At 40.7% G+C, this 111,972-nt stretch overlaps 1 protein-coding gene across 1 annotated transcript; it reads left to right on the top strand.

The window, feature by feature from the left end:
* Window positions 1–20,282: 20,282 nt before the first annotated feature.
* On the top strand, window positions 20,283–88,636 carry MCM2 (minichromosome maintenance complex component 2). The gene is made up of 16 exons (XM_053720833.1): window positions 20,283–20,372; window positions 26,757–26,947; window positions 27,113–27,285; window positions 27,495–27,758; window positions 27,981–28,200; window positions 29,640–29,847; window positions 29,986–30,120; window positions 31,938–32,129; window positions 32,236–32,329; window positions 57,381–57,631; window positions 68,228–68,354; window positions 70,676–70,788; window positions 71,185–71,427; window positions 87,274–87,456; window positions 87,774–87,929; window positions 88,056–88,636. The coding sequence occupies exons 1-16, from the start codon at window positions 20,367–20,369 to the stop codon at window positions 88,164–88,166; spliced, it is 2,667 nt and encodes an 888-aa protein (XP_053576808.1). The 5' UTR covers window positions 20,283–20,366; the 3' UTR covers window positions 88,167–88,636.
* Window positions 88,637–111,972: the final 23,336 nt, after the last annotated feature.

The raw sequence follows: 111,972 nt of genomic DNA, 5'->3' as shown, positions 1-111,972 counted from the left end.
TGAAAACAATCTTGGGTGAGAAAATACAGACAGGATACAGAAGAACCCGTAATCTTAAGGACATTATTAGTCCTAGTCACCTTGCTAGTGAAAAAACTAAAAGTGCTTTTTCTAACGGTTCCTTTAAATGTGGAACCTGTACCACATGCAGCTTTATGCTGAAATTACACACAATACATGATCGGTTCAACAAACCACACAAAGTAAATGCACACATCAACTGCCAAACTGAAGGGGTAATATACGCATTACGCTGCAATTGTAATCTGTTCTATGTTGGCATGACAACCAGAAAAATAAGAGTAAGGTTGCAAGAACACTTGAGGAACATCAAAAATGCCAAAAAGGACTTACAAGCAGGTAAACAACTCACCTCGGTGGCCAGACACTTTTTGTATAAACACAATTCAAAACAAAGTAATTTAAAATGTTTTGGAATACAGAGAGTTAAGCTGGGGATCAGAGGTGGGGATCTTGAAAAAACCCTTCAAAAAGCTGAAAGTAAATGGATTTTTCTCCTTAACACAGTTTACCCATCAGGGTTAAATGAGTGTAACAATCTCTCTCCTTTTCTGTAAAAAATGTGAAAAAATGTGCAATGAATAGCACAAATTCATGATAACACAGCCTAACCCTCAAAAAAATTCTATCAAACGCCAGTATCTCAAGATCTAATTTTAACCAAGTTATCTGTGTGTTGAAGGTAGAAGTAATCCTTACCTCTTGCCTTATAAATTAAATTCAAATTCAATCCTATCATCACCATATACTAAAAAACGTTCATAATTAAAATAAGGACATACAGAATCTCATTCTAGTGTACAACTATATGCACCAGCTATCTAAGGACTAGCTTATGTTAGTCATCTAGAATCATAATCAAGTGCACAACAGTATGAACAAGTTATTTAAGTATTAGTTTACAATAGTCCTTATTAATACTACATAGGTCTTAAGCACATAATTCATTGCAACTTTTATACACTAGTGGTGTTTATTATTTATAAAAATTCATCGTTCTTACATGCTTCACAGTCTGCACACAATACACACCAATTCACTATTACTTTTAAATAATTTCAGTAATATCTATTTATTCTTAGCACTGTTTTACAATTAAAATCACAAGTAGTTATTTCAAAACACAGCACAATAGCATTTTTCACTAAACACTCATTATTTTTATTTAATATTACACAATATTGCGGTATATACCAGCATAAGTAATCAAGTCATAATATAAATAAAGCAGTCACAATGTAATATATAGCACTAGTTCACGGTGGCACCTACAGGGTTAATTCACTACGTAGTATCACATAGTTTAGGGAATTCAGTGCTTTAACTTAAGGATAAAATAAAATGAATTTGTAAATTTATGGCTGAGCATTAAGCCCTGTTATAAGGCTATGAGAACTCATTTGTCCTGATTACTCCAACATAATTCATTTGATCTTATAACTCAATTGATTTTATAACCTCAACATTATAATAAAGTTACTTTTATTATTAGCAACAAATTAAACTACTTTAAAACTCCAACCGTAATGATAGGCGGTCTCTACACTGTAGAGGATGAGGATTGGCTGTCAGAAACAATCGTCACCCAGGAGGTGTGACCATTAGGCTTTAAAAGACCAGTATGTGAGCGGCGCGCTCACCCTTTGAAAAAGCCGCGAGGCGAAACATGTTAGGGACGCTAGGGTACTGGTGATGAGCCCTTGGAGCTCATGTATTTTTAGCTAGCCTTAGGAACCTCGATAGATTAAGATAAATTTAACCGCTATATACCTTAACAGTTGTGAGTGGTTAATGGGGGCAGAACGCTGACGTTCACATAAGCTGCTGGAGAATTTAACCGTTAGCAGTACTCATACCACTTGTAGTAAATTGTGACTACACAGGGCTCAATACCGCACTAATAATGTCTCATTTTGTTATGCTAAATTGAAATCTTATATATATTTTTTACCAAATATGTCTGTAGTGTTATAACATTACGCAGGTACCGTGCAGCTTATAAAATAGCGGTCATTTTTTGTTACCACTCAGAGCAGTTGATAATTTGCCATTTACTTAAAGGCATATCTCGAACTAAGTTACTAGATCTGTCTGCTCTATATAAGAACAGGAACGCTATTTACCCAGTGTCTATCACCCTGCAATAAACATTAATATCGAAATACCTTACTACTAACGGTGATAACACCACAATAAGGGGTGATCTCCAATATCACAGATACTCTATATAACAAAGTATATACCCGCCGGACTTTGTATATCACAATAAGGGGTGATCTCCAATATCACAGATACTCTATATAACAAAGTATATACCCGCCGGACTTTGTATATCTAATATAAAAGACATTATTAAATATAAAGCATTGAGCCTTTATCTTTGTAGTGCAGGCTTGAACATAGCCTCATATACAAGATACGTATAGAAAATTAAGTGAAAGCTAAAGGGATCATATATAAAGTCCCTGACTGTACGCACAATGAATATAAGAGTATAATTACTTAAGCCTCTTAATTATATATGTACAAGTGTACTGTAACGTATTGAGCTAATCCCACAGCAAATTCACAAAATTTAACTGCAGTGAACCTAAGTATAAAACTATTCAATAAATTACCAGCAACAACATACTGATCAATCATATTTTGAGTTGCCACCTCCGGTATATATTGAATATATAGAATTGTTAGTAGCCCCCATACCTTACAAGTTATCTATTCATAGATAATTTCTTACCCACCACACCAACCAATATACGATTAACAAGTAATATTATCTTGGCTCCTAAGAGTGTTTTTAAGTGTGTGTTTTCCAATTTTAACCAAGCCTTAATAAAAGTTAATTTTTAATGGTATTTAGTTTACTCAGACAGTTTTGTCTTTGTTCTCTGCACATCTTTGCACGTCTATCTCTGTTACCACAAGTTATTTAATTAAACAATCCCCTGAGTGCTACAAATGTAGTCTATCTCAGATAGGGTGACATATCCTATCTGTCAGTTTTTTGCTTAAATTCTGCTCTACTACATAGCACCGTTTTCCTTTACTATACTAATGTGCTGTATGCACATAAGTTAATTAAGAATAAAGGGGATAATTTTATTACATTGAAAGTAGTGCCATTGGACCCTATCCTCCTTTTTTTCTACTATCAGGGTATCACAGGTACTCTGGGCATTAGTAATGTCACCATTCAGATACACTGGTGTTCAGTTTTTTCCTGCTTCAATACGCAACCAGACTTGTAACAGCACAACTCTAATTGAGCACAGTTATATATTACTCATTGTCCCTGCAAATACTGACCATGTCAGAGATAGAAATGGTAGCTTGAGACCATTGTTCTGCACTGTTTGACTATCTGGCTCCAAAGTAATTTCATATTCAACACTTTAGCTGTGGCATGATCCAAGCTGGGGTGCTGGATTGTTTGCAAATAATAAAACACATCTATGCAATATATCACTGCATGACATGACAGTTCTGCTGCATTTACACTTTGTGCTTTTTATCTTATATCACTTTACACTTCTGATTCATTTTTATTAATTTAAACTTTGCACTTTCTATTTTGTATTTTATTTTGTATACAGCAGTGTATTTAGTATTGTGATTTTACAAATTCTGATTATGCCTTCACAGTTTCTGTGTTTGTATATGTATGTGTATTTCATATTAAATTGCACTTTGCATTTCTTCTATTTAAAATAAAACTGAAAAACTGTCAGTTTCAGTTTCTCAAACAGCTTTATCATTTTCTATGGGCCAGATAATCAAACATTCTCTAGTTTGGAGAGAAATTATCATGCAGACTTCACAGGGGCTGAACTTTCTAAGAACATTTGCATGAGTTACAAAAATGCAACTGAAATGTTTTCACTACAATTTTTCTTGTTTTTGTTTATATTTCAGTATATATTACTTTTCTGTTAGTTAAAATAAGTGTATTGTGAATTTTGAGCAAACCACCTGCATACAGCATACAAGATTAATCAGTGAGACCAGCTTGTTTAAAATGCTTACATAATTTTACAAGAATTGGGAGAGAGCTTCAGACATACCCTGGGAACTCCACTGTTTAGCCCAGGGAACGGCCCTGTCCCTCCCACTTTCTGAAACTGTCGGTTTTCGTTTTTAATGAAGCAAATACTAAAAGCAATGTAATTTGTAAAATATACACAGACATTTACAAAATTTGATGCTAATTTAAAGTAACACAGAAACTTTCAAAACATAATCAGAATATAAAAATATAAAGAATCCCAGCCACAGTCTTAGAAATTGATTCAACACAAAATGTTTATTTTTGTAAATACAGGTTATAGCATCAAAAAATGGAATAGCCCCAAAGATGAAAGCTCACTCATCACCACACAAACCCCAACCACCAACCACATCCATACTCCCACCAAGCAATCCTAAACAGAAGATTAAACCAAATAATGCTCTAGACCAAAAAGAGCAAAAGGTATACCCACTGGGCGTCCCCAGTGAGTGCAGACACACTCCACCTGTCACTCAACCCAAATGTATCTATATAGCTTCAAGAACAAAAATAATTAAGTAATGTTTCACAATATCAACATAACCATATAACTGCAAAAAAGAAAAAATGTTCATGTTATAGGACACTTGTATCAAAATGACAGAAGGGAAAACAATCCATATTGAAATTTTGTTTCCAAACTGAGAGAGTGATTATCTTGTAGAAACAGAAACAAAAAATCCAAATATCCGTTTAAATATCTTTTCCACAGATATAGATTCAAATGTCCTTTCTTATTGACAGAAAACAAACTGGATGTCTTAACTAAGATGTGAGACGTTATCTAGTCAGACTATGTTGAAAAAGTGTCCTTTTGAGGATTTTGTGAACCCATAATAAAGAATTACTTGAAGCGTACTGAGTGCCGCCCTTATATTCTGCGGCTAACGGAGCAGATGATAAAAGTATTCAAAGTATAGTCCTTGTAATAAGTAGCTTGCATCACAATTGTATAACCCACGGAATGAATTCTTGGTCATATACCCACTAGCGAGATATATCCGTGTAATAAGTACAACCTCACACTCTATGTAATCTTCACTCACGGTAAAGCTATGTTCTAGTGTGTTGATAACCGTATGCCCCTAATCTGTACCAGGACAGACTAGTATAAAGCAGCATCGGTAACTTTGTATACAAGATCACAACATTGCAGGGCCAGTCATTAGCCGCAATATTGCCTGACACTTCGGTTTAGCCAGCGTCTTAAGACTTTACCGTGAGACTCGTCCCTTCAGTGTGGAAATGTGCTTACTAGTGCCAATGTCCCATCTCGTTCCTGTGGGTAATGCCGGTGCTCAAAGTTGATGTGGGTTGTGATAGCCGTTAGCAGGGTCAGTACAGGTGTTGGCATCTGAGCTGGTTCCGACGCGCGTTTTGGGGACTCCTCCCCTTTGTCAAGGAATATCCAGCCTCAACGTGCAGGTGCAATTTAAACGTCATGTAAGGTAAACCATTGGTTAATTATTATGCATCCCTACAAAGAGTGTGAAACTTACAAATTGAATATGGATATGGATAAAACTCACAGACAGCCACACATGCCACTCAAATTATATCTCCAATGCAAAGAATAAATGAGATAACAAAAAAAGAAAAGAGAAAATGACATAACGATACTAGATAGAAGAGCAAGGTTGCAACCAGTATATGCAAACCGCTATACCATCGCGGTTTGCATATACTGGTTGCAATCTTGCTCTTCTATCTAGTATCGTTATGTCATTTTCTCTTTTCTTTTTTCTTTTTCTTCAAGCTGGAGAATCTTGATCATCAGTATGAAAATTAACATTTTATTACTTTTCTCTTCTAACTCCCATTGGGAGTGTAATTTCCTCTGCTGGCTATGTTTACACAGCTTCTCAATAGAATATAAACTTCTAGTACAGGTAGGGTTTACCACAGGCAAAATCAGCTTTTTCAAATGCTGAATTAAAGGTAAATTTGATATCTGTAAATAATTTAATATACACCAGCAGGTAAAATGGATAATTGTGAACACATTAAAAGGGAGAAAAAAACTAGGGTATACTGTTCCTTTAATCCCTTAGGTGATCCTTTTTTTTTTTTTGGATTGTGTTAATTGGGTATTATTTTTAATAAATTGGTTTTATAATATAACTATGTGTTTTCCTTTTACTGACGACTGGGAGGAGCTTGACAAACAAAAAAATGCAAAGTTAAAGGGACAGTGAACACCAGAATTTTTGTTGTTTTAAGAGATAGTTAATCCTGTATTTACCCATTCCCCAGTTTTGCATAACTAACACAGTTATAATACATGTTTTACCTCTGTAATTACCTTGTATCTATGCCTCTGCAAACTGCCCTCTTATTTCAGTTCTTTTGATAGACTTGCATTTTAGCCAATTAGTGCTCACTCCTCGGTAAATTCACGTGCATGAGCTCAATGTTATATATATGAAACACATGAACTAACGCCCTCTAGTGGTAAAAAACGGTCAAAATGCATTTAGATTAGAGGCGGCCTTCAAGGTCTAAAAAATTAGCATTTGAACCTCCTAGGTTTAGCTTTCAACTAAGAATACAAAAGAGAACAAAGCAAATTTGGTGATAAAAGTAAATTGGAAACTTGTTTAAAATTACATGCCCTATTTGAATCATGAAAGTTTTTTTAGACTTGACTGTCCCTTTAATACAAGCAGTTCTTTTAATAAATATGATAGAACAATTATGATCAAAAAATCATGATAGAATCAAAAGACCCAAAAATTCAAACACAGTCCAGTATAGGACACACAACGTTGTCCCACGATCATAGATGCCTGTTCTCCTCTTCACACCATGCTGGGGCAGTTTTCTGGAAAGTTTAATAAACAAAAATAGAGGGGTGCCTCATGTGCATTTCAATTGGTTATAAATGATGTGAGATATATTCAAATGTCAGGATACTTACATTTATCAATAGCACCCTTATGTGCTGGTAGATTCAAGCGGAACGATTAAGCTCACCTACTCCCGGCAAGCAGGAACAAACAGGAAAATCTTCCAAAAGTATTGATTGGCCATAGGCTGCTAGTAGAAAATATCACAAAGCTCATAGTATGATAAAAACACTTTTTTTAAAATTCATAAATTCTCTTTATTGTCGCTAATGTCCTAATAATCCATTTCAATTACACATCTGTATGACATAAGATGAAATGATGGGGTTCGTGAGTGGGAAACTTAGTTAGAAACTGTAAGTGTGGTTAAGGAATGAGGACTCAAATGTGTGTTGCACTCATATAGTGGTAAGCACAACCATAACCGTAGTGGTCTTTATTACTTTACTTCATCTAAGTTTATTGTGACATAAGTTTTTTTTTTTTTGTTTTTTTTAAAATAATTTGTATTGAGGTTTAATACAAGGCATACAGAGTAATGTAAAGCTGACATCGTTTTCAATACAAACTATGAGAAAATTAACATTGTGAAGAAGAGATAAAAAACATAATAATACAATAAGTACAATAATTCTCAATGTTCAATGAGATATAAGTAAATCAAATGGAAAAACAGCACTAGACCAGTATGCCATCAGTACTATAGACCTTCTATAGTGATCATATGGTCACTTTTGTTCCTCTTGTATATTAGTTTATATAGCAGAAGGTGCTCTAGAATAAAGGATACCACTTTTGGATCTCAAATGATCAACCTCAATTTTTATACATAAGAGAAACTGTATAATTAGATTAATAAACTTGTAAAACTATTATTTAAATTTTGAACCTTATGATATAGTCTAATAACTATGCGCATGTATTCTTGACCATTAGTCTATGAACAATGCACATGTATTCTTGAGTATAATAAGATATAAACTAGTGAGAATATGATAGCTATAAAAAGTGATATTGGAGTAGTTAGTCTCTCTAGCCTCAAATATACTATATATTCCAATATTTTAATACATATTCTTGTGTGTGAGTGCTCTCGACTCAAGTTACAAAGGAACATTAACACAGACAGAGTTCTGTTCAACTGTGATATAAATTATGGTAAAGTATGTAATCCATGTTTCAGGGGGTAGGGATTATATTACAAGAATAGGAAGCATACTATGGTACAATTGTAATGCTCCAGGCGGTGCGCTAATTTATATGGAAACAAATGATATCTGAATATATAATTGTATTTTTGGTATCTATAGTGGAGTAGTATTTGTTTTTACAAATATAGGTACATCCTATAAGGTATTCTATCACCTGAAATTACAAAATCGAAATGGTCGCTTCATTGGTAAGTCATATAACAAATGAAAGGGGTAGGTCTATGGATATATTTTCCTGTGTTTACTAAGTAAACTTTGCTGGGGGGGGGGTAGGTCTGCTATGAGACAGTGTAAAATATTAACACAGAGAATGTTAGTGTAAGTGTAGCCGGGAACTTATTTGTTTAAACTATCCTTCCACGTGCCCGTTTTATTTTGTAAACCAAGCTGTATGATCTGCAATATAAATCAAACAACAAACAGAAAAAAAGGGGAGCTCCTAAAAAGGTCAGCTATGGAATACGGATATTAATATCCGTATTCCATAGCTGACCTTTTTAGGCGCTCCCCTTTTTTTCTGTTTGTATCTAAACTTCTTAAAGATTGGGATAAACATTTTGAAGGGGTAACTTAGCTATATCTATAGGGTATTTTAGTATTATAAAAATCAAATTAACAAAGCCAAACTCTAGACTATATGGGTAGTGCCATGAGTATAAACAAACTAGTTTTCAGTATATAGTATCCCCTAAAGACAGCTTATGTCAAGGTTTACCTCAGATGTAAAGGAAATGTTTCCTCTAGTATGAAAATATCAACTGTATGTTTAGTATATACTCTCCAGATTATAGGTAATGGTTCCTTAAGGACTATCATGAATATATATTCAGCTGCCATGGGAATTTATTTTTGTTTGTTTCCAAAGAGACATTTAGGTTTCAATTTTTGACTTGTTAACATTGTAGCATATTTACTTCTGAATAAGATCTGGCGCAATATCAACCACTTAATGATATCTGGTGCCAAACCAACAACATTACCAATGTAGTTAAAGAAATAGATAGTGGCCTCTTTTAACCCTTTGTAATAAATATAACAATATAGGCAAGCATTAATGTTGCCGTTCTATATATAGATGTTCATGTAAGATGAACTGATAATATAAACACAGTACAAATAAGAACTATCCAGAAATATAATACCAAACAACGAAAACCAATATCTAGTTTTCTATTTTTAAATAATATCTCAACTCAATAACTTCATAATAATAAATGATGTGAAACTCACAATATTGCCTACACAAGTAAATACTGGCCACTTTGGGGCTATTATATATATATACCGTTGTGCTCATAAGTTTACATACCCTGGCAGAATTTATGATTTCTTGTCCATTTTTCAGAGAGTATGAATGATAACACAAAACCGTTTCTTTCTCTCATGGTTAGTGTTTGGCTGAAGCCATTTATTATCAATCAACTGTGTTTACTCTTTTTAAATCATAATGATAACAGAAACTACCCAAATTACCCTGATCAAAAGTTTACATACCCTGGTAATTTTGGCCTGATAACATGCACACAAGTTGACACAAAGGGGTTTGAATGGCTATTAAAGGTAACCATCCTCACCTGTGATCTGTTTTCTTGCAATTAGTGTGTGTGTGTGTGTATAAAAGGTCAATGAGTTTCTGGACTCCTGACAGACCCTTGCATCTTTCATCCAGTGCTGCACTGACGATTCTGGATTCTGAGTCATGGGGAAAGCAAAAGAATTGTCAAAGGATCTGCGAGAAAAGGTAATTGAACTGTATAAAACAGGAAAGGGATATAAAACGATATCCAAGGAATTGAGAATGCAAATCAGCAGTGTTCAATCTCTAATAAAGAAGTGGAAAATGAGGGGTTCTGTTGAAATCAAACCACGGTCAGGTAGACCAGTTAAAATTTCAGCCACACAGGACATGTGGTGTGGCTGTTTCAAGATGCACAATAAGGAGGCACTTGAAGAAAGATGGGCTGCATGGTCGATTCGCCAGAAGAAAGCCATTACTATGCAAATGCCACTAAGTATCCCGCTTAGAATACGCCAAACAGCACAGAGACAAGCCTCAAACCTTCTGGCACAAAGTCATTTGGAGTGATGAGACCAAAATTGAGCTTTTTGGCCACAACGATAAACACTACATTTGGAGAGGAGTCAACAAGGCCTACAATGAAAGGTACACCATTCCTACTGTGGAAAACAGAGGTGGATTGCTGATGTTTTGGGGATGTGTGAGCTACAAAGACACAGGAAATTTGGTCAGAATTGATGGCAAGATGAATGCAGTATGTTATCAAACAAAATGCCTCATTTTCCACTTCTTGATTAGAGTTTGAACACTGCTGATTTGCATTCTCAATTCCTTGAATATCTTTTTATATCCCTTTCCTGTTTTTTACAGTTCAACTACCTTTTTCCCACAGATCCTTTGACAATTCTTTTTCTTTCCCAATGACTCAGAATCCAGAAACATCAGTGCAGCTGGATGAAAGATGCAAGGTTCTGTCAGGAGTCAAGAAACTCATTGACCTTTTATACACACACACTAATTACAAGCAAACAGATCACAGGTGAGGATGGTTACCTTTAATAGCCATTTAAACCCCTTTGTTTCAACTTGTGTGCATGTTATTAGGCCAAAATCACAGGGGTATGTAAACTTTTGATCAGGGTCATTTGGGTAGTTTCTGTTGTCATTATGATTTAAAAGGAGTAAACACAGTTGATTTGATAATAAATGGCTTCAGCCAAACACTAAGCATGAGTGAAAGAAAAGTTTTTGTGTTATCATTCATATTCTCTGAAAAATGGCCAAGAAATCATAAATTCTGCCAGGGTATGTAAACTTATGAGCACAACTGTATATAGTTTTAAGGTAATAGGGAGAGAGAAAAGAAAGAAGAAAAAAAAGGGTTTGGGAACATGACTTAAAATCCTCTCCTACAACTCATAGGAGGATATCTGAAATATTAAAGTGTAGGAATATATATATATATACCCAGGATCTCAGAAAGAGAGTATAAATTAAATATAAGGGAACTATGGGAATATAATTCTATCATGTTTCTGAGTGAAATTATTTTCCTAAATAATAATAGCCACCTACCTTTAAAGAATAACAGATTGTAAATATGAATCATTGCCTCTCAAGCTTACTGTACTAAACCACAGTGTTTGGCATGGGTCTTATAATTAAATTATTATTAAGGTAAGAACCCATAGTTGTACCCATAACCGAGGTGCAAAATGGTGCTAATGAACAATACCTAATGTAAAATGTACTAATTAGAGTATATTTAGTTAAAGTATATCAGATTGTAGGGACCTCTAGGACTGGAACATTGAAAACAGAACTGATTATCGGCATATTACCAAAACTCAGCCAATGTGGAGTGTATAGGAGTGATCAGTCACTCATAATGTAAATATCCATGTAGTTTAGTTCCATCATCAATGAGTTAACAGAGTAGGACTGTAAACAACTTCACTTCCAGCCAACTCCCGATCACCAACTTATCAGGTTGATGTATATAAGTAACTTTCCAAAGGAACTCCTCGGGGGTTCTCCAGCGTGTATAAAGTAAGTCTCAATGTAGCAACGATTCTGCTGTCTTGGCTCATTTCGATGGCAGAAAACTGGATGCAGTATAGGTTGATCACCTTGGTACCAGCACAGATTCCAAAACTGATCCAGATATCACCCTGCTGGAACTCTCTAGGTGAGTTGGCGTGGGTATACTCAATTGTCTCTAGCTCTGTAAGCATTTTAGACGTCGTCCTAATATCAGTTCCATTTAGGCCATCCCTCTGCTTACGCAAAGAGTACAAGTTTCGCTCCTGGGGTTTGGCCGCATCCCCCTAGTGCAAGCACTGAAAGAAAGAGGGATATCCTCCGGACTATAGTTTGCTAATGTAAAAGCCATGGTGTCATCTGTGTCGGGAATTTGACCCAGAGGATTCAACAGAGAGCCGTGAGGCCACATGGGCATGTCCTCAGTAACTCACCGGCTTGGCAATATCAAAGTACCCATCCGCAGGATCAGTATTGTTTAGTGCCCAATCGATTCTTTGCAACATTGAGTCCTCAAACTCTTAGATATTCTCCATGATGGACGTTTGCAAAATAGAACTTAAAGTTTGCTAGCTTTCTTGGCTTTTCCCGGCAACTTGGGGTAAGATTATGCAGCAGCCTAGGCTTTAAAGGTAGTAAGCTTCTTCAAATGGCATCTACAGCTTGTCCACAATATATACTGCAAACAGTCTTGTGGCCTTACCGGAGGACATAGGTCAGGTAAGCAAGCTATCGCTCCAAAGTTCTTCAAAGATAACAGTAGATAAAGCTTCTTATGTGGATTCTAAGTTCAATCTTATAAAGTATAAAAAAATGTAGAAAATCCACTGAAATCTGAGTTTGTATCAGGAAATCCTGCGATGCATGTCCTGCCGCACCAGTAGTCGCCCTCCCTGATAAAAACACTTTTAATACAAATGTTTAAAAACAAAGCAGTTTGTGCCGAGGGGTTTACAACATATACCCCAATGCTGCAACGCATTTCTCGGCTTACAAACTCAGCCGTTTCATCAGGCATAATGCTGATTGGTGTCTAAATGTAGCCATCAATCAGCAAGCGCTACACAGGTGCTGAACCAAAAATGGGCCAAGAGAATGAAGAAAATTGATAATAAGAGTTGCTTAAAATTACATTCTCTATCTGAATCATTAAAGTTTAATTTTGACTAGACTATTCCTTAAATACTAAATACATTTTGTAAGAATAGAATTGAGGTTATTCCCCACCTCCCTCTAGTCATGGGTGACACCTTGTTGTAACCTAACTTTCACTCCATTCCAGTGCTGATGTGTTTACACATGTGCAGTAATTCTCCTTCAGATACCTGCTGTGTATACTAGGTTCTAAAATAGCAGCACTCATGATTAGAGGGAAGTGCATGATATGTATAAAGTGTTTAGTGTCCCTTTAACGCTGAGGAGTGCCCGTACATACAGTATATATTTCCTGTATGCTTAAAAATAATAAACAGCTTTAACTTAAAGGGACATAACAATGCAAAATAAAATGATTGTGCATTACTGCTGTGGAGCTGGCTTTAACTATGCATTTAATGTATTTGCAAGGGTTAAACACAGTTATTGTAAGCAGCAGTGCAATAATACAATACTCTAACACATTCAATCATTTTATTTTGCATTGTTATGTCCCTTTAAGTTAAAGCTGTTTATTATTTTTAAGCATACAGGAAATATATACTGTATGTACGGGCACTCCTCAGCGTTAAAGGGACACTAAACACTTTATACATATCATGCACCTCCCTCTAATCATGAGTGCTGCTATTTTAGAACCTAGTATACACAGCAGGTATCTGAAGGAGAATTACTGCACATGTGTAAACACATCAGCACTGGAATGGAGTGAAAGTTAGGTTACAACAAGGTGTCACCCATGACTAGAGGGAGGTGGGGAATAACCTAAATTCTATTCTTACAAAATGTATTTAGTATTTAAAGGAATAGTCTAGTCAAAATTAAACTTTAATGATTCAGATAGAGAATGATTCAGATAGAGCACTCTAATCATGAGTGCTGCTATTTTAGAACCTAGTATACACAGCAGGTATCTGAAGGAGAATTACTGCACATGTGTAAACACATCAGCACTGGAATGGAGTGAAAGTTAGGTTACAACAAGGTGTCACCCATGACTAGAGGGAGGTGGGGAATAACCTCAATTCTATTCTTACAAAATGTATTTAGTATTTAAAGGAATAGTCTAGTCAAAATTAAACTTTAATGATTCAGATAGAGAATGTAATCATTAAAGTTTAATTTTGACTAGACTATTCCTTTAAATACTAAATACATTTTGTAAGAATAGAACTGAGGTTATTCCCCACCTCCCTCTAGTCATGGGTGACACCTTGTTGTAACCTAACTTTCACTCCATTCCAGTGCTGATGTGTTTACACATGTGCAGTAATTCTCCTTCAGATACCTGCTGTGTATACTAGGTTCTAAAATAGCAGCACTCATGATTAGAGGGAGGTGCATGATATGTATAAAGTGTTTAGTGTCCCTTTAACGCTGAGGAGTGCCCGTACATACAGTATATATTTCCTGTATGCTTAAAAATAATAAACAGCTTTAACTTAAAGGGACATAACAATGCAAAATAAAATGATTGAATGTGTTAGAGTATTGTATTATTGCACTGCTGCTTACAATAACTGTGTTTAACCCTTGCAAATACATTAAATGCATAGTTAAAGCCAGCTCCACAGCAGTAATGCACAACTGTTGAACCAAGGACTAGATGCATATATTTGCCGCTAGCTCCCAGCATGCTGCTCCTGAGCCTACCTAGGTATGCTTTTTAACATAGTAACTATAACAATATAAACTTGATAATAGAAGTGAATTTAAAAATGTCTTCCATGCTCTAGCTGAATTGTGAAAGTTTAATTTTGACTTTCATGGCCCTTTAGAGGGACAAGCCACTTAAATCCTCTCTTCTAAAGAGAATGTTTCAATATGTATCAAAGTGTTGTTTTTTGTGTTTGAAAAATAGATTTTCCTTTGTTGTATAAACCATTTCCCATGGTTTCCAAAGGGTTTAACAAAAATATTGTATGAACCATTAAGAAACAACCCCCACCACCACCATTTCAGGGGCTCACAAGTAATTGGACAAATTAATATATTCATAAATAAAAACAAACGTTATGCTTACCTGATAAATTTCTTTATTTGCGGACATGGAGAGTCCACAACGTCATTGCAATTACTAGTAGGCTATTCACTCCTGGCCAGCAGGAGTAGGCAAAGAGCACCACAGCAAAGCTGTTAAGTGTCACTTCCCTTACCCATAACCCCCAGTCATTCAACTGAAGTTAAATTAAAAAAGAAGATAACACAAAGGTGTAAAGGTGCCTGAGGTTTAGTAAAAAATGACTGTCTAATCTAAAGGGTGGGGTCGTGGACTCTCCATGTCCAGAAAGAAATAAATGTATCAGGTAAGCATAAATTGTGTTTTCTTTCCTAAGACATGGAGAGTCCACTACGTCATTCCAATTACTAGTGGGAACCAATAACCAAGCTAGAGGACACAGAATAAACAGGGAGGGAGAATAAGACAGGCGGACCTAAACAGAAGGCACCACCGCTTGAAGAACCTTTCTCCCAAAGGAAGCCTCAGCCGAGACAAAAGTATCAAATTTGTAGAATTTGGAAAAAGTATGCAGAGAGGACCAAGTTGCAGTCTTGCAAATCTGTTCCACAGAAGCTTCATTTTTGAAAGCCCAAGAAGAGGAGACAGCACTAGTGGAATGAGCTGTAAGCCTCTCAGGAGGCTGCTGTCCAGCAGTCTCATAAACAAAACAAATCATACATCTCAACCAGAGGGAAAGAGAAGTAGAAGTAACCTTCTGACCCTTACATTTTCCAAAGAAACAAACAAACAGGGCAGAAGACTGGCGAAAATCCTTAGTAGCCTGTAGTTAGAATTTTAGAGCGCGCACCACATACAAGTTGTGCAACAGACGTTCCTTATGAGAGGAGGGATTAGGACAAAGAGAAAGAACAACAATCTCCTGATTAATATTTCAACCCGAAACCACGTTAGGGAGAAACCCCAATTTAGTACAAAGGACCGCCTTATCCGCATGAAAAATAAGGTAAGGCGAATCTCACTGCAAAGCGAAAGTATGGAAACTCTCTGAGCAGAAGAAATAGCAATAAGAAACAAAACTTTCCAAGATAACAGCTTAACATCTATGGAATGCATTGGCTCAATCGGAGCCTGCTGCAAAACTCTAAGAACTAGGTTAAGGCTCCAAGGAGGAGCAATAGATTTAAACACAGGCCTGATTCTAACCAGAGCCTGACAAAGAAAATTGAACATCTTGCTTATGTAAAAGAATAGATAATGCAGAAACTGACTGACAACCCTTTCTCCAGACCATCCTGGAGAAAAGACAAAATTCTAGGAATCCTGACCCTACTACAAGAGTAGCCCTTTGATTCACACCAATAAAGGTATTTACACCATACCTTATGGTAAATCTTACGAGTAACAGGCTTGCGAGCCTGAATCATAGTATCAATGACAGACTCAGAAAACCCATGCTTAGCCAGAACTAAGCGTTCAATCTTCAAGCAGTCAGCTTCAGAGAAACAAGATTTGGATGAAGGGAAGGACCCTGAGTTAGAAAGTCCTTCCTCAGGGACAACCTCCAAGGTGGAAGAGATGACACCTTCACTAGGTCCGCAAACCAGATCCTACGAGACCATGCAGGAGCTATTAGAATTACAGATGCTCTCTCCTGTTTGATTCGAGCAATGACTCGTGGAAGGAGAGCAAACGGAGGAAACAGGTATGCTAGACCGAAGTCCCAAGGAACCGCCAGAGCGACTGTGAGGATGGCCTGAGGATTTCTTGACCTTGAACCGTACCTTGGAAGCTTGGCGTTCTGATGAGACGCCATCAGATCCAACTCTGGCACCTCCCACTTGAGGGTTAACCTGGAGAACACCTCCGGATGGAGAGCCCACTCCCCGGGGTGAAAGGTCTGTCTACTCAGGAAATCTGCCTCCCAGTTGTCTACTCCTGGAATGTGGATGGCAGATAGAAGACAATTGTGAGCTTCCGCCCACTGCAGAATGCGAGTCACCTCTTTCATGGCCATGGAACTCCGAGTTCCTCCCTGGTGGTTGATGTAAGCCACTGAGGTGATGTTGTCTGACTGGAACCTGATGAACCGGGCTAAGGACAACTGAGGCTAGGCCATCAGAGCATTGAAGATCGCTCTCAACTCCAAGATGTTTATTGGAAGATAAGACTCCTCCCAAGTCCATAGTCCCTGAGCCTTTAACGAGTCCCAGACTGCTCCCCAGCCTAGCAGGCTGGCATCCGTGGTCAGAATCACCCAGGAGGGTCTCCGGAAGCATGTCCCCTAAAACAGATGATCCTGAGAAATCCAGCATGAGAGAGAGTCTCTTGTCAACTGTCAACTGGTCTTGTTCTATCCACTGACATAGATCCGAATGGTCTCTGTTCCATTGTCTGACCATGCATAATTGCAGCGCTCTCAAATGGAATCAAGCAAAGGGAATGATGTCCATGGAAGCGACCATCAGACCAATTACCTCCATACATTGAGCCACTGATGGACGAACAGTAGACTGTAGAGAGAGGCAAGTAGTGAGAAGCTTGGATCTTCTGACCTCCGTCAGAAAAATTTAGATAAGGAATCGATGATGGTCCCTAAGAAAACCACCCTTGTAGCTGGAACAAGGGAACTCTTCTCCAAATTCACTTTCCAGCCATGGGAACGTAGAAAAAACAACAAGGTATCTGTATGAGAGTTTGCTTGTTGAAAAGATGACGCTTGAACCAATATGTCGTCCAGGTAAGGTGCCACCGCAATTCCCTGAGACCCTAACAACTGCCAAGAGAACCCCCAGAACCTTTGAGACTTTAGGTCTAAAATGGGTTGAAAAATTACCTCTTTTTTGGGAACCACAAACAGATTTGAATAAAATCCTAGACCCTGTTCTCTTACTGGAACAGGAACAATCACTCCCAGGGAGGAAAGGTCCTGAACGCACTTTAAGAATGCCTCTCTTTTTACCTGATCCGCAGATAACCTTGAGAGGAGAAATCTGCCCTTGGGAAGACAAGATTTGAGTTCTATTTTGTACCCCTGAGATACTATGTCCATAGCCCAAGGATCTGGGACATCTTGTATCCATGCTTGACGAAAAAAGGAAAGTCTGTCCCCCACTTGATCCGATCCTGGACCGGGGGCAGACCCTTCATGCTGACTTAGTCTCAGCAGAGGGCTTCTTTGATTGCTTTCCCTTATTCCAAGATTCCCAGAGATACAGGAATGACAAGTAAAAATAAATATTTTTAAAATTGACACTGTCACTTTAAATTTACTCAGAGCAAATTTGCGCTCAAAAACATACCCCTAATTAAGGACCTCTACACCTCAGCAGACTGAGGGGCAGGTGCCCTACCTGCCCCTCCGGAGTACAACAAATCTTGCCAGAATAAACCTGCCGGTCTCACGTGGAAGACTAACAGATTCGACTAACACAGCCGACGCTGCTCCGAGCAGATCTGAGAGCGGAAGAGAGGGAGTCATGTGACCGGCTGAAAATGAAACTACGCATCAAAGTAAAAGCGTGTGTTTCAGAAGCTGTTTAAAACCAAACAGTAAACAGACACATTCAGTCCTAATACAAAAACAAAACCAATGGCACTACTAATTCGTTATTTTAGACAAGGCCTAAAGATCACCCCTAAATATCAGATTAATTATAGTCACTGATTTGTTTCGGGTATTGGTGCTGGTGTATTGAAAATCATTTTATTTACAACTGGTAGCAAGAAGGGACTTGCTCCCAACAGAATACACACTATAGCACTCAGGACTTGTGCATATTAATTGCAATATATACTTAACATGGATGCAAGATATTGACATATGCTAGTGAATCAAAAATTAAAATATAACTTTTAATAATATTTGTTAAAATAGGATTTGAAATTAAAAACACTCTTAAGCTGCAAAAGGTAGTGGACACCTATATATTAAATATTATTGAGTTTGGCTCCACCTCTTCCCAATAAGTATTGAACTTTAAATTTTGCTGAAAATGATAGCTTATCTAGTAACTTTGTACCGATCTACTTTGGGTTATTCATCAACAGTATAGTGGTCTCTTGTTAACGGACCCTCCGTACTTATGGTGTTAATGGACATCCAGTTAGTAATTTTGTGTTATTTATATAGACATCATATTGATAATTACTAGTGTAATTTTATGTCAGTAAAACTAGCTGGATCAATCTATTAGAAAAATAAACTAAATTTAATATTCAATGATTGTTTGCCAATATTAAATTGATAGGTAAATTTTGTAAAATTGTATTTCTCACTTGCAGTGGGACAGTAACAGTATATGTATACAGCGCCAGACTCAGGGGAGTTACAGTATATGTATACAGCGCCAGACTCAGGGGGAGTTACAGTATATGTATACAGCGCCAGACACATGGGGAGTTACAGTATATGTATACAGCACCAGACACATGGGGAGTTACAGTATATGTATACAGCACCAGACTCAGGGGAGTTACAGTATATGTATACAGCGCCAGACCCGAGGGTAGTTACAGTATATGTATACAGCACCAGACACATGGGGAGGTACAGTATATGTATACAGCACCAGACACATGGGGAGTTACAGTATATGTATACAGCACCAGACACATGGGGAGTTACAGTATATGTATACAGCACCAGACACATGGGGAGTTACAGTATATGTATACAGCACCAGACACATGGGGAGTTACAGTATATGTATACAGCACCAGACACATGGGGAGTTACAGTATATGTATACAGCACCAGACACATGGGGAGGTACAGTATATGTATACAGCACCAGACACATGGGGAGGTACAGTATATGTATACAGCACCAGACACATGGGGAGTTACAGTATATGTATACAGCGCCAGACTCAGCAAAGCACCCGCTTTGCCAACCACTTCTTAAGCGCATTTCCATTACTTTAGATTAAAAAGCATTAGCTCAACGTGGGGGTTACACTGGACATGACAATGATTATAGCCGTATAAAGAGATGTGTTTACAGTGCTGCGGAATCTGTTGGTGCTCTACAAATACCTGATAATAATAATAATAATAATCCTGTTGAAGTGTCCATTTTGTTTTTCCCCTCAGATCTGGCCATCCTAAAATAGAAGTATATTTGTAGCAAAGATATATATATATATATATATATATATGTGTGTGTGTGTGTAATTTTTAATATATATATATATATATAATATATATATATATATATATATATATATATATATATACTGTATATATTTCCTTTAAACCAGTCTGTATCCTAGCAACAGATGGTACCGGAAGTAGTGGAAATGTTTATTGTTGCGCCAGTACATCACAATTGAGAGTAGCCTATAGCAGCTAAGAAAAGCACATGGCCAGAGCTGCTACATATTCATGAGCCGGATGACACCAGCTCCAATGATCGCCTCGTACTGCCCCATAGTCCCATACCACTGAGGTAGGGGCGGGGTTTAGGGCTGAACATACTTGTAGCTTTTCGCGGGCTTTGTAGGGTCACGTGTTTTTTTCCGCGCCTAATCGTCCAGTTTCCAGTTAAGAGACTTTGGTAGCGGCAGCATGGCGGTGAGTGACAGCATAAACAAAACCGACTTTGTCGGTTACGTGTGCGGGTCTCGGTATAAAGTCATAACCGGTTGTGTCGTTAACGTGCAGGTCCGAATATAAAGTAATTAATCAGTTGTGTCGGTAACGTGCTGGGCCTGGCATAGTGGTAACCGGTTGTGTTGGTAACGTGCGTGGCTAGATATAAAGTCATACCCGAGGGTAGTTACAGTATATGTATACTGCACCAGACTCAGGGGAGTTGCTGTATATGTATACTGCACCAGACTCAGGGGAGTTGCTGTATATGTATACTGCACCAGACTCAGGGGAGTTACAGTATATGTATACAGCACCAGACTCAGGGGAGTTACAGTATATGTATACAGCACCAGACTCAGGGGAGTTACAGTATATGTATACAGCACCAGACTCAGGGGAGTTACAGTATATGTATACAGCACCAGACACATGGGGAGTTACAGTATATGTATACAGCACCAGACTCAGGGGAGTTACAGTATATGTATACAGCGCCAGACTCAGGGGGAGTTACAGTATATGTATACAGCACCAGACTCAGGGGAGTTACAGTATATGTATACAGCGCCAGACTCAGGGGGAGTTACAGTATATGTATACAGCACCAGACACATGGGGAGTTACAGTATATGTATACAGCGCCAGACACATGGGGAGTTACAGTATTTGTATACAGCGCCAGACACATGGGGAGTTACAGTATTTGTATACAGCACCAGACTCAGGGGGAGTTACAGTATATGTATACAGCACCAGACTCAGGGGAGTTACAGTATATGTATACAGCACCAGACACATGGGGAGTTACAGTATATGTATACAGCACCAGACTCAGGGGAGTTACAGTATATGTATACAGCACCAGACTCAGGGGAGTTACAGTATATGTATACAGCACCAGACACATGGGGAGTTACAGTATATGTATACAGCACCAGACTCAGGGGAGTTACAGTATATGTATACAGCGCCAGACTCAGGGGGAGTTACAGTATATGTATACAGCACCAGACTCAGGGGAGTTACAGTATATGTATACAGCGCCAGACTCAGGGGGAGTTACAGTATATGTATACAGCACCAGACACATGGGGAGTTACAGTATATGTATACAGCGCCAGACACATGGGGAGTTACAGTATTTGTATACAGCACCAGACTCAGGGGGAGTTACAGTATATGTATACAGCACCAGACTCAGGGGAGTTACAGTATATGTATACAGCACCAGACACATGGGGAGTTACAGTATATGTATACAGCGCCAGACTCAGGGGAGTTACAGTATATGTATACAGCGCCAGACTCAGGGGAGTTACAGTATATGTATACAGCACCAGACTCAGGGGAGTTACAGTATATGTATACAGCGCCAGACTCAGGGGAGTTACAGTATATGTATACAGCGCCAGACTCAGGGGAGTTACAGTATATGTATACAGCACCAGACACATGGGGAGTTACAGTATATGTATACAGCGCCAGACTCAGGGGGAGTTACAGTATTTGTATACAGCACCAGACTCAGGGGGAGTTACAGTATATGTATACAGCGCCAGACACATGGGGAGTTACAGTATATGTATACAGCGCCAGACTCAGGGGGAGTTACAGTATTTGTATACAGCACCAGACACATGGGGAGTTACAGTATATGTATACAGCGCCAGACTCAGGGGGAGTTACAGTATTTGTATACAGCACCAGACACATGGGGAGTTACAGTATATGTATACAGCGCCAGACTCAGGGGAGTTACAGTATATGTATACAGCGCCAGACTCAGGGGAGTTACAGTATATGTATACAGCACCAGACACATGGGGAGTTACAGTATATGTATACAGCGCCAGACTCAGGGGGAGTTACAGTATTTGTATACAGCACCAGACTCAGGGGGAGTTACAGTATATGTATACAGCGCCAGACACATGGGGAGTTACAGTATATGTATACAGCGCCAGACTCAGGGGGAGTTACAGTATTTGTATACAGCACCAGACACATGGGGAGTTACAGTATTTGTATACAGCACCAGACTCAGGGGGAGTTACAGTATATGTATACAGCGCCAGACTCGGGGGAGTTACAGTATATGTATACAGCGCCAGACTCAGGGGTGTTACAGTATATGTATACAGCACCAGACTCATGGGGAGTTACAGTATATGTATACAGCACCAGACACATGGGGAGTTACAGTATATGTATACAGCACCAGACACATGGGGAGTTACAGTATATGTATACAGCGCCCGACACATGGGGAGTTACAGTATATGTATACAGCGCCAGACTCAGGGGGAGTTACAGTATATGTATACAGCACCAGACACATGGGGAGTTACAGTATATGTATACAGCACCAGACACATGGGGAGTTACAGTATATACAGCACCAGACACATGGGGAGTTACAGTATATGTATACAGCACCAGACACATGGGGAGTTACAGTATATGTATACAGCGCCAGACCCGAGGGGAGTTACAGTATATGTATACAGCGCCAGACCCGAGGGGAGTTACAGTATATGTATACAGCGCCAGACTCTGGAGTTACAGTATTTGTATACAGCACCTAACTCATGGGGAGTTACAGTATATGTATACAGCACCAGACACATGGGGAGGTACAGTATATGTATACAGCACCCGACACATGGGGAGTTACAGTATATGTATACAGCGCCAGACTCAGGGGGAGTTACAGTATATGTATACAGCGCCAGACTCAGGGGAGTTACAGTATATGTATACAGCGCCAGACTCAGGGGAGTTACAGTATATGTATACAGCACCCGACACATGGGGAGTTACAGTATATGTATACAGCGCCAGACACATGGGGAGTTACAGTATATGTATACAGCGCCAGACTCAGGGGAGTTACAGTATATGTATACAGCGCCAGACCCCAGGGGACTTACAGTATATGTATACAGCACCAGACTCATGGGGAGTTACAGTATATGTATACAGCGCCAGACACATGGGGAGTTACAGTATATGTATACAGCGCCAGACCCCAGGGGACTTACAGTATATGTATACAGCGCCAGACCCCAGGGGACTTACAGTATATGTATACAGCGCCAGACCCCAGGGGACTTACAGTATATGTATACAGCGCCAGACCCCAGGGGACTTACAGTATATGTATACAGCACCAGACACATGGGGAGTTACAGTATATGTATACAGCACCAGACTCATGGGGAGTTACAGTATATGTATACAACACCAGACACATGGGGAGGTACAGTATATGTATACAGCACCAGACTCATGGGGAGTTACAGTATATGTATACAGCGCCAGATCCCAGGGGACTTACAGTATATGTATACAGCGCCAGACCCCAGGGGACTTACAGTATATGTATACAGCGCCAGACCCCAGGGGACTTACAGTATATGTATACAGCGCCAGACCCCAGGGGACTTACAGTATATGTATACAGCACCAGACTCATGGGGAGTTACAGTATATGTATACAGCACCAGACTCAGGGGAGTTACAGTATATGTATACAGCACCAGACACATGGGGAGGTACAGTATATGTATACAGCGCCAGACACATGGGGACTTACAGTATATGTATACAGCGCCAGACCCCAGGGGACTTACAGTATATGTATACAGCACCAGACACATGGGGAGTTACAGTATATATTTGTATACAGCACCAGACCCCAGGTGAGTTACAGTATATGTATACAGCACCAGACCCCAGGTGAGTTACAGTATATGTATACAGCGCCAGACCCCAGGTGAGTTACAGTATATGTATACAGCGCCAGACCCCAGGTGAGTTACAGTATATGTATACAGCGCCAGACCCCAGGGGAGTTACAGTATATGTATACAGCACCAGACTCATGGGGAGTTACAGTATATGTATACAGCACCAGAAACATGGGGAGTTACAGTATATGTATACAGCACCAGACACATGGGGAGTTACAGTATATGTATACAGCACCAGACCCCAGGTGAGTTACAGTATATGTATACAGCACCAGAAACATGGGGAGTTACAGTATATGTATACAGCACCAGACACATGGGGAGTTACAGTATATGTATACAGCACCAGACACATGGGGAGTTACAGTATATGTATACAGCGCCAGACCCGAGGGGAGTTACAGTATATGTATATAACGCCAGACTGAGATTAGCTACAGCAGATCTGAGTTTGGCCGCCAGTACTGTAAACCTCGTCACGTGTGTGTGTATGTATGTATGTGTGTGTGTGTATGTATATATATATATATATATATATATATATATATATATATAAAAGAGACTCAGGTGACCTGTAGGTACAATATTACACAGCTAGATATCTTGTTACTAGAAAAATGGCAGTGAACCAAATAAATGTTCTTTATCAAAGATAAAAAACAAAATATTTCTACAGATTAAGATCATTATAGTGCAACAGTTGCACGTGCTAATTTAAGCATGCAATTTAAAGGGTCAGTATACACCAATTTTCATATAACTGCATGTAATGGACACTTATAAAAAAAAAAAAGAATATGCACAGATACTGATCTAAAAATCCTGTATAAAACCTTTTAAAAACGTACTTAGAAGCTCCCAGTTTAACATTGTTCATGAGGTAGTCTGGGACAGCCACTAAAATGGTAGGGTAACAAAAAGAGCAGCAAACAATCAAATTTTCCAGCCAATTTCTTTTTAAAAGACCTTTATTTTCTTATACAGGGTCCATAAGTATTGCAAACAAACCGACGTTTCAAACCTGCAATAGGTTCTTAGTCTTTCCTTGCCCCACTCTGGAAAATTTGCTGACTTTATATCCAGTATAAAACCTTTTAAAAACTTACTTAGAAGCTCCCAGTTTAACACTGTTCTTGAGGTAGTCGGGGACACTCACTAAAAGGGTCGGGGTAAACAAAAAGAGCAGATACTCCCCACCTCACCCCTTCCCTGCATATGAAAAACAGATAACAGGAACAAGAGTCTGTAAAAGCGTGTATACATCTGGCACTGTGGGTCTTGGTTAGGAGTCGGAAAATTAGCACAATGTTCCTAAAAAAATAAGCAAAGCTAAACATTTTTATAAAAACACTCCCAGATGGGCTATATAAATTGTCTACAAAACATTTATACAAAGAAAAATCTAGTGTACAATGTCACTTTAAGTACTATTGTTCCCTGCAATGCTATTTAATTCATACTTGGTATAAGCCATTCAGCAGCCGTAGTCACATGACCCAGTTGTGCAACTGCTTCTGATTTCACCTACACTTTCTACTTCTACTATCTGACACATAAACAATCAGTAGCTGTAATCATTTTTTTTTAACCCCAGCAATATTGTTGATTACTACTCATGGGCACATGCATCTGATTTTATTCACTTTTTACATGTGTGTGTATATATATTTTTTTTTGTGTGTGTGTTGTGTTTTTGAGGTTAACTGTTGTATATGGACTGCCACTTCTTACTGGCTTGCATCTCCTGGAGAAGGCCTTTACAGCTGTGGCAGATAAGCACATTTATCTGAAGTCACAAATCCAAAACTCGCAGGCAAATCACCTTTACATTTTGCATTAGAATGTTAATTTGTGTAGTCATTGCCTGCATTTTCTTGTTAGCACCTAAATATTTAAATGTTAAAGGGACATGAAACCCAAACATTTTCTTTCATTATTCTGACAAAGAATACAATTTTAAAAAAAGTTTCTAATTTACTTCTATTAAATTTGCTTTGTTCTCATGTTATTATTTGTTGAAGAGATACCTAGGTAGGTAGCGTGCACTTGCCTGATGCACTACATAATAGGAAATAATGCTGCCATATAGTGTTGCAGACGTGCACACTCATGAGCTTACCTTCTGCTTTTCAACAAAGAATAACAAGAAAATGAAGAACATTTGGTAATAGAAGTAAATTGGAAAGTTTTTTTAAAATTTTATGCTATATCTAATTTGTGAAATTTTTTTTTTTTGTGTGTTTTACGTGCCTTTTAATCACTGCTCAAATCAACTTCCTTGTATCATTTAAATGCGTCCCATTACTCTGGTTGAGAATTAGCCATATTAGTTTGGTAATTTAATTTGCAACCATACAGGAGTTGGTTTGATTCATATGCCCAAACTGTGTCATATGAATCAAAGCACGGAAAACTATTATCTTTCTTATTATATAGATTAGCACTAGCTTGCATGCTTAAAGGTTTTATTTTACTGTTAGAGATTTTATTCTCATAATTATTTAGATTACAAACATTCTAAATTTGCTATAAAGGAGCAAAGTTTTTGGTGATTTTTAGCTGTTGTGATTTTTTTCATGTGGTCATTTACCCAACCTTTTCTGCATTTCAGGATTCATCAGAGTCATTTAGCATTGCAACAAGCCCCAGGACTGGGTCAAGGCGGGGCGATGCCTTGACTTCTAGCCCTGGCCGGGATCTCCCCCCATTTGAAGATGAATCAGAAGGCATCTTGGGGGATGAGGGACTCCCAGTGGATGAAGAAGAGGACGGAGAAGAACTGATTGGGGATGGAATGGAAAGGTTGGTAAATTTTAAAGTCTTCTTAATTTGTACAGGTGTTTCTTTATGGTGACAGTGTGTTCATGTGTAAATGTTTCAAAGACATCGGTTTTATTCTTTAAGTACTATACACTTTATATCCAAAAACAATAATAAAATGCTAAATTTATTTCCCTTGTCTGTTAGGGATTATCGGGCTATTCCAGAACTTGATATATATGAGGCCGAGGGTTTGGATGATGATGAAGATGCTGAAGACCTGACTGCAAGTCAGAGGGATGCAGCTGAGCAGGCCATGAGAATGAGAGACAGAGAGATGGGACATGAACTGGGTCGCATGCGTAGAGGGCTCCTCTATGGTGAGCTAAATTTGTTTTATTTTTATTTTACGTTTGTGACTCTATATTGACTATACTTTTCATGTAAAAAAAAAAAAAAAAAAAAATTTACATTTTTAACGTCTTCTCTTACTGATATAATCTTCTGTTAAAAAAATAAACCCAGTATTTCAGAGCTCTGAATCATGTTTGTTAAAGTTTTTTATTTACATTTTTCCATTTCCTAATAGACAGTGATGATGAAGAGGAGGATCGTCCTGCCAGAAAGCGTAGGATGGCGGAGAGAGCTGCAGAAGGGGCTCCTGAAGAAGATGAGGAGATGATAGAAAGTATTGAGAACCTAGAGGATATGAAGGGCCACACAGTGAGAGAGTGGGTTTCTATGGCGGCAACTCGTCTTGAGATTTTCCATCGTTTCAAGAATTTCTTGAGAACTCATGTGGATGAGCATGGACACAATGTTTTCAAGGAGAAAATAAGTGACATGTGTAAAGGTATCTGCGGTTCTTTTGTGTTTTCTTTACTTTGCAGACTATGAGGAGGGTTTCTCTTTTTTTTTTTTTTTTTTTTTTTTTTTTTTTCATTCGTCATGAATACATAAATTACATTACTCTACAAATATAGTAACCACAGCAGGATTTGATTAACATGTATGAAGTTTTATACACTTGTGTACAGTCCTTATCTCTCCTAAACCTCTCTTTTTCCACTTCTAGAGAATAAGGAAAGCCTGGTGGTAAATTATGAGGATTTGGCAGCCCGTGAGCACGTCTTGGCCTATTTTCTGCCAGAGGCCCCAGCAGAAATGCTTAAGATCTTTGATGAGGCTGCCAAAGAAGTTGTTCTTGTGATGTACCCAAAGTACGACCGCATTGCCCGTGAAATTCATGTACGGATATCTCACCTTCCACTGGTGGAAGAATTGAGGTCGTTGAGGTAAAAAAATATTTAAAACCAGAGCCGTAGAACTTGCAATTTTAAGTGCTTGTTGCTTAAAAATGTTAGGTCTCTAAAGGAAAATTTGTTCAAGATACAAAAATATTTAAGCTGGTACATGATGTTCTAGACTAGTATCGGTTTAAGTTTATTTTTTCATTGGCAAAAATAAAACATTGGCAAAAGTGGTACTCTTTCAACCTTGAGACAGTAAAAGTATCTGTATATACTGTCTCTGGGGATAAATTAGGCAGGAATTGATTCAAGCCAGTGCCACATTAGAACATTGTTACTGCCATGTTTCTTTAGATTAGACATACTGAAGTGCTCTCATTTGCTAATTTGAACAATTAGATTATTTAGAGAAATAGTTTTTATGTGATGGGGGCCTACACATATAAGACCCATTGTTAGGGGTCCTCTCTGGGACCGAGTACCACTTGACACTGATTCTACACGCTGCCTTTACCTGGATCTGAGTGTAGGGTGAAACAGTTGCACGTGAAGGTGGCATGTAGAATACTGATCAGTGTCATGTTACCCGGCCCCAGAGAGGACCTCTAAGACTGATCAGTATTCTACAATGTCACCTTCCCCTGTAACACCTTGAGTGTTTCACCCTTGCGAGATATCTCAGAGAACAGACTTTAGACTTGCTGTTTGTGTCTGATTCCTGTACTCCGAGATATCTGTGGGACACCTACAGCTAGAGCTATTAATGGAAAATCCTGAAAATAAAACTGAGCCGTATAACATGTGAGAAGCCCTATTTTCTGGCACTCCTCCTAGCGGTTACTATTCTGGGTCCAGGGGATCTGTTATTGCTGAAATTCTGAGGGTGATTATTATTCCATCTAGTCTGATAATTTTTAGGGTATCGGCATTCTCGTTGCCAATGATAAATAGCCCCACAATTCCAGCAAGGTCTCTGAGGACACATTGGTGCCTCCTCCCCTGTTAATTTTCCATTGAGGTCTTCCTCTACCTCAGAATTAAACATGCTCTCTTCTCCCTTCTCTGTATTTATAAGGAATACACCTGCTGTATCCTTGTTCTGCCTTCCCTTTTCAAATTCATCCACCTTCATACCATGTACCCCTGAAATTCTGTTTAATCAACTGTGCAGTTTTTGGATGCATATTATTAAACATATGTTGCACATACAATTGCACCAAATCTCCTGCAGTCTCTAAACAACACTCCTGTCTCCAACACCCAACCTAGTGCTGGTAACAATAGTGGATAGCGATGGTAAACTAATACTGAATTTCTTGACAAGGTTCGGAGATGGTAGGTGGAGTTATTTTTAGTTTTTTGACCTCCTCCCTGCAGTCCATCTGTGTTCTGTCATGATTATAGCCAATATATTGTATTTGTTTTAATACTAATCTGATAAAAAAAAAAAAAAAACTCTGACTTTCTTTCATGTTCACCATCAGACAGCTTCACTTAAACCAGTTGATCCGCACCAGTGGAGTGGTCACATGCTGCACAGGGGTTCTGCCTCAGCTCAGTATGGTAAAATATAACTGCAACAAGTGCAACTTTATCTTGGGGCCCTTCTTCCAGTCCCAGAATCAGGAAGTGAAACCAGGTTCCTGTCCTGAGTGCCAGTCGCTTGGTCCTTTTGAAATCAATATGGAAGAGGTAAGGATTCTTCATATTAGTAATGCTGACTAGTGACTTATTCGTGAAAAGGCTTTCATCATTCTCAATACAAACACTTAGTGACGTGTGCCTGCTTTGCTCACAATGGCAAGTAATTTGTATTTTTCTTCCTTCTAGACTGTATATCAGAATTATCAGCGGATCACTATCCAAGAGAGCCCAGGGAAGGTGGCCGCAGGCAGACTTCCTCGATCCAAAGATGCAATTCTCCTTGCAGATCTAGTGGACAGCTGCAAACCTGGGGACGAAATTGTAAGTGTACAGTATATTGGAATAAACAGTAGGATAGTATATTATGTATTTGCATAATAGGTTATTTAGTGCCTGTAGCGCTTAAAGATGTACTTAACCACACAGAAGCCTTCTTAAAGCGATGTAGTGATGGTGTTTCAAGTTAACTGCATCATGGCCTCTCCCTTCAATGTAATGCCATGCTATAATCCGATTTGTGTTAAATTTGGAAGGAACTATCACTCGCCCCCGTTGGGCGCTAGTTGTCACTGTTATCGATGTTTTGGTTAGTGTGTGTTCCTCAGATCTTGTTGGGGGATGCTAGAGGGGGTTGTGTGTTTTATTAAAATTAATTGTACCCATGGACAGCGCTGCAATGTTGACGCTCTATTAATCAAGTGTAAAAAGAAAATTTATGCTTACCTGATATATTTCTTTTTTGACACAAGTCCACGGATCATCTTAATTACTAATGGGAAGCTGTCCAGTCTATTCTTTTGCTCCCGGTGGCTGTACTTAAAGGGGCAGTATACACTCGTTTTCATATAACTGCATGTAAAAGACACTACTATAAAGAATAAGATGCACAGATACTGATATAAAAATCCAGTATAAAACTGTTTAAAACCGTACTTAGAAGCTGTCAATTTAGCTCTGTTGAAAAGGTAGCTGGAAAGCCCACTGCAAGTGGGAAATAAGACCCTCCCCCTTCTTTTGCATATGAAAAGACCCTTTGCACAAACAGGAGCAAGCTGGAGAAGGTAGCTGACGGTATTCACGCAAAACTTTGGGGCTTGGTTAGGAGTCTGAAAATCGGAGCAATGTTATTTAAAAATAAGCAAAACTATACATTTATTTTAAATAAAAACTTTATGGGCTATATAAATAGATAATCTACAAAACATTTATGCAGAGAAAAAATGAGTGTATAATGTCCCTTTTAAAGGACCAGTAAACACAGTAGATTTGCATAATCAACAAATGCAAGATAACAAGACAATACAATAGCACTTACTCAATTTCAAATGAGAAGTAGATTTTTTTTTTCTAACAAATTTCAAAGTTATGTCTATTTCCACTCCCAGTGTACCATGTGATAGCTATCAGCCAATCACAAATGCATATACATATAGTCTGTGAATTCTTGCACATGCTCAGTAGGAGCTGGTGACTCAAAAACTAAATATAAATATACTGTGCACATTTTGTTAATGGAAGTAAATTTGAAAGTTGTTTAAAATGACATGCTGTATCTGAATCATGAACATTTAATTTGACCTGAGTGTCCCTTTAAACTATGGCAACCGGAACTGTTTAGTCCCTTTGTTACAGCTAAATGGAAAAAAAAACCTCACACTGAGCTTGCCAAACAGCTCATCGGAGTCTAAGTAATTTCAGTATGTGATCTCCCGGTCGCCATTGTTTAAGTACAGCCACCGGGAGCAAAAGACTAGACTGGACAGCTTCCCATTAGTAATTAAGATGATCCCTGGACTCGTGTCATTAAAAAGAAATATAAATTATTTTAAAAGTTCATTATCATTGCACTATATTAAAGCAACATTGTACATTGTCCCACACTCCCTTGAGAGGTCAAAAAGCAAAATCTGTAACCCAGGTTTTATAAAGTGCAGCATATTGTTCAAGACATCTATTTGATTTGCAGGTTACAGAATTTATTTAGCCTCTAGGGAGTGTTAAATGTTCTTTAAAGGTGCCAGAAGTACATGAATGCATCCTTGTAACGGTTTTATATACTGCACATTTAATGGCTTAACATTTACAAACTTGTCGTTTTAACAATTTGTGATACATGTGTGTTTTTAATTTCTCATTAGGAGCTGACTGGCATTTATCACAACAACTATGATGGATCTCTTAACACAGCCAGTGGGTTTCCAGTGTTTGCAACAGTGATTCTAGCAAATCACATAACCAAGAAGGATGACAAGGTGGCTGTGGGAGAGCTGACGGACGAGGATGTCAAAGCCATAGTCTCATTATCTAAAGATGAGAGAATTGGAGAACGGGTAATGGCTTGTATGGGGTTTTATAAATGGGGGTCTATTCAGCGGGTGACAAGTTTATCCTTGATTTTGCTGGTAATTAACTATTTTGAAAACACTTTTTGTGCAGATTTTTGCCAGTATTTCTCCATCTATTTATGGACACGAAGATATTAAGAGGGGTTTAGCACTTGCTCTGTTTGGAGGAGAAGCTAAGAACCCAGGTGTGTATTGGCATTTAACTATATTACTATATATTTTGTTTTGCTAAATCGTTCCTTAGTGATGGTAAACTTTTTCCTTTGTATAAACAGATCTGGATTGTTTGTGATATTTTAGATTGAGTTTAATTCATCAGTTGTATTAAAGATACGCTTTAACTTGCTTTTTAATGTTGCAAAGAAATTCAAATACCCTGCGTTCCTGCCGCCCAATTTACAAGTTTTCTTTCCTAAGATATGGTGAGTCCACGGCGTCCTCAATTACTGATGGGAATATCACTCCTGGCCAGCAGGAGGAGGCAAAGAGCACCACAGCAAAGCTATTTTTAAGTTTCACTCCCCTTCCCACTAACCCCAGTCATTGTCTTTGCCTTCGGTGCAAGGAGGAGGTGAAGTTTTAGTGTCAAAGATTTTTCTTCAATCAAGATTTTATTATTTTAAAACCCAGAGTAGGTTTGCTCTGCTCTTTCCTCTCAAGATTGGGTCTGGCTGTACTCCACGTTAGTCTCTTCAGTAGGGCAGTGGTAACTTTCAAGCAGTTAGGAACTTGTGAGGTGGGCCTCGCTGCGATTTCTTAACAGGTTGCTGCCCTTGTATAGAAAGCCAGAGTAGGTTTACTCTGTCCTTTCTGGTTTTCACAGGTCTCTGTGAGGAGTGGCTTACTCTATTGCCGGGTGAGCTGTCGTCCTGCCGCACAGCCAGAGGTGCAGGTAAGTGCCATTTTTTTAAAAAAAATTTTGGGGAAAGAACACTGGCACTACAGCAGAATAAACTGCACTTTATCTGGGACTTCGTTCCTCAATTAACAAACTGGACTCATAATGGCAGGGAGCAGGCACTTTGGGCTGTAACATAGAGAAGTGATTCATTAAAGAGAGGTAGAATCATTGGTGGCTCAGTAGGGTTTATTTTATTCACTGGGAATCCGGTTGTGGAACGGATGGGTGAATTATGTGTTTCAGTTCAGGATAACTCCTAATGCAATTATCTTAACAATGTTCCGATCGTTATTTGCTTTAATGGCCGCTGGGACCACTTCTGACATACAGAAGAGAGTCGGATCCTTCTCTGAGGCGGTGTTTCCATTCTAAAGCATGTGGATTTCCTGTTGGGGCGCAGCTTAGAGCGGATCCCTTAATTCCTCTACATAGATTCTGGAGCTGCTGCGATCAGAGCTCAGTTGCAATTCTATTCTGGAGTGCAGAGGGGGCAGGTAGGCACCTCAGTAATAATATCTTAGATTTCTATCAATCAAGTTAAGTTAGATGGCGGGCAGAGGAAAAAGAGTGTAGCGGAGGGCAAATAAAAGGTAAAAAAAACGACGGTATAAGTGAGATGTATGCAAAATGATTAATGAACGTCAACATGATTTCTAATAAACAGCATGACAGCGTGAGCGAGTCACCCGGACTTGACCTTCATTTTAAAGGAACAGTATTAAAAAGATTGAGAGGATTTTAATGTATAAAGATAGACTTTTTGTTGCTGAGCCACCACTCTCTTGGGTTGATGCTCTTCAGGCAATGCCGCAGCTTTCTCCTCCAACTTCACATGCAGTGCCCTGCGGTTCCTCGCTATCTCCAGGAGTCTATTTGCATGACTCGGATATTTGTTGTCAATCCTAAGAAATCTAGTAAATTAAATAGATACTTTGATGTGCTCTCCTCTGTGGAGGTGTTTCCTGTGCCAGACCGTGCTACGGAGATTATTGCATGGGAATGGAAGAGACCTGTGATTCCTTTTTCCCCGTCTCTGTATTTTAAAAAGATGTTTCTGGTGGTTAATTCCTTTAAAGGATTACTTTCTGTTATAATTTTTAAGCTAAACAACTAACATATTAAAGTTAATAAACATTAATTGAAACCTACTGACCTATATTTTCTCCAAAACAAAGTTTTATAACGTTCTAAAAGTTATATCTTTTATTCGCCGATGTCACGTTATCCTGCCCACTATTTTCAGCACTGCGTGTTCAAAATACTTAAACCAATAACTTTGTGTTTAAAGTGCCATTTTGAAACCTAGGTAATTGTAAATGGATTGGTACAGAGCAAAGGATACCCACGGAGTGGGTTTGGAAAACAATTAAATTTGCAGACAAGATTTCTGATATACATATGAGTATGTTAATGAAATGCTATTGATAAAAAGCGTATTTGGGGTAGTTGTTAGTAACAGGCATAGAAAATATTTACTTACAGTGGCCCTTTAAGGAGTCGTGGCAGACGGTGCCCAAGGTGGAAGGGGCAATTTCTACTCTGGCTCAGAGAACTACTATTCCTATTGAGTATAGCTGCTCTTTCAAGGACCCAATGAGCAAGAAGCTAGAGGCTTACTTGAAAAAGATGTATATTCATCAATGTTTCCAATGGCAACCTGCAGTGTGTATTGCTACCGTGACAAGTGTGGCAGCTTATTGGTTTGATGCATTGTCTGAATCACTTTAGGCAGAGACTCCTTTAGAGGAGATCAAGGATAGGTTTAGGCCCTTAAGTTAGCCTATTCCTTTATTGCTGACGCCTCGTTGCAGGCCATTATATTGGGAGCCAAAATATCTGGTTTCGCAGGATTTGCGCATAGAGCATTATGGTGGAAATCTGTCAGCAGATGTTTAATCGTAAGTCTAAGCTTTTGGATATTTATTTACAAGGGTAAGACCTTGTTTGGCAGAAACTATTTCCGATATAACGGGTGGTAAAGGGTCTTTTCTGCCACAAGATAAGAATAGACTGAAAGGACGTCGGTTATTTTCGTTCCTTTCGTAACTTCAGAGGTAAGCCTTCCACTTTTCCAAGCAGCAACAGTCCAAACCTTGGAAACCCAATCAGTCTTGGAACAAGGGGAAGCAATGGAAGAAACCTGCAGCTGATTCCAAATCAGCATGAAGGGTTTGCCCCCTATCCGGGATCAGATCAAGTGTGGGGCAGACTTTCTCAGTTCTCAAGCTTGGATACGAGATGTCCCAAACCCTTGGGCTGTGGACATTGTATCCCTGAGTTACAAATTTGAGTTGAAGACCTTTCCTACCGGGGGCAGGTTCCACCTCTCAAGATTATTTGCAGACCAAATAAAAAGAGGCGTTCTTGAAATGTGTACAGGATCTTTCCTACCTGGGAGTGATGGATCCAGTTCAGGAGCAGTGTCTGGAGTTCTATTCCAATCTGTGGTTCCCTAAAAAGAGGGAACTTTCCGACCGATTCTAGACCTAAAGTTTCTCGGAGTACCGTCCTTCATGATCCGTTCCATCCATCCTTTAGTACAAGAGGGTCAGTTTATGAGGACCATAGACCTGAAGGATGCGTACCTTCATGTTCCCATTCACAGGGATTATCACAAATTTCCGAGGTTTGCCTTTCTGGACACCCACTTTCAGTTTGTGGCCCTTCAATTCAGCCTTGCCGAAGCTCCCAGAATTTTCTCAAAGGTTCTGGGGGCTCTTTTGGCAGTAATTCGATCTCAGGGAATGCCTTATCTGGATGACATTCTGGTTCAGGCGCCATCTTTAACTAGCAAAATCTCACACAGATCTTTTTTCTTTGTTCCCACGGATGGAAGGTAAATTTGGAAGAGTGCCCTTGTTCCTGTTACAAGGGTTGTTTTTCTTAGGGACCATCATAGATTCCCTATCAATGACAATATTTCTGACAGAAGTCAGAACAAGATTCTTGCCTCTCTTTGGTCTGCTTTTCGGCCATCAGTGGCCCAATGTATGGAGGTAATTGGTCTGATGGTTGCTTCCATGGACATCGTCCCCTTTGCTCTATTCCATTTGAGAGCTCTGCAGTTATGCATGCTCAGTCAATGGAACGGGGATTATGCAGATCTGTCTCAGAAGATAGTACTAGATCAGTCGACAAGAGATTCTCTCCCGTGATGGCTTTCTCAGAAACATCTGTCTCAGGGGACATGCTTTCGGAGACCTACCTGGGTGACTTTCTAATTTACTTATATTCAATTTGCTTCATTCTCTAGATATTCTTTTCTGAAAAGCATATCTAGATAGGATCAGTAGCTGCTAATTGGTGGCTGCGCATAGCTGCCTCATGTGATTGGCTCACCCATGTGCATTGATATTTCTTTAACAAAGGATATCGAAAGAATGAAGCAAATTAGGTAATAGAAGTAAATTGGAATGTTTTTAAAATTGTATTCTCTGTCTGAATCATGATATTTTTTTGGGGGTTTAATGTCCCTTTAAAGGCGCAGGGACTTTGGTCTCGGGAGGAATCTGCTCTCCCCATAAACATATTGGAGTTGATAGCGATCTTCAATGCCTTGATGGCTTGGCCTCAGCTGACCTTAGCCCGGTTTATCAGGTTCCAGTCATACAACATAACCTCAGTGGTTTACATCAGCCACCAGGGAGGATCTTAAGTTCCTTAGCCATGAAGGAGGTGGCTCGGATCATTCAGTGGGTGGAAGCTCATAATTGCTATCTGCCATCCACATTCCAGGAGTGGACAACTGGGAAGCGGATTTGCTGAGCAGACAGACTTTTCATCCCGAGTGAGTAGGAACTCAATCCGGAGGTGTTCTCCTGGTTAACCATCAAATGGGGGTACAGGAGTTGGATTTGATGGCTTCGGTTCAAGGTCAAGGGATCCTCAGGCCTTCCTGATAGATGCTTTGGCAGTTCATTGGAACTTCAGGTTGTCATACCTGTTTCCTCAGTTTGCTCTCCTTCCACGAGTCATTGCTCGTATCAAGCAGGAGAGAGCATCAGTGATCTTAATAGCTCCTGCGTGGCCTCGCAGGATCTAGTATGCAGACTTGGAGAGGTCGTCTCTCCCTCCATTGGACAATCTACTGCTTCAGGGTCCCTTCCTTCACCCAAATCTCATTTCTCTGAAGCTGACTGCTTGGAGATTGAACGCTTAGCGTGGATTTTCTGAGTCTGTCATTGAGACCATGATTTAGGCTCACAAGCCTGTTACTAGAAAGATTTACAATAAGCTATGGCATAAATATCTTTATTGGTGTGAATTCAAGGGCTACTCTTGGAGTAGGGTCAGGATTCCAAGGATTTTGTCCTTTCTCCAGGAAGTTCTGGAGAAGGGTTGGTCTATCAGTACTCTGAAGTCTCAGAGTTCTGCTCTCTATTTTGCTGCACAAGCGTCTGACGGACGTGTCAGATGTGCAATCTTTTTGTCAGGCCTTGGTCAGAATCAGGCCCTGTGTTTAAGTCTGTTGCTCCGCCTTGGAGCCTTAACCTTGTTAAAGATTCTTGTAGTTTTAGCCACTGCATTCCATAGATATTAAGTTATCTTGGAAGGTTTTGTTTTTGCTATCTCTTCTGCTCGGAGAGTCTCGGAACGATTCGCCTTTTCTCATTCTTCATGCAGATAAGGGAGTTCTTCGTACTAAGTTTGGTTTCCTTTCTAAGGTTGTTTCGGATAGAAATGTTAATCAGTAAATAGTTGTTCCTTCTCTCTGTCCTAATCCTTCTTCTCATAAGGAATGTTTGTTGCACAAGGAAACACCAATTGCCGTGGCAATTGAAAGAATGCACTTGTTTAGCACTCAACAACACAGAGTGTACATTTCTGCAAATGTACAGCACCTCAGTCCCAATACTTTTTAGAAACCATTCTCCTCCCCTATTATTCCAAAGGGAAGAGTGACAGTGAATAGGGACACATCACCAGTAGTGCCATCGTTTTTTTGTTTTGTTTTTTTTTTCCCTTCACAAATGTTTGCTGCACAACCTGGATGTTGTGCGTGCTCTTAAATTCTATTTACAGGTGACTAAGGATTTTCGCCAGTCTTCATTGTTTCTTTGTTCTAGGAAATGTAAAGGTCAGAAAGCTACTGCTACTTCTTTCTCTTTGGTTGAGAAGTATAATTCTTTTGGCGTATGAGACTGCTGGACAGCAGCCTCCTGAGAGACTCTCAGCTCATTCTACTAGGACTGTCTCTTCTTGGGCTTTCAAAAATGAAGCTTCTGTGGAACAGATTTGCAAGGCTGGAACTTTTGGGAGAAAGGTTCTTCAAGCAGCAGGTATACCCGTCTTGTCCCTCCCTAGTCCTCCGTGTCCTTTAGCTTGGGTATTTCTTAACGGTAATTGAGGACGCCGTGTGCTCACCATATCTTAGGAAAGAAAACAAAATGTATGCTTACCTGATAAACATTTTTCCAGATATGGTGAGTCCACGACCCTGCACTTTATTTTAAGACGGTTTTTTTTTTTTTTTTACTAAACCTCTACACCCTGTGTTACTCCTTTAATCCATTTTCCTTTGGTCGAATGACTGGGGTTTGTGGGAAGGGGAGTGATACTTAACAGCTTTGTTGTGGTGCTCTTTGCCTCCTCCTGCTGGTCAGGAGTGTTATTCCCCACAGTAAATGAGGACGCCGTGGACTCGCCATATCCGGAAAGAAATTTATCAGTTAAGCATACATTTTTTTTAAATTTTTTTTTGTGAGCATACGGTTTTAACTGTTCTCCAATTGGTGCTCTATTCATACTGCACTCACATCTTTTATTTATCTAGAACGCGCTGATATAAGAAAAGTTCTCACAAAAACATTACTTTTGAAGTGGATGGCGAGAGCACAAAGTATTTAAATTTCAACGGTACATTAAAAAGTAAATTTTAAAGAGCACCTTCATTAATGCTGATGACTTAAACACCATCTAAAATATTAAAGTGAAGGTCAATTTGGATCAATTAGTGCTCGGTTTTTAATAAACCTATTAAAAACAAAGGGCACTTAAATTAATCAAAATTGACATTTCACTCCTTTTCTTCAAAAACTCACCTTTTAATCCTGACAGGTGGTGCAGCGCTTCCCCGGCCGTCGGAAGCCTCTTCTTACATCCGAAATGACGAATCGGGCTTCCTCCAATCACGGCTTTCCCCCCGGGGGGATCATGGCCTGATGCAACGCTGTGATTAGAGGAAGCCGGATTCGTCATTTTGGATCCGCGAAGAGGACTTGCAACGGTCGGAGGAAGCACTGCAGCGGCTGTTAGGATTAAAAGGTAAGCTTTAGTAGAAAAGGAGTGAAATGTCAATTTTGATGAATTCAAGTGCCCTTGTTTTTAATAGGTTTATTGAAAACCCGGCACTAATTCATCCAAATTGAACTTCAATTTAAGATTCCAGATCTGTTTATACAAAGGGGAAAGTTTGCCTTCACTTTAAGAAACTTCTACTCTGTGCTATTTAGGTGAAGTTTGTATGTGAAATATGTAAAAAAAAAATAAAAAAAATATTATAGTGACAAACTTATTACATTAGTACCTCTGAATCTGAGGAGCAGATTACTGCATACTTTTAAAGATCAGTAGCTAAAAATGCTATTTCTTTTGCATGAAGGAAAAAACTAAAATTGAGAGCAATGTTTGTGCAAAACATAAGACTACTGGATGAAGACCGGCATAAAACCCAAAATTTATTTCATGATTCATTTTATTTTGAAAAGATTTTATTAAGTTTTCGTAACAATTATAGGCATGAATAATCAAACCAACAATACAGTTAGTAAAATTTCAGTAGTGTTCGCTTAAAGTAACAAGATCATAGGCATTAATAAAACAAAAATAAAAATAAAGATATGTATCCTCTAAATGGTAAAGGTGATGGCTAATTGGCAATCAGCAATCGGTCCCGGCTCTCTCCAAGACCTCCCCTACAAAGTTTCAGTAACTCTTCTTCTATTGGCTTCATGGTACATAATGAAAGGTTCCCACTGACAAATAAACTCATCTTTCATATTTAGATTTTCTGCTGCTAAACTAGCCATCTCATAATGGTGGATTATTTTTTTTTCGATAAAAGAGAAACTTGGAGGTGTGGATTTCCAGCATTGCGCAATACTGATCCTAACTATTGTACATAATGTCATAACTAATTTTTGGTGTTGTTTTAGGATGTTAGGAATCGGGAAATGTAATAGAGCTTGTTCGGGGAATAGTGTAATGTGTTTATGGAATATTAGGCTGAGAAGCTCTGAAGTTTTTTCCCAAATTTCTTTTGTTCTGCCGCACTCCCACCACATGTGAATGTACGTCCCCCTCTCATTACATCCTCTGTAACAGGGGTTCTGAGAGGGTCCCACCGAATTTCCAAATCTGGTTGGATAAATATACCATTTGAACGCTACCTTAAGGTAGTTCTCTTTTAGGGTGGCATTCTGTGAAAAGGAGGTACCCTTGGCTAAGTTAGACTTCCATGTCTCTAGAGACCAGGTCTTGTCTAAGTCCTGTTCCCATTTCAATATGATGGGAGGCTTAGTCTCCTTATATTGGTTATTAAATATCGGGTACAGTGTTGAGATTGAGCCATGGGTCGGATCTTTGGTTAAACATAGTGATTCAAAAGTTGTGCTTAATGGCAGTTTAGAGAGGTCCGTTAATTCCCTAGTCCTGGATTTTAATTGTAAGTAATGGTACCAAATATTTTTGTCAGAAGGGTCAATGTCTCTATATTGTTCGTATGAGAGAAAACCTCCTTCAGTGTACACGTCTGCAATTCTATACAGTCCTTTATTAGCCCATTTTTTTTGTATATGTGAGTCTATTGTGATTTGTGGCAAAACCAAAGGTATTAATTTTGATTTATCCTGAATTAAGGGATATTTAGTAATTAATTTATTCCATAGGAAGATCGTGTGGGATATCGCTACATATTTGTATAATGAGGGATGATTATATTTTTTTGGGGTCCATAACAGCCTAGAAATCTGGTCCGTATTAGTGATCTGTGATTCTATTTGAGTCCATAAAGGTTGTTGTGTAGTATGAAACCAATGTGTTAGTTGGGCTATGCGTGCTGAATAATAGTAGGATGTCAAATGTGGGAGGCCCAGTCCCCCCTCCCTCCGATGCAAACTCATAATTTTTTTATTTATTCTGGGACGCTTTCCCTGCCAAACAAAGCGCAGGATATCTCTCTGTAGAGCGTTAAGCTCTCCTGTAGGGATACAGATCGGTAGGGACCTAAACAAGTACAATAATTTTGGTAGTAAGGTCATCTTTGCAGATATAATTCTCCCATAAAAGGAAATTTTAAATTTTAACCATTTTGCGATTAAGTTCCTAATATGTGTGAACATTGGAAGATAATTTGCTTGATATAGAGAATAGATGTCAGCAGTAAGATATATTCCAAGATATTTAAGTTTTTTGGCTGCCCAAGTGAAAGAAAAATTAATTTCCAGTAGCTTTTTGGTGTGTTGGGGTAAATTAATGCTAAGTGCTTCACATTTGTCCCCATTTATTTTATAACCCGACAGAGTCCCATAATGTTGGAGCATCGCATATAAAGGAGGGAGAGAGAGAAGGGGTTTGGTCAAAGATAATATGATATCATCCGCAAAAAGCGAGATTTTATATTCGTTGGTCCCTATTCGAAGGCCAGAGATGTTTGGGTCATTCCTGATTTTAATAGCCAATGGCTCAATACAAAGGGCAAATAATAATGGGGATAAGGGGCATCCTTGTCTCGTCCCGTTCCTAATCTGTATAATCTTGGATTGGTAACCTGATAGTTTGACATAGGCTGAGGGTTGGGAGTATAACATAGTAAGGGCATCATAAAAGGCTCCCGTGATACCTGTTTTTTTTAGAACCGCAAACATGTAATTCCAACTGATTCTATCAAACGCCTTCTCTGCGTCCAAAGAGAGGAACAGAGAAGGCGTTTTTTCAATCGTAGCCTTGTTAATTAGATCAATAATTTTACGTGTATTGTCTGGGGCCTCCCTATTTCTAATAAATCCTACCTGATCCGGATGGATTAATCTCTCAAGGATAGGGTTAAGTCTGTTAGCCAAAATTTTTGTGAGGATTTTAACATCTTGATTTATCAGAGAAATGGGTCTATAGTTTTGACAATGCTGCACATTCTTTCCTGGCTTCGGGATCACTGCTATTCTGGCCATGAGCATTTCTCTGGGAATTTCTTTTTTTTGCATGATAGAGTTATACATCTGAGAAAGCAGGGGAGCTATTTCATCTAAAAATGTTTTATAGAAAATGCCAGAGTATCCATCCGGACCAGGCGTTTTAGAGCTCTTTATATTCTTTATGGTGTGTTTTATTTCCATCGGCGATATGGGGGCGTTTAAACTGGAGCGTTCAGCCTCAGTGATTGTCGGGAGTGGGTTTGAATTCAGGAATGTATTTATGTCTTTGGTTCTGTCTGTTGCGTCATGGTGTGTGGAGAGATTATAGAGATTATGAAAGAAGTCGGCAAAAGTGTTGGCAATTTGAAGGGGATCGTTAGTGTTTGTATTATCTGGTAGTAGGAGTTGTGGAACTGTAGTACTTCTGGTTATTTCTTTAAGCTTATTAGCTAGCATTTTGTCTGGCTTATTCCCGTGAATATAGTAGTGAGTATCTATTTGTTTTATGGATCTGACTGCCTCTTTGTTCAGTAGTTTGTTTATCTCATCATTTATAGCTTTCAGTTTCGTTCTTTTTTTCCTACTGGGGTTGTCTGTGGTCTGAATCCGTAGTGTATTGGCTTCAGCCTGCAGTTGTGTCAATTTAGCTTTAAACTGTTTGTTTCGTTTGCTCGATTCAGAAATCAAACTACCTCTAATGTAGGCTTTGAGTGCCCCCCAGACATATGTTGGATTGGAAGTACTACCCAAATTAAGTCTAATGAATTCTACTATGTGTTCCCTAATTGTTTGTGAGATTAAGGCGTCTTGTAAGAGATTAGCATTAAGGGACCACGATTTTGTTCTGTTGGGGTTTAGGACTCCAGAGATGGTAACTTCCACCATAGAGTGGTCTGACCAAGGACAATTTAGAATTTTTGCAGACAGTAAAAGAGGGACCAGAATCTGACTAATGAATATATAGTCTAGTCTAGATTGAGTGTGATGCATTGGAGAGAAATAAGTGTAATCTCTGACCCTCTCGTTTAAGGATCTCCAACTGTCAATCAAATTGTGATCTAGAGCAAAATCTCTCAGGATATTAATGGATGAGTGGGAAGGCCTACTCTGTAGTCCCCTATTTGTAGTCCTATCTAAGGTCTGGTCGAGTGATAAATTGAAGTCACCTCCCATTATGATCTTATGTCTTTTCCATTGGGTCAATAACTTACTCAATTTTGTCAGGAAGGGTGTCTGGTGTTCGTTGGGGGCATAAACATTAACAATAAGTATCGGGGTGTTCTGGATTAAGCCCTTAATTAATAAAAATCTTCCTTCTCTGTCTCTAATGACTTCCTCCTCTTTGAAATTTAAGGAGGAATGTAACAGTATAGAAACCCCACATTTCTTTTTCCCACTAATAGCGTGATATTGTATTGGGTATGATTTGTCCCAGTACTTTGGAGTAGAGTCCCTAGTGAAATGGGTTTCTTGTAACATAACTATATGGGCATGTAGTGACTTATAAGTAGTGATAGCCTTCTTCCTTTTGATATCCGAATTGAGTCCCCTAACATTATGTGAGAGGAGCTTTATAGACATTTAAAAAACGTAGAGGTAACATTATCAGCTGGACCCCTATATGTGACACATAGATGGAATAAGTCTGATAGATTGGTAGGGGTGGGTATCACTAGGAGAGAGCCGGGACTTACCTCGAACCAGAGGAGAACCAAAATCAGATTACCAGGGTGAGAGGGCAAAGACCCCCACCAAGAAAGGGTATCTGGAACATCTGAGCCATCTGTGTAACGAGAGGTATTATGTATTATAAAAGATGGTACAAGAGGATTGATCATGGTAAACTTATAACATGCCTGAAAAAAATAGTACATAGATAATTCTAAGCGAAATAGCTTTAAACTTAATATTAATATCCCTAGCCAGGGAAACATTCACTTAAGTGGAGGGTACTGGACCCTTAAAGAACATTTATAGCAGTATCTCCTAATCATGAATTAGTAGGGAATATGGTAAGGGGAAGGTGGGAGGGGATAGATGAGTGTTGAGAGGACTCCCCGTTATCTGCAATATATTATTAGCTCCGGTACCACATCCCGTATGACCGGAAGCGGGAAGGGAGGTTGGGATGGGATAAGGGAAGGTGAGGGAAAAGGGACAAGAGGGGAGGGGAAGGGGTGATGAATATGGTTTGGGTGAACCTTTCTGTATCTTAATCTAGTACAGGGAAAATAAGGAGGGGAGGGGATGGATTTGATGCAGAGATAACAGTTGTAGAAATAATATTATTCATAACCATAACTTTAACAATAACAGCTATCACAGCTATAACTATGTCAACCCCTGAGTTAGGCAGAAGTGAGGCCTAACCCAAACATACAAATATATTAAAATTTAACTAAATGTTTCTAAGAAAACAAAAGTCATATTAAATGAAACGGGTAGGCCACTGTAAATTTGGAGAATCTGACTACCACAGATCCTCCGCCATTAAACCAAAGCAGTTCAATCAAGACACTCCTCTGGATCTGTTTGTTTCTTCAAGTTGGTGGGAACTCTTCTTCCGGAAGTGACTCAGAATCCGAATGGTTGTTTGAGGTGTTCTTTAATTTTCTTTGTTTTTTAGAATGACCAACAGGAGTCCATTCTTTTTGTATTGATTTTCTCTGGGGGATCTTATTGGAGGAAGTTTGAGGAGACTCAAATGGTATCCCCAGGCGACGTAAAATAGATGAGCCTTCATCCAGGTTGGAGCAGGTGTAGTTAACATTAGCGTGTGTAAACGCCATCTTGAAGGGGAAGTTCCACCTGTATTTTATCTGGGCTTTTGTGAGGGCCATTGTGATAGGTTTAAGATCTCTCCTCTTCCTTAGTGTGATTGGAGCAACATCTGCAAATATTTGAATTGTATGGCCCTCAAAATTAATCGTTGGTTGTTGTCTAGCCGCTTTAAGGATAAGTTCTTTAATGTGGAAGTAGTGAAGTTTAAGGACAATGTCTCTTGTAGTGGACTGTTGAGGTTTGGTGAGGGCTCTATGAACCCTGTCCATCAGGAGTTTATCTAATTCTATATCTGGGACTAATTGGTGGAACAGTGTTGTCATAGATTCATTCAAATTTTTGTAAGATTCTGGCAAATTTCGTATACGTAGGTTGGATCTGCGAGATCTGTTCTCGAGATCTTCGATTTGCTCCTCTAATCTGTGTATATATTCTGCATGGTCTGAGATATTTTTCTGTATATGTGGAATTTCTTCCGCGATTACATCTGTTCTTTCCTCCAATTCTGCAGTGCGAGTGCCAATTTCCTTAATGTCCTGGCGTAAGTCAGACAACGCCGACTTCAATTCTTCTTGGAATAGAGTTTTGATTTGAGAGAGTAGCTCCTTGTTTTGTGTGACAGAGGGAAGAGACTCTGACAGCTCAGTCATACTCGAATTTGGAGTTTCTCCTTGTGTGGGGGTGTCTCTGTTCAACTGCTTCTGCTTAAGCTGAGACTTAGACAAACACTCCTTGACTGTTTGTGTTTTGTTTTTCATTGTGTAAAAAGGTAGAGGACCGAGAGAGAGTAGGTAAGATAAAATAATGGATGGCTTTAGTGAAATGGACTGCTCAGGGGTGAGACTGTTAGAATGAGGCTTCTAATAAAGTAGCATTGGCTAAGAGTTGAGTGATAGTTGCAGTATATGGATTAGGAGATAGATATCTGGTCCATTTTTCCCTCACTTCATCATGCTTAATGTGTCATTATTGTAAGGATTATAAACAAATAGTAAGGAGTGGGGGGGGGGTCTATAATCTTTGTATCCGGCTGCAGCAGTTCCTCTGTCTGAAGACTCCTGTCCCTCTAGTAGTGCCCCTAATGTGACTCCTAAAGCACAACCACATGAGCTGTTACCTCAGGCTTAGGGGGTAAAGATGTTGTTTCTAACAAGGGTTAATGTGGAGAGGAACCGTAAGAATTTAAATAAACATCAAAACAGTAAAGAGCTGACAAGTGTGCATAAAGATCACATCAGGCTGTGTACTGTAAATGCCTCTGCTTAGATGGGTGTAATACAGATTTGCCAGTCTGTTTTTAATGTGCCTGCTCTATCTCAGAGTAATTTCTTTAATTGGCAGACACTCCTTGCTGCAGGAGTTTGGAGTAAAGTTGTTTTAAATGCTGTTACTGTCCGTTATGCTAGGAGTCCCCAAATCTTTTGATATTTTACTGTTTCTGGCTTAGCTGAGTCTAGGGACAACCGGACCGGATCAGACTGATCTTTGTAGCAGGTTCAGCGTGGTGTTAGAAGGCACAGTTATGGGGGATCTTATTCTTAGTTATTGTACTGTGTGGGCTGGGGAGAATTAAATGGAAACTCTTACCTCCCTTCACCCGTGTCTGCGGACGTTTTTTTTTTTTTTTGTACCTGTATTGGTTGTGAATGTTCCTCTTTCAGCCTGCTGGATCCGGTGAAGTTGGAGGCCGAAATAGGCCGCAGGTAAAATGGCGGAATTTCGCGCCACAGCAGGACTAATCTGGTTCCGGAGCAAGAAACCTCCCCCCAGTCTGTAGAAGGTGACCGGTAGAGAGACCAATGTGTGCCGGTCTCAAAAATGCTGGGGAATACTACCCTGCTGGAGTGTGGTCTGGTCGTGTGGAGCCTTTACCCCCTAATCCAAGCCGAGGTCTCTATCCCCCACCTCTCTCCGCCTCCCTCAGATCGCCACCGCAGTCCTCCGGAGCGGAGCCCCGACCCTCCGGAGTGATGTCTTCTAACAGCCGAAAGGGGGTAGATGGCCCCGCAAAGAAATGAAGAAGTGAAGACAAGCCTCTGTTCACTGACGTTCTCCTTAAGTTGTAGCCTGATGTGGGGCGGCTAGCCGGAGCTGACTGCTTCGTCAGGAGCCTCCAGTCGTACCGATTTTTCTTCCTTCTCCACTTTTTTTTACCAGGAATAGTTGTGGGACTGTTAGCAAGTAGTTTTGATAACTTTTGGGAGTGGAAAAGTTTAAATTTTATCGAGGAAATTTGCTAAAGTGTGGGAGCTCTCGACATGCACAGCCTCTTAGTTCAAAAGCTAGCCCCGCCTCCTTCATGATTCATTTTAAACAAGTTTCCAATTTGCTTTTATTAAATGTTATCTTGTTGAAAAGCAGGATGGTACATTCAGGAGTGTGCATGTGTCTGCAGCACTATATGGCAGCAGTTTTGCAACAATGTTCTCTCTCTTTCTTTCTCTTACACTCTTTCTGGTCATCTAATTCTCCAGATATCATTTCAACAAAGAATATCATTTGAACGAAGCAAATTTGATATTAGAAGTAAATTTAAAATTTTTTAAAAAAAAATTGTATTCTATATCTGAATCATGAGAGGAAAAATGTTGTTTCATGTCTTCTTATGCATAAGGTTTAAACACAAGAACTTTCTTTTTAAAGACACAATGAGTCTACGGATCATCATCCTTGTGGGATATTCCCCTCCTGGTCAGCAGGAGGAGGCAAAGAGCACCAGCTGTTAAATAGCTCCTCCCTTCCCTCCCACTTCAGTCATTCTCTTTGCCTACGTTAGTGATAGGAAGAGGTAAAGTGAGGTGTTAGAAAAGATTCTTCAATCAAGTGTTTATTATTTTTAAAGTAGTGCCAGAGTGCTGCTTTGTTCTAGGGTGTAGCCGTAATCCATATCAGTCTCTTCAGTAGTGCTTTTGGTGGCTTTAGAGCAATAGGAACTGGTGGGACATAATTCTCACTGCACCTCCTATTCATTGATGCTGCCCTTCTAACAGCCTAAGCAAAGTTAACTTGGGCTTTTTGATTTCCACAGGGCTATGGGAGGGAGAGGACCTCCTAAACCTGCTAAGCTGCCCTGCTGTCGTGCAGAATACAAAGGTAACTGCTGAGTTTGTTTTTATTCTGGGAAACAATAAAGGCAAGTGGGCACTTTAACCGTTTTCATGTTACATAAGGGGAGCTCATTTTTATTGTTGGTGGTGTTTTTTTCCTATCGGGTTAATGTTAGAGACTTGAGCCGATTGGGTTAGGTTTGACTGATGCCCACGATGGGCGGGGCTAGTGGTTTGCGCATTTTCAGATTATTAACTGCGCAACTCTCAGCTGTAGCTGCCATAGCCTGCAAGGAAGGCGTCGGCTCTTTGTGGCTCTGCAACCACATAGTTTCCTAACAAAAGCATGCGGTTATAGCGTTAATTCTTTATTAAACATCCGGATTGTTCCTGCTTCAGAGATTGAGGGAGTTGTGTCCATTTTGGCAGGTAGGCACCTCAGCAGAGTTGCTGAGGTGTTAGGGGTGTTTGAATTTTTTTTTTTTTTTTTTTTTTTTAGCTACTGGGATACGTTTCTAGCTATGACAGTAAAAATAACTTTTAAAATTTAAAGTCACAGTAACGGTTTTTATTCTGTTATCAAATTTTTGGAGTTTGAATAATTTGAGTAATTTGTCTTGTTTTATTGAACACAATTTCTAAATAGTAGATACATTTTTTTTTTCTAGCTAAATTTAAGGAGATAACTTCTTAATTTAAAAAAAAAAGGATTTTTTTATTACATTGTTTTTTCTTATTGTGCTCAGTATGGACTTAGGAGCCGTAGAAAATGTTACTTGCTCCATGTGTTTGGATGCAAATGTGGAACCACCAATCCCTTTCTGTCCCATGTGTTGAGAGGGCTTTAAGTTATAGGGATAAGATTTTTCATGAGCGGATGCTTCTCAGGAGTCTGAGTCAGAGTATGCCGCAGCTTTCTCCCCAAGCATCCCAATCTTTAACGCCCGCACAAGCAGTGCCCTGTACTTCTGCTCTAGCGCCTGCTGAAGTTACCTTAAAAGAACATAGCTGCACTTATGTCTTCTATAATTTCTGATGTGTTGTCTGCTTTTCCTATGCTTCAAGGCAAGCATAAGAGGAAAAACCATGTTGTCAGTGAGGATTCTGATGCTATGGTGGCAATCTCGGAGGTACCCTCTCAGGGAACTGAGATGGAGGGTATTGAGGTTCTATCAGAAGGCGAAATTTCAGGCTCTGAAAGTTCATTACCTTTGACTGATTCAGAGGTTGTATCTTTCAGGTTTAAACTGGAACACCTCCGCCTGTTACTCAGGGAGGTTTGGTCACTTTAGACGACTGATTCTACAGTAATGGTCGCTCCTGCGAAGTCAAGTAAATTGGATAGATATTTTTGAAGTTCCCTCTTACTCAGACGTTTTTTCCGGTGCCAAAGTGAGCTTCGGAGATTGTTTCCAAGGAATGGGAGAGACCAGGTATTCCCTTCTCTCCATCCCCCATTTTTTAAAAAAGATGTTCCCTATAGCCGACACTGTCAGGGAAACTTGGCAGACGGTCCCTAAGGTGGAAGGGGATATTTCCACCTTAGCCAAGCGAACTACTATTCCCATTGCTTTTAAAGATCCCATGGAGAAGAAGTTGGAGGGTCTACTTAAAGGGACAGTATACTGTAAAATAGTTTTTCCCTTAATGTGTTTAAAAAGCTAATTTTCATACATTTTTTACTCTGCAGTTGGTAAAAAAAAGCAATTGTAAAGTGGATGTAAAGTCACTGGTAGTAGACAATCCGAACTGCTGTATCTGTCAAAATTAGCATAAGTTTAAGTCATCGTTTTTTTTAAAAGTCTATATTTTATTGATGTATATACTTAGTTTGTCCGAATCGTCTTGCTCTCTCCCTCCGCCCGGCATTTTGGTCCGCGTTTATTACATTGATTGACACATCAATAAACTAATGATCGGTCTTACCCCGTGGCGTCCAGCCCCCTTTTCAAAACGTCACTATAACATTATGCGCATGCTTCCTTTGTATGCGCATGCGTAAACAAACTGGTATTTTGGAGCGCTGCGCGCACACGTTGTTAGCATGCGCATAAAAAGCTGAGAAGATTAGCACTCGGTACGCATGCGCTATCAAGTTTCCAGTCAGGATCGCGAGTACACCAATGTTTAACAACGCATGCGCAATTTCGGCTGTAGAAAGTAAATGCATGCGCAAAATCGAAAGTGATTTGAAACGCATGCACACAAAACGGGAGATCGTGAACGCGCTTTGGTAATACGTCATAGAGCGGATGGGACCTCTCTAGACGTTATGTGAAGGAAAGACAGGAAGTAATGGATGGGAGGAGCTCCAACTGAAAACGGAGTTAAGTTGAAAAATAAAATATGTTATATTGGGCATATTTTAATATAATAACAATGCGGTATAAATAAGATAGTTAATAAGAAGCGATATTTATTGGGAATAAGTGTAAAATTTACATCCACTTTAAGGTTTATTTATGTATATTAAAGCTCTGATTTTGTGTTTTGAAGCCACAGCCTAATAAAATAGGTTGAGCTTGTAGGTATAATCAGATCTCATTACTGTATCACATTGTGCACATGTACCTGCTTCTTTATCTTATATCTGTCCTTAAAACAATCACCAATACTTTGAGAGAACAATGGAAAATCAACATTGTATTACCTTATCTCCGCTTTATCACACTGGGAGTGTAATTTCTTCTGCTGGCGGTGTTTACAAAGCTTATCTATAGCTGGTACGCACGGCCACAAACTTTTAGAATAGGTGGGGATACCATATGCTAGATTAACAATTTCAAATGCCAATATAAGGGTAAAGGAGCTACTTGTAAACAATTTAATACACTCCAGCAGGTAAAGTGGATCATTGGGAACAAATTAAAGGGGAGAAATTTTTTGAGTAAACTGTCCCTTTAAAGGGCCTTAAAACCCAAATGTTTAAACACTTGAAAGTGATGCAGCATAGCTGTAAAAAGCTGATTAGAAAATATCACCTGAACATCTCTATGTAAAAAAGAAAGTTATTTTACCTCAAAAGTTCCTCAGTAGCCACCTCCCATTGTAAAGGATTTCTAAGCAGCATATTAGTATGTCTGTCCTGGGACAGCTTAGGGGATGAGCCTCGTGAACTCTCATATTATTTCACCAATCAGGTAAAGGAAGCTTACTATGAAATCTCATGAGATCACAGTAAAAGAGTTCATGACCTAAGCACTGCTGATGCTGATTGGCTGCAGTTCATTTCTTCATTTTTTTTTTACCTGCAGCTGGGAGAACCAGAGTATAACTTTTTACACAGAACTTAACTCTGCTGAGCTGAGGAGATTGTGAGGTAAAATATCTTCCTTTTTTACATAGTCGCTAAGGTGATATTTTCCTGTCAGCTTTTTGCAGTTATACTGCATCAGTTTCAAGTGATTTAGCATATGAGTATTATGTCCCTTTAAGAAAATTTATGTTCACCAGGGTCTGCTATTGCAGCCGGCTGCTTGCATTGCTACGGTCACTAGTGCAGCAGCTTATTGGTTTGATGCTCTGTCTGAGTCTCTCAAGACAGACTCTAAAGTTAGCCAATGCTTTTATTATGGATGCTTCTCTGCAAATTACAAAATTGGCAGCTAAGAGGTCAGGGTTCTCTATCTTAGCGCGCAGTGCCTTATGGTTGAAACCTTGGTCTGCGGACGTGTCATTCATGTCTAAACTTCTAGCAATTCCTTACAAGGGGATGACCTTGTTTGGACCTGGCCTGATGGAAATTATCTCTGATATCACGGGAGGTAAGGGTCATCTCCTTCAGGATAAGAGAAGTAAACAAAAAGGACGACAAAGTAATTTTCGTTCCTTTCGAAATTTCAAGGGAAATTCTTTCTCTTACCCCTCCTCTAAACAGGTGAGGAACTATTTGCAATCTAAGTCTAGTTGGAGACCCAACCAGTCTTGGAACAAGAATACAAAACAGGGTCTTCAGCACTTAAAGTTTTGACACAGTGTTATAGCGACGTTTCGGGGTCACAGCCCCTTATTCATGTTTGATAGTTTACAGTGGCCTAACTCACATTTAAATACCCTTATTTTGCCGCCTTCATCCTACTAATTGGGAGAAGGGCTCCCTCTAGTGGCCAATTGCCAACATACACCTATATCAAATTTATACATACAAAAAAGAACTAAGTATATTATAGAAAACAGCTAATCAACACCTACTAGATGATAAGTTAAAAAAACATATATATAGATAACTTTAAAACATGTTGGGATTTTGCTAGAATCACAAACTCATTTTCTTAGATGTGGTAAAAGACAATCTAATTTATTCCCTAATAAGACCTTAGAAGAAACAAGATAAATCATAATCTCTATTAAGCCCCTTAGGTGTCAGTGTTTTCAGTTTGTGCACCCACCACATCTCCTGCTTTAAAAGATGCTCCCTATCAATCCACATTCTGTTTTGGGGAATATGGTCAATAATTTGCCATCTCAATTGGCTTATATTGTGACCTTTTTCCAAGAAACGGCTTGACACTTCAATTTGTAGGTGAGCTCAGCTCAGAAGTGAGAGATCTTTCTTTCACTGTGAACTACAGTGAGGAGAGTATACCCTTTTTGGACACATTGGTATTGAAGAAAGGCCATCATTTAGAATTTGATCTTTATAAAAAAGAAACTGATAAAAACAGTTTACTCAAATATAACCGCTTCCATCCCAGATCACTAGTTAACTCACTTCCCAGGATCCAGTTTCTCAGGGTCAAAAGGATAGTGGATGACAAGGATAGACAAAAGGTGAGATTTTGGGAAATGACAAAAAAAAATTCAGATAGGAGTTACCCTAAAAAAACGTTTAGAGGACACTAAAAATAAGAAATCCAATGGGATTGTCAATAGGTTAGTGTTTGTAAGCCAATATAGTCCCCTTAGTAACAAAATATCTAATTTAATCCGAAAAAATTGGCATATCCATAAAGAATGTAATGTTAACATTAAACAGTTCCAGGAACCGCCCCTTATGGCCCACAAGAGGGTAAAAGGTTTGAGGGACCACTTAATACATACAGATATAGGGGCAGGCAAACTAAATAGACACTATTGTTAGGTAAAAAGAACATGGGTACTTTCCCATGTCTCAACTGTATGAGCTGTAATTCAGTCATCAGAGGGGCCAATTTTCACCACCCGCAAAGTGGGAGAAATTTTGAAATTAAGGGGTACTATACATGTGAGACCACCCACGTTGTTTATCTAATCAAATGCCCATGCTCGTTGGTTTATATAGGGGAGACCACACGCAAAGTAAGGTACCGCATGAGCCAGCATAGGTCCAACATTAGATGCAAGAACCTAGATGTACCAGTGTCGAGCCATTTCTTGGAAAAAGGTCACAACATAAGCCAATTGAGATGGCAAATTATTGACCATATTCCCCAGAACAGAATGGGGATTGATAGGGAGCGTCTTTTAAAGCAGAATGAGATGTGGTGGGTGCACAAACTGGAAACACTGACACCTAAGGGGCTTAATAGAGATTATGATTTATCTTGTTTCTTCTAATGTCTTAAGAGGGAATAAATTAGATTGTCTTTTACCACATCTAAGAAAATGAGTTTGTGATTCTAGCAAAATCCCAACATGTTTTAAAGCTATCTAATATAAATATATATATATATATATATACTTTTTTTAACTTATCTAGTAGCTGTTTTCTATATAATATACTTTTTTGTATGTATAAATTTGATATAGGTGTATGTTGGCAATTGGCCACTAGAGGGAGCCCTTCTCCCAATTAGTAGGATGAAGGCGGCAAAATAAGGGTATTTAAATGTGAGTTAGGCCACTGTAAACTATCAAGCATGAATAAGGGGCTGTGACCCCGAAACGTCGCTATAACACTGTCAAAACTTTTTTAAGTGCTGAAGACCCTGTTTTGTATTCCTATATGTTTCAGGACTAGGCAGCGTCCTGAGGTTGTCCCATTGACAGTCTTGGAACAAGGGTAAACAATCCAAGAAGCCTGCTGCTGAATCCAAAACAGCATGAAGGGCATGCCCCCGATCCGGGACCGGATCTGGTAGGGGGCAGACTTTCCTTCTTCGTTCAGGCTTGGGTTCGGGACGTTCAGGATCCCTGGGCAGTAGAAATAGTGTCTCAGGGATACAAACTGGAGTACAAACATTTTCCTCCCAGAGGAAGGTTTCTTCTTTCAAGATTATCTGCAAACCAGATAAAAGAAGAGGCGTTCTTACATTGTGTAAGAGACCTCTCCTCCATGGGAGTGATTGTTCCCGTTCCTGTACAGGGGCAGGGTATTTATTCAAATCTGTTTGTGGTTCCCAAAAAGAGTCTAAACAAGTTTCTCACAGTTCCGTCATTCAAGATGGAAACTATTCGTACAATTCTTTCATTGATCCAGGAGGGTCAATTTATCCACAGAGATCACAGGTTTCTGAGGTTTGCCTTTCTGGACAAACACTTTCTTTTGGCCTGGCCACGGCTCCCAGAATTTTCACAAAGGTTCTGGTGTGTGCTGACGGTTCTAAGACCGTGGGGCATTGCGGTGGTACCTTATCTGGACGATATTCTAATCCAGACGCCATCTTGTCAACAAGCAAGATCTCATACTGACATTGTGCTATCCTTCCTAAGAACTCACGGGTGGAAGGTAAATCTGGAAAAGAGTATCTTAATCCCGAAGACAAGGGTGACCTTTTTGGGAACTCTAATCAATTCTATATCCATGAGAATGTTTCTGACAGAGGTCCGGAAATCAAAGATTCTGGATACGTGTCGAGCCCGTCAGTGGCTCAGTGAATGGAGGTGGCAATGGACATCATCCCGTTTGCTCGGTTCCACCTCAGGCCTCTGCATTTATACATGCTCAGGCAGTGGAACAGAGATTACGCAGACTTGTCTCCTCGAATAACCCTGGGTTAGGAGACGAGGGATTCTCTTCAATGGTGGTTGTCTCCGTGTCATCTATCCCAGGGAACCTGCTTTCGCAGACCGTCTTGTGTGATTGTGACAACAGACGCCAGCCTTCTAGGGTGGGGAGCTGTCTGGGGTTCCCTAAAGGCTCAGGGAGTATGGACTCAGGCAGAGTCTGTTCTTCCTATAAACATCCTGGAACTAAGAGCGATCTTCAATGCTCTTCTGTCCTGGCCTCAGTTGGCTTTGGCCCAGTTCATCCGATTCCAGTCGAACAGCATAACAGTGACTTACATCAATCATCATGGAGGAACGAGGAGTTCCTTAGCGATGACCGAGGTAGGTGGAGGCCCATTCTTGCCATCTGTCAGCGATCCACATCCCAGGGGTGGACAACTGGGATGCGGACTTTCTGAGCAGGCAGACTTTTCATCCGGGAGAGTGGGAACTCCATCCGGAAGTGTTCTCCAACCTGATTCTCAAATGGGGTCGGCCAGAGATAGATCTCATGGCATCTCGCCAGAATGCCGAGGTCCAGGGATCCCCAGACGGAACTGATAGATTCTCTGGCAGTTCCTTGGTCCTTCAGCCTAGCATACCTGTTTCCTCCGTTTTGCACTTCTACCTCGGGTCATTGCTCGATTCAAGCAGGAGAGGGCATTGGTGATCCTCATTGCTCCTGCTTGGCCTCGCAGATCTGGTGGACATGTCATTTCTGCCACCTTGGAGACTTCCATTGAAGAAGGATCTTCTCATTCAAGGGCCCTTCCTTCACCAAAATCTAGTTTCTCTGAAGCTGACTGCTTGGAGATTGAACGCTTAATCCTATCCATGCGGGTTTTTTTTGATTCGGTCATAGAGACTTTGATCCAGGCACGTAAGCCTGTAACTAGAAAGATTTACCATAAGATATGACGTAAATATCTATTGATGTGACTCCAAGGGCTACTCCATGGAGTAGAGTTAAGATTCCCAGAATTTTGTCTTTTCTCCAAGAAGGTTTGGAGAAGGGTTTATCGACGAGTTCCCTAAAGGGTCAGATCTCTGCCTTATCTATTTTGTTACACAAACGTCTGGCAGATGTCCCAGATGTACAATCTTTTTGTCAGGCCTTGGTTAGGATCAGGCCTGTGTTCAAACCAGTTACTCCTCCATGGAGTCTGAATTTAGTTCTTAAAGTTCTTCAAGGGGTTCCGTTTGAGCCTATGCATTCCTTTAGATATTGTTATTATCTTTGAAAGTTTTATTGTTGCTATTTCTTCAGCTCGAAGAGTGTCTGAGCTCTCGACGTTGCAATACAATTCAATTCGCCTTACCTTATTTTCCATTCAGATAAGGTAGTTTTACGTACTAAACTAGGGTTTCTTCCTAAGGTTGTTTCAGATCGGAACATTAATCAGGAGATTGTTGTTCCTTCCTTGTGTCCTAATCCTCCTTCTCAGAAGGAACGTCTTTTGCACAATTTGGACGTAGTCTGTGCTTTAAAATTTTACTTACAAGCGACTAAGGACTTTCGTCAGTCGTCTTCTCTGTTTGTAATTTTCTCTGGAAAACGTAAGGGTCAGAAAGCTACGGCTACCTCTTTCTTTTTGGCTGAAGACTATCATCCGTTTTGCATATGAGACTGCTGGACAGCAGCCTCCTGAAAGAGTTGCTGCACATTCCACTAGGGCTGTTGCTTCCTCATGGGCATTCAAAAATGAAGCTTCTGTAGAACAGATTTGCAAGGCTGCAACTTGGTCCTCTTCACACTTTTTCTAAATTTTCTAAATTTGATACTTTTGCCTCGGCTGAGGCTGCTTTTGGGAGAAAGGTTCTTCAAGCAGTGGTGCCTTCCGTTTAGGTTCCCTGTCTTGTCCTTCCCTTATCATCCGTGTACTCTAGCTTTGGTATTGTATCCCACAAGTAAGGATGATGATCTGTAGACTTGGGTCTTTAAAAAGAAAAGAAAATGTATGCTTAACTGATAAATTTGTTTCTTTTTAGACACGATGAGTCCACGGCCCGCCCTGTTTTTTTTAGACAGGTTGTTTTTGTTTTTTTTTTTTTTTATTTTTTTTTATTATAAACTTCAGACACCTCTGCACCTTGGCTTTTCCTTTCTCTTCCTAACTTCGGTCGAATGACTGGAGTGGGAGGGAAGGGAAGAGCTATTTAACAGCTCTGCTGTGGTGCTCTTTGCCGCCTCCTGCTGACCAGGAGGTGAATATCCCACAAGTAAGGATGATTATCCGTGGACTCATCGTGTCTAAAAAGAAATAAATTTCCTTTTTTCTGCTGTTCTCCCCCTTCCACCAAAAGCTGCAGAGTCAAGCATCTGGGATATTGTGGTATGAGTTACTTTTTAGGGAAATGATACAGTAGTTGCTTTCTGTTTTATTTTTATGTATTGAACGTTTTTGTATTTTTTATATATTTATTTATATTATAATTTTATATCAAAGCAATAGTTTTTCTTTATTTGCAGGGGGTAAACATAAGGTTCGTGGTGATCTAAACGTTCTGCTATGTGGTGACCCTGGAACAGCAAAATCACAGTTCCTGAAATATATTGAAAAAGTGGCCAGCAGAGCTGTGTTCACCACTGGTCAGGGAGCCTCTGCTGTAGGTTTGACAGCCTATGTCCAGCGCCATCCAGTCACTAAAGAATGGACACTAGAGGCTGGAGCTCTTGTGTTGGCAGACAGAGGAGTGTGTCTAATAGACGAGTTTGACAAGGTTAGTATATCTGTAATAATAGTGGCTGTTACAAAACAGGAGTAATGTATAATGGCATTTGAACTCCCAACTATATAGAAAAGTTCTTAAAATAGTAATTATATAATGCCACCATGAATGAAAATGTTACAGAACACCTTTGTGCACAAAAGTATAATTAGCTTGTTCTAGTGATCATCAGTCTGTATGGTTAAATATTCGTGCATAGGTACTGTGTAACCATAGTAAAACAAAACTTTTAGATTTTACAAAAGCTGATTTTCTTTTTTTATACATGGGGAAATACCTAAATAATTCTATAAAAGGGATGGACAGATTACAGGAGCGCAAGAAAATGGGAATATTTTTAAGAATGCTATTTTAGATAAAAAAAATTCAAACACACTGGAAACTGTCTAAATTAGTTTGTTCAGTCTTCCCAACTAACTGGTTGTAAAGGTAGCAAAAATCTTTTTTTTTTTTTTTTTCCCCAAAAGCTTTGGAAAATAAAATTGAACAGTTTTTACATACTTATCAATCCATAGATCCAGAAAGCTAATAATGGGGTTCATGGTTTACAGAGTGCAAATCATAGGTCCCAAGACCATTTCATATCAAGAGTTATGCAGATAACTATAGTGAGTAGCCTTCAATATAGAAATGTGATTGGTTCATATGAGACTGCTTCAGGAAACTTAGTTGCGCGCATGAATTTGTTGGATAACATTTTAAACTCTGTGCTTACATAATTTTATAGTAACCAAAACTTTGGCCCCAAAAACAAGAGGAACCGCTCGGGTAGAGGTGGATACAAAAGTGGGGAGGGGGGAAGAGTATGAGTGGAAGCTTGGTGCTAGAAGAAGAGGGTGGGGAGGTGGAAAGCGTTAAGCTATAATGGAGTGAAGGAGTGCGCCCAGCTGGACCCCGGTGTATAGAGTAGGGGGTAAGTGAGGTACATCTCAGGGGCCATGCCGTAGGAGGGTATGTGTCGTGGACTCCCAGTAAAAACTTTCTCCTGAAAAAAGGCCAGGTTGCCTGTTTTAAAGTATGAATATTCCTTAAGGGATATGAGCTCAGAGGTGTTGTGAATCCACTCTTGTAAGGTGGGTACGTGTGGTGTTTTCCATTTTCTTGCTATTAAAAATTTGGCACTGTTGATGCCTATCTATAGCAACTGCCATCTGATTTTACATGGTTTGCCTATCTTGTAATTAAGGAGTGCTGTGGTTTGCTGTAGTTGGAACGATTCCCCAAACAATTTTTTAAAATGTGTTTCTATGTTTCTCCAGAGGAGCAATGTGTTTCTATGTTTCTCCAGAGGAGCAATGTGTTTACAATCACACCAAATGTGAGTCATTGTGCCTGTTTCCCCACATCCTCTCCAGCAAGAGGCACTAGCATTATGATATATTTGTTTGATCCTGTTGGGGTTAAGATACCACTGGAACAGGATTTTTTTATTTAATTCTAGTACTCTAGGGGGGTGGAAGGATTTATGCGTATGGCGGAGGATATTGTCCCATTGTTCTTCTGTTAAAGTGACACCTAGTTCCCTGTGCCACTGCGGTGCAAAGGAGGGAATGGGAGGGGTGGAAGAAGTGTCTAGTAGTTTTTTTAACAAGTGACAAAGGACTTTTGGGGGTTGAGTTCAGTAGGCATAACTTTTCAAAGTTGGTAGTATCCCTGAGTAGGTCCTGCTTAAATGGGGATGTACTCAAAAGGTGTGTTAATTGGGCGTGTTTAAGCCATGGTGTAAAGTGACTATCAGCTATTTCCTTCAGGCAGGCCAGATCTTTTAATTTGCTACGTTCCGTTAGTCTAGCAAGAGGGATTGTGTGCCCTAAGCCCACGCCCAGTATGTCATTGGGAATAATCCCACCCGTACATTCCGCATTTAGAGGAATTGGGGTCATTGGTGAGGGGCAGGATGATATCCCTTTTCGTTTAAAACTGATTATGTCCCATGTTTTGAATATATGTGAATATAGGGGGGAGCACTTTATTATTGTGGGTCTATTTGCATGTTTTATCCAGCAGAGTGGACCAATTTCTTGAGTCCCCAGGAGGGAAGCGTCTAATCGCCCACAGTTTTGAGTAAGGGTAATTGTGCCATTCTAGTATTCTTTGGAGGGCGACCGCGTTATAGTACTGCATAATTGAGGGAAGGCCCATTCCACCCGAGCCCAGAGGGAGGTAGAGTGGTCTTCTACTAATTATTGGTTTAATCTTGCCCCAGATGAAGGAATTGATCAATGCCTGCACTTGGGCTATGTAAGAAGTGGGGAGGGAGATAGGGGTAGCCTGAAGAATGTAAAGAATTTGGGGGGAGTGTGGTCATCTTAATAGCCTGTATACGCCCCCACCACGACAGGGGCTTATCTTTCCAGGTATCAAAGTCTTTTCGTAACTTATGTAATAAGGGGATGTAATTTAGCTTGAATATTTTGTTGCTGGATGAAGCAAGTTGGATTCCCAAATATTTAATCTTATCCGTTTTCAGACTATATAGACAGAGTGAGTTGAGTCTAGTTAATTTCCTGTGCGGCATATTAATATTAAGGATTTCAGATTTCTGTGCGTTTATAGAGAAATTTGAGTGATTGCTAAAAATTTGAAACTCCGCTAGCAAAGGGCACATAGATGTTTCTGGAGACGTGAGAAAGACCAGGACATCGTCTGCATACATTGCAACTTTATGGGAACAAGAACCTACCAGTTTACCCTTAATGTGAGGATTTCTCCTGATATGTGCGGCTAGAAGATGGAAGGGGAGCGGGAGGTTGAGGGAGTGGTGGAAGGCAAGGATAGATAATTGTGTATTTTTGTGTACTTATTCTCATATACAGTAATTACTATAGGGAAAAACATGCATATGACATAACCCATGTTACATAGTCTGAGAGGCAACTCAAGATTTGGAAGGTAGTAAGTAGGGGTACGAGAGAGGGGGAGGGGAGGAGAGCAAAGGTAAAGGATGGAGGGTGTAGAGGGGGGAAGGAAGGAGGGGGGGAGGCGGTGGAAGGGAGTGAGGAGGAGGAAAGGGAAGAGGGGGAGTGAGGAAAGAAGGGGGGAGAGGAAATAAGAACTGTGAGAGAGAGAGAGAACGGTGAAATATTTAATTTATACTTACAAATTTCATTTTGGAACTAATAACCAATAGTAAACTTTGAACTGATGCCCCGGCTATCGCCGGTGTAGCCCTGAGAATTGAGAGGAACTGTATGTCACAGCAGATGTCAGCGATACCAGGTAGACATCATTTGTTAGGTACTTGTCCTTCTTGGAAAGGTCCATGGATGCCAAAAGTTAGTAAGGCACTTTAACCAGATTTGTGGACATCCACTTCTTTCAGGTAACTGTAGTTGCCGGAGTCTTGCCAGCAGCGGCTACTGTCTCAGAGCCGTTCTTACTTTTTTTTTTCTATAGGGAACCGTTGTTCATTCTTGTCTATGTAGTTTAGGTAGTCCTGGTGAATGTGAGTCCTCTTTCAGAGACGGCATGGTTGGTTTTTGAATTTGTAATTGGGAGCAAAAATCATCTAGGTCTTCGGGTGTCTTGTAAGTGAACGTGGTCTTTGACTACCTTCAGGCAAAAGGGGAATCCCCATCTGTAAGGGATGCCAAGTTCTCTGAGATGGGTGGTAAGGTACCTTGTTTCTCTCCTTCTGGCAAGGGTCAAGGACTACCTTCAAATTGAAGTGGTGACTCCTTTCTCGCCGCAGACAGGATATTTTCCTTGTCCCTGAAACTCTCAAATTTAAGGATAATGTCCCTGGGGGGAGCAGTGTCTTTGGGCTGGGGCCTAAGGGCCCGGTGGTATCTATCTAAGGGGAACTCGACAGGCTCTGCACTGTCGAGCAGAGTATTGAATATTTTTTGAAGATATGGGAGCAGCTCTGATGGTTTAACAGACTCCGGGACTCCCCGGATTCTAATGTTTTGTTGCCTTCCTCTGTTGTCGAGGTCTTCGACCTGTTCCTGTAGCTGTTGTTTCATGGATGAATTGCAGTTTAATTTGAAGATCTAATATCTTGTCAGTTTGCAAAGCGTCTTCCTCTAGCTTGACAATACGGTTCCCAATTTCACTAATTTCTCTTGACTTCAGAAAAGCTGGTTTTAATCATCTTACCCACTTGGCCAATAAAATGATCAAAGTCCTCTTTAGATGGCATGGCCTTGAGGTCTGCTTTGGTTAAAGGGATATCGTTGTCCGGCCCCTCTTCTTGATCAGATGTGTCAGTTGGTGTAGGGCTTGTTTTGTCTGAAGGGCCCCCTGTTCCACTATTTGCAGTCCTAAAGAAGTCATGTACTATGGAGACAGTTTGTTTGGAGCCTTTAAGAGATTTGTCTGATCTGGGCCCTTTTCTGACCGACATGGTGACTTTTGTAGTGATTGTGTGTTCAACTGTTTATCTGCGGTTTATTAGGAGCAGATTGGTACCAGGATGGAGAGGGTAAATGATGCCGTGCTCCTCATAGACAGAATAATGTGTACCGTTGTGTCCCCTATGCTGCTGTTTGTAACTGCGTGTGAGGTAGTAAAGATGGCGTCTAGCGCTGCTTAGATATTGCTAGGGGAGATAGCGTTAATGTGTATATATAGTCATATAATTCAACTCCGTGTACAACGAATATAGTTCAGAACCCCTGTCATGGGGTGCGGTGGAGATCTGGGTTTAACGGCTATCTGATCCGCTATGGTATGTGCAGCAAGTAGGTTGTTAACATGTGGTTCTTCTTCAATCACCTCATATAGGTTGTTAGCGGTGCTTAGGGACTGTTAGTATGCTATGGACACATAGGAGTAGAAGGTGTTTCTTACATTCTCACTGCAACTGGTATACTCCGTTGTTCCGGTGCCTATGCCTCTCTGTCTCACATTGCCATGTGGTTAACAGCACAGTGTCTGTAGCGTTATGGTGCAGGCCTCGAGACGCAGGCAGTCTATCCCAGGGGTTGTGCGTTGCGCCGATAAAGTTTTCAGGGGTTTGTGTGGTCCCCGGTTATCCATGGACCATTTCCAGCAGCCGTTGGGTGTAAATATGCGATCCCACTGTATGAGAGATATTGAGCAAGCCGATCGTACTCCAGAGCTCTGTTAGCCTGCTACCATCTTGGGCACTGGCTAGCTCCGCCCCAGCAAAATTCTTTTAAGAGATTTTACTTTAAATGATAAACTACTAGCGACGTACGGGGGTTAAAAAAAATTGCACGGGGCATTCATAAGCCTTCCCTAAGAAATCGGGAAGACTTGATGGGCTTTATACAAACATAAGATTTGACGGTAGATCAGAGCCAAAAAATGGTTCTCATCTACCGTCAAATCCTATGTTTGTATAAAGCTGGTCATAACTGTATGCTAAAATACAATTAACAGGGAAACGGTTTGCCGTATTCTGCTTAGGGCCTTTTTAAAAGGTGCACAACCTGGCTGATTTTGACCAGCCAGCTAAAATGTAAGCCAATGTTAAAGGATTACTTTCTGTTATAATTTTTAAGCCAAACAACTAACATATTAAAGTTAATAAACATTAATTAAAACCTACTGACCTATATTTTCTCCAAAACAAAGTTTCATAACGTTCTAAAAGTTATATCTTTTATTCCCCGATGATGTCACATTATCCTGCCCACTATTTTCACTGTGTGTTCAAAATACTTAAACCAATGAAATTGTGTTTAAAGCGCCATTTTGAAACCTAGGTATAGTAAACGGATTGGTACAGAGCAAAGGATACCCACGGAGTGGGTTTGGAAAACAATTAAATTTGCAGCCAAGATTTTTGATATACGGTAGAGATATGTTAATGAAATGCTATTGATAAAAAGCTTATTTGGGGTAGTTGGTTAGTAACAGGCATAGAAAATATTTACTTACAGTAGCCCTTTAAGCGAACATTCATATTAAATATTTTCTTTCTAATTACACGGTGAGTACACGGATCATCTAATTACTATTGGGAATATCACTCCTGCCCAGCAGGAGGCGGCAAAGAGCACCACAGCAAAGCTGTTAAATATCACCTCCCCTCCCTCCAACCCCAATCATTCTCTTTGCCTACGTTAAGAGCAAGGAGGTGGTAAAGTTTAGGTGTTTGAAAGAAGATTCTTCAAGCAAGATTTTATTTTTCAGCAGTGCAAGCTTGTTCTGCTTTGTCTTGGGATGTAGCCGTAGACCATGTCAGTTTCTGCAGTAGAGCATTGGTGGCTTTTAAGCAATGGGAACTTGTGGGGTACAATCCTCACTGCGTCTCCCATGTATTGCTGCTACCCTAATTTTGAAAGCCTGAGTAACATTACTCAGCCTTTGTTTCTCTTCCACAGGTCCGTGTGAGGGAAAATGCCTCTCAAACATAGTGAGCTGCCTCGCTGCCGGGCACATTTCTAAATGTAAGTGCTGAATTTATTTTTTCTGGAAACACAGGAAAACTTTGGCACTTTAATTATGAGACACAATAGACATTATCCTTTGGAGTTAGGGGATTATGCTATTGATGGCAGTAATGGCAGGCGCTGGGGACGAGGAGATGGTGGCTCAAGGTGTTAGGTGTGTTTCACTTACTCCCGGCAGCGTTATTTTAGAAGGGGAGCTGTCTGGGGCTCTCTAAAGGCTCAGGGGACTTGGACTCGGGAGGAATCTGTTCTCCCCATAAACATTCTGGAGCTAAGGGCAATCTTCAATGCTCGCCTGGCCTCCGCTTCGGCTCCGTTTATCAGGTTTCAAACGGACAACATAACCTCAGTGGCTTACGTCAACTATCAGGGAGGAACTCTGAGTTCCTTGGCCATGGCAAAGGTACCAAAGATTATTCAGTGGGCGGAGTCCCACAACTGCTGTCTATCTGCAATCCACATTCCAGGAGTGGACAATTGGCAAGCGGATTTTCTGAGCAGACAGACCTTTCACCTGGGCGAGTGGGAGCTCCATCCGGAAGTGTTTTCCAGCTTGATTCTTAAATGGGGACAGCCGGAACTGGATCTCATGGCATCTCGTCGGAATACCAAGCTCCCGAGGTACGGGTCGAGGAATCCTCAGTCTGTACTGATAGATGCTCTAGCGGTCCCTTGGTATTTCAGTATAGCATACCTATTTCCTCCATTTGTTCTCCTTTCTCGGGTCATTGCTCGAATCAAACAGGAGAGGGCGTCAGATCTTCATTGCACCGGCGTGGCCTCGCAGGATCTTGTATGCAGACCTAGTGGAGATGTCATCTCTCCCACCTTGGAGTCTTCCACTGAGGAAGGACCTTCTACTTGAAGGACCCTTTATTCATCCAAATCTAGTTTCTCTGAAGCTGACTGCTTGGAGATTGAACGCTTAATCTTATCTAAGCGGGGATTTTCTGAGTCGGTCATTGAGACCATGATTCAGGCTCGTAAGCCTGTTACCAGGAATATTTATTACAAGATATGGTGTAAATATCTGTTTTGGTGTGAATCCAGAGGCTACTCCTTAAAGTAGAGTGCGGATTCATAGAATTGGCTTTTCTTCAGGGTTTATCGGCAAGTTCTTTGAAAGGTCAAATATCTGATTTGTCTATTTTGTTATATAAACGTCTGGCGGACGTACCAGACGTGCAATCGTTCTGTCAGGCCTTAGTCAGAATCAGGATCAGGCCTGTGTTCAAACCTTTAACTCCTCCCTGTAGTCTTAACCTTGTTCTTAAAGTTCTTCAGCAGGCTCCGTTTAATCCTATGCTTTCTTCAGATATTAAAATGTTATCTTGGAAGGTTTTGTTTCTTGTTGCTATAACTTCTGCTCGTAGAGTCTCAGAGCTCTCGGCGTTGCAGTATGAGTCTCCTTACCTTATTTTCCATTCGGATAAGGTAGTTTTGCATACTAAGTTAGGGTTTCTCCCTAAGGTGGTTTCGGATAGGAACATTAATCAGAAGATTGTTGTTCCTTCTTTATGTCCTAACCCATCTTCTCATAAGGAACGTCTATTGCACAACCTAGACGTCGTGCGTGCGTTAAAATTCTACTTACAGGCGACTAAGGATTTTCGCCAGCCTTCTGCTATGTTTGTGGTTTTCTCTGGGAAACGTAAGGGGTAGAAAGCTACAGCTACTTCTTTCTTTATGGCTGAGGAATATCATTCGCTTGGCCTCCAGAGAAGGTCACGGCTCATTCCTCTTCCTGGGCATTCAAAAATGAAGCTTCTGTGGAACAGATTTGCAAGGCTGCATCTTGGTCCCCTCTTCACACTTTTTCAAAATTGTATAAGTTTGATACTTTTTGCCTCGGCAGAGGCTTCTTTTGCGAGAGAGGTTCTTCAAGCAGTGGTGCCTTCGGTTTAGGTTTCCCTGTCTTGTCCCTCCCTTATCTTTTTCCTCTAGCTTGGGTATTGATTCCCAATAGTAATTAGATGATCAGCGGACTCACCGTATCATTAGAAAGAAAATGAAGTGTATGCTTACCTGATGATAAATTTAGTTTTCTTGACACGGTGAGTCCACGGCCCACCCTGTTTTTTTAAGACGGGTTTTTTTTTGTTTTTTTGTTTTTTTTGTCATATATAAACCTCAGGCACCTCTGCACCTTGTTGCTTCCTTTCTCACCTTTTACTTCGGTCGAATGACTAGGGTTGGAGGGAGGGGAGGTGATATTTAACAGCATTGCTGTGGTGCTCTTTGCCGCCTCCTGCTGGGCAGGAGTGATATTCCCAATAGTAATTAGATGATCCGTGGACTCACCGTGTCAAGAAATAAATTTATCAAGTAAGCATAAATTTAGTTTTTTTATGTATGTTGCCCAAATTATCATTAAATCAATTTTATATTAACCCTTTAACGACATGACATGTATGTCACTGAGGGTTTTCGGCCCATAATAGCAGAGTCTCGTTGGCAGTGGCAAGACTGCGCTATTATGGCTTACCTCCCTCCCTATTGCAAACTATTACACTGCACCACCCTGGCACCTTCATAATGCCAGCCAGTTGGCATCATTTTATGTAGAAAACACTGCAATGATAAAGCAAAATATAGAAACGTGCAATTGGCAATAGTAAAAATGATTAATAATTAGCACACCTATTTTGTCAGAATAATGCAACAGTAATACAGTAGGTGAAACAATTTCCTGCTAAGAGATAATCCAAATATATGGGAATTATAGTCTTATGCACGGCAAGTATAAGGAATGTATTTGCAATTTTATTTCTTTGTACAATAAGTGTACAAGTGGCTGTCAGACATGGTTTATAGAGAAAATGTAGTTAGAAAGCAACCGTTGTCTTATTAAAAGTATAGCTTTGTTCATGCAATGCATTTACAAAATTGCTTGGAAAAATGAATGAAGTATAAAAACACTTGGAATTTAGATATTACAAAGGTATAATATCTTGTTGAAATTAGTTTTTCTATAGACAGTACCTTAGTATTGAAATTTCCGGTATAGATGGGGATACAGCAGGAAATGTAAAATGAAGACAATACATTTCTACCCCCTCTATAGTATAACAGTATACGGTCTCATATTTAAAGGGACACTCAATCCAAATTATTTCCCTTCGTAATTCAGAACATGCAATTTAAAGCAACTTTCTAATTTTACTCCTATTATCAAATTTTATTAATTCTCTTGGTATCTTTATTTGAAAAGCAAGAATGTAAGTTTAGATGCCGGCCCATTTTTGGTGAACAACCTGGGTTGTTCTTGCTGATTGGTGGATACAGTCACCCACAAATAAACAAGTGCTGTCCTGGAACTGAACCAAAAATTGTCTGGCTCCTTAGCCTAGATGCCTTTTTCAAATAAAGATAGCAAGAGAATGAAGACAAATTGGAAAGTTGCTTAAAATTGCATGCTTTATCTGAATCATGAAAGAAAAAATTGGGTTCAGTGTCCCTTTAAGGAAGCAGCTGTTTTTAAAATTGTAATAGCTACAGTGTCCTGTGTGTTTAATGTCAGTCAGTTTAGTTTTACAGAATTTCAAACCAATTGAAATTATTTTTTAAAGAAAATACAAATTTGCCTGACATATGTTGTGCCTTATTTTTTAAATTAGTACAGGTGCAAATCCCCAAATCCAGAATTCCAAAATCCAAGCTCATTTTGAAATTCAAACTTTCTATTATTTTTTTTAAATAAAATGGTCAAATTACTATTTCCCTCTGCCTTTAAGTCTGTCAAGGTTTTTTGTGTATGTTCTAAAATGCAAATAGCATATATTTTAAACAACAAATATTACCTTTTTGTTTTTACAGTACTGTACTATCTTGTTGAGGGTACTATGTAATAAAGTATTACAGATTCTATAAAACAACCTATCATAAATGTATAAGATGTAATATGACCTGTTAATATTTCCTCACTGACGTAAGATATTGTTGTTTACGTTTAGTTCCATCCTATCTCCAAACTGTCCTATTTTTTTTTTTAAAAAATTGCAAAAAGACAAACTTCATCTAGGTTTTATTATTTTGTAAAGCTCATGTTCCTTTCCTGAATAATTCAAGTGTCCTTGTCACACTTGCAGAGGCATGACCCTCTCCACAAGTAAGAGAGGCAGCTGAGTTTTCAGATAGTGAGAATAAGTAGGAATTACAGAACAAGGTTTGGATTTCTGAATAGTTTGGATTTTTAAATAACTATTTTTATAAACTTGTTTTGTAGATGAATGACCAGGACAGGACCAGTATCCATGAAGCGATGGAACAGCAGAGTATTTCCATCTCCAAGGCTGGCATTGTTACCTCCCTGCAGGCTCGGTGTACGGTTATAGCGGCTTCAAATCCTATTGGTTAGTTCCAGCAACTTACAGATAGCAGAGTATGAAATTGGCATCTGTTAGTATTCTCCACAGAACACCTTGTCACCTGAGTTGGAGCAGTGTAATACTTAGCATCATTATAAAAAAAAATCTGTTGCTTAAAACAATATAACACAATTTTTCTTGCTCATCATTGCTCAGATAGCGAGAGCAAAAAATCTCCCTTAAAACAATATAACACAATTTTTCTTGCTCATCATTGCTCAGATAGCGAGAGCAAAAAATCTCCCTTAAAGCAATATAACACAATTTTTCTTGCTCATCATTGCTCAGATAGCGAGAGCAAAAAATCTCCCTTAAAGCAATATAACACAATTTTTCTTGCTCATCATTGCTCAGATAGCGAGAGCAAAAAATCTCTCTTATGAATAGGTACTTTTATTTTGCAACAGCTCCATCGCTACACTAAGTGCCTTGGCTGTGCCATGGGCACCCGGAGGTACTTAGGTTAGCACTGAAGCCGCAGTGAAGTAAAGGTGCCTATTTATCCGTTTTTTGTTCTAAACTGATGAATGAGAGTTGCCTTTATTTTTAGTGATGGTAAATCAAAGCATTTTTGAAACGGTAGAATTTTACCATCTCTTGATGTCCTGTGGAGAACACTTTTGTATGTTCTTTGAATGAGCTAAGCTGAAACAGAAGTCCTTATAACTACAGGAAAGATAGGTGTTTATGTAATTTGAGAGCATCCTGCATCTGTTAAGCACTCTTATTTTTCTTCAACCACCAGAAGTGGCACTAGGTGGTGCTGTTAACTAGGTCTTTAATATTCTTTCCATACTCCTTGTTTCGCTTACAACACATGCTATCTTTGCAGTGTCTTCATCAGTGTTGGCACTGTTGGTGGGTTCTGTAATTTCTACATGTATCCTGCTTGAACTCTATTCCTGCAATTATCAACATTATTTGTGACCAGCAGCTGTTTCTGAGGCTACATTCCCTGGTGTCAATTTCATGTTCACTGAGCATAGAGTGTAGAGGATGCTAGGGTCATGTGCATGTGGGGCGTCTACTTATCTTCTAGATTTGAGCATTCAGATCCTGTTCACCTCTATTCTGAGCCAGATTGATTCTGGTGCAAGATCTCCACATTAAGATCTGGATTTTCACACCTTTTCCTCATTCTTTGATCCCCAGCTGCAGTTTTGACATGTTATGACATCACATGAATTAGGAAACCTCTATTGGTAGAGACATTACCTTGTACTTTAGCGGAGTCCTTTTGCACCACTTTATATGGACAAAGCAACCCCTTATTTGAAAGATGTTTGTAACTGTTTATTCACTGTTAGTACCAGGGTTTTACTTTCTATTTTCCCAGTTTGACTTTAAAGCTGACTTGTCTATTTACACCAGAGGTTGACAAATATTGTGAATCACAGAAGCAAACTCCCACATCTTTTACCTAGTGTGTTTCAAAACACACATACACACTTGGTTATACCCATACCATCAATGTGTAAATTCTTTATTAAAGTGAAGGTAAAGTCAAAGTCCTTATTACAAATAATTAGAGAGATGATGTAAAATAAATATGTTTAATTCATAATTTTTTTATAAAACATAAATTAGCTGTGATATCTAATGTTTTTCTATTCTAATCGGCTTTCCGATAAACAACCCGCACATTTTTTTTTTTTTTCTAAATTACTATCACGTGCCTCTTAGATCCAATTGATTTTCTGGCCGTTAAGCGGCCGTCAAATTTTGTCATAAACATCCTGGTTTGCATGCGTGACAATTTATCCTCCGCAATTTGCAAGCGCGCTTCCTCGTTTCGCGCATGCGCATTATAAATTTTGGGGTTTAGTCATTGAAGGAGCTGCAGGTCCATAAATGATGCGCGGTTAATCCGTGCTCGATGTGCACGAGTATGCTAAACGTATAGAGCGGGTGGGACCGCTTTATACGTCAGTGTGTCATAAACCAGGAAATGGAGCGTGGGAGGAGATTATTCAAGGAACGGTAGGAGAAATAAAGTTATAAATTGAACAAAATAGATTAAAAAAATTTAATAACCTAGCGACTACATTTGGGTTAACGGCAACATAAAAACGATTGCTGGTTTCAATAACTTTACCTTCACTTTAAATTCAAAAGAAACAGATTTTGGATTACCCATGAAACATTTGTTAGAAGCTGGATACGTCATTGATTGCAATTACACTTGATATGTGATGTATCAATGTTACGTGAATATTTTCAGTGTGTTTGAACCAAACATTTGTGTAAAATTCTACAGTTGGATGTAGATTTATGTATTGATATAAAGCAAATGTCTTCTCTTGCAGGGGGGCGTTATGATCCATCTTTAACCTTTTCTGAGAATGTGGATCTCACTGAACCCATTGTGTCTAGATTTGATATTCTGTGTGTGGTTAGAGATACTGTGGATCCAGTTCAAGTAAGTCACACATCCCCCTGTATCCTGACAAATGTGTCTGTGACAGAACAGCATTTAAGCATTTCTGAGTTATGAAGGTAAATACTTACAGAATCATATAATGGTAAAGACCCTGGGTTGTCATGGCCAATGTGCCAAAAAAACTGCCCAATATTGGCTGTTAATTTGACGTAGACCCCAGCAGATTAGCAACAAAGCTTTTAAAAATTGTAGATTTTGTACCAAAAATTATTTCCCTTTTACAGGAAAAGTTTTTACTGACAGTCATTTGGCATACATAATTTGTAACAATATTCATTTCCCCTTAGCTGAGAAGCAAAAAGAACACAGTTTTTGTTTTTTGCTAGAATAGTTCTGAGTTCATTGTGCATTAATTGGGCTTTGATTAAATTGCAGGATGAGATGCTGGCAAGATTTGTTGTTGGGAGTCACATTAAACATCACCCCAGTAACAAGGATATAGTTAATGGAGATGCAGAGGAGTTTGTATTGCCCAACACTTTCGGGGTAGAACCGCTTCCCCAAGAGGTACTTAAAAAATACATCCTATATGCTAAGGAAAAGGTGCGGCCTAAGCTGAACCAAATGGACCAGGATAAAGTGGCCAAGATGTACAGCGACCTCCGTAAGGAGTCAATGGTAAGGTGGTCAAATTCAGACACTGTTGGCTTTTGCAGGCTGCTTGACTTTAAGCTGTTTTCTGTATCCAGTGTAAACACTGCATATATTTTCTGTAGTGTTATTGTGTATCCTCTAGGTGGTGCTTTCTGCATGTGTAAAATATTTAATTCTACTGCAGTCTGATCTTTGGCCTTAGGTTAGGAGAATCTAGGTTTTATTTCAGACACTTGTCTTACTTTCCTATATATATTAGTTTTTATAAACCCTTCCTTGACTGTTCCCTGCAGGTGAATGTTGCAGGCTTAATAAAAGCCTATTTTTAGTTTGGACAATTTTTGTATTAACAAATTCGCTAGGGGCTATATACAGAAGCTGAATCTGTGCATTATTCTTTGTATGAAACAGACGTCAAAAATACTTAAAGGGACAGTGTACACCAATTTTCATATAATTGCATGTAATACACTACTATAAATAATATCACAGATACTGATCTAAAAATCTAGTATAAAGCCTTTTTGAAACATACTTAGAAGCTCCCTGTTTCGCACTGTTGAAGAGATTAGACTGGGACACCCACTGGAAAGGGCTGTGAAAGCCGGAAGAGCAGACCCTCCCCTGCATATGAGAAGACACATACTCAAACAGGAGCAAGCAGGGATCTATCATACTTTCTCCTGTTAAGTGTGGTCAGTCCACGGGTCATGATTACTTCTGGGATATTAACTCCTCCCCAACAGGAAGTGCAAGAGGATCACCCAGCAGAGCTGCTATATAGCTCCTCCCCTCTACGTCACACCCAGTCATTCTCTTGCACCCAACTAATAGATAGGATGTGTGAGAGGACTGTGGTGATTATACTTAGTTTTATACCTTCAATCAAAAGTTTGTTATTTTAAAACAGCACCGGAGTGTGTTGTTCCCTCCCTAGAATTTGAAGAAGAATCTACCTGAGTTTTTGTATGATTTTAGCCGGCGTAGTTAAGATCATCTTGCTGTTCTCGGCCATCTGAGGAGTGAGGTAAACTTCAGATCAGGGGACAGCGGGCAGGTTAACCTGCAAAGAGGTATGTAGCGGCATATTATTTTCTGAGAATGGAATTGACTGAGAAAATACTGCCAATACCGATATAATGTAAGTTCAGCCTTAAATGCAGTAGTAGCAACTGGTATCAGGCTGTCATGTATGTATATTTACACTTCAGTATTCTGGGGAATGGCACTTCACTGGGATAATACTGTATGCATAAGACTTTAGCCTAACTTGCAGTGGGAACGACTAGCAACAGGCTTTTTAATGACATTTCATTTATTTGATGTTAAACGTTTTTGCTGGCATGTTAAATCGTTTAATTATCTGAGGTACTGGGTGAAAAATTGTTTTGGGCACTGTTTTTTTCCACTTGGCGGTCGTTTTATTTAATTTAAGACAGTTTACTGATCTCCCTCACTGTTGTGTGTGAGGGGGAGGGGCCTATTTTGGCGCTTTGGCTACGCATCAGAAAATTCAGTCACAAGTCTGTTTTCTTCCCTGCATGATCCGGTTCGTCTCTACAGAGCTCAAGGGTCTTCAAAAGTTAGTTTGAGGGAGGTAATCACTCACAGCAGACCTGTGAGATTGTGCTTTGACTGTGATAAAAAACGTTTATATTCTGTACATTTTTTCTGCTATTCAGGGTTAGTTATCCATTACTAATGGGGGCAATCCTTTGCTAAAATTGTGTTTTTACCGGAAAGAATTTGATGTTATAGTTTCTCCGGTTTATTGTTACTCAACTGTCATAACTTTTTTTCTGTGCTTCTTAAAGGCACAGTACGTTTTTTCATATTATTTGTAAATTGAGTTGAAAAGTATTTCCAAGTTTGCTAGTTTAATTGCTAGTGTGTTAAACATGTCTGACTCAGAGGAATATCTCTGTGCTATATGTGCTAAAGCCAAAGTGGAGCCCAATAGAAATTTATGTACTAATTGCATTGATGCTACTTTAAATAAAAGTCAATCTGTACAAATTGAACATCATTCACCAAACAACGAGGAGAGAGTTATGCCGACTAACTCGCCTCACGTGTCAGTACCTGCATCTCCCGCTCGGGAGGTGCGTGATATTGTAGCGCCGAGTACATCAGGGCGGCCATTACAAATCACATTACAGGATATGGCTAATGTTATGACTGAAGTTTTGTCTAAATTACCAGAACTTAGAGGTAAGCGTGATCACTCTGGGGTGAGAACAGAGTGCGCTGTTAATAATAGGGCCATGTCTGATACTGCGTCACAGTATGCAGAACATGAGGACGGAGAGCTTCAATCTGCAGGTGACGGTTCTGATCCCAATAGAATGGATTCAGACATTTCTAATTTTAAGTTTAAAATCGAAAACCTCCGTGTACTGTTAGGGGAGGTATTAGCAGCTCTGAATGATTGTAACACCGTTGCAATCCCAGAGAAATTATGTAGGCTGGATAGATACTATGCGGTACCGGCGAGTACTGACGTATTTCCTATACCTAAGAGGCTTACAGAGATAATTACTAAGGAGTGGGATAGGCCCAGTGTACCCTTTCCCCCCCCCTCCTGTGTTTAGAAAAATGTTTCCAATAGACGCCACCACACGGGACTTATGGCAGACGGTCTCTAAGGTGGAGGGAGCGGTTTCTACTCTGGCTAAGCGTACCACTATCCCGGTGGAGGATAGCTGTGCCTTTTCAGATCCAATGGATAAAAAATTAGAGGGTTACCTTAAGAAAATGTTTGTTCAACAAGGTTTTATATTGCAACCCCTTGCATGTATTGCGTCTGTCACGGCTGCGGCCGCATTTTGGTCCGAGTCCCTGGAAGAGACTCTTGACTCAATAACTATAGATGAGATTTCAAGCAAGCTTAAAACACTTAAGCTAGCTAATTCATTTGTTTCAGATGCCGTAGTACATTTAACCAAACTTACGGCTAAGAATTCCGGATTCGCCATTCAGGCACGCAGAGCACTGTGGCTAAAATCCTGGTCAGCTGACGTTACTTCTAAATCTAAATTACTTAACATACCTTTCAAAGGGCAGACCTTATTCGGGCCCGGTTTGAAAGAAATTATCGCTGACATTACAGGAGGTAAAGGCCATGCCCTGCCTCAAGACAGAGCCAAACCTAAGGCTAGACAGTCTAATTTTCGTTCCTTTCGTAATTTCAAGGCAGGAGCAGCATCAACTTCCTCTGCTCCAAAACAGGAAGGAGCTGTTGCTCGCTACAGACAAGGCTGGAGACCTAACCAGTCCTGGAACAAGGGCAAGCAGGCCAGAAAACCTGCTGCTGCCCCTAAGACAGCATGAATTGAGGGCCCCCGATCCGGGAACGGATCTAGTGGGGGGCAGACTTTCTCTCTTCGCCCAGGCTTGGGCAAGAGATGTCCAGGATCCCTGGGCGTTAGAGATCATATCTCAGGGATATCTTCTGGACTTCAAATCCTCTCCCCCAAAAGGGAGATTTCATCTGTCAAGGTTGTCAACAAACCAAATAAAGAAAGAGGCGTTTCTACGCTGTGTACAAGATCTTTTACTAATGGGAGTGATCCATCCGGTTCCGCGGTCGGAACATGGACTGGGGTTTTACTCAAATCTGTTTGTGGTTCCCAAAAAAGAGGGAACCTTCAGGCCAATCTTGGATTTAAAGATCCTAAACAAATTCCTAAGAGTTCCATCGTTCAAAATGGAAACTATTCGGACAATCCTACCCATGATCCAAAAGGGTCAGTACATGACCACAGTGGATTTAAAGGATGCTTACCTTCACATACCGATTCACAAAGATCATTACCGGTATCTAAGGTTTGCCTTCCTAGACAGGCATTTCCAGTTTGTAGCTCTTCCATTCGGATTGGCTACGGCTCCAAGAATCTTCACAAAGGTTCTGGGTGCTCTTCTGGCGGTACTAAGACCGCAAGGAATTTCGGTAGCTCCGTACCTAGACGACATTCTGATACAAGCGTCAAGTTTCCAGACTGCCAAGTCTCATACAGAGTTAGTACTGGCATTTCTAAGGTCGCATGGATGGAAGGTGAACGAAAAGAAGAGTTCTCTCTTTCCACTCACAAGAGTTCCCTTCTTGGGGACTCTTATAGATTCTGTAGAAATGAAGATCTACCTGACAGAAGACAGGTTAACAAAGCTTCAAAATGCATGCCGTGTCTTTCATTCCATTCAACACCCGTCAGTGGCTCAATGCATGGAGGTGATCGGCTTAATGGTAGCGGCAATGGACATAGTACCCTTTGCACGCCTACATCTCAGACCGCTGCAATTGTGCATGCTAAGTCAGTGGAATGGGGATTACTCAGATTTGTCCCCTACTCTGAATCTGGATCAAAAGACCAGAAATTCTCTTCTATGGTGGCTTTCTCGGCCACATCTGTCCAGGGGGATGCCATTCAGCAGGCCAGATTGGACAATTGTAACAACAGACGCCAGCCTACTAGGTTGGGGCGCTGTCTGGAATTCTCTGAAGGCTCAGGGATCATGGACTCAGGAGGAGAGTCTCCTGCCAATAAACATTCTGGAATTGAGAGCAGTTCTCAATGCCCTTCTGGCTTGGCCCCAGTTAACAACTCGGGGGTTCATCAGGTTTCAGTCGGACAACATCACGACTGTAGCTTACATCAACCATCAAGGAGGGACAAGAAGCTCCCTAGCGATGATGGAAGTATCAAAGATAATTCGCTGGGCAGAGTCTCACTCTTGCCACCTGTCAGCAATCCACATCCCGGGAGTGGAGAACTGGGAGGCGGATTTCCTAAGTCGTCACACTTTTCATCCGGGGGAGTGGGAACTTCATCCGGAGGTCTTTGCCCAAATACTTCGACGTTGGGGCAAACCAGAGATAGATCTCATGGCGTCTCGACAGAACGCCAAGCTTCCTTGTTACGGGTCCAGATCCAGGGATCCGGGAGCGGTCCTGATAGATGCCTTGACAGCACCTTGGACCTTCGGGATGGCTTATGTGTTTCCACCCTTCCCGATGCTTCCTCGATTGATTGCCAGAATCAAACAGGAGAGAGCATCGGTGATTCTAATAGCGCCTGCGTGGCCACGCAGGACTTGGTATGCAGATCTAGTGGACATGTCATCCTGTCCACCTTGGTCTCTGCCTCTGAGACAGGACCTTCTGATCCAGGGTCCCTTCAAACATCAAAATCTAATTTCTCTGAAGCTGACTGCTTGGAAATTGAACGCTTGATTTTATCAAAACGTGGTTTTTCTGAGTCAGTAATTGATACCTTAATACAGGCTAGGAAGCCTGTTACCAGAAAGATTTACCATAAAATATGGCGTAAATACTTATATTGGTGCGAATCCAAAAGTTACTCATGGAGTAAGGTTAGGATTCCTAGGATATTGTCTTTTCTACAAGAAGGTTTAGAAAAGGGTTTATCCGCTAGTTCCTTAAAGGGACAGATTTCAGCTCTGTCCATTCTTTTACACAAACGTCTGTCAGAGGTTCCAGACGTTCAGGCTTTTTGTCAGGCTTTGGCCAGGATTAAGCCTGTGTTTAAAACTGTTGCTCCACCATGGAGTTTGAACTTAGTTCTTAATGTTTTACAGGGTGTTCCGTTTGAACCCCTTCATTCCATTGATATCAAATTGTTATCTTGGAAAGTTCTGTTTTTAATGGCTATTTCCTCGGCTCGAAGAGTCTCTGAGTTATCTGCCTTACATTGTGATTCTCCTTATCTGATTTTTCATTCAGACAAGGTAGTTCTGCGTACTAAACCTGGGTTCTTACCTAAGGTGGTCACTAACAGGAATATCAATCAAGAGATTGTTGTTCCATCTTTGTGTCCTAATCCTTCTTCGAAGAAGGAACGTCTTCTACACAATCTAGATGTAGTCCGTGCCCTGAAATTTTATCTACAGGCAACTAAGGATTTTCGACAAACGTCTTCCCTGTTTGTCGTTTATTCTGGTCAGAGGAGAGGTCAAAAAGCTTCTGCTACCTCTCTCTCTTTTTGGCTTCGTAGCATAATACGTTTAGCTTATGAGACTGCTGGACAGCAGCCTCCTGAAAGAATTACAGCTCATTCTACTAGAGCTGTGGCTTCCACTTGGGCCTTTAAGAATGAGGCTTCTGTTGAACAGATTTGCAAGGCTGCAACTTGGTCTTCTCTTCATACTTTTTCCAAATTTTACAAATTTGACACTTTTGCTTCTTCGGAGGCTGTTTTTGGGAGAAAGGTTCTTCAGGCAGTGGTTCCTTCCGTATAAAGAGCCTGCCTGTCCCTCCCGTCATCCGTGTACTTTAGCTTTGGTATTGGTATCCCAGAAGTAATGATGACCCGTGGACTGACCACACTTAACAGGAGAAAACATAATTTATGCTTACCTGATAAATTCCTTTCTCCTGTAGTGTGGTCAGTCCACGGCCCGCCCTGTTTTTATGGCAGGTCTAAATTTTTAAATTATACTCCAGTCACCACTGCACCCTTTGGCTTCTCCTTTCTCGTTGGTTCTCGGTCGAATGACTGGGTGTGACGTAGAGGGGAGGAGCTATATAGCAGCTCTGCTGGGTGATCCTCTTGCACTTCCTGTTGAGGAGGAGTTAATATCCCAGAAGTAATGATGACCCGTGGACTGACCACACTACAGGAGAAAGGAATTTATCAGGTAAGCATAAATTATGTTTTTATGCTTGGTTAGGAGTCTGTAAATCAGCACAATGCAATTACAAAATAAACAAAACTATACATTGTTACTTAAATACTCCAAGATGGGCTATATATTAATTGCCTACAAAACATTTCTGCAAAGAAGAATCTAGTGTACACTGTCCCTTTTAAATGATGGCTGGTTAGATTTTAGAGGTTGCAGGTATATTTAATGGGACATTGCATTCTAAATTGACATATTTTGGGATTTTAATATGAAATGTACTTTGAGGGCAGGGTGGATTTCATTTTAATAAAATTGATTTAAATAACTAGTCGGGAATACAGATTTTAAATCATGATTTTCATCTTTAGAATAATTTTTCAGATTATTTTTTCAGTTATATCAGGCTATTACTGATTTTGCTTATATATCATTAGAAATCGTTATTTAGAACGATCAACAGTTTAATAGGTTAATCATTCATATTTTATCGACTTTTAAGCTGTAATTTATTGGATGGAGAATGGATTACCTTAATAATTTTTAATTAAAGTAAAATTTAAATTAGTTTTATTTAACTAAAACAATAACATATATTTTCTTTTTTAAGACACGATGAGTCCACGCATCATCTTAATTACTAATGGATATTCACCTCCTGGTCGGCAGGAGGAGGCAAGGAGCACCACAGCAGAGCTGTTAAATAGCTCCTCCCTTCCCTCCCACTCCAGTCATTCTCTTTGCCTATGTTAGTGATAGGAAGAGGTAAAGTGAGGTGTTAGAATAGATTCTTCAATCAAGAGTTTATTATTTTTAAAGTCGTGCAAGATTGTGCTGCTTTATTCTAGGGTGTAGCCGTAGTCCATATCAGTCTCTTCAGTAGAGCTTTGGTTGCTTTAGAGCAATGGGAACTGGTGGGACATAATTCTCACTGCGCCTCCCATATATTGTATGCTGCCCTAAGTCCAGAATACCTGAGGGATATTTACTTATGAACTCTTAAACCTGATGGACTGCCTGGCTGTATGGCAGACATACGAGGTAAGTGCCACTTTGTTATTCTTGGGCTAATTATACTCAAAGCAAAAGGGAGCACTTTACTTCTCACACACGTAACAATCAAAGGGCTCATAGGATAGTCGCTTGGTTGTTGAGACATACAAATTTTCAGAATCTGAGGGAACAATGCAGTATTAAAGGGACACTGAACCCAATTTTTTTTTTCTTGCGTGATTCAGATAGAGCATGCAATTTTAAGCAACTTTCTAATGTACTCCTATTATCAAATTTTCTTTGTTCTCTTGCTATCTTTATTTGAAAAAGAAGGCATCTAAGCTTTTTTTTTTTTTTTTGGTTCAGAACTTTCTACAGCATTTTTTTATTGGTGGATGAATTTATCCACCAATCAGCAAGGACAACCCAGGTTGTTCAACAAAATGGGCCGGCATCTAAACTTACATTCTTGCATTTCAAATAGATACCAAGAGAATAAAGAAAAATTGATAATAGGAGTAAATTGGAAAGTTGCATGCTCTATCTGAATCACGAAAGAAAAAATTTGGGTTCAGTGTCCCTTTAAGCAGACCCTGGGGCTAGGAAACATGGAGGTTTTATTGCTTGGTGGTTTTTTTCCTCACACAGTGACCTATTTAAATCAAAATGCCAACCGGGAGAGGAGGTTGCGGTTACAAACGCCCACGAGGGGTGGGGCTTCCAATTGCGCTCCTTTTCACTGCGCTTCCGTGTTAATAGATTACCGGAGTTGGAAATTTCAGTCTCTGCCTAGAAGCGCATGGTTCTTACTAATACATGCATTTCTAGGAACGGATAGAGCTGCGACATATCCCTGTTGAGTCCGGATCGTTGCCTAACAAGTAAAAAGGGGCATTATTTAATTGGTTTTAGTCTTTCACATACGTTTTTACTTGTGCAGTAAAAAAGTTACTTTTAAAATTTAAAGACACTAACGTTTTTACACTTAAAAGTTTTATTTCATAATTGTGTCATTGTGATCAGAATGGACCAATGGGCCTTGCAAGTTGTCACTTGCTCCTTGTGTTTTGATGCAAATGTGGAACTCACCAGTCCCATTTCTGTTCCTCATGTATTGAGAGGACTATAGAGACTATATATATATATATATATATATATATATATATATATATATATATATATATATATATATATATATATACACACATATACATACAGGGAGTGCAGAATTATTAGGCAAATGAGTATTTTGACCACATCATCCTCTTTATGCATGTTGTCTTACTCCAAGCTGTATAGGCTCGAAAGCCTACTACCAATTAAGCATATTAGGTGATGTGCATCTCTGTAATGAGAAGGGATGTGGTCTAATGACATCAACACCCTATATCAGGTGTGCATAATTATTAGGCAACTTCCTTTCCTTTGGCAAAATGGGTCAAAAGAAGGACTTGACAGGCTCAGAAAAGTCAAAAATAGTGAGATATCTTGCAGCACTCTTAAAATTGCAAAGCTTCTGAAGCGTGATCATCGAACAATCAAGCGTTTCATTCAAAATAGTCAACAGGGTCGCAAGAAGCGTGTGGAAAAACCAAGGCGCAAAATAACTGCCCATGAACTGAGAAAAGTCGAGCGTGCAGCTGCCAAGATGCCACTTGCCACCAGTTTGGCCATATTTCAGAGCTGCAACATCACTGGAGTGCCCAAAAGCACAAGGTGTGCAATACTCACATGGCCAAGGTAAGAAAGGCTGAAAGACGACCACCACTGAACAAGACACACAAGCTGAAACGTCAAGACTGGGCCAAGAAATATCTCAAGACTGATTTTTCTAAGGTTTTATGGACTGATGAAATGAGAGTGAGTCTTGATGGGCCAGATGGATGGGCCCGTGGCTGGATTGGTAAAGGGCAGAGAGCTCCAGTCCGACTCAGACGCCAGCAAGGTGGAGGTGGAGTACTGGTTTGGGCTGGTATCATCAAAGATGAGCTTGTGGGGCCTTTTCGGGTTGAGGATGGAGTCAAGCTCAACTCCCAGTCCTACTGCCAGTTTCTGGAAGACACCTTCTTCAAGCAGTGGTACAGGAAGAAGTCTGCATCCTTCAAGAAAAACATGATTTTCATGCAGGACAATGCTCCATCACACACGTCCAAGTACTCCACAGCGTGGCTGGCAAGAAAGGGTATAAAAGAAGAAAATCTAATGACATGGCCTCCTTGTTCACCTGATCTGAACCCCATTGAGAACCTGTGGTCCATCATCAAATGTGAGATTTACAAGGAGGGAAAACAGTACACCTCTCTGAACAGTGTCTGGGAGGCTGTGGTTGCTGCTGCACGCAATGTTGATGGTGAACAGATCAAAACACTGACAGAATCCATGGATGGCAGGCTTTTGAGTGTCCTTGCAAAGAAAGGTGGCTATATTGGTCACTGATTTGTTTTTGTTTTGTTTTTGAATGTCAGAAATGTATATTTGTGAATGTTGAGATGTTATATTGGTTTCACTGGTAAAAATAAATAATTGAAATGGGTATATATTTGTTTTTTGTTAAGTTGCCTAATAATTATGCACAGTAATAGTCACCTGCACCCACAGATATCCCCCTAAAATAGCTATAACTAAAAACAAACTAAAAACTACTTCCAAAACTATTCAGCTTTGATATTAATGAGTTTTTTGGGTTCATTGAGAACATGCCTAATAATTCTGCACTCCCTGTATATATATATATAGAGGCTATAGAGAAGATTTTTGTCCAGCAGTCTAATGATGAGATTCAATATATACCGCATCTGTCTCCTCAAGCGTCCCAAAATTTGCCGCCCTCACAAGCAGTGCCCTGCGCTTCGCAAGTAGCACCAGCTGGTTACTTTAAGAGACATCGCTTCTCTCATGTCTTCTACATTTTCTGATGCGTTATCTGCTTTTCCAATGTTGCAGGGAAAGCGTAAGAGGAAAATCAGATCTGTACGCGAGGTTTCTGAGCGATTTCAGAGGTCCCCTCCCAGAGGCCTGAGGAGGAGGATACTGTAGTAGCATCTGAAGGCGAAGTTTCAGATTCAGAAAGTGTAATTCCCCCTGCTGATACTGAGGTTGTATCTTTCAGGTTTAAGCTAGAACACCTCCGTCTGTTATTTAAGGAGGTCTTAGCTACTTTGGACTTAATGGTAGTTGTTCCTAAGAAGTCCAGTAAGCTGAACAAATATTTTGAGGTTACTTCCTCGACAGGGTTTCCCATAGCTGCCTCTATTAAGGAGGCCTGGCAAACGGTTCCCAAGGTGGAGGGTGCCGTTTTCATTTTAGCTAAGATACCTACTAGTTCTTTAGAGGATATGTGTGCCTTCAAAGACTCCTTCAGTTTTTTAGCTTGAACACCTCCATTTGTTACTTTAGGAGGTTTTAGCTAGCCTGGGGGACTCCGACACTACCGGTGTAATCTATCCTAGTTTCGTCCAGTGATTTATAAGGAACGGAAGAGAACGCATTCCCTATATTTAAAAAGATGTTTCCCATAACCGACAAGGCTAAGGATGCTGGGCAAACATTCCCTAGGGTGGAAGGAGTAGTTTCCTGTTTAGCTAAGAGAACTTCTATACCCTTAGAGGATAGTTGGGAAAGGAAAGTACACCAGGACTTAAAATGGCAGCCAGCTGGGTATTTTGCTACCGTCACTAGTGCAACGGCATATTGGTTTGATGCGTTCTCTGATGCTACTAAGTCAGAAACTCCCATGGATAAAATTCACGTTGGGGTGTAAAAGCTTTCAAATTGGCTAATTCCTTTATTTCAAATTCTTGCCTTCAAGTTAACAAACTGGGAGCATAGGTTTCAGATTTCTCTGTTTCAGCTCACAAAGCCTTATGGTTAGAGCCTTGTTCTACTGATGTATGCTCCAAGTCTAAGCTTTTAGCGATTCCTTACAATAGGAAGACCTTGTTCGGACCTGGCTAGACAGAATTAATCTCTTTTGAAATTTGAAGAATTAAAAAAAAAAAAATCCAAATTGCCTGCTGTTGAATCAAAGACAGTATGAAGGACATGCCCCCGATCCAGGACTGGATCTGGTAGGGGGCAGACTTTCTTTGTCCAGGCTTGGGTGTGGGACGTTCAGGATCCTTGGACTATAGAAATAGTGTCCCAGGGATACAGACTGGAGTTCAAGAATTTTCCTCCTCTAGGAAGATTTCTTCTTTCAAGATTGTCTGTCTGCAAACCAGATAAAAAGAGAGGTGTTCTTACATTGTGTAAGAGACCTCTCCTCCTTGGGAGTAATTACTCCAGTTCCTGTACATGAACACGGTCAGGGTTTTTTATTCAAATCTGTTTGTAGTTCCCAAAAAGGAGGGAACTTTCAGACCTATCCTAGACTCAAGAATCTAAACAATTTTCTCAGAGTTCCATCATTCAAGATGGAATATATTCGTACCATTCTTCCATTGATCCAGGAGGGTCAATTTATTACGACTGTGGATTTAAAGGATGCATATCTTCATGTTCCTATCCACAGAGATCATCACAAGTTCCTAAGGTTCGCCTTTCTGGACAAACATTTTCAGTTCGTGGCTCTAACTTTCGGTCTGGCCACGGCACCCAGAATTTTCACAAAGGTTTTGGGGTCTCTCCTGGCGCTTCTAAGACCGCAAGGCATTGCGGTGGCGCCTTATCTGGACGATATTCTAAACCAGGCGCCGTCTTACCAACAAGCAAGGTCTCATACCGACATTGTGCTATCCTTCCTGAGTACTCACGGGTGGAAGGTAAATCTGGAAAAGAGTTCCTTAATCCCGAAGACAAGGGTGACTTTCTTGGGAACTCTAATAGATTCTGTATTAATGAGGGTTCAAATCAAAGATTATAGATACCTGTCGAGCACTTCAGTCCACTCCTCGGCGGCCGTCAGTTGCTCAGTGTATGGAGGTAATCGGACTGATGGTGGCAGCTATGGACATAATCCCGTTTGCTTGGTTCCACCTCAGGCCTCTGCAGTTAAACATGCTCAGGCAATGGAATGGAGATTATGCAGATTTGTCTCCTCGAATAACCCTGGAACAGGAGACTAGGGACTCTTCAATGGTGGTTGTCTCTGGATAATCTCTCCCAGGGAACCTGCTTTCGCAGACCGTCCTGGGTGATTGTGACAACAGATGCCAGCCTCCTAGGGGATGGGGAGCTGTCTGGGGTTCCTTAAAGGCCCAGGGAGTGTGGGCTCAAGCAGAGTCTGTTCTTCCTATAAACATCCTGGAACTGAGAGTGATCTTCAATACTCTTCTGGCCTGACCTCAGTTGGCTTCGGCCCAGTTCATCAGATTCCAGTCGGACAACATAACGACAGTGGCTTACATCAATCATCAGGGAGGAACGAGGAGTTCCTTAGCGATGACCAAGGTAGCCAAGATAATTTGATGGGTGGAGGCCCACTCTTGCTATCTGTCGGCGATCCACATCCCAGGGGTGGACAACCGGGAGGCGGACTTTCTGAGCAGGCAGACTTTTCATCCGGGAGAGTGGGAACTCCATCCGGAAGTGTTCTCCAACCTGTTCCTCAAATGGGGTCGGCTGGAGTTGGATCTCATAGCATCTCGCCAGAATGCCAAGCTCCTGAGATACGGGTCAAGGTCCAGGGATCCCCAGGCGGAACTAATAGATGCTCTGGCGGTTCCCTGGTCCTTCAATCCTGCATACCTATTCCCTCCGTTTGCGCTTCTCCCTCGGGTCATTGCTCGAATCAAGCAGGAGAGGGCTTCAGTGATTCTCATTGCTCTGGCTTGGCCTCGCAGGTTTTGGTATGCAGACCTGGTGGACATGTCATCTCTGCCACCTTGGAGACTTCCGTTGAGGAAGGATCTTCTCATTCAAGGGCCCTTCCTTCACCCAAATCTAGTTTCGCTGAAGCTGACTGCTTGGAGATTTAAAGCTTAATACTATCCAAGCAGGGTTTTTTTTGTTCGGTCATAGAGACCTTGATTCAGGCGTGTAAGCCTGTAACTAGAAAGATTTACCATAAGATATGGCGTAAATATCTTTATTGGTGTGAATCCAAGTTCTACTCATGGAGTAGTTAGGATTCCTAGAATTTTGTCTTTTCTCCAAAGAAATTTTGGAGAAGGGTTTATCGACAAGTTCCCTAAAGAGTCCGATTTCTGCCTTATCTATTTTGTTTCACAGACGTCTGGCAGAGGTTCCAGATGTACAATCTTTTTGTCAGGCCTTGGTTAGGATCAGACCTGTGTTTAAACCAGTTACTCCTCCATGGAGTTTGAGTTTAGTTCTTAAGGTTCTTCAAGGGGCTCCGTTTGAGCCTATGTATTCCTTAGATATTAAGTTATCTTGGAAAGTTTTATTTCTTGTTGCTATTTCTTCAGCTTGTAGAGTGTCTGAACTCTCGGCGTTGCAATACAATTTGCCTTACCTTATTTTTCATTCGGATAAGATAGTTTTCTGTACTAAACTTAGGTTCCGTCATAAAGTTGTTTAAGACAGGAACATTAATCAGTAGATGGTTGTTCCTTCCTTGTGTCCTAATCCTCCTCCTCAGAAGGAACATCTCCTGCACAATTTGGACGTTGTCTGTGCTTTAAAATTTTACTTAAAAGCGACTAAGGACTTTCGTCAATCTTCTCTATTTGTAATTTTCTCTGGAAAACATAAGGGTCAGAAAGCTACGGCTGCCTTTTTCTTTTTGGCTGAGGAGTATCATCTGCTTTGCATATGAGACTGCTGGACAGCAGCCTCCTGAAAGGGTTACGGCTCATTCCACTAGGGCTGTTGCTTCCTCATGGGCATTCAAAAATGAGGCTTCTGTAGAACAGATTTGCAAGGCTGCAACCTGGTCCTCTCCACACTTTTTCTTAATTTTACAAATTTGATACTTTTGCCTCGGCTGAGGCTGCTTTTGGGAGAAAGGTCCTTCATGCAGTGGTGCCTTCCGTTTAGGTTACCTGTCTTGTCCTTCCCGTATCATCTGTGTCCTCTAGCTTTGGTATTGTATCCCATAAGTAATGAAGATGATCCGTGGACTCATTGTGTCTTTAAGAAGAAAAGAAAATTTATGCTTACCTGAAATTTATTTCTTTTTAGACACGATGATTCCACGGCCCGCCCTGTTGTTTTAGGACAGGTTGTTTATTCTTGTACACTTCAGACACCTCTGCACCTTGGCTTTTCCTAACTTTGGTCGAATGACTGGAGTAGGAGGGAAGGGAGGAGCTATTTAACAGCTCTGCTGTGGTGCTCTTTGCCTTACCAGGAGGTGAATATCCCATAAGTAATGAAGATGATCCGTGGACTCATCCGTGTCTAAGAAGAAATCAATTTATCAGGTAAGCATACATTTTCTTTTGCAGGGGAGAGCAATAGCATTAAAGGGGACAGTAAATTAAAAATTTAAACTTTCAGAAAAAACATACAATTTTTAACAATTTTCCAATTTGCTTCTCATAATTTGCTTTTTCTTGGTATTCATTGTTGAAAAGCATACATAGGTAGGCTTAGAAATTATGCACTACTGTGAGCTAGCTGCTTGTCACTGTCGCACCAAATGTGTTAAGATAGGCCCCAGTAGAGCATTGCTTTCCTTCATCAAAGACAATTAAGCACATTAGCACATTGTATAATAAATGCCCAAAATAATCTGACAAAAAAAAAACCTTTGGGAGAGAATGATGTAAATGTATTAATGTAATTTATTTACAAAAAATAAACATTTGTCATGAATGTACAGCATCTTGCTATATAATTACACATTACAGACATGAATGTACAGTACTCTTGCTATATAATTAAAAACTTACATATTTTAGGATTCATAACTTTTAGATTATAAAGTATTTTAAATAATTATCTTTAGATAGATTTTTTATTTTTTTTTCAGAAAGCATTTTATTTATCTAAAAAGTCAGATTTAAATAAAAAAAATATTTTTATCCTCCTTGCTTTGGGGCGTCAGGCTCAGCCCAATTAATGAACAAGACCAGTTAATTGAGGACCAGAGCAGTAATCAGTAGGCCTGGGCATTGGGATGCTTTGTAAGCATCAGAATGGAGAAGGCGGCGGCTGCTCAATGCATTTGGCTTTTTTTCGAGCCAGATCTTAATGTGCTTTCACAAGAAATCTGGCTTTGAAAAGAGCTGAATCCTGAGAATGGCCACGTTCTTCTGAATCCTGATGCTAACGAAGCATCCTAATGCCTAGTAATCAGACAATGACTTGCTCATAAGTGTCACTGTTCAATTGCAGGCTACAGGCAGCATACCTATCACTGTGCGACACATCGAGTCAATGATCCGCATGGCAGAGGCTCATGCACGGATGCATCTGCGGGATTATGTGGTGGAGGATGATGTGAACATGGCCATCAGAGTAATGCTTGAAAGCTTCATAGACACTCAAAAATTCAGTGTCATGAGGAGCATGCGGAAGGTGAGTCTGTATTTGTCCTTGCACAATTACAATAGCACAAGCTGATTGTGAGGCATTATCGGTCTGAGGGAATATACTGTATTCATATTGTGGTGTTGGCTATAGTCGTTTTTTTTTGTTTTTTTTTAATTGTTAAATGAGCTGTGCTATTTTGAATTTGTCTGATTTTTAATTCCATTAGTAACATAACCATATACATTTTTGTGAAATATGTAGCATCTCACTTCAGTTTCTATTAGCAACTTCATAACAATTATTTTCACTTGCCCAACATGATTTTGCTGATTTCTTTTAACCTAATTATTTGTTTATCAAAGACCTTTGCTCGTTACCTGGCATTCAGAAGAGACAACAATGAGCTGCTGCTCTTTGTCCTGAAGCAGCTTGTGGCAGAACAAGTTACGTACCAGAGGAATCGTTATGGGGCACAGCAGGACTTCATAGAGGTTCCAGAGAAGGACCTTGTAGATAAGGTAGGTCAAGCTAATTTGTTAGCTCGTGAGAGGTTTGTCTGTCCTTCTGAAGGTTATTGTTGTTTGTGATGGATTTTACTGTTGTGTTTTTTTTTTCTTATGCTGGGTTTGTTTTTTATTTTTCAGGCTCGCCAGATAAACATTCACAACCTTTCATCATTTTATGACAGTGAGTTGTTCAAGATGAACAGATTTACACACGATGTAAAGAAAAAGCTGATCATTCAGCAATTTTAAGCTTGAATCTTTTTCTGGAAAGCAGAGTTAAGGATGAGGATTTCAGCTCTTCCCTGCTTTTATAGACTGGATCTATTTCCTGGCATGCTGACTGGGCTGTGCTGTGGCAGTGAGCGTACAGTTGTTTACTGATGTTTTGGGAGTCCCTCTACATCTCTGTTGGAATATAAGACATCTAAGCATGCTCTGCAGTGTACAATAATCCTTTATTAGAAGAAAGAAGAAAATGCAACATCCTAAAAAAAAATTAAAAAAAAAAAAAAAACACCCTGCAAACTGCTTTTACCACTCTTTGTAGCTCTTGGAGTTTGTGGACATATGGAACTTACAAAAGACTGTTACTACAGTACAACTTTTGGCTTTATTAGTAAAAGACCATTCTTTGTGATATAAAGATTTTCAGTTATCTATCATGTAGCATTTATTGCTCTGGCACCTACTTTTGTATATTAAAGCAAAATATGATTAAAGGTATTTTTTTTTTCTACAGAAATTTCCTCTTTCATGTGTTATGTTCTTTTCTCCAACATTGATGTGTCCGGTCCACGGCGTCATCCATAACTTGTGGGAATATTCTCCTCCCCAACAGGAAATGGCAAAGAGCACAGCAAAAGCTGTCCATATAGTCCCTCCCAGGCTCCGCCCCCCCCCCCCCCCCCCATTCTCTTTGCTGCTGAACAAGCAGCATCTCCACGGAGATGGTGAAGAGTATGTGGTGTTTAGTTGTAGTTTTTTATTCTACTATCAAGAGTTTGTTATTTTAAAATAGTGCTGGTATGTACTATTTACTCTGAAACAGAAAAAGATGAAGAGTTCTGTTTGTGAGAGGAGTATGATTTTAGCAGCAGTAACTAAAATCGTTTGCTGTTCCCACACAGGACTGTTGAGATGAGATAACTTCAGTTGGGAGGAGCAGTTGGCAGACTTTTCTGCTTAAGGTATGACTAGACGTATTTCTAACAAGACTGTGTAATGCTGGAAGGCTGTCATTTTTCCCCTCATGGGGATCGGTAAGCCATTTTCTTAGTCTCAAACAGAATAAAGGGCTTAATATGGGCTATAAAACTGGTAGACACTTTATGGGCTAGATCGATTGCTTTATTTAGGCATTTTATACAGTTTGATGTTGAAATTCACACTTTATAACTTTGGGGAACGTTTTTTTACGTCAGGCACTGTTTTAGACACCTTCCCAGTCAGGAAGGGCCTTCTCTGTAGTAGGCAGAGCCTCATTTTCGCGCCATTACTGCGCAGTTACTTTTGAGAGCAGTACATGCAGCTGCATGTGTGTGGGTCTGAAATTAGTTGAAAAGCTTCCTAGAAGGCTTCATTTGGTATCGTATACTCCCCTGGGTTTGGTGAAGCTGCAGCAAAGGCTGGGGCTGGGACTGTAAGGGGGTTAAAACTGAAAACAGCTCTGGTTAACACATTTTAAGGGTTAACAGCCTGAAATTTGGGGTGCAATGCTTTAAGACACTGTGGTGAAAATTTGGTTAAAATTGAACAATTCCTTCATAGTTTTTCACATATTCAGTAATAAAGTGTGCCCTGTTTAAAATTTAAAGAGACAGTAACGGTTTTGTTTTAAAACGGTTTTTGTACTTTGACAAGTTTAAGCCTGTTTAACATGTCTGTGCCTTCAGATAGACTATGTTCTGTATGTATGGAAGCCAATGTGTCTCCCCCTTCAAATATGTGTGATAATTGTGCCATAGTGTCCAAACAAAGTAAGGACAGTACTGCCACAGATAGTAAAGTTGCCCAAGATGATTCATCAGATGAAGGGAGTAGACATAGTTCTACATCATCTCCTTCTGTGTCTATACCAGTTTTGCCCACGCAGGAGACCCCTATTACTTCTAGCGCGCCAATGCTTGTTACTATGCAACAATTGACGGCAGTAATGGATAACTCCATAGCAAATATTTTATCCAAAATGCCTGCATTTCAGAGAAAGCGCGATTGCTCTGTTTTAAACACTGTAGAGCAGGAGGGCGCTGATGATAATTGCTCTGTCATACCCTCACACCAATCTGAAGTGGCCATGAGGGAGGTTTTGTCAGATGGGGAAATTTCTGATTCAGGTAGAATTTCTCAACAGGCAGAACCTGATGTTGTGACATTTAAATTAGAGCATCTCCGCGCACTACTTAAGGAGGTGCTATCTACTCTGGATGATTGTGACAACCTGGTCATTCCAGAAAAATTGTGCAAGATGGACAAGTTCCTAGAGGTCCCGGTGCACCCCGACGCTTTTCCAATACTCAAGCGGGTGGCGGACATAGTGAATAAGGAGTGGGAGAAGCCCGGCATACCTTTTGTCCCTCCTCCTCCTATATTTAAGAAATTATTTCCTATGGTCGACCCCAGAAAGGACTTATGGCAAACAGTCCCTAAGGTCGAGGGGGCGGTTTCTACACTAGCCAAACGCACGACCATTCCTATTGAGGACAATTGTGCTTTCAAAGATCCTATGGATAAAAAATTGGAGGGTTTGCTTAAAAAGATTTTTGTACAGCAAGGTTACCTCCTTCAACCTATTTAGTGTATTATTCCTGTCACTACAGTAGCGTGGTTCTGGTTTGAAGAACTAGAAAAATCGCTCAGTAGAGAGACTCCGTATGAGGAGGTTATGGACAGAATTCACGCACTTAAGTTAGCTAATTCCTTTATTTTAGATGCTGCTTTGCAGTTAGCTAGATTAGCGGCGAAAAATTCAGGGTTTGCAATTGTGGCGCGCAGAGCGCTCTGGCTAAAGTCTTGGTCAGCGGATGTATCTTCCAAGACTAAATTGCTTAATATCCCTTTCAAGGGTAAGACCCTCTTTGGGCCAGAATTGAAAGAGATTATTTCAGACATCACTGGGGGTAAGGGCCATGCCCTCCCACAAGATAGGCCTTTCAAGGCTAAGAATAAGTCCAATTTTCGTTCCTTTCGCAATTTCAGGAACGGACCGGCCTCCAACTCTGCAGCCTCTAGACAAGAGGGTAATGCTTCCCAGACCAAACCAGCTTGGTAACCGATGCAAGGCTGGAACAAGGGTAAACAGGCCAAGAAACCTGCTGCTGCTACCAAGACAGCATGAAGGGGTAGCCCCCGATCCGGGACCGGATCTAGTAGGGGGCAGACTTTCTCTCTTTGCTCAGGCTTGGGCAAGAGATGTTAAGGATCCCTGGGCACTAGAAATAGTCTCTCAGGGTTATCTTCTAGAATTCAAGGAACTACCCCCAAGGGGAAGGTTCCACATCTCTCGTTTATCTTCAAACCAAATAAAGAGACAGGCATTCTTACATTGTGTAGAGGACCTGTTAAAAATGGGAGTGATACACCCAGTTCCAACTGTGGAACAAGGACTGGGGTTTTACTCAAATCTGTTTGTAGTTCCCAAAAAAGAGGGAACCTTCAGACCAATTCTGGATTTAAAGATTCTAAACAAATTTCTCAGAGTGCCATCGTTCAAAATGGAAACTATTCGAACGATTTTACCTACAATCCAGGAGGGTCAATTCATGACTACCGTGGATCTAAAGGATGCGTATCTACATATTCCTATCCACAAAGATCATCATCAGTTCCTAAGGTTCGCCTTTCTGGACAAACATTACCAGTTTGTGGCTCTCCCATTCGGGCTAGCCACTGCTCCAAGAATTTTCACAAAGGTGCTCGGGTCCCTTCTAGCGGTTCTAAGACCAAGGGGTATTGCAGTGGCACCTTACTTGGACGACATTCTGATACAAGCGTCTCTTTCAAAGGCAAAGGCTCACACAGACATCGTTCTGGCCTTTCTCAGATCTCACGGGTTGGAGGTGAACATAGAAAAAAGTTCCCTGTCTCCGTCAACAAGAGTTCCTTTCTTGGGGACAATAGATTCTTCAGAAATGAAGATTTTCCTGACAGATGTCAGAAAGTCAAAACTTCTAAACGCTTGTCAAGTTCTTCACTCTGTTCTACGACCTTCCATAGCTCAGTGCATGGAAGTAGTAGGGTTGATGGTTGCAGCAATGGACATAGTTCCTTTTGCGCGAATTAATCTAAGACCATTACAACTGTGCATGCTCAAACAGTGGAATGGGGACTATACAGACTTGTCTCCAGTGATTCAAGTAGATCAGAAGACCAGAGACTCACTCCGTTGGTGGCTGACCCAGGATCACCTGTCCCAGGGAATGAGCTTCCGCAGACCAGAGTGGGTCATCGTCACGACCGACGCCAGTCTATTAGGCTGGGGCGCGGTCTGGGATTCCCTGAAAGCTCAGGGTCTATGGTCTCGGGAAGAGTCTCTTCTCCCGATAAACATTCTGGAACTGAGAGCGATATTCAATACTCTCAGGGCTTGGCCTCAACTAGCAAAGGCCAGATTCATAAGATTCCAATCAGACAACATGACGACTGTTGCTTACATCAATCATCAGGGGGGAACAAGGAGTTCCCTGGCGATGAGAGAGGTGACCAAAATCATCAAATGGGCGGAGGATCACTCCTGCCACCTATCTGCGATCCACATCCCAGGAGTGGAAAACTGGGAGGCGGATTACCTGAGTCGTCAGACCTTCCATCCGGGGGAGTGGGAACTCCACCCGGAGGTATTTGCCCAATTGACCCAATTATGGGGCATTCCAGACATGGATCTGATGGCGTCTCGTCAGAACTTCAAGGTTCCTTGCTACGAGTCCAGATCCAGGGATCCCAAGGCGACTCTAGTGGATGCATTAGTGGCGCCTTGGGCCTTCAACTTAGCTTATGCGTTTCCACCGTTCCCTCTCATTCCCAGGCTGGTAGCCAGGATCAAACAGGAGAAGGCCTCAGTGATTTTGATAGCTCCTGCGTGGCCACGCAGGACTTGGTATGCAGACCTGGTGAATGTCATCGGCTCCACCATGGAAGCTACCTTTGAGACAGGATCTTCTAGTACAAGGTCCATTCGAACATCCAAATCTAGTTTCTCTCCAGCTGACGGCTTGGAAATTGAACGCTTGATTTTATCTAAGCGTGGGTTTTCGGATTCTGTGATAGATACTCTGGTACAAGCCAGAAAACCTGTGACTAGAAAGATTTACCATAAAATATGGAAAAGATATATCTGTTGGTGTGAATCCAAGGGATTCTCATGTAGTAAGATTAAAATTCCTAGGATCCTTTCCTTTCTCCAAGAAGGTTTGGATAAGGGATTGTCAGCGAGTTCTCTAAAAGGACAGATTTCTGCTTTATCTGTCTTGTTACACAAACGACTGGCAGCTGTGCCAGATGTTCAAGCTTTTGTTCAGGCTTTGGTCAGGATCAAGCCTGTTTACAGACCTTTGACTCCTCCCTGGAGTCTCAATTTAGTTCTTTCAGTTCTTCAAGGGGTTCCGTTTGAACCTTTACATTCCGTAGATATCAAGCTGTTATCTTGGAAAGTTCTGTTTTTGGTTGCTATTTCTTCTGCTAGAAGAGTTTCTGAATTATCTGCTCTGCAGTGTAATCCGCCCTATCTGGCGTTTCATTCAGATAAGGTTGTTTTGCCTACTAAACCTGGTTTCCTTCCAAAGGTTGTTTCCAACAAGAATATTAACCAGGAAATAGTTGTGCCTTCTTTGAGCCTGAATCCAGTTTCAAAGAAGGAACGTTTGTTACATAATTTAGATGTAGTCCGTGCTTTAAAGTTCTATTTAGAAGCAACAAAGGATTTCAGACAAACGTCTTCTTTGTTTGTCGTTTATTCTGGCAAGAGGAGAGGTCAAAAAGCTACTGCTACCTCTCTTTCCTTTTGGCTGAAAAGCATCATCCGATTGGCTTACGAGACTGCCGGACGGCAGCCTCCCGAACGAATCACAGCTCACTCTACTAGGGCTGTGGCTTCCTCATGGGCCTTTAAGAACGAGGCTTCTGTTGATCAGATATGTAAGGCAGCGACTTGGTCTTCTCTGCACACTTTTGCCAAATTCTACAAATTTGATACTTTTGCTTCTTCAGAGGCTATTTTTGGGAGAGAGGTTTTGCAAGCCGTGGTGCCTTCTGTTTAGGTAACCTGATTGGCTCCCTCCCTTCATCCGTGTCCTAAAGCTTTGGTATTGGTTCCCACAAGTTATGGATGACGCCGTGGACCAGACACACCAATGTTGGAGAAAACAGAATTTATGCTTACCTGATAAATTACTTTCTCCAACGGTGTGTCCGGTCCACGGCCCGCCCTGGTTTTTTAATCAGGTTTGATAAATTTCTTTCTTTAACTACAGTCACCACGGCACCCTATAGTTTCTCCTTTTTTTTCTCCTGTCCGTCGGTCGAATGACTGGGGGGGGCGGAGCCTGGGAGGGACTATATGGACAGCTTTTGCTGTGCTCTTTGCCATTTCCTGTTGGGGAGGAGAATATTCCCACAAGTTATGGATGACGCCGTGGACCGGACACACCGTTGGAGAAAGTAATTTATCAGGTAAGCATAAATTCTGTTTTTACAGCTCTTCAACCACTGGCTTTGCGTAGCTCAGGCTGTGTGCCCTCTGTGGTTGTGTAGACACTGCAAGCGAATAACATAGCCTGTGTGATATTATTTTTCTTTTTAATGACAAGAGTCCACAGATCATCTTAATTACTAATGGGAATACCACTCCTGCCCTGCAGGAGGTGGCAAATAGCACCACAGCAAAGCTGTTAAATGGCTCCTCCCCTCACACCCCAGTAATTCTCTCTGCCTACATTAGAGCTAGGAAGTGGTAATGTTAGGTTCTTGAAAAAGATTCTTTAATCAAGAGTTTTATTTCTTTTACAAGATACAAGTCCACGGATTTCATCCTTATGGGATATTGCCTCCTGGTCAGCAGGAGGAGGCAAAGAGCACCACAGCAGAGCTGTATATATAGCTCCTCCCTTCCCTCCCACCCCATTCATTCTCTTTGCCTGTGTTAGTGATAGGAAGAGGTAAAGTGAGGTGTTTAGATTCTTCAATCAAGAGTTTATTTTTAAATGGTACCAGTGTACCAGGGCTTGACGCTGGGAGATTGTGGGAGTCCTAACCTTAACTGGTACTAAGCTAATGGCAGGACTGGGTGTGTTTGAAGGGGCACATTGGTCATGGTACACTTTCTCAACAGATTGCTTTTTGTTACCGACATTTTTATTCCCCATGTGGTACTTGTCTGGGGAGTTGGTTTCCGCCCACGATGGGCGGAGCTTAGCGTTTAGCTTGCTTAGACGCGCAGTTGATATCCAGATCCTGACTATTACGGTAGCATGTCTAGAGGCTCCGGTGTGGCCTATGTCGGCTTGTGTCTGTCATACTCACAAGCGGTCTTAGGCGTGCCGTTCACGGAGTGAGATTCGTGGGGGCAGGTAGGCGCCGCAGCAGAGCTGTGGCGAGGCTCGAGTGCTAAATTTTGTCCCTAAGGGGTTTTGCAGAGTTAGTTTTCATTGATAAGGGAAGATCCTGAAAGTTCTATAGTGCTTCCCTGTTATTGCATTGTTTATTGCGGAGCAGTAAAAACTATACGGTTTGATTTTTAAAGACACAGTACACTCGTTTTTTCAGCAAATTTTCTCAAAGTTTCTCCAACATAGGTGTGTCCGGTCCACGGCGTCATCCTTACTTGTGGGATATTCTCTTCCCCAACAGGAAATGGCAAAGAGCCCAGCAAAGCTGGTCACATGATCCCTCCTAGGCTCCGCCTTCCCCAGTCATTCTCTTTGCCGTTGTACAGGCAACATCTCCACGGAGATGGCTTAGAGTTTTTTAGTGTTTAACTGTAGTTTTTATTATTCAATCAAGAGTTTGTTATTTTAAAATAGTGCTGGTATGTACTATTTACTCTGAAACAGAAAAGAGATGAAGATTTCTGTTTGTAAGAGGAAAATGATTTTAGCAACCGTTACTAAAATCGATGGCTGTTCCACACAGGACTGTTGAGAGGAATTAACTTCAGTTGGGGGAACAGTGAGCAGACTTTTGCTGTTTGAGGTATGACACATTCTAACAAGACGATGTAATGCTGGAAGCTGTCATTTTCCCTATGGGATCCGGTAAGCCATTTTTATTACAGAAAGAAATAAAGGGCTTCACAAGGGCTTTCTAAGACTGTAGACATTTTCTGGGCTAAATCGATTTATATTTTATACTCCATAGCCTTGAGGAATTATTTTAATCTTGGGAATTATGTAAAATAACCGGCAGGCACTGTATTGGACACCTTATTCTCTAGGGGCTTTCCCTAATCATAGGCAGAGTCTCATTTTCGCGCCTGTATTGCGCACTTGTTTTTGAGAAGCATGACATGCAGATGCATGTGTGAGGAGCTCTGATACATAGAAAAGACTTTCTGAAGGCGTCATTTGGTATCGTATTCCCCTTTGGGCTTGGTTGGGTCTCAGCAAAGCAGATACCAGGGACTGTAAAGGGGTTAAATATAAAAACGGCTCCGGTTCCGTTATTTTAAGGGTTAAAGCTTCCAAATTTGGTGTGCAATACTTTTAAGGCTTTAAGACACTGTGGTGAAATTTTGGTGAATTTTGAACAATTCCTTCATACTTTTTCGCAATTGCAGTAATAAAGTGTGTTCAGTTTAAAATTTAAAGTGACAGTAACGATTTATTTTAAAACGTTTTTTGTACTTTGTTATCAAGTTTTTGCCTGTTTAACATGTCTGAACTACCAGATAGACTGTGTTCTGAATGTGGGGAAGCCAAGGTTCCTTCTCATTTAAATAGATGTGATTTATGTGACACAAAATTTAGAGAAAATGATGCCCAAAATGATTCCTCAAGTGAGGGGAGTAAGCATGGTACTGCATCATCCCCTCCTTCGTCTACACCAGTCTTGCCCACACAGGAGGCCCCTAGTACATCTAGCGCGCCAATACTCCTTACTATGCAACAATTAACGGCTGTAATGGATAATTTTATCAAAAACATTTTAGCCAAAATGCCCACTTATCAGCGAAAGCGCGACTGCTCTGTTTTAGAAAATACTGAAGAGCATGAGGACGCTGATGATATTGGTTCTGAAGGGCCCCTACACCAATCTGAGGGGGCCAGGGAGGTTTTGTCTGAGGGAGAAATTTCAGATTCAGGGAAAATTTCTCAACAAGCTGAACCTGATGTGATTACATTTAAATTTAAATTGGAACATCTCCGCGCTCTGCTTAAGGAGGTGTTATCCACTCTGGATGATTGTGAGAATTTGGTCATTCCAGAGAAACTATGTAAAATGGACAAGTTCCTAGAGGTCCCGGGGCCCCCCGAAGCTTTTCCTATACCCAAGCGGGTGGCGGACATTGTAAATAAAGAATGGGAAAGGCCCGGTATACCTTTCGTCCCTCCCCCCATATTTAAAAAATTGTTTCCTATGGTCGACCCCAGAAAGGACTTATGGCAGACAGTCCCTAAGGTCGAGGGGGCGGTTTCTACTCTAAACAAACGCACCACTATACCCATAGAAGATAGTTGTGCTTTCAAAGATCCTATGGATAAAAAATTAGAAGGTTTGCTTAAAAAGATGTTTGTTCAGCAAGGTTACCTTCTACAACCAATTTCATGCATTGTTCCTGTCACTACAGCCGCGTGTTTCTGGTTCGATGAGCTAGAAAAGGCGATCAATAATAATTCTTCTTCTTATGAGGAGATTATGGACAGAATTCGTGCTCTCAAATTGGCTAATTCTTTCACCCTAGACGCCACTTTGCAATTGGCTAGGTTAGCGGCGAAAAATTCTGGTTTTGCTATTGTGGCGCGCAGAGCGCTTTGGTTAAAATCTTGGTCAGCGGATGCGTCTTCCAAGAACAAATTGCTTAACATTCCTTTCAAGGGGAAAACGCTGTTTGGCCCTGACTTGAAAGAGATTATCTCTGATATCACTGGGGGCAAGGGCCACGCCCTTCCTCAGGATAGGTCTTTCAAGGCCAAAAATAAACCTAATTTTCGTCCCTTTCGCAGAAACGGACCAGCCCCAAGTGCTACGTCCTCTAAGCAAGAGGGTAATACTTCTCAAGGCAAGCCAGCCTGGAGACCAATGCAAGGCTGGAACAAAGGAAAGCAGGCCAAGAAACCTGCCACTGCTACCAAGACAGCATGAGATGTTGGCCCCCGATCCGGGACCGGATCTGGTGGGGGGCAGACTCTCTCTCTTCGCTCAGGCTTGGGCAAGAGATGTTCTGGATCCTTGGGCGCTAGAAATAGTCTCCCAAGGTTATCTTCTGGAATTCAAGGGGCTTCCCCCAAGGGGGAGGTTCCACAGGTCTCATTTGTCTTCAGACCACATAAAAAAACAGGCATTCTTACATTGTGTAGAAGACCTGTTAAAAATGGGAGTGATTCATCCTGTTCCATTAGGAGAACAAGGGATGGGGTTCTACTCCAATCTGTTCGTAGTTCCCAAAAAAGAGGGAACATTCAGACCAATCTTAGATCTCAAGATCCTAAACAAGTTTCTCAAGGTTCCATCGTTCAAAATGGAAACCATTCGAACTATTCTTCCTTCCATCCAGGAAGGTCAATTCATGACCACGGTGGATTTAAAGGATGCGTATCTACATATTCCTATCCACAAGGAACATCATCGGTTCCTAAGGTTCGCATTCCTGGACAAGCATTACCAGTTTGTGGCACTTCCGTTCGGATTAGCCACTGCTCCAAGGATTTTCACAAAGGTACTAGGGTCCCTTCTAGCGGTGCTAAGACCAAGGGGCATTGCAGTAGTACCTTACTTGGACGACATTCTGATTCAAGCGTCGTCCCTTCCTCAAGCAAAGGCTCACACGGACACTGTCCTGGCCTTTCTCAGATCTCACGGGTGGAAAGTGAACGTAGAAAAAAGTTCTCTGTCTCCGTCAATAAGGGTTCCCTTCTTGGGAACAATAATAGACTCCTTAGAAATGAGGATTTTTCTGACAGAGGCCAGAAAATCAAAACTTCTGAACTCTTGTCAAATACTTCATTCTGTTCCTCTTCCTTCCATAGCGCGGTGCATGGAAGTAATAGGTTTGATGGTAGCGGCAATGGACATAGTTCCTTTTGCGCGCATTCATCTAAGACCATTACAACTGTGCATGCTCAGTCAGTGGAATGGGGACTATACAGACTTGTCTCCGACGATACAAGTAAATCAGAGGACCAGAGATTCACTCCGTTGGTGGCTGTCCCTGGACAACCTGTCACAGGGGATGAGCTTCCGCAGACCAGAGTGGGTCATTGTCACGACCGACGCCAGTCTGGTGGGCTGGGGCGCGGTCTGGGGACCCCTGAAAGCTCAGGGTCTTTGGTCTCGGGAAGAATCTCTTCTACCGATAAATATTCTGGAACTGAGAGCGATACTCAATGCTCTCAAGGCTTGGCCTCAGCTAGCAAAGGCCAAGTTCATACGGTTTCAATCAGACAACATGACGACTGTTGCGTACATCAACCATCAGGGGGGAACAAGGAGTTCCCTGGTGATGGAAGAAGTGACCAAAATCATTCAATGGGCGGAGACTCACTCCTGCCACTTGTCTGCAATCCACATCCCAGGAGTGGAAAATTGGGAAGCGGATTTTCTGAGTCGTCAGACATTTCATCCGGGGGAGTGGGAACTCCATCCGGAAATCTTTGCCCAAATCACTCAATTGTGGGGCATTCCAGACATGGATCTGATGGCCTCTCGTCAGAACTTCAAGGTTCCTTGCTACGGGTCCAGATCCAGGGATCCCAAGGCGACTCTAGTAGATGCACTAGTAGCACCTTGGACCTTCAAACTAGCTTATGTATTCCCGCTGTTTCCTCTCATCCCCAGGCTGGTAGCCAGGATCAATCAGGAGAGAGCATCGGTGATCTTGATAGCTCCTGCGTGGCCACGCAGGACTTGGTATGCAGACCTGGTGAATATGTCATCGGCTCCACCATGGAAGCTACCTTTGAGACGAGACCTTCTTGTTCAAGGTCCGTTCGAACATCCGAATCTGGTCTCACTCCAACTGACTGCTTGGAGATTGAACGCTTGATCTTATCAAAGCGAGGGTTCTCAGATTCTGTCATTGATACTCTTGTTCAGGCCAGAAAGCCTGTAACTAGAAAAATGTACCACAAAATATGGAAAAAATATATCTGTTGGTATGAATCTAAAGGATTCCCTTGGGACAAGGTAAAAATTCCTAAGATTCTATCCTTCCTTCAAGAAGGTTTGGAGAAAGGATTATCTGCTAGTTCCTTGAAGGGACAGATTTCTGCCTTGTCTGTGTTACTTCACAAAAAACTGGCAGCTGTGCCAGATGTTCAAGCCTTTGTTCAGGCTCTGGTTAGAATCAAGCCTGTTTACAAACCTTTGACTCCTCCTTGGAGTCTCAATTTAGTTCTTTCAGTTCTTCAGGGGGTTCCGTTTGAACCCTTACATTCCGTTGATATTAAGTTATTATCTTGGAAAGTTTTGTTTTTGGTTGCAATTTCTTCTGCTAGAAGAGTTTCAGAATTATCTGCTCTGCAGTGTTCTCCTCCTTATCTGGTGTTCCATGCAGATAAGGTGGTTTTACGTACTAAACCTGGTTTTCTTCCGAAAGTTGTTTCTAACAAAAACATTAACCAGGAGATAGTCGTGCCTTCTTTGTGTCCGAATCCAGTTTCAAAGAAGGAACGTTTGTTGCACAATTTGGATGTTGTTCGTGCTCTAAAATTCTATTTAGATGCTACAAAGGATTTTAGACAAACATCTTCCTTGTTTGTTGTTTATTCTGGTAAAAGGAGAGGTCAAAAAGCAACTTCTACCTCTCTCTCTTTTTGGATTAAAAGCATCATCAGATTGGCTTACGAGACTGCCGGACGGCAGCCTCCTGAAAGAATCACAGCTCATTCCACTAGGGCTGTGGCTTCCACATGGGCCTTCAAGAACGAGGCTTCTGTTGATCAGATATGTAAGGCAGCGACTTGGTCTTCACTGCACACTTTTACTAAATTTTACAAGTTTGATACTTTTGCTTCTTCTGAGGCTATTTTTGGGAGAAAGGTTTTGCAAGCCGTGGTGCCTTCCATCTAGGTGACCTGATTTGCTCCCTCCCTTCATCCGTGTCCTAAAGCTTTGGTATTGGTTCCCACAAGTAAGGATGACGCCGTGGACCGGACACACCTATGTTGGAGAAAACAGAATTTATGTTTACCTGATAAATTACTTTCTCCAACGGTGTGTCCGGTCCACGGCCCGCCCTGGTTTTTTAATCAGGTCTGATAATTTATTTTCTTTAACTACAGTCACCACGGTATCATATGGTTTCTCCTATGCAAATATTCCTCCTTTACGTCGGTCGAATGACTGGGGAAGGCGGAGCCTAGGAGGGATCATGTGACCAGCTTTGCTGGGCTCTTTGCCATTTCCTGTTGGGGAAGAGAATATCCCACAAGTAAGGATGACGCCGTGGACCGGACACACCGTTGGAGAAAGTAATTTATCAGGTAAACATAAATTCTGTTTTTTGTCTGTTGTTTTTAATTACAGTACCACAACCAATATTGCTTGTTTTTTGTCATGGCTGACCTTCAGGAAAGTACATGTTCTATGTGTTTAAATGCCATTGTGGAACCCCCTATTACTTTTTGTCCTTCCATGTACTGAGAGGGCTTTACAGTTTAAAGAACAGATATTCTTTAATGCAAGTTTATCTAATGATGTTTCTCAGACTGATGAGATTCAGGGTATGCCACAACTTTCTCCCCAAGCGTCACAGCCTTTAACGCCCGCCCAGGCGACGCCGTGTTCTTCAACTGCGTCTGCTTCATTCTGCAGGATATGGCTGCAGTTATGTCATCCACCCTTTCAGAAGTTTTATCTAAGCTGCCAGCATTGCAAGGCAAACGCAGTAGGAAAGAGGCCCATGCGGTCCCTGCGACTCCTGATGCTTTGGCGATCTCTTATGTCCCCTCCCAGGGCTCTGAATTGGAGGTGTATGGAGGCTCTGTCTGAGGGGGGAACTGTCTGACTCAGGAAGTGCATTGCCCCCGGCAGATTCGGACGTAATGTCCTTCAGGTTTAAACTTGAACACCTTCGTCTTTTGTTACGAGAGGTTTTGATGATTCTGGACGACCATGACTATTGTGGTCCCACCAGAGAAATTGTGTAAGATGGACAGATATTTGGAAGTTCCTTCTTATTCTGACGTTTTTCTGGTTCCTAAGAAAATTTCAGACATTATTACAAGGGAATGGGAAAGACCGGGTATCCCGTTCTCCCCTTCCCCTATTTTTAAGAAAATGTACCCTATAGCTGACACCATTCGGGACTCTTGGCAGACTATCCCTAAGGTGGAGGGAGCTATCTCTACCCTGGTAAACTTACAACTATCCCTATAGAGGACAGTTGTGCTTTCAAAGACCCCATGGATAAGAAGTTGGAGGGTCTTCTCAAAAAACTCTATGTTCATCAAGGGTTCTTATTGCAATCGGCGGCCTGCATTGTAACAGTTACGACTGCGGCTGCTTTTTGGTTTGATGCCCTAGAAGAGTCTCTTAGAACTGAGACTTCTTTGGAGGAAATACAGGATAGAATTACGGCCCTTAAGCTGGCTAATTCTTTTATTACAGATGCTTCCTTTCAGATCACCAAATTGGCGGCTAAGAGTTCGGGATTCTCCATCTTAGCACGAAGAGCCTTATGGTTAAAATCTTGGTCTGCTGATGTGTTCTCTAAATCCAAGCTTTTGGCTATTCCTTTCAAGGGAAAAACCCTATTCGGACCTGACTTGAAAGAATTCATTTCTGACATTACAGGAGGTAAGGGTCACCTTCTCCCTCAAGATAAAACATCTAAGCAAAGGGGACCACAGAGTAATTTTCGTTCCTTTCGAAATTTCAAGGGAGTCCCCTCTTCCACTAAACAGGAAGGGAATTATTCACAAGCCAAGCCCACATGGAGACCCAACCAGTCTTGGAACAAGGGTAAACAACCTGCCTGCTGCTGCTACAAGACAGCATAAATGAGCGGCCCCTGATCCGGGACCGGATCTAGTAGGGGGCAGACTTTCTCTCTTTGTCCAGGCTTGGATAAGAGACGTTCAGGATACCTGGACACTAATAATCGTGTCTCAAGGGTATCAGTTGGAGTTCAAAAATTTGATAGTGGAGTACACCTAGCGCCTACTAAATAAGACCACTGGCTTTGATAATTTGACACCTAGTTGTCAAAATGGAAAGATGAAACTAATAAGGTATACCAAAGCGCCAACTATACGAAGGCTGGGTCTGTACCAAATGCAATATTATCAAACGATTACAATTAACAATTTGAGTACACAAATAAGTTAAAAAACATGGATCCATGTATAAACAATCAAATTTATACAACAATAATAGCTAAATGAATAGTTAAAACAAATAGTTATATAGCAGATATGGCATTTAAAATTGTGCAAACATTGCTCTTAAAAATATTCCTAAAAATTTCCAAATTAAGTATAAGGCTCACAACAAAAATTCAACTTTGTGTTTACCACATACACATAATAGGTGAAAAATATTAGTTATATAATATCTAACCAATAATGTTCTCGATTTTATGCAATGCTCCTAAATATTGCCAATAGTAACTAATGTGTAAGGCTCAGAGTAAGATCTTTAACTGTGTGTTTAACACATACGCATTGTCAAGTGAAAAATATTGTGACAGCAATATGCCAATGTAAAAAATGTGTATCAAAAAAAGTCATTCAAAAATTAGTGTACAAAAATTATTACTGGTCAAAAAAATAGGTTGATCTTCAAAAAACATGAATTAAGATTGTGAAAAATGAAAAAACAAAAATTTACAAAAACATTGTGTGTGTTCAAATAGTGACTTATATAAATGTAAATAATAGTCCAACCATTAAAAATAGTCCAACAGTGAAACTTTAATAGAAAAAAATAATCCAACAATAAATTATGTCGTGTGTCTCTTTAAGAAAAAAACAATAATCCTTAAAGTGTTGTGAATCCTAACAGCAATAGTTATGGTGATTTTCCAAGTGTTTTATACTGAATAGCAGTGTCAGTACTTGCTAGCCGTTTTCCAACACAAAATTCTATCTTCTTGGCAAATATTTTGTTACAATCCCTGGATGATCCTTCTGTAAAAGACAGATATGATGGTGTAGATTGTTTTTAGATCAATAGAAAATGAAATTGTGCTTACCAGTTTCGGTCAGAGACCTTTATCAAGCCTTATACTTAATTTGGAGTTCAAAAATTCCTTCCCCAGAGGAAGGTTTCTTCTTTCACGATTGTCTGTAAACCAGATAAAGAGAGGCGTTCTTACGTTGTGTAAAAGACCTCTCCACTATGGGAGTAATTTGTCCCGTTCCAATACAGGGACAGGGGTTTTACTCAAATGTCTTTGTTCACAAAAAAGAGGGAACTTTAAGTCTAAACAAGCTTCTCAGGGTTCCATCCTTCAAGATGGAGACTATTCAGACAATTCTTCCATTGATCCAGGAGGGTCAATATATGACTACCGTGTACTTAAAGGATGCATATCTTCATATTCCTAAGGTTTGCCTTTCTGGACAAACATTTTCAGTTCGTATCCCTTCCTTTCGGTCTGGCCACGGCGCCCAGAATTTTCACAAAGGTTCTGGGGTCTCTGCTGGCGGTTCTCAGGCCGCGGGGTATTGCAGTGGCACCTTATCTGGACGATATTCTGATCCAGGCGTCGTCTTATCAGCTGACGAAGTTTCATACCAACATTGTTCTGTCCTTTCTAAGGACTCACGGGTGGAAGGTGAATCTGGAAAAGAGTTCACTAATTCCACAGACAAGGGCTCCTTTCCTGGGAACTAATCGACTATCTATGAAAATCTTTTTGACGGAAGTCAGAAAGTTAAAGATTCTGAATACATGCCGATCCCTTCAGTCCAATCCTCGGCTGTCAGTGGCTCAGTGCATGGAGGCAATTGGATTGATGGTGGCTGCAATGGACATCATTCCGTTTGCTCGTTTTCATCTCAGACCTCTACAACTGAGCATGCTCAGACAATGGAATGGAGATTATGCAAATTTGTCTCCTCAAATAGATCTGGATCAGGAGACAAGGACTCTCTTCTTTGGTGGTTGTTGCCAGATCATCTGTCCCAGGGGACATGCTTCCACAGACCCTCATGGGTGATGGTGACAACGGACGCCAGCCTAACAGGATGGGGTGCAGTCTGGAACTCCCTGAAGGCTCAGGGTGTGTGGACTCGGTCAGAGTCTCTACTTCCCATCAATATTCTGGAGTTGAGAGCAATATTCAATGCGCTTCAGGCTTGGCCTCAGTTGGCTTCGGCCAAATTCATCAGATTCCAGTCTGACAACATCACGACTGTGGCTTACATCAATCATCAGGGAGGAACAAGGAGTTCCTTAGCGATGACAGAAGTATCCAAGATAATTCGGTGGGTGGAAGCTCACTCTTGTTTTCTGTCGGCAATCTAAATCCCAGGAGTGGACAACTGGGAGGCAAATTTTTTGAGCAGACGTACGTTTCATCCGGGGGAATGGGAACTCCATCCGGAGGTCTTTGCCGACCTGATTCTCAGATGGGGCAGGCCGGAACTGGATCTTATGGCGTCTCGTCGGAATGCCAAGCTTCTGAGATATGGGTCCAGGGATCCTCAGGCCGAACTGATAGATGCCTTGGCAGTGCCTTGGTCGTTCAACCTAGCTTATGTGTTACCTCCATTCGCTCTCCTTCCCCGGGTGATCGCTCGAGTCAAACAGGAGAGGGCTTTGGTGATTCTCATCGTGCCTGCGTGGCCTCGCAGGACTTGGTATGCCGATCTGGTGGACATGTCATCTCTGCCGCCGTGGAAGCTTCCATTGAGGCAGGACCTTCTCATTCAGGGACCCTTCCATCATCCGAATCGATTTTCTCTGCAGCTGACTGCTTGGAGATTGAACGCTTGATTTTATCTAAGCGAGGGTTCTCTGATTCAGTCATTGATACTTTGATTCAGGCACGTAAACCTGTTACTAGAAAAATTTACCATAAGATATGGCGTAAATATCTTTTTTGTTGTGAATCCAAAGGCTACTCTTAGAGTAAGATCAGGATTCCTAGAATTTTGTCTTTTCTCCAAGAAGGATTGGAGAAAGGGTTGTCGGCAAGTTCCTTAAAGGGACAGATTTCTGCTCTATCTACTTTGCTACACAAATGTCTGGCAGATGTTCCGGATGTTCAATCTTTTTGTCAGGCCCTGACTAGAATCATGCCTGTGTTTAGACCAATTGCTCCTCCTTGGAGTTTGAATTTAGTTCTTAATGTTCTTCAAGGGGTTCCGTTTGAACTTATGCATTCCATAGATATTAAGTTATCTTGGAAAGTTTTATTTTTGGTTGCTATTTCTTCTGCTCGCAGAGCTTCTGAGCTTTCAGCATTACAATGTGATTCTCCTTATCTTATTTCTTTTACAAGATATGATGACTCCAGGCATTTCATCCTTACTTGTGGGATTTAACCTCCTGCTAGCAGGAAGTGGCAAAGAGCACCACAGCAGAGCTGTATATATAGCTCCTCCCTTCCCCTCCCCCCAGTCATTCTCTTTGCCTGTTAGTGATAGGAAGAGGTAAAATGAGGTGTTAGTTTAGATTCTTCAAGAAGTTTTTTATTTTAAAATGGTGCCAGTGAGTACTATTTTTCTCAGGGAGAAATAATCAGTTGCTGAATCCCTTGGAGGAGTGGAGACATCTTATTTTTCTGCCCTGATGCTAATGATCTTAGCAAACATCTAAGATCCGGTTGGTTTTCCACTGAGCAGTTGAAGGTAGTGTAAAGAAATATCTTCAGTGTAGAGAACCGTGTCATGCTACAAGCAGCATTGAGGTATGTTCAGTCATTTGTTTCTGGGGAGACTTGTTACATCAGAACAGGCTGACATTTTTCCCTTACTTAGGAGGGATACTCAGTAAGCACTATAGATATGAAAATGGTGTTCCTGGATCCCCTTTTTATAATGATATTATCAGTGTGTTTGATTTTCACTTAATCATATGTGGGCTGACGCTGGGAGATGCGGTTTGCTGTCTATGGGCTGCTGTTTTTTGGGTCATCAAAATAACAGGCCTGAGAAAGAGCTTTATTATGTTTTTTTTTAGATACAACAAAGGTTTTTTTTGGTTAAGCACACCACAAAAGGACTGTTTAATCTTAACACACATATTGTGGGAGTGCTACCATAGTGACCAAAACAATTACAAAACAACAAAAAGTATTCGTGCACATCCAACCACTTAAGTCCATTCTTTCATGGCATATTTGTATATTCTGTCTGCCAAATATACTTATAGATTCTAATAAGATTGGGATAAACATCTCGCAATAATATTGGCTTATATTTGAGCTGCAAAAACAAATATACTTCTATCTGCTAAATATACTTACATAGTTCAAATAAAATTGGGATTAACATCTCGCAATAATATTGACTTATATTTATGCTGCAAAATTTATTTTTTGCTGTAAAAAATGCCTTTAAATGAAATGGGATCCTAGTCACACAATATGATCATATTCTGCTAAGCCAGTCACCACTTACAAGGTGTCCCATATTGACTCGTCCTAACACTAACCAGTTTCCACAATGCAGCAAGTCATGTCTACAAAGTGTGAAGCTTTCTAGCTTATTAAGTATATTTATCTGGAACACACCTGGGCTGGGTGGTGTGCATTAACCAAAGGGGAGGGATTTGCTAAGCTCCCTATTTAAGAGATACAACAAAGGTTTTTTTTGGTTAAGCACACCACAAAAGGACTGTTTAATCTTAACACACATATTGTGGGAGTGCTACCGAAGTGACCAAAACAATTACAAAACAACAAAAAGTATTGGTGCACATCCAACCACTTAAGTCAACTCTTTAATGGCATATTTGTATATGCTTCCGTCTGCCAAATATACTTACATAGCTACTAATAAGATTGGGATAAACATCTCACAATAATATTGGCTTATATTTGAGCTGCAAAAACAAATATACTTCTATCTGCTAAATATACTTACATAGTAAGCTGTATTAGGCCATGTCACATGACACCGCACCCTCACGCTAGACTCCCCCTACTTCCCTCAGCTCCCAGTTAATCTTTGCCTTTTCGTTACAGGAGGTTGGCAGAGAAGTGTCAGAAGATTTGGAGTAGTTCCTTTTGTAGAGTATCTACCCTTTGAAATGGGACTGGAATTTTAAGTTGTCTTGTCAGCCTCTCAGTGAGAGCATTGACGAATGTTAGAGTCTGGAGATGCAGGGAGAGTCTTTCTGCGAACCCATCCAGACTCGTATTAACAGCTCCTAAGCAATCAGTGTTGACAAGTGTACTGCCTGCTTCCATCACTCAAGTCCATGTCAGGAGCGATGCTACAAGACTGTCAAACTTGAGAGGCTGTGTTTCTGTTCCACGGCATAGATACCGGTAAGGTCATTTCATTTTTTTATACACATATAACGCAAGAAGACAGGGTCACAGTGTGACTCCTTTTATGTGTATGGAATCAAGGGTTAAAATCTCCGCAGGAGGGGGTTATTGAACAGGATGGATTAATCACATTATTTTATTTGATTTTGCTGCAACGTGTGAGATGAGGCTCAGGCAGATGTTGAACGTATATATATATTATTTTTTTTTCTTAACTTTCGTTTTTTAAAGATGCGTAGCCTGAAAGGCTTGGCGCTTTTTCTTCCTATTATAGCAGGGGCTGTCCTGCATTGCGCACCATGTGACCGGGTGTGGTCAAACTGATTTCCTATTTCCTGACCGTGTGGTTTATCTGAGAAGTGGTTTCTCTGTTTGGCCTGGGTCATAGAAGGTGGTGAATGCCCTAGCTATTGGGGGTATAAAGGTGCTGTTTTTTCTTATTTATCAATAGTCTGCTTTATAAGCGCAAGCTATTGAGGATTCTGATGTGTTAGAGGGTACTCCCTCTTTACCTAAGTCTAATATCTCTCTATATTGTGAGGAGGCCGTGGTATACCCGCCTGCTCAATTATGTTCCGCATGCCTTGATAGCGTAATCATGTCAAAGAACGTTAATGTGTTTGATACCACTGAGCCATCCACCTCTGAGGAGTCTCCGTCCCGTGAGGTACGCACCCTACAGTCATCTCCTAATACACATGCATCTGCCCGTAACACTCCTAATCCTCCATCTGGAGGGGCCCTTTTACCACCAGACTTTAATGAGCAATTACAAACGACAGTGTCTGCGGCTTTTAGTGCTTTACCTCGCCCTGCTAAGCGCAAGCTAAAGGTCAAATATTAATGAACACACAGCGCCCACTGACTCAAGGTATCTCTAAAAACAATTTATTTGTGTGCATAAAAATAAATATTTACACTTACAAGATTGCAGTGTTTACACAGCCTTTCATAAAAGTGACAGCCGTTGTCCGATATTTCCCATAAGCTGACTCAGAGTAAACAGTCTTGGATCCCCGTCTGTGTTTGTAGCTCTCCGTCACAGCTGCTCTCTCTCAGCAGCGGTCTCTGTAACTGAATCTCAGCAGCTCGGATAGCTGGATCCTGACCTGTTTCTCCCAGCTGGTATTCGGTAACCTGGAGGCCGTCACTATTTTTAACCCTCAAAACCTCGAAATAACATGCCACTCTCTGCTCCAGCCTGAATCCCGGTTACTGTATAATGTCTGCAACCAAGATCCTTCCTTCTTCCCTCTTTCCACACCCCAGTCGATGCACTAATCCCAAGCTCTTTTCTTCCTTCTCTATTTCCACTTCCTCCTCCTAGTTTTTTCTCCTCTGTAGAGACGGATTTGATGAATTGCTGTGAGGATAAAGGCACAGAATAAAGAGAGATTCCTTTAGGGCCCAGTACTGCAGCAGCCTCTGTCTCTATGTTGTATGCATGTGTGAGAGAAACAGGTCAGGATCCAGCTATCCGAGCTGCCGAGATTCATTTACAGAGACCGCTGCTGAGAGAGAGCAGCTGTGACGGAGAGCTACAAACACAGACGGGGATCCAAGACTGTTTGCTCTGAGTCAGCTTATGGGAAATATCGGACAACCGCTGTCACTTTTATGAACGGCTCTGTAAACCCTGCAATCTTGTAAGTGTAAATCTTTATTTTTATGCGCACAAATAAATTGTTTTTAGAGTAACCTTGGGTCGGTGGGCGCTGTGTGTTCATTGTGTTTTTCAGCTTGTTTCGTCTGCCGAGTCCAGGATACCCGGATTACACACTGAGCAGCAACCGATCAAAGGCGAAAAAGGACTGTTGCCTACTTTGAACTGAAAATCATTTTGGAATTAATTATCCATCAGTAGTTGGACTTTTTATATGTATGGTAACGGATTTATGGTTTTCACTACTTTTTATTATTGTTTTTAAGAGGCAAACAGGCTTTAAGATTTTTTAAGGTTTTATGAAGTTGATTTCCTGTTCAGATTTATCATATCCAGTATTAACAATTTTTTATATACATATATAAAATATTCTCTAGCTTCCAGGGAGCGTTAAGATTTGTGTGTATATATACCAACATTTCTAAAGGTGAAATATTGCTACCCTTCCCAGGGGTCATCTACTAGCTTATTGGATTTATCGGATACAAGATTATCCGATGATGAAGACGCCTCTGATACTTCAGAAGGTGTTCTTTCTGGGTCGGAATCTGCTGCCTCTAAGCCTCCAGCTGCGGAGGAACCAGACTTTAGATTTAGGATTGAGCATTTACACTTTCTGCTAAAGGAAGTTTTGGCTACGTTAGAGGTTCCAGAGACCAAATTGCCTGAGGAACCTTTGATTCCTAAATTAGATAAGGTCTACGAGGAAAGGGTTGTACCACAAACTTTTCCGGTTCCCGTAAAAATGGCGAACATTATTAAGAATGAATGGGAAAGAATTGGTTCTTCATTTTCCCCTTCTTCCTTTAAAAAATTGTTCCTGGTCCTAGACTCTCAATTGTAGTTGTGGGGTTCCCCAAGGTAGATGGCGCTATCTCCACGCTTGCTAAATGCACTACTATCCTGCTTGAGGATAGTTTGTCGCTCAAAGAGCACATGGATAAGAAAATAGAAACTCTGTTAAGAAAGATGTTTCAACATATGGGATATTTGTTTCAACCGGCAGCGGCTGTTGCTGCAGTTGTTGGAGCGGCTACCTACTGGTGCGACTCCTTATCTGAGTTGATAGAGGTGGAGGGTCCCCTCGACATGATCCAGGAAAGGCCTTAAGGGAGGCTAATTCTTTTATTTGTGATGCAAATATGCAAATTATTCACCTGAATGCCAAGGCTTCAGGTTTTTCTGTTCAAGCCCGTATGGTACTTATTTGTGTGGCACGTATTTGGTCTAGGCCTGGACTCAATTATCTCCATGATTACTGAAGGCAAAGGTGCCTTTTTACCGCAGGATAAGAAGAATAAACCTAAGGGACAAGGTCCTAATTTTTGTTCCTTTCATTCGGATAAATCCCAACGTCAGCAGCCCTCCGCAAAGCCCGAGCAATCCAAGGGGACTTGGAATCCAGCTCAGTCCTGGGATAAATCTAAGCAGAACAAGAGGCCCGCCGAGACAAAGTCAGCATGAAGGGGCGGCCCCCGATCCAGCTCTGGATCTTTTAGGGGGCAGACTGTCGCTGTTTTTGGACGCTTTATTTGGGGACGTGCAAGACCCGTGGCTCCTGGAGGTCATCGCTCAGGAATACAGGATAGGTTTCAAGTCTCACCCACCCAGGGGCAGATTCCTCTTGTCAAACCTGTCTTCAAGGCCAGAAAAGAGAGAAGTCTTTCTGGGGTTCGTGAGGGATTGTCCCAGTACCTCTTGCAGAAACAGGTCTGGGATAATATTCAAACCTTTTTGTGGTCCCAAAGAAGAAGGGAACTTTCTGCCCAATTCTGGACCTAAAGTGCTTAAACAAATTACTA

The sequence above is a fragment of the Bombina bombina genome, chromosome 7 (genome assembly GCF_027579735.1).
Source record: "Bombina bombina isolate aBomBom1 chromosome 7, aBomBom1.pri, whole genome shotgun sequence".
In the NCBI taxonomy this organism is placed as follows: domain Eukaryota; kingdom Metazoa; phylum Chordata; class Amphibia; order Anura; family Bombinatoridae; genus Bombina; species Bombina bombina.
The sequence above is the reverse complement of the archived record's forward strand: the minus strand, read 5'-3'. Positions and strand labels throughout refer to the sequence as shown.

What these genes read in the sequence shown, in the direction of transcription:
- MCM2 (XM_053720833.1), top strand. An exon ending in GCGTAGAGGGCTCCTCTATG is followed by an intron (nt 27,286 to 27,494) that starts GTGAGCTAAATT and finishes ATTTCCTAATAG; the next exon opens with ACAGTGATGATGAAGAGGAG. An exon ending in AGGAGAAGCTAAGAACCCAG is followed by an intron (nt 32,330 to 57,380) that starts GTGTGTATTGGC and finishes CTTTATTTGCAG; the next exon opens with GGGGTAAACATAAGGTTCGT.